Source organism: Ictalurus furcatus, chromosome 7 (assembly GCF_023375685.1).
Source record: "Ictalurus furcatus strain D&B chromosome 7, Billie_1.0, whole genome shotgun sequence".
NCBI classification, from domain to species: Eukaryota; Metazoa; Chordata; class Actinopteri; order Siluriformes; family Ictaluridae; genus Ictalurus; species Ictalurus furcatus.
The window spans coordinates 33,134,239-33,278,417 of NC_071261.1; the positions used below are offsets into that span (position 1 = coordinate 33,134,239).

At 36.8% G+C, this 144,179-nt stretch overlaps 7 protein-coding genes and 4 long non-coding RNA genes across 13 annotated transcripts; 6 read left to right on the plus strand and 5 right to left on the minus strand.

The window, feature by feature from the left end:
- Positions 1 to 3,589: 3,589 nt before the first annotated feature.
- On the minus strand, positions 3,590 to 16,506 carry LOC128610532 (fractalkine-like). Its single transcript, XM_053629905.1, has 13 exons — positions 16,364 to 16,506; positions 15,732 to 15,828; positions 15,351 to 15,463; positions 10,263 to 10,289; positions 9,809 to 9,850; positions 9,112 to 9,153; positions 7,963 to 8,004; positions 7,264 to 7,326; positions 7,048 to 7,089; positions 5,821 to 5,862; positions 5,462 to 5,524; positions 5,246 to 5,287; positions 3,590 to 3,875 (listed from the first exon to the last, which is right to left on the minus strand). Exons 1-13 carry the CDS (start codon positions 16,476 to 16,478, stop codon positions 3,826 to 3,828), a joined length of 780 nt encoding a protein of 259 aa, XP_053485880.1. The 5' UTR covers positions 16,479 to 16,506; the 3' UTR covers positions 3,590 to 3,825.
- An 8,425-nt stretch (positions 16,507 to 24,931) lies between these two features.
- LOC128610751 (uncharacterized) lies at positions 24,932 to 57,831 on the minus strand. The gene is made up of 10 exons (XM_053630169.1): positions 57,528 to 57,831; positions 57,287 to 57,377; positions 52,540 to 52,672; positions 51,907 to 52,018; positions 51,526 to 51,638; positions 46,908 to 46,934; positions 45,488 to 45,550; positions 45,272 to 45,313; positions 44,401 to 44,438; positions 24,932 to 25,078 (listed from the first exon to the last, which is right to left on the minus strand). Exons 1-10 carry the CDS (start codon positions 57,659 to 57,661, stop codon positions 25,040 to 25,042), a joined length of 792 nt encoding a protein of 263 aa, XP_053486144.1. The 5' UTR covers positions 57,662 to 57,831; the 3' UTR covers positions 24,932 to 25,039.
- A 3,037-nt stretch (positions 57,832 to 60,868) lies between these two features.
- On the plus strand, positions 60,869 to 62,246 carry LOC128610535 (C-C motif chemokine 3-like 1). Its single transcript, XM_053629909.1, has 3 exons — positions 60,869 to 61,061; positions 61,804 to 61,915; positions 62,066 to 62,246. Exons 1-3 carry the CDS (start codon positions 60,983 to 60,985, stop codon positions 62,160 to 62,162), a joined length of 288 nt encoding a protein of 95 aa, XP_053485884.1. The 5' UTR covers positions 60,869 to 60,982; the 3' UTR covers positions 62,163 to 62,246.
- Positions 62,247 to 65,495: 3,249 nt separating this feature from the next.
- On the minus strand, positions 65,496 to 67,329 carry LOC128610539 (uncharacterized). The gene is made up of 3 exons (XR_008386374.1): positions 67,118 to 67,329; positions 66,634 to 66,745; positions 65,496 to 66,297 (listed from the first exon to the last, which is right to left on the minus strand). It is a non-coding gene; the product is annotated as an uncharacterized LOC128610539 (long non-coding RNA).
- A 70-nt stretch (positions 67,330 to 67,399) lies between these two features.
- LOC128610540 (uncharacterized) lies at positions 67,400 to 70,585 on the plus strand. Its single transcript, XR_008386375.1, has 3 exons — positions 67,400 to 67,712; positions 67,907 to 68,981; positions 69,113 to 70,585. It is a non-coding gene; the product is annotated as an uncharacterized LOC128610540 (long non-coding RNA).
- Positions 70,586 to 70,597: 12 nt separating this feature from the next.
- LOC128610533 (uncharacterized) lies at positions 70,598 to 83,986 on the plus strand. Its single transcript, XM_053629906.1, has 8 exons — positions 70,598 to 71,130; positions 71,650 to 71,761; positions 72,029 to 72,141; positions 73,467 to 73,578; positions 73,846 to 73,958; positions 80,667 to 80,708; positions 82,971 to 83,012; positions 83,564 to 83,986. The coding sequence occupies exons 1-8, from the start codon at positions 70,998 to 71,000 to the stop codon at positions 83,710 to 83,712; spliced, it is 816 nt and encodes a 271-aa protein (XP_053485881.1). The 5' UTR covers positions 70,598 to 70,997; the 3' UTR covers positions 83,713 to 83,986.
- Positions 83,987 to 84,244: 258 nt separating this feature from the next.
- LOC128610534 (anti-sigma-I factor RsgI2-like) lies at positions 84,245 to 98,677 on the plus strand. The gene is made up of 13 exons (XM_053629908.1): positions 84,245 to 84,305; positions 84,480 to 84,521; positions 85,891 to 85,932; positions 86,600 to 86,662; positions 86,837 to 86,878; positions 89,798 to 89,839; positions 90,489 to 90,551; positions 90,726 to 90,767; positions 93,687 to 93,728; positions 94,378 to 94,440; positions 94,615 to 94,656; positions 96,015 to 96,052; positions 98,603 to 98,677. Exons 3-13 carry the CDS (start codon positions 85,920 to 85,922, stop codon positions 98,639 to 98,641), a joined length of 489 nt encoding a protein of 162 aa, XP_053485883.1. The 5' UTR covers positions 84,245 to 84,305; positions 84,480 to 84,521; positions 85,891 to 85,919; the 3' UTR covers positions 98,642 to 98,677.
- Positions 98,678 to 107,760: 9,083 nt separating this feature from the next.
- On the plus strand, positions 107,761 to 119,003 carry LOC128610537 (C-C motif chemokine 4 homolog). 3 transcript variants are annotated; one of them, XR_008386371.1, is made up of 4 exons: positions 107,761 to 107,850; positions 108,431 to 108,474; positions 117,816 to 117,927; positions 118,231 to 119,003. XR_008386371.1 is itself a non-coding variant. In XM_053629911.1 (3 exons), exons 1-3 carry the CDS (start codon positions 117,371 to 117,373, stop codon positions 118,352 to 118,354), a joined length of 306 nt encoding a protein of 101 aa, XP_053485886.1. In that variant the 5' UTR covers positions 117,240 to 117,370; the 3' UTR covers positions 118,355 to 119,003. The 3 variants fall into 3 exon arrangements, 1 of the variants encoding a protein (XP_053485886.1); XR_008386372.1 differs by having other exon boundaries at positions 118,266 to 119,003; XM_053629911.1 differs by lacking the exons at positions 107,761 to 107,850; positions 108,431 to 108,474 and adding an exon at positions 117,240 to 117,440.
- An 8,844-nt stretch (positions 119,004 to 127,847) lies between these two features.
- On the plus strand, positions 127,848 to 129,580 carry LOC128610536 (C-C motif chemokine 3-like 1). Its single transcript, XM_053629910.1, has 3 exons — positions 127,848 to 128,085; positions 128,921 to 129,032; positions 129,183 to 129,580. Exons 1-3 carry the CDS (start codon positions 128,007 to 128,009, stop codon positions 129,277 to 129,279), a joined length of 288 nt encoding a protein of 95 aa, XP_053485885.1. The 5' UTR covers positions 127,848 to 128,006; the 3' UTR covers positions 129,280 to 129,580.
- Positions 129,581 to 133,605: 4,025 nt separating this feature from the next.
- On the minus strand, positions 133,606 to 134,976 carry LOC128610538 (uncharacterized). The gene is made up of 3 exons (XR_008386373.1): positions 134,729 to 134,976; positions 134,243 to 134,354; positions 133,606 to 133,942 (listed from the first exon to the last, which is right to left on the minus strand). It is a non-coding gene; the product is annotated as an uncharacterized LOC128610538 (long non-coding RNA).
- Positions 134,977 to 139,063: 4,087 nt separating this feature from the next.
- LOC128610783 (uncharacterized) lies at positions 139,064 to 140,560 on the minus strand. The gene is made up of 3 exons (XR_008386397.1): positions 140,361 to 140,560; positions 139,414 to 139,525; positions 139,064 to 139,263 (listed from the first exon to the last, which is right to left on the minus strand). It is a non-coding gene; the product is annotated as an uncharacterized LOC128610783 (long non-coding RNA).
- Between the last annotated feature and the right edge of the window lie 3,619 nt (positions 140,561 to 144,179).

The window sequence follows — 144,179 nt, forward strand, 5'->3', positions numbered from 1 at the left end:
ACCTTTAAACTGAGGGAGCCAGGAATAACAACACAAACAGGGTTGTTCAAAAAGCTTGTGGTATATTGTGACACACAATTATATACATATAACTGTACAAAGAACCAAACCAGGTGTAACTTCAGGGCAGGCCAAAGGCAAAATAATAAACAAAAGAATTATTTTGTTAGGTAGCTAGCTTACCTAAAAGGAAAATAACAAAGAACATGCAAGTACTTCCCTAACTACCTAAGCCAAAAACAGAGACAAAAGGACCCCTCTCCAAAAAGAAATGGCAGCCACACCCCTACCGCCAGTGAACTGAGTGCAAAATATATACAGTGGTGTATAGAATAGCCAAACAGGTACAGGGACAAGCAAACTCACAGTCAAAAACCAGGCAAGAGTCAAAACCAGAACAGTCAGAATACAGAATTTTTATAGCCACAAGGGCAAACAACACAAACCAAAGACTCTCCTAACACCAGCTCACACATAACCAGCTCACACATAACCACGCTGACTCCCTCCTACCTACCCCAACCTTTAATAAAAACCTGTTTAGCCTTGCACCCCCTGTGTATGTCTGGGTGCGCCTGGCCCTGTGTACATAACACAACCTTAACACACCCTCTCGTCATGGTGCTTGCTTTGTGCACAGGATTTACCCATCATGAGATGTTTCTTGTGTGACACCTTGGTAACGAAAAATATATTTATAGACCATAAATTTACTAACCCAGCTGATATTAATTTGCACAGATAGGGGGTGTAATTACTTACGGATTTCAGCTGGTTCCTTGCTTTACCTTTCCTTGGAGAACTGATTTTTCTTAGCGTGTTCAATACTTTTTTCCTATGTCATTCCACTTTATTACACTTAACTTTATTTATGGACTTTAATGTTGTAAATTCTTTATATGGGTGGATTTCTTGAGTTAATACTGATATCTGGTGAAAATTTCATGCGAATAACCTCATTTGAAATATATTTTATTTACTGATATACATATATTTCTAAATGTTGGCATGTCCAGTATTTATTTCCCGCATTGTACATTATAGCAGCTATAAACAGTCGTTCCTCACCAGCCTCTCTTTATTCTCTCGCTTCTTGTGTTACAGAGAAAGTGTAAACTCCTCTGTCCTGAAAATGTCAGAAAACTTAAAAAATACAGCTTTACCTCTTACTGATACAAAGTGCTGACACTGGAGACTCTTTCCATAAAGTTTTTTTTATTTTTAAAGTCTCCTTACAGAAAACTTCACCATATCAACGATTATGTGGTATTTTGTAATATGGCGCGTCTGCTGTACAAGTCCCTGTAAATTAGCTGTTGCTATAGAAACAATAACGTATTAGAACGAGCATATTGATATAAACCTGTGATTTGCAGCTGGACTACTGTCAGAGCTGCTGTTGTATAAACCGAATAATAAACTTGGATAGATCCATATGTCAAAATAATGAGATTATTATGCAAAAACTAACAGTAGCATTTTGCAGTTCGCGGTTCAGAGCATTTTTATCTCCAAAATATGCTGAGCTTTGTGTTTTAATTTGCACACTAGATGGTACCAGTGAAGCATTTTCTACAGAAAAGCACCAGAGGAAACTCATTCTTTCTCTTTCTCAGTAAATAATTTATTTCCCTTTTATTCTTATAGCAATATTTCCATCTATATGTATATTTATATATCTGCCAGTCTACATGAATACATAGAAATGTTGAGGATGGGAACTTCTGCAGTAAACAATAACATGTCTCATAATACTGTGATTATTTACTGACCTTCATTCTTCTATTATTTTTACAATCTATAGCCATAGTCTTACAGTGTGTATATAGGTCTATATGTATTTGTTTGTTTTTCGTCTTATATAAATAAATTTTATTTTTAAACTTTTTTCATTAAACATTGCTATCAAAGATGTGATATCATTAATGTCTTAATGTAACTAACATTGTTTTCATTTCAATGTGAAAATGTGATTTACACTTTATTGTGATTTACACTTTAATGACTTTTACAGTTATTGGATTCTTCAGGTATGTGATGCAATACACATCTGCTCCAATTGGACCTGTGTGAAAACATTTATGCATTCATTTATCAATCATGGATTAGCACTCTGATACAATGCTTACTAAATAATTAAAGACATGAGATGCTTTTATATCTGGTATGTTAAATACCGAAGCAGTACTGAATTCTGGATTCTGATTGGTCACAAGGCATTGACCCATTTTCTATAATAGCAGCTGTGAAATTAATGCAGCTGCAAATCACAGTTTTTTAGTTTTCTTGTTAATCCGGTGAGGTGGAGCATTCACCATAAAAGTGACTGAGACGTTAGAGTGTCTACACTTTATAACAGTCAGATGTAAAGCAATAACTTTAAGTTTTCTGACATCTTCAGGAGTTTACGTTTTGCCGTTTCTTGGTAGCATGGCAAACTGTGTTTATATTTGTTTGTTTGTTTTTGTTTTTTACAAAGTTCAAGAGAGTAAAAAAAAATTGCGGCTGATGAGGAAGCAACTGTTTATAGCTGCTACACTGTAATTGAGAACGGGAACTAACTTGTTTCATGGACGTTCCACAACATTACAGTACACCTCACTATATACAGACCAAAAGAACAATAAGTTGTTCTTTAATGAATACAAAATTATAAAATACATAGGGATTAAAGCTATAGTTTTGCTGTCTGAATTATTTAGAAGTACAAAGTCAACAGACATTAAGTGAGTACATTCAAAGTAGATATATGCACTGAAAGTATATTAAATAATAAAAAAAGTATCCAAAAACTTATTTCTCCTTACTATAGACACTGTTCACCCACTATATACACTACTAATACTGTACCACTATAGATACTGTTATACTTACACTACACCACTATAGATACTGTTATACTTACACTACACCACTATAGATACTGTTATACTTACACTACACCACTATAGATACTGTTATACTTACACTACACCACTATAGACACTGTTATACTTACACTACACCACTATAGATACTGTTATACTTACACTATACCACTATAGACACTGTTATACTTACACTACACCACTATAGATACTGTTATACTTACACTACACCACTATAGATACTGTTATACTAACACTACACCACTATAGATACTGTTATGCTTACACTATACCACTATAGATACTGTTATACTAACACCACACCACTATAGATACTGTTATACTTACACTACACCACTATAGATACTGTTATACTTACGCTATACCACTATAGATACTGTTATACTTACACTACACCACTATAGATACTGTTATACTTACACTACACCACTATAGATACTATTATACTTACACTACACCACTATAGATACTGTTATACTTACACTACACCACTATAGACACTGTTATACTTACACTACACCACTATAGATACTGTTATACTTACACTACACCACTAAAGATACTGTTATACTTACACTACACCACTATAGACACTGTTATACTTACACTATACCACCACTGTAGAAAATACCATATTATAATAAAACTATTAAACTATAGACAGTGGACAGTAGGCTAATTTTTCTGTTATTTCAGTTAATGAAGTGATATGGAACTGTAATGTGGTGAAGACCTGACTGGAACTACTTTAGCTGTGCATTAACTGAAAACCAACTGCACACCTCAGAACGTCTGTCAGCCAATCAGAATCGAGAATTCAACAGCACTGTGGTGTAAGACTATAATAAACCATACTAATATGTACACTAATATAAATACTAAAATGCAGACAGAAATACTGTATAGTGTAGAGTATACAGTGTACAGTACGATTACTTCACTTACGTACCATAATGGATGCGGCAGGAGAATCTGTCTTGTCAGACTCTGGTGAAACAATAAAAGATGTTATTCATTTTCATTTTCATTTTAATTATAACAACATACACTAAAATATCAACTGTACATACTATTATATTAACACTATTCCACTACAGAAATTACTCTAATAACACTATGCACCTACAGATACTATACTAACACTGCACCACTATAGACACTGTCATACTAACACTTTAACACTTTAGATACTACACTGCTGTACTTAGGGCCGATTTATACTTCTGCAAGTGTGTATCTGTGAGCAGCTCAGGATGTCATGCAAGGATCCTCTCACAGTGAAGTCTTTATACTTCCACATTACATGGGCATGTCCACTAGGGTCAGAGTTGCATGCACCACACCAGAATTTACAGACTTACACAGGAAAGAAGAGCATAAACAAATATCCCTACTACCCTACTATACAGTGGTTGAAAAGCAGTACCCCAAAGGAGTAGTATGTCCAGATTCTCAGTATTCATAAAACAGTAGGATATACATAACCAGATGACCTTCTGCTTCAACCGTGATTCTGCAGTATGGAACCACTGGACACTGCACTATCTCATGAGGCAACGGGACCAGTGCCAGACCAGTATAGATACAGTCCGAGCATACTACATCCCCCATGTTTGCATTGTCATGTGACTCCGGTGTTGTCAATCAAGTACAGTTTAACCACAAGGAACAACATTTAATACCTATAGCACTACACTTAAAAAGAGCGGACGTGCTGCCTTCAGCCATATTTGATTCTGAAATATGTGTGTGGTATATATTGAAATATATACCACACACATATACTGATCAGTACGTACTGCATCAATGGACAGGCAGTAGGTACTGAATCGAATGTGGTACGTTCTGTCACAGTACGTGATTTCGGATGCAGCCCATGTTTCACTGTAGGAATAACAAAAAATCTTTAATAACGTTTTGGCAGAATGGATTGAAGATGATCTGAGTCAAATTTGGTGAAGATCAAATTAACCACTTAGGGTGAGTTAGAAAAAGGGTTTTCAGAACATTCTAAATGGCAGAAATATATTCAGGAGGAAACCGTCTGCATTCGACTCAGCACGAGCCAAGGAATCAAACAAAAACAAGAATTTTGTTTCTAGGCCTTACAGATCAAAAGCTATTAAAATAAACATAAGTCAATATTTGAGCAGTTGGTGGCGATAGAGGGTTTGAGATAAAGATTCCAACCTTGCTATGCTTTATGGTGAGACTGTGTCTATCTGTGTGCCAAATTTCATAACTTTCGCGCAAGCAGTTCTATGCGCTGCCATAGACTCTAACGGAAGAAGAAGAAAAAGAAGAAACTAACGGATACAACAGGTGCCTCGCACCTTCTGTGCTTGGCCCCTAATTACCTGATTCCTCTGTGTAATCCTGTTGAGCTGGAGGACTTGTAGCTAAAATAGAAAACAGCAAATCTTTACTCACAGAGATAACACATGAAACTCAACACAGGCTGAGAGGTTATAACACTACCCACTGTGCAGCATTTTTAGTTTATATACTGTAAAATATGCAGACCTGCGCGTCTACAAGTGGAGATACTGTATTTACATGATTCATTCACTTACATTCTATATCGGGTGAGGCAGTAGAAACAGGTTCGGGAGTAGAAACAGGTTCTGGTTGAAACACTATAAGATCATATTAATCTTAGTGGGTAATTTAACCCTGAAGTGTTTTCACTCGTCTGTATTCAGCATTATCAGTGCCTTTTGTATCGAACCACATCAATTTAACTAGGTTTTAAATCCATAATTAATAGCAATCATGGCATGAAGATGATTTAGATTTGCTGTGGTTTACGTCACCTACATTGTATCTTTACTGGGAATCGCTTAGAAAAAAAAAGAATAGAGATTGACACACACACACACACACACACACACACACACACATACTAAAAAGGAACAGTGACTAATTAAATTACCCGTTTCCTGTATGTAATCCTGTTGAGCTGGATGACTTGTAGCTAAAAAAGAAAACAGCAAAACTTTACATTTACTAATACTATACCACTACAGTATAGATACTACTATACTAACACTGTAGCACTGTAAATACTACTATACTAACACTGTAGCACTGTAAATACTACTATACTAACACTGTAGCACTGTAAATACTACTATACTAACACTGTAGCATTATAAATACTACTATACTAACACTGTAGCACTATAAATACTACTATACTAACACTGCAGTACTATAAATACTACTATACTAACACTGCAGTACTATAAATACTACTATACTAACACTGTAGCATTATAAATACTACTATACTAACACTGTAGCACTATAAATACTACTATACTAACACTGTAGCACTATAAATACTACTATAGTAACACTGTAGCACTATAAATACCTCTATACTAACACTGTAGCACTGTAAATACTACTATACTAACACTGCAGCACTATAAATACTACTACACTAACACTGTAGCACTATAAATACTACTATACTAACACTGTAGCACTATAAATACTACTATACTAACACTGTAGCACTATAAATACTACTATACTAACACTGTAGCACTATAAATACTACTTTACTAACACTGTAGCACTATAGATACTACTATACTAACACTGTAGCACTGTAAATACTACTATACTAACACTGTAGCACTATAGATACTACTATACTAACACTGTAGCACTGTAAATACTACTATACTAACACTGCAGTATTATAAATACTACTATACTAACACTGTAGCACTGTAAATACTACTATACTAACACTGCAGTACTATAAAATACTACTATACTAACACTGCAGTACTATAAATACTACTATACTAACACTGTAGCACTATAAATACTACTATACTAACACTGCAGTACTATAATACTACTATACTAACACTGCAGTACTATAATACTACTATACTAACACTGGAGCACTATAAACACTAGTCAATATTTGAGCAGTTAGTGGCGATAGAGGGTTTGAGATAAATATTCCAACCTTGCTATGCTTAATGGTGAGACTGTGCTCTATCTGTGTGCCAAATTTCATAACTTTCCCGCAAGCAGTTCTATGCGCTGCCATAGACTCGAGTGGAAGAAGACAAAGAAAAAGAAGAAACTAACAGATACAACAGTTGCCTCGCACCTTCTGTGCTTGGCCCCTAATTACCTGATTCCTCTGTGTAATCCTGTTGAGCCTGAGGACTTGTAGCTAAAATAGAAAACAGCAAATCTTTACTCACAGAGATAACACGTGAAACTCAACACAGGCTGTAAGGTTGTAACACTACCCACTGTGCAGCATTTTTAGTTTATATACTGTAAAATATGCAGACCTGCGTGTCTACAAGTGGAGATACTGTATTTACATGATTCATTCACTTACATTCTATATCGGGTGAGGCAGTAGAAACAGGTTCGGGAGTAGAAACAGGTTCTGGTTGAAACACTATAAGATCATATTAATCTTAGCGGGTAATTTAACCCTTATACCAACACATACTAAAACCATACAACTGTCTATACTACTATACTAACACTATACCACTATGGATTCTACTATACTAACGCGAACACTATAGATACTACAACATTAACAATACCACAATAGACATTACTTTGCTATAATAATACTATCCCACTATTTATATTATTATAAAAAATATATATAAGATAATACCACACATACTAAAGTAGGTTCTACCATAATAACACTATACAACTGTACATACTACTATGGCACTGCAGATAAAACTATAATATACTAAAACTCTAGACATTCCTATTATATACAAGGTGAATTCCCACCCAGAATAAAACGTTTGTGAAGTGTTTTCACTCGTCTGTATTCAGCATTATCAGTGCCTTTTGTATTGAACCACATCAATTTACCACTAACCATGAACCACTAGTTTTTAAATCCACAATTAATAGCAATCATGACATGAAGATGCTTTAGATATGCTGTGGTTTACGTCACCTACATTGTGTCTTTACTGGGAATCGCTTAGGAGAAAAATTAATAGAGATTGATAGACACAAAAACACACACAAATTAAAAAGTAACAGTGACAATTTAAATGACCCGTTTCCTGCATGTAATCCTGTTGAGCTGGATGACTTGTAGCTAAAATAGAAAACACCAAAACTTTACATTTACTAATACTATACCACTACAGTATAAATACTACTATACTAACACTGTAGCACTATAAATACTACTATACTAACACTGTAGCACTATAAATACTACTATACTAACACTGCAGTACTATAAATACTACTATACTAACACTGTAGCACTATAAATACTACTATACTAACACTGTAGCACTATAAATACTACTATACTAACACTGTAGCACTATAAATACTACTATACTAACACTGTAGCACTATAAATACTACTATACTAACACTGTAGCACTATAAATACTACTATACTAACACTGTAGCACTATAAATACTACTATACTAACACTGCAGTACTATAAATACTACTATACTAACACTGTAGCACTGTAAATACTACTATACTAACACTGTAGCACTGTAAATACTACTATACTAACACTGTAGCTTTATAAATACTACTATACTAACACTGTAGCACTATAAATACTACTATACTAACACTGTAGCACTATAAATACTACTATACTAACACTGTAGCACTGTAAATACTACTATACTAACACTGTAGCACTGTAAATACTACTATACTAACACTGTAGCTTTATAAATACTGCTATACTAACAATACCATAATAGTTATGGATACTCTGCCATTCTAACACTATCCCACTATTTATATTATTATAATACTTAAGATAATGCTGTATTAGATACACAAATGTAGGTTCTACCATAATAACACTATACAACTGTAGATACTACAATTCCATTGCAGATAAAACTATACTATACTAACACTCTAGACATTCCTACACAACTATAGATATTAGAGTACAATTAAGTATACTACTCTAGATACTAATATAAATATTAATATATATATATATATATATATATATATATATATATATATATATATATATATACACATATATATATATATATATATATATATATATATATATATATATATATATATATATATATACACATATATATATATATATATATATATATATATATATATATATATATATATATATATATATATATATATATATATAAACTGAAATGCTGTTTATTTGATTAATTTTCTTACGTTCTATATTGGATGAGGCAGTAGAAACTGGTTTGTCAGGGTCTGGTTGAAATGATAAAAGATCATATTAAACTTAACAAGTAATTTATAGTAACATACAAAACCATACAACTGTCTGTAGTACTATACTAACACTTTAACTTTATAGATACTATAACACTAATACTATACTACTATACCTACTACAATACAAACACTGACTTTATAAATATTACTATACTAACACTTTAACATTATAGATACTGTAACACTAATACTATACCACTATGCATACTACAATACTAATGCTGTAACTTTGTAAATACTACTATACTAACAATACCACAGTAGATATTACTCTACTATACTAACATTTTTATATACATACATGTACAGCATTAGGCAGACGCACTTATCCAGAGCAACTTACATTTATCACATTTATACCTCAGAATACTATCCCTCTATTTATATTATTATAATATTAAAGTACTAGAGATCATTCTGTATCATGTATACTAATGTAGGTACTGCTGTAATAAGACTATACAACTGTAGATACTTCTATGCCATTTCAGATCAAATATACTATACTAAAACTCTATACATTCCTATAAAACTATAGATATTAGTGTACAATAAACAATAGTACTATAGATATTTAATATAAATACTAATACACAACCAGAAATACTGTATATATGATCAATGTATTTACCATTTCTAACGGATGAGGGAGGAGGAACCGATTTGTCAGGCTCTGGATGAAACAATAAAAGATCGTATTAATCTTAACAGGTAATTTCACCCTTATACTAGCACATACTAAAATCATACAACTGTCTATACTAGTACACTAACTCTATACCGCTATGGATACAACTATACTAACACTGTAGCACTGTAAATACTTCTATAATAACAATATGACAATAGTTATGGGTACCCTGTCATTCTAACACTATCCCACTCTTTACATTATTATAATATTAAAGATAATTCTGTATGATATACACAAATGTAGATCCTACCATAATAACACTATACAACTGTAGAAACTACAATACCACTGTAGATAAAACTATACTATACCAACACTCTAGGCATTCCTACACAACTATAGATATTAGCATACAATAGACTATACTACTGTATATGATCAATTCACTTACCGTTTCTAATGGGTGAGGGAGGACAAACTGGATGAAACAGTAAAACATCATATTAAACTTAACAGGTAATTTAACCCTTATACCAACATACACTTCTGTCCTAAAGTATTGAAACAGCAAGGCCAGTTCTTTTGTTCTTGCTATACACTGAAGATATTTGTAATTTGAGATCAAAAGATGAATATGAGAAGATTGGTCAGAACTGCAGCTTTCATGACCTGATATTTACATTTACATTTTACTGCATTTGGCAGATGCCCTTAGCCAGAGCGACTTACATATATGTCATGTATACATCTGAGCAGGTGAGGGTTAAGGGCCTTGCTGAGGGGCCCAACAGTGGCAGCTTGGTGGTGCTGGGGTTTGAACTCATGACCTCCCGATCAGTGACCCAGCGTCTTAACCACCACGGAGTTCCACTCCTCACATCCAAATATGTTAAACAACTTTGAACATGGCAACCTTTTGTTTGAACCCACCCCTTTTTTTTCATGTGATCAAAAATAATGGAACATGTCACTGACAGGATTTTCTTGCTTCCCAGGTGTGAACTGTTAGATCAGTGGTTCTCAACCAGGGGGCGTGGAGATATCAGAAGGGGGGCACAAATTTTTCCAAGAAAAAAACAGACAGGGCATCACTTGGGTACTCGGTGTATTTTATTGCTTTTGAAATAGAATGTGCATTAATAAAAACCCAGTGTTCCCTCTCCCTCTGTATTTTCTTTTTGTTGGGGAGAGGCGGAGCTTAGCCTGCCTTTTATCTAGCAGGCTATACACTGCAGACCAGCGTTGCCAACTTAGAGACTTTTCAGACCCCTGTAGCGACTTTTTTTCTCGCCTACAGACAAATCTATCAACTTTTTGGGTAAACCTTTGCGACTTTCCAAATATCACCAGTACAGTCCTGCAAGCGCGAGGTCTCACTTTACGCTGCACTCACACATCTCTCTGCATCTGCTCTGTTCAGTGAGGGGCTGAGAGGCGGAGATTTAACAATGTCATGGATAACGAGACGCGCCCTTCATCCCAATTTACATCATTCACATGCGAATGTTTTTAGAACGTGAGACGAATTTAATGCAACATGTTTTACATGTAAAATAGTCCATGCTATTACAGCCTAGTTCTCTTGTTCAACATAGTTATAGTATTCCAGAAGCATTTTATATCATTCATGTGCCATACCTGTCCGTTATATAGTTTTATAAAAGTTATTTTAAAAAATCATAAAAGTTATGAAAAGTAATTAAAAAAGTAAAAAACACAAAAGCAAAAAAAATCTAGCTATCTATATATCTATCAAAAACAGACTCTCTCTCTGTATGTGTGTGTGTGTGTGTATATATATATATATATATATATATATATATATATATATATATATATATATATATATATATATATATATATATATATAAACATTATAGAAAAGGTTTAAGGGGGGCTTTATTTGCAAAATTTTGAGAACCTCTGTGTTAGATTGATTGTTTAAACAATAAATAGCTCTGAATATCTACTCTTGGTTTGAGCTCTGGGTTTCACCTGTGTAGACTGAATTTGTTATTAAAAAGGATAAACCAACATAAAGACCAGAGAACTGTCTATGGGAGGAAAGCAAGCCATTTTGAAGCTGAGAAAAGAGGGAACATATATCAGAGGCATTGTGCAAGCATTGGGCATAGCCAATGCAACAATTGGGAATGTCCTAAAAAAGAAAGAAACCACTGGTATACTACAGACCAGACATGGAACAGGTCGGCCAAGGAAAACAACAGCAGTTGATGACAGAAATATTGTGTGAGATTTAAAGAAAAGCCCAAAAACAACAGTCAGTGACATCACCAGCAACCATGTAATCCATGCTATTACAGCCTAGTTATCTTGTTCAACGTAGTTATAGTGTTCAGAAACATTTTATATCATTCATGTGCCATACCTGTCCTTAAAACTTATATAGTTTTAAAAATCATAAGTTATTAAAATTAATTAAAAAAGTAAAAAACACAAAAGCATATATATATATATATATATCGATAGATAGATAGATAGATAGATAGATAATCACTATACCTGGTCTCCTCCAATGGGGGGGGGGGGGGGGTGCCACATGATAGAAAAGGTATGGGGGGGCTTTACTTGCAAAAGTTTGAGAACCTCTGTGTTAGATTGATTGTTTAAACAATAAATAGCTCTGAATATCTACTCTTGATTTGAAACATTGTGACAGCTTTGAAGAAAAGCCCAAAAACAACAGTCAGTGACATCACCAGCACCCTCCACAGGGCAGGGTGAAGGTCTCGCTATCCAGTGTCTGAAGAAGACTTCGAGAGCAGAAAAGTAGAGGTCAAACCACAAGACGCAAACCGCTCATCTGCAGTAAGAATCAGAAAGACCAGATCGGAATTCACAAAGAAATACAGAGATGATCCACAAAAGTTCTGGAACCAAGATGAACCTCTACCAAAGTGCTGGAAAGGCCAAAGTGTGGAGAAAGAAAGGATCTGCTCACGATCCAGAACATACAAGCTCATGGTTCAAGCATAGTGTCATGGCTTGGGCTTGCATGGCTGCTTCTGGAACATTCTCACTAATCTTTACTGATGATGGAACTCATGATGGTAGCAGCAGAATGAATTCAGTCTAATCACTTCAAATTTACACACATAACGTATTTTACCTTTGTTTTTATAAATATGAACAAAAACATATGAACTCATAAACATAAACAAAGATATGTTTTTTTTAAAAAAAATGAAACTGAGAGGGAAAAAGTATTCGGACAGCACGAATAAGCAATATTAATTCTTTGTTGCAAAAACATAGTCTTTTTTAAATTCATGTAGTTAGGTATTAGTTTGTTTGTTTTACTTTTTTATTTTTTAAATGTTGCTATCAAAAATGTGAAATGAACATGAATGTCTTTGGAAATTGCTCTTGCGCATTACATATGGAATTAATTTAACAGAAAACACTGAATGTTCTCAACACAACACAGTAGATGACATTTTTATTTGTAGTAATGATTCACAGCGGCACATGTAGCATCTGAGGGCTGTTCTGAGATTGCGGAGACAAGCAGGACTGACGGTGAACCCATAGAAGTGTGCAATTGGATGGGTGGAATTGGGAATTGGGACTGGATGGCCTGGAGGTGAGACAGTTCCTGGGGCTGGCCTGCTATTATCATAGGTTTATGCCTAATTATTCGGATGTCTCCAGCCTACTGACTGATCTCACTAAAAAGAGAGCGCCAGATCCGGTCCGGTGAACAGAGCCGTTCCAGCAGGCTTTTATTCATGTAAAAGCTGCACGCTATGGCGGACCATTCTCATATTCTCCTGACTTCTCTCTCCCCCTTTGTTTTGCAGACACACACATCAGACAGATGGTCGGGGGCTGTGTTGTTCCAGGATGTGGAGGGAGAGGAGCGCCCCGTGCTGTACATCAGCCACAAGCTCTCAGTGTGAGAGAGTAAGTACAGCGTGATTGAGAAGGAGTGTCTAGCTATCAAATGGGCAGTCCTCACCCTCTGATACTATCTGTTGGGACAAGCCCACACCGTCTGTTTGAACAATGCCTGCTCCAGTGGCTCCACTGCATGAAGGATGCCACTACGCAGATAACTCATTGGTGTCTGGCACTTCAGCCATTTAAGTTCAGGGTGGTCCACAGGCCGGGGCGCAGATGGCTGTGACAGATATCCTCTCTCGGAAAGGTGGGGGGAGTCGGTGGCAGGCCAGACGGCTCCCCGGTCTGAGACGGGTGGTGGGGGTATGTGGAAGTGGGGGCATGCTCGAGCGCAGGCAGAGGTGGAGAAAGTGAGTGGTAAGGATTACACACCTGTGCGGAATTTGGCTAATGAGTGCTCTGTGTTTTAGTGAGAGGCGGCAAGGATAAAGAGGGGCCATGGGAGAGAGACAAAGAGGGGCACAGTAAAATAAAAATTTACAGAAGTTACTGGAATCAAGTTGTCTTGATGTTGGACGTTCGATATTCGCAGATATTTGCAAATTATAGGACCGTCTCTAAAGTTACATACGACATTGTTATACACGTTTCTAACTTCAATAGCATTTAAAGGGAATGACTTACAGTCATAAAACCAACTGTAAAGTATTCATGAATGTCTCAGCTATGACACACGCCTTTTAGATTTTTGATATTTAATAAAATAAACTATTCAATTATGTGTAAAATATGCCATGTATTTCACTAGCAAATGGGCTCATACACAAAATCTACCATGATATAAAGTTCAATAGCATTTGAAAGGAATGACTCTCAGTCATAAAACCTACTGTAAAGTGTTCTTATAGGTGTCAGCTATAACGCACACCTTTTAGATTTTTTTATATTTAAACCTGCAGTGCATGAACCAAAAAACCTACATCTATCCACTATCAATACTGCTATACTAACTGTATACCAGTACTTATACCATATTTCTATATTAACACTATACAACTATAGCTACTACTCTGACATCCAAACACTCTATTACTATAGATACAATAAACACTAAAAGATCACATTAATGTTCACAGGTAATTTAACCTTTATACCAACACACACTAAATCCATACAACTGTCTATACTACTGCATTAAACTGACAATATCCCAGAGTGGCTATTGCTATACTAACAGAACAATTCCTATTATTAAAAGGAATAGCATGAGAACCGTGAATCTGATCAGAAAATAAATAAATAAATAATGTTTTGTTCATCATTAATCATTTCTTAACAAGAACACTTATTATAAATAATAATAAATATTTATATATTTATATATTTTTATTTAATGGTGTGTCTTAATTCAGCAGTGTTACTCAAATTGAAACGGGCCTGTAAAAATACAACCACTTTATTTTTTAATCATTTCCTGGGTGGAAGAATAAAGCACAATTCTCATCCAGTTTCTACTGGTCTGCTGTTGATTTTGTAAATTAAATGTCGTAATATTAGCGTGATTATTTATTTATAATAAAAAGCTTTATTCCTCCTGTCCAATTACAGGAAGAGATACATAAAAAGGATGTTTATAAACTAAATATGAACTATTATTAATGGAGAGAGGATTCCCCACCTTTAGGTTCGACCCAGCTTGTAAACGAGCGGCTGTCAATTTTTTTCATGAGTTTCTGCACCCATTCATCTGTGGGATTTGCACACACACGGAGACCACGATTTACAGTAAAACTGCAGAGGAGAGAGAAGATATACATCAGTGTAAAACTGCAATAAAGACAGAAAATTAAACATTCTCATGTGTCCCAAACTTCCAAAATTATTTTTGTTATATTCTAATAAATTTCAAAAACTATCAAATGTTCTTCATGGTAATTTAAAGTTGTATTATAATAAATTTATATGATATTTTATACAACTATAAATCAATGATGTACATAGAAAAACAATAATTTTCTTCTTATTAATTATTAAATAAAATAAGGGGGTGAAAACTTACATGACTCCAGGATTTGTGCAGCGAGGGTCTATTACTTCATACGCTATAATGCGTCTTACAGGGATTGGATGTGTCTGGTAACTGAAACAGCATCGACCTGGTGCAAGTATATCCGTGTGAAAACATTAATGTATTTATTTATCAATCATGTCTTAGCACTCTGATTAAATGTTCACTAAGAAATGTTAATAAATGAGATGCTTTTTTTTATCTAGTATATTTGAAATGAATTAATTAATATATTTTTTTAGAACAGCACAGTAGTGCTATAACAGCTGCTATAACGTCATTCAACAACATTACAGATAACTATAAACGGGTTAAAAGCGAGACGTGTCGTTCGTTAATAAATAAGAAATTGCAGTTGTTGGTGCGTTGCTGTGGTATAAGAATTCCTCTTGGGGATGCACTGTTTTAGGAAAATAATCAACGTTGGGGTTGTAAACAGTAACTCCGCTTCATCACACCACCCCATCAGTCAGTGTTTTACTGTAACAGCACATCACACACTGTGGTTTATTAACGCTGGATATTTTCAACAACCTCATCATCGTTTTTAGGGACTTCAGCGACATTATAAACCAATATAATATTATGTACAGAAAACGATGTAAAAGTGAACTTTATCTTACTCAGGAACATTGTGATGGACTGAAGGTAGGCGAGAACCAGCAGAACCAGCAGGAGAGAACGACAGAACATGATGATGCAGATGAATGATGATGGTGAGGATATGAGCACACTCATATAAATGCAGGTATCACCTCAGCACTTGTCTTATGAGAAGAATGATAGAGAGTGGTTTGGGTTGAGGAGCAATGTTTATACCACAAAACGTTCCGCTTTCAGTAAGAGAGAAAAAAACAGACCTCTTCCACAGGAAATCCAGCTGTGGTTTTCAGTTACACTGAGACAGCTCTGAGCAGCGTTTAACACTTCACAGCCAAACTCTATGATACAATCTAATAAATATAAATAAGTGCAGTTTTATTGGAGTGAAACAGTAAAGAGTCCATCACACCACATCACACAATAGAGAAACAGAGTCTCTCATTTAGAAACACTGATGTATCAGGGAATAAATAAAAATATCGCTAACAAACTACCATTTAAGTAAAAATTCTAAAGGAATTTAGTTATTAGCACGGCCCGTGCTTCTTTATTCCTCTGAATGTGTTTGTAGTGTGGAGTGCTAAAGAACAATATTCCCTTTTATCTTTTAAAGTAGTTTTAATAAGAAATGAATGTCGTTCAAGTTAGAAAACTGAAAACTATTTTCATGAACAAGACTGAACATGTGAGAGAGAAAGAGTGCAGGACATTGTGCGAGAAAAAAAATATAGCAGTACAGAAAGTGCTGTTTGTGGTCAACCGAAACATGTATATATGGGGGGGTGGGGGGGGGGGGTATGGGGAGAGAGTGGTAATGCAAAGGAGATAGAGATTAACACGCCATGTAGCACATACACCAAGTAATTTGTCAAGAATTCTCTGCATTGCTCTGGGCTCAGAAGTATTGAGTGGAATGGAAATCTTGTCTTTTTTTAATAATCATTCATTGTAAAATAAAATATGTCAAACCTTTGTTCTGTTATCCAGATGTTATTTCACTCATTTGAATTTTGGATTTCTAGATTTGTACAGAATTGTAAAATTGAACTAAGGACTACAACTGGGAGTTGTATACAATTGTAAGAACAAAAACAGAGCAATATACATTCAGTTACTATATATACACAAAGATAATAAATAAATGTTATTATTTATTATAATGTTATGTGAATTAAATGTTCACTAAGAAATGTTAATAAATTAGATGCTTTTTATCTAGTATATTTGAAATTAATTAATTATTTTTTAACTAATAATAACAGCACCTGTAACAGTAGTGTTTAAAAGAGAGATGTTAATAAATTAGAAATTGCAGTTGTTGGTGCGTTGCTGTGGTATAAGAATTCCTCTTGGGGATGCACTGTTTTAGGAAAATAATCAACGTTGGGGTTGTAAACAGTAACTCCGCTTCATCACACCACCCCATCAGTCAGTGTTTTACTGTAACAGCACATCACACACTGTGGTTTATTAACGCTGGATATTTTCAACAACCTCATCATCGTTTTTAGGGACTTCAGCGACATTATAAACCAATATAATATTATGTACAGAAAACGATGTAAAAGTGAACGTCATCTTACACAGGGCCATCGTGATGGACTGAAGGTAGGAGAGAATGAGAGAACATGATGGTAATGCAGATGATGATGATGATGATGGTGAGGATATGAACACAGGCATATTAATGCAGGTATTACCTCAGTGCTCGTCTTATTAGAAGAATGGGAGAGAGTGGTAGCTGCACCTTAGGCTTTACTTCACTAAGGGTCGTTATTATTGCTGTGTCAACATTCGCTGTGAATTTTGTAGGTATGATTGTGATTGGTGTTTTTTTTTCCTTTTGTATAGTTGGTGCTGTCGTATTAGCCTGCCCTTCATACAGGAAGTCTCAGTCCTCCTATGATGATTATTGTTAATTCCTTCTTGTATTGTTTGCTTCATTCGACTAATGTCTGATGGCGTTGGTTGCTGGTTTTAAATAATTCTTGGCCAGTTTTTTAGCTTTAATAAAATCTATTTTTGTTTGGAAACCCATGCCTCTTGCCTTTTCTAAGTGGATTGTAGTTGTGCCTTAATTTGGGTTGTTTTCCTCGCTTCCTCGGGGTGGCGTAGTCATTACGAGTGAGTCACTTGCTACAGGAAGCATACCCTCTGTCGTTGTGCTAGTCTTTAGCAAACCTTTGATTTATTTTCCTGGTTTGATCTGGTTCTGTTCAGTGCTCGAACTGGGCTGGTACTCACGACATGTTCTCTCGACATGTCTCAAGATAAATAATGTTAGTGCTAGAATATCGTTATGTAATGACTACGTTTACACGCACATCAAATTCCATTGAAGGCCTATATTCGGGTTGCAGCCGTATTCCGAATACGATGTTTATATGCGTACTGGCATCGGAATACTCCTGCATACACGGTTGTTGTAATTATGCCTGAGTTACCCTTCCTAAATACCGAGCCTACAGCTAAGCATCTGTTGGCACCCACAATTCCTTGTGAACTGAGCATGCGCATATATATCTCCTTTCAGTGGATTTTCTGAATAAGGTGTTTACATGCAACAAATTTCTGATTAACAAACACACACATACATAATATAATAACAATAAAACTAATAGTATATGGTATCGCAGAGAAATTACATTATTATATTAGTATATATTGTAAAATGAATAGTTTGGCAAATGGTTGTCCCTTTGAGTAAATAAATGTATTTTTAATTTTTTTAATTTATTTTAAAAGATCTTTTATTCACTGTAGAAATTCAGAATATATTATTTATTCACACGGTTAATAAAATCATTAACTGAGCCGAGTACTTGGAAAAAGTTACAGCCCAAGAGTGTGTCAATGAATGAATGTTAAGATTTTAGCAAAGCATAAGAAGCCATTCTCCCCTGGTATTTTAAATATTAATATTATTTTTAAAGAATATTTTGTCTAGTAAGACTTTCCCATGCAATTTTTTATACGAAGAGTAACACTACAGTTTTGAAATGCTCATTTATGTATACATTTGATGCCTTATTTTGTATCATTATTAGGCATGATGTTCAGTTTAACACAAGAATATTTGTGGCTGTAACTGTGAAGTTCAAAGTCTGGATTGTCAAGGAATGTTTTTAGACTAAATACAATCAACAAAACTGTCAAACAGAAACAGTTTGGAGAAGGACCGCATACAGTACGGGTGTAACGTGGTAACGTTACCATCCCGAAGCACATCTCAGAGTGTTCTGTTCTGTTTAATGTTTGTGAAGTAAAGTTAGTTCCTGTTCTGACTTACATTATAGCAGCTATAAACAGTTCTTCCCTCACCAGCATCTCTTTATTGTCTCGCTTCTCATGTTACCGAGAAAATGTAAACTCCTCTGTTAAAAGTTACAGCTTTACCTCTTACTGATACAAAGTGCTGACACTGGAAACTCCTTACATAAAGGTTAAAAAAAAAAACAACAACAAAAAAAACATCTCCTTACAGAAAACTTCACCATATTAACGATTATGTGGTATTTTTTAATATGGAGCCGTATACAAGTCACTGTGAATGAGCTGTTTCTATAGAAACGATTATGTATTAGAATGAGCACATTTATATACCATAAACCTGTGATTTGCAGCTGGAGTACTGTCAGAGCTGCTGTTCTATAAACCGAATAATAAACTTGGATAGATCCATATGTCAAAATAATGAGATTATTATGCCAAAACTAACAGTAGCATTTTGCAGCTTGTGGTTCAGAGCAGCTCTGTGCTTTAGAATTTCTTTGTTATTCTTATACTCACTTTGCCTATCTGTACGTTTATTCCTTTATCTGTCATTCCACATAAATACATAAAAATGTTGAGGATTGGGGAATTTCTACGTTAACCAATAACATATTTTATAATACAGTGATGACTTGTTGATCTTGATTCTTCTGCTGCTTTTGTAATATATAACCTTGTCTTGTACTATTCTTTTCATTTTTATTTTATTTTATTTTTTAAATAAAAACCTTAACCCTAGCATTATTATCTTTGGAGGAGAATAAGGACTGTTATTCATGTGTTCTTCAACACATGAATAACAATTCACTGTTATTCAACAAAATGTTGAAAAGATGTATGAAGAACATTTTATTGCCTGTAAACAAAGCCAGTTTTGTTTTCTTATACAATGTGAAAGTGCAACTTAAAAATATCTAAAAGATAAAATGCCTACTTGTCAAATAAAAGCTTTATTTCTTCCATCCAAATGCAGAATCTACAGTATTTATAAAATTTGAGTGAAAGAAACATTAATTGCTTATTAATGGAGAGATGATTTAACCGCTCAGTTGAGGTTGAGGTCAGGCTTTCAGATGTTACTAAGTTTTTTCATGGTGTCCTGCACTCACTTTCCATCGGGGTTTGCACACACACGACGGCCGTCCTTTAGAATCAAACTGCAGATGAGAGATAATATTCGTCAGTGTAAAACTATCAAAACAGAAAATCTAATACTCTCACACCTCCCACAACATCAAGATCATTTAAAACTACAGTCCCCTCTGAAAGTATTGGAACAGCAAAGCCAATTCTATTGTTTTCACTATACATTTGGGTTTCAAATCAAAAGGTGAATATGAGACGACAGAGCAGAACTTCATCTTTCATTTCCTCATATTTACATCTAAATGTGTCTAAACAACATAAAACATTGCACCTTTTGTTTGAACACATCAATATTTTTCAAGTGATCAAAAATATTGGAACATATGATTGACAGGTGTTTCTTGCAGCCCAGGTGTGTCCTGTTAAATTGATTGTTTAAATAATTAATAGCTCTGAATGTCTACTCTTGGTTTGAGCCCTGGGTTTCACCTGTGAAGACTGCATTTGTTGTTAATAAGGTTGAACCAACATGAAGACCACAGAGCTGTCTATGGGAGAAAAGCGAGCCATTTTGAAGATGAGAAAAGAGGGAACATATATCAGAGCCATTGCACAAGCATTGGGCATGGCCGATACAACAATTTGGAGTGTCCTGAAAAAGAAAGAAACCACTGGTGCAACAGACACCGAATGGGTCGGCCGAGAAAAACAACAACAGCTGATGGAACCAAGAACCAAGCTCTATTAATTGAGTTCTAGAAAAGCAAAGTGCACCGAGTAGAGGTGTAATTGCCAGAGTTTTTATTTTATTTTATCTTTTTTTAATAAAGAAAGGATAATGTGGGGTTGGCGTTTTAGGGGTTAGTTACGTTATACTTTTACTCCCCTAAACATTGGGTGTTTAATCATTTGTTTGTTGTATAAAACATCTAGATGTAAATATCAGGAAATGAAAGCTGAAATTCTGATCTATCGCCTCGTATTTGTCTTTTGATCTCAAACCCAAATGTCCAAAATGACAAAAAGAAAAAAAGGGGAGGGAAGGCTTTGCTGTTCCAATACTTTTGGAGGGGACTGGTAACTGAAACAGCACTGACCTGCTTCATGTGCATCTGTGTGAAAACATTTACACATTTAGATCTGTGATTAAATACTGAATAAACAGCATTCGATGATTGTATATCTGCTCTAAGGTTCTGCTTAGAGTATATTTTAAATTGTACTACAGCACCGCTGAATTCTGGACTCTGATTGGTCAGAATGTGTTGGTTAATTAAAACAACAAAAATAAAAAATAATTTAAAAACATCAGCTTCAAATCACAGGTTTATATGAATGCGCTCATTCTAACATGTTATCGTTTCTATAGTAACAGCTCATTCACAGTGACTCGCACGGCAGACGCTCCACATAATTAGATTAAGTATGTGTGTACAGATTATGTCGTGGATATGGTGAAGATTTCTGTAAGGAGACGTTTATTTAACATTTATAGTAGGAGTCTTCAGGGGAGAGGAATTCATGCTTTGCAGTTTCTCTGTAACAAACAAAGCTGCATTTTTTTACATGAAGAGAAAGAAAAAAAGAGAGGATGCTGAGGAAACGAATGTTTACACATTAAACAGGACTATAAACAGATAAAGTATGATGTCGTAACTGCTCGCGAGTCTCTGTGGTATATGAGTAATAACACAACGGTAGCCATGGTGTCACAGGAAAATAATCAAGTTCAGGGTGTTAGCAGTAACTCCGCTTCATCACACCACCACATCGCTCAGTATTTTACTGTAACAGTGCGACAAACACACAGTTTATTAACGCTGGTTTTTCTCAGCAACCTGCTCGTCTTTTTAGAGAATTCAGTATCATTATAAACCAGAGGAGTGTTCAGGAGTAATGACTCCAGTCCAGATGTTTTAACAATTTTCTATCTTACTAGTGTCTACTTAGTGCTTAAGTTAATGCATGTTAACTGATTAAAACAAATGATCACAAGTACAGATAATAATATGTACAAAGCAACATGTTATAAAGGTAAAAAGGTAAGCTTTATCTTACTCTGAGCCGCTGTGAAGGACTGAAGGCAGCCGAGAACCAGCAGAACCAGCAGGAGAGAACGAGAGACCATGGCTGCTGCTGATGATCACGATGTGAACGGAACCGTATTAATGCAGATATCACTTCAGCACTGGTCTTATAAGCTGATAAGAGGCGTGTGAGAGTGTGGTTTGAGAGGGAGTGGCAGTTTGATGGTGATGAAATGTTGCACTTTGATTAAAATAGATAAAACTCATCCGTTCCACAGAAAACCAAGCTGCGGTTTTCAACCACAGACGAAGATCTGAGCAGCGTTTACACACTTTCCCAGCCAAACTTACATAAAATAAAATACATATCAATATAAATAAGTGCAGCTTCACTGGAGTAAAAGAATCATTTAACCAGCACGACACATCACACGATACACAAGAGATAATCAATAATTATTATTAATATGTGCCTAATTATTAGCATGGCCTGTACTTCTTTAGTCCCTTCACTGGGTTTTAGTGTGAAGTGCTAAAAACAATATCCTGTTTTATTTTCATCTCTGAATCGAGATTGAAAAATGGCAGTATAATATATTTTTAAGTTATTTAAATTAGTAAAACTAAAACTATTTAAATGAATGTGAGAGAGAAATAGTTTGCAGGTTTTGTATGCTACCAAAAATCACTAATCAGTTTTGACAGGTCTAGGTCAAAGGTCATCATCAAATATAATTATGATGGCAGGTCATTATATATATATATATATATATATATATATATATATATATATATATATATATATATATATATATATATATATATATACATACATATATGTACATTCGTAAAACTGTAAATCATATTTTAAACAAATCTCCACATCACTCACAATAATACATCGTTATTATTAAATGTGTCCAATGATTAGCTTGTGCTGTATTTTAGTCTGTACTTTAGTCTGTACTTTAGTCCTGTACTGAGTGTGAAGTGCTGAAGAGAAATGTTCTGTTTTATTCTCATAAGCAAAAACAGAATAAAAATAAAAATGTCATTTAAATAGTAAACTAAAACCTATTTACATGAATAAATCTGAAAATCTGCTTTCATCAACAGAAACTGTGTGTGTGTGTGTGTGTGTGTGTGTGTGTGTGTGTGTGTGTTGTGCTGCTGAGGATAGTGATTAAAATAAGATCGTGATTACCATGCCATTCTCTCTCTCTTTCTCTCTCTCTCTCTCTCACACTCACACACACACACACACACACACACACACACACACAGCATGTTTAACATATATATGTTTATGGTTAAAATATACATATATATTTAAAGATATGTTGTGTTTTGTAACTTTTTAACTTGATAGAGACCAAGGATAACCTCTAAAGCTGCTGAATTCTGGATTGTGATTGGTCAGAAGGTGTTGATCTGTGCAGATCTAATACGAACGAGCACATTAAAATAAAAGCTGTGACTTCTATAACACACTGTTACTGTATATAAACCTGAAATAATAAAACGGGATGAAATCCACAAGTCAGAAATAATGAGATTATTATGTCAAAAATAACGTGGTAAGATTTTGCAGCTTGTGGTTCGGAGCGTTTTAGTGTTCGTCCACGAGGTAGTGAGAGTGAAGCGTTTTGTACAGACATTCGTTTAAGGAAATTCTTTTTATTTCTCATTTATAATGATAATTATTTTGCCTATCTATATGTGTAGCTCTGTATCTGTCAGTCTATAATACAGTAGATACACAGAAATGTTGAGGATGGGAACTTCTGCAGTAAACAATAACATGTCTCATAATACTGTGATTATTTACTGACCTTCATTCTTCTATTATTTTTAAAATCTATAGCCATAGTCTTACGGTGTGTATATAGGTCTATATGTATTTGTTTGTTTTTTGTCTTATATAAATAACGTTTTTTTAAAACTTTTTTTATTAAACATTGCTATCAAAGATGTGATATCATTAATCTCTTAATGTAACTAACATTGTTTTCTTTTAAATGTGAAAATGTGACTTTAAAAAAAAAAAAGAAACAAAGGCATAATGTTATTGAAAATCTCCTTTAATGTGCATTTTTAAAAATGAACAATGTTCTCCTGTAGGGTAAAACTGCAATAAAAACAGAAAATCTAATTCTCCTACATAGTCATTAGTGATCATAACTTATCATAACATACATTTCAAATACTATCAAATACTCTCCACTGGAAGAGTAACAACTGATTGAAAACTTTTGGCTCTAGCTTTTGGATGTTTATACACTTTAATGACTTTTACAGTTATTGGATTCTTCAGGTATGTGATGCAATACACATCTGCTCCATTTGGACCTGTGTGAAAACATTTATGCATTCATTTATCAATCATGGATTAGCACTCTGATACAATGCTTACTAAATAATTAAAGACATGAGATGCTTTTATATCTGGTATGTTAAATACCGAAGCAGTACTGAATTCTGGATTCTGATTGGTCACAAGGCATTGACCCATTTTCTATAATAGCAGCTGTGAAATTAATGCAGCTGCAAATCACAATTTTTTAGTTTTCTTTTTAATCCGGTTAGGTGGAGCATTCACCATAAAAGTGACTGAGACGTTAGAGTGTCTACACTTTATAACAGTCAGATGTAAAGCAGTAACTTTAAGTTTTCTGAAATCTTTTTTTACTGAGATACTGTTATACTTACACTATACCACTATAGATACTGTTATACTTACACTACACCACTATAGATACTAGCGGTAGCCAGAGGAGCCAGAGGAGAAGCAATGGCTCCGATTCATGTGGTCCTGGTTCTTTGGACCGGCCCGTCAGTGGGTGCAGCTCCAACTGGATAAGCACTGTAGGAACCTGGATAGTGTAGAACAGTTTGTGGGGGAGTTCATGATGCGGTTCGGGAGTCCGGAGGCGAGGGTCGAGCTAGAACAACTTTTCAGGGGGGTAAGTCTGGCAGGCAAACCTGCCCTGCCGTTTACCCACTACTTCAGGCAAACTCATGCAGAGCCCCAGCCGGAGGTTAACCTGGCGACCTCTGAGCTCGAACCTGAGACCCACGAGGTAGGCTCACCTGCCGAGCTCCAGCTAGAGGTCAACAGGGCGGCCCCAGCATCAGAGCCCCAGATGGAGGTTAACCTGGCGACCTCAGAGCTCGAACCTGAGACCCACGAGGTGGGCTCACCTGCCGAGCTCCAGCTAGAGGTCAACAGGGAGGCTCCAGCACCAGAGCTCAACCCTGAGGTCCAAGTCCAAGTCCAGTCTCCAGGCTCTGAAGTCCAAGTCAAGTCCCAAGTCCCTGAGGTCCAAGTCAAGTCTCCAGTCCCTGAGGTCCAATTCAAGTCTCAAGTTCCTGATGTCACGTCCAAGCCTGCTGATCCAGTTGACCAAGTTCCGCTAATATCTAAGCCTAACAACAAAGTTCAGCCCACGCCCAAGTCTACCGACCCGGTCGCCCAAGTTCATCCCACGCCCAAGACTACTGATACGGCCAACCAAGTTCTGCTCAAGCCCAAGTCTACTGATATGGCCGACCAAGTTCTGCTCATGCCTGAGTCTACTGACATGGCCAACCACGTTCTGCTCACACCCAAGTTTACTGAAACAAACAACCAAGCTCTGCTCATGTTCCCGTCTGACCCAAACAACCAAGCTCTGCTCATGTTCCCACCTGATGACCCAACCAACCAAGTTATGTTCACGCCCGAGTCTGCTGACACACACAGCCAAGTTCTGCTCACGGCTGAATCTGCTGACACACACAGCCAAGTTATGTTCACGCCCAAGTCAGCTGACGGGGACAACCAAGCTCTGCTCACGTCCACGTCTGCTGACATGCAGAACCAAGTGTCAGCCAGTCGGCTCTGCCTTCCAGTTCAGCCGGGGACGTCGCTCAGCCCACCTGCCCTGCTGTGAATGTCGCTCCGCTTTCATGCCCCGACGAGGACATCGCCCTGCTTCTCTGCTCTGCTGAGTACAGCGCTCTGTTTCCCTGTTCAGCCAAGGACGTCGCTCTGCTTTCCTGCTCCGCCGAGGACGTCGCCCTGCCTTCATGCTCCGCCGAGGACTTCGCTCAGCCTGTGTGACCGGCTGTGGTCGTTACTCTGCCTCCCTGTTCAGCCAGGGACGTTGCTCTGCAGTCCTGCTCCGCCGAGGACATCGCTCAGCCTGTCTGCCCAGCTGTGGTTGTTACTCTGCCTCCCTGTTCAGCCAGGGACGTCGCTCCGCTTCCCTGCGCCGCCAAGAACACCGTGCGGTTTCCTGGCTCTGCTTGGGACATTCAGCCAAGGGGGCCGGGGCCGCCAATGAAATGGGATGACTCATGGCACTCCGGGAGGAGTGCCTTTTGGGGGGAGGTTCTGTCATGATTCCCCCTCGAAGCAGCGTATCCTAAGCGCGAATGCGCGAGCACCTGCTTTTCCATTGTTGTCAGTAGTGACATCTGGACACGTGTGTTTGTTTATGTTTCTGTAACGTCTCCTCCCTGTTCTGTCATTGGCTGGGATTTCACGTGTGTCTGTATTGCCCTCAGCTGCTAGCAGTTTAGACGCTGATCATGTCCACATATATACCACACGCCTCCCAGCACACAATGCAGAAGATTATCGTAGAGTTAGATTAGTTCGTTTAGTAGTCATAGTCACGGTCCATGTTTAGAGTTAGTTCACGCTGGATTATCTGCTCCCAGTTCCTCGTCATAGTTCATGTTTCTCGTTTTGTTTATCGACCCTGTTTTCTGTGACCACGACCTTGATTCATGTTTAATCCTGTGTATGCCTGTTTGCCGATCGCCTGACCTTCGCCTGTTGTGGATTACGTTTATGGATCACGTTTTGGATTTGTCTGCCTGTCTCTCCTTTAAAGTAAACACTGTTCATACTGCACTTGCATCCATCCTATCTCCGCTCCGTCACGATACGTGACATAGATACTGTTATACTTACACTACACCACTATAGATACTGTTATACTTACACTACACCACTATAGATACTGTTATACTTACACTACACCACTATAGATACTGTTATACTTACACTACACCACTGTAGACACTGTTATACTTACACTACACCACTATAGATACTGTTATACTTACATTACACCACTATAGACACTGTTATACTTACACTACACCACTATAGACACTGTTATACTTACACTACACCACTATAGATACTGTTATACTTACACTACACCACTATAGATACTGTTATACTAACACTACACCACTATAGATACTGTTATACTTACACTATACCACTATAGACACTGTTATACTTACACTACACCACTATAGATACTGTTATACTTACACTACACCACTATAGATACTGTTATACTTACACTATACCACTATAGATACTGTTATACTTACACTACACCACTATAGATACTGTTATACTTACACTATACCACTATAGACACTGTTATACTTACACTACACCACTATAGATACTGTTATACTAACACTACACCACTATAGATACTGTTATACTTACACTATACCACTATAGATACTGTTATACTTACATTACACCACTATAGACACTGTTATACTTACACTATACCACTATAGATACTGTTATACTTACACTATACCACTATAGATACTGTTATACTTACACTATACCACCACTGTAGAAAATACCATATTATACTAAAATTATTAAACTATAGACAGTGGACAGTAGACTAATTCTTCTGTTATTTCAGTTAATGAAGTGATATGGAACCGTAATGTGGTGAAGACCTGACTGGAACTACTTTAGCTGTGCATTAACTGAAAACCAACTGCACACCTCAGAACGTCTGTCAGCCAATCAGAATCGAGAATTCAACAGCACTGTGGTGTAAGACTATAATAAACCATACTAATATGTACACTAATATAAATACTAAAATGCAGACAGAAATACTGTGTAGTGTAGAGTATACAGTGTACAGTACGATTACTTCACTTACGTACCATAATGGATACGGCAGGAGAATCTGTCTCGTCAGACTCTGGTGAAACAATAAAAGATGTTATTAATTTTCATTTTAAATTGAATTATACCAACATATACTAAAACAACAACTGTACATACTATTATATTAACACTATTCCACTACAGAAACTACTCTAATAACACTATGCACCTACAGATACTATACTAACACTGCACCACTATAGATACTTTTATACTAACACTTTAACACTTTAGATACTACACTGCTGTACTTAGGGCTGATTTATACTTCTGCAAGTGTGTATCTGTGAGCAGCTCAGGATGTCATGCAAGGATCCTCTCACAGTGAAGTCTTTATACTTCCACATTACATGGGCATGTCCACTAGGGTCAGTGTTGCATGCACCACACCAGAATTTACAGACTTACAGGAAAGAAGAGCATAAACAAAAGTTGTGTGGCAGTCATATTTGTCAAATTTGGTGAAGATCAAATGAACCACTTAGGATGAGTTAGAAAAAAATGGTTTTCAGAAAATTCAAAATGGCAGAAATATATTCAGGACGAAACCGTCTGCATTCGACTCAGCACGAGCCAAGGAATCAAACAAAAACAAGGATTTTTCTTCTAGGCCTTACAGATAAAAAGTTATTAGAATAAACATAAGTCAACATTTGAGCAGTTAGTGGCGATAGAGGGTTTGAGATAAAGACTCCAACCTTGCTATGCTTAATGGTGAGACTGCCCTCTATCTGTGTGCCAAATTTCATAACTTTCCCGCAAGCAGTTCTATGCGCTGCCATAGACTCGAGCGGAAGAAGAAGAAGAAGAAGAAGAAGAAAATAATGGATACAATAGGTGCCTCGCACCTTCTGTGCTTGGCCCCTAATTACCTGATTTCTCTGTGTAATCCTGTTGAGCTGGAGGACTTGTAGCTAAAATAGAAAACAGCAAATCTTTACTCACAGAGATAACACGTGAAACTCAACACAGGCTGTGAGGTTGAAACACTACCCACTGTGCAGCATTTTTAGTTTATATACTGTAAAATATGCAGACCTGCGCGTCTACAAGTGGAGATACTGTATTTACATGATTCATTCACTTACATTCTATATCGGGTGAGGCAGTAGAAACAGGTTCGGGAGTAGAAACAGGTTCTGGTTGAAACACTATAAGATCATATTAATCTTGGCGGGTAATTTAACCCTTATACCAACACATACTAAAACCATACAACTGTCTATACTACTATACTAACACTATACCACTATGGATTCTACTATACTAACACGAACACTATAGATACTACAACATTAACAATACCACAATAAACATTACTTTGCTATAATAATACTATCCCACTATTTATATTATTATTATAAAAAATATATAAGATAATACCACACATACTAATGTAGGTTCTACCATAATAACACTATACAACAATAGTTGCTACTATGGCATTGCAGATAAAACTATAATATACTAAAACTCTACACATTCCTATTATATACAAGGCGAATTCCCACTCAGAATAAAACGTTTATGAAGTGTTTTCACTTGTCTGTATTCAGCATTATCAGTGCCTTTTGTATCGAACCACATCAATTTACCACTAACCATGAGCCACTAGTTTTTAAATCAACAATTAATAGCAATCATGGCATGAAGATGCTTTAGATTTGCTGTGGTTTACGTCACCTACATTGTGTCTTTACTAGGCATCGCTTAGGAGAAAAATGAATAGAGATTGATAGACACAAAAACACACAAATTAAAAAGTAACAGTGACAATTTAAATTACCCGTTTCCTGCATGTAATCTTGTTGAGCTGGATGAGTTGTAGTTAAAAGAGAAAACAGCAAAACTTTACATTTACTAATACTATACCACTACAATATAGATACGACTATACTAACACTGTAGCACTATAAATACTACTATACTAACACTGTAGCACTGTAAATACTACTATACTAACACTGTAGCACTATAAATACTACTATACTAACACTGTAGCACTATAGATACTACTATACTAACATTGTAGCACTATAGATACTACTATACTAACACTGTAGCACTATAAATACTACTATACTAACACTGTAGCACTATAAATACTACTATACTAACACTGTAGCACTATAAATACTACTATACTAACACTGTAGCACTATAAATACTACTATACTAACACTGTAGCACTATAAATACTACTATACTAACACTGTAGCACTGTCTATACTACTATACTAACACTATACCACTATAGATTCTACTATACTAACACGAACACTATAGATACTACAACATTAACAATACCAGAATAAACATTACTTTGCTATAATAATACTATCCCACTATTTATATTATTATAAAAAATATATATAAGATAATACCACACATACTAAAGTAGGTTCTACCATAATAACGCTATACAACTGTAGATACTACTATGGCATTGCAGATAAAACTATAATATACTAAAACTCTAGACATTCCTATTATATACAAGGTGAATTCCCACTCAGAATAAAACGTTTATGAAGTGTTTTCACTCGTCTGTATTCAGCATTATCAGTGCCTTTTGTATCGAACCACATCAATTTAACTAGTTTTTAAATCCACAATTAATAGCAATCATGACATGAAGATGCTTTAGATTTGCTGTGGTTTACGTCACCTACATTGTGTCTTTACTAGGAATCGCTTAGAAGAAAAATTAATAGAGATTGATACACACAAACACACACAAATTAAAAAGTAACAGTGACAATTTAAATTACCCGTTTCCTGCATGTAATCCTGTTGAGCTGGATGACTTGTAGCTAAATTAGAAAACACCAAAACTTTACATTTACTAATACTATACCACTACAGTATAGATACTACTATACTAACACTGTAGCACTATAAATACTACTATACTAACACTGTTGTACTATAAATACTACTATACTAACACTGTAGCACTATAAATACTATTATACTAACACTGTAGCACTATAAATACTACTATACTAACACTGTTATACTATAAATACTACTATACTAACACTGTAGCACTATAAATACTATTATACTAACACTGTAGCACTATAAATACTACTATACTAACACTGTTGTACTATAAATACTACTATACTAACACTGTAGCACTATAAATACTATTATACTAACACTGTAGCACTATAAATACTACTATACTAACACTGTAGCACTATAAATACTACTATACTAACACTGTAGCACTATAAATACTATTATACTAACAGTGTAGCACTATAAATACTACTATACTAACACTGTAGCACTATAAATACTATTATACTAAGACTGTAGCACTATAAATACTACTATACTAACACTGTAGCACTATAAATACTATTATACTAACAGTGTAGCACTATAAATACTACTATACTAACACTGTAGCATTATAAATACTACTATACTAACACTGTAGCACTATAAATACTACTATACTAACATTGTAGCATTATAAATACTACTATACTAACAATACCATAATAGTTATGGGTACTCTGCCATTCTAACACTATCCCACTATTTATATTATTATAATACTTAAGATAATGCTATTTAGATACACAAATGTATTCTACCATAATAACACTATACAACTGTAGAGACTACAATTCCATTGCAGATAAAACTATACTATACTAACACTCTAGACATTCCTACACAACTATAGATATTAGAGTACAATTAAGTATACTACTCTAGATACTAATATAAATATTAATATATAAACTGAAATGCTGTTTATGTGATTAATTTTCTTACGTTCTATATTGGATGAGGCAGTAGAAACTGGTTTGTCAGGGCCTGGTTGAAATGATAAAAGATCATATTAAACTTAACAGGTAATTTATACTAACATACAAAACCATACAACTGTCTGTAGTACTATACTAACACTTTAGCATTATAGATACTATAACACTAATACTATACCACTATGCATACTACAATACTAATGCTGTAACTTTGTAAATACTACTATACTAACAATACCACAGTAGATATTACTCTACTATACTAACATTTTTATATACATACATGTACAGCATTAGGCAGATGCACTTATCCAGAGCAACTTACATTTATCACATTTATACTTCAGAATACTATCCTTCTATTTATATTATTATAATATTAAAGTACTAGAGATCATTCTGTATCATGTATACTAATGTAGGTACTGCTGTAATAAGACTATACAACTGTAGATACTTCTATGCCATTTCAGATCAAATATACTATACTAAAACTCTATACATTCCTATAAAACTATAGATATTAGTGTACAATAAACAATAGTACTATAGATATTTAATATAAATACTAATACACAACCAGAAATACTGTACATATGATCAATGTATTTACCATTTCTAACGGGTGAGGGAGGAGGAACCGATTTGTCAGGCTCTGGATGAAACAATAAAAGATCATATTAATCTTAACAGGTAATTTCACCCTTATACTAGCACATACTAAAATCATACAACTGTCTATACTAGTACACTAACTCTATACCGCTATGGATACAACTATACTAATACTGTAGCACTATAAAAACTTCTATAATAACAATACGACAATAGTTATGGGTACCCTGTCATCCTAACACTATCCCACTCTTTACATTATTATAATACTAAAGATAATGTTGTATGATATACACAAATGTAGGTTCTACCATAATAAGACTATACAACTGTAGAGACTACAATTCCATTGCAGATCAAACTATACTATACTAACACTCTAGACATTCCTACACAACTATAGTTATTAGCATACAATAGACTATACTACTGTATATGATCAATTCACTTACCGTTTCTAATGGGTGAGGGAGGACGAACTGGATGAAACAGTAAAAGATCATATTAAACTTAACAGGTAATTTAACCCTTCTACCAACATACACTTCTGTCCTAAAGTATTGAAACAGCAAGGCCAGTTCTTTTGTTCTTGCTATACACTGAAGATATTTGTAATTTGAGATCAAAAGATGAATATGAGAAGATTGGTCAGAACTGCAGCTTTCATGACCTGATATTTACATTTACTTCTTACAGCATTTGGCAGATGCCCTTAGCCAGAGCGACTTACATATATGTCATGTATACATCTGAGCAGGTGAGGGTTAAGGGCCTTGCTGAGGGGCCCAACAGTGGCAGCTTGGTGGTGCTGGGGTTTGAACTCATGACCTTCCGATCAGTGACCCAGCATCTTAACCACCACGGAGGTCCACTCCTCGCATCCAAATATGTTAAACAACTTTGAACATGGCAACCTTTTGTTTGAACCCACCCTGTTTTCCATGTGATCAAAAATAATGGAACATGTGACTGACAGGTGTTTCTTGCTTCCCAGGTGTGAACTGTTAGATCAGTGGTTCTCAACCAGGGGGCGTGGAGATATCAGAAGAGGGGAGCAAATTTTTCCAAGAAAAAAACAGACAGGGCATCACTTGGGTACTCAGTGTATTTTATTGCTTTTGAAATAGAATGTGCATAAATAAAAAACCCCGTGTTCCCTCTCCCTCTGTATTTTCTTTTTGTTGGGGAGAGGCGGAGCTTAGCCTGCCTTTTATCTAGCAGGCTATACACTGCAGACCAGCATTGCCAACTTAGAGACTTTTCAGACCCCTGTAGCGACTTTTTTTCTCGCCTACAGACAAATCTATCAACTTTTTGGGTAAACCTTTGTGACTTTCCAAATATCACCAGTACAGTCCTGCAAGCGCGAGGTCTTACTTTACGCTGCACTCACACCTCTCTCTGCGTCTGCTCTGTTCAGTGAGGGGCTGAGAGGCAGAGATTTAACAATGTCATGGATAATGAGACGCGCCCTTCATCCCAATTTACATCATTCACATGCGAATGTTTTTAGAACGTGAGACGAATTTAATGCAACATGTTTTACATGTAAAATAGTCCATGCTATTACAGCCTAGTTCTCTTGTTCAACGTAGTTATAGTATTCAGAAACATTTTATATCATTCATGTGCCATACCTGTCCGTTATATAGTTTTATAAAAGTTATTTTTAAAAATCATAAAAGTTATGAAAAGTAATTAAAAAAGTAAAAAAACACAAAAGCAAAAAAAATCTAGCTATCTATATATCTATCAAAAACAGACTCTCTCTCTCTCTCTCTCTCTCTGTATATATATATATATATATATATATATATATATATATATATATATATATATAGATAGATAGATAGATAGATAGATAGATAGATAGATAGATAATCAATATACCTGGGCTCCTCCAATATGGTGGGGGGGCATGCCACATGATAGGGAAGGCTTGGGGGGGCTTTAGTTGCAAAAGGTTGTGAACCTCTGTGTTAGACTGATTGTCTAAACAATAAATAGCTCTGAATATCTACTCTTGGTTTGAGCTCTGGGTTTCACCTGTGTAGACTGAATTTGTTATTAAAAAGGATAAACCAACATAAAGACCAGAGAACTGTCTATGGGAGGAAAGCAAGCCATTTTGAAGCTGAGAAAAGAGGGAACATATATCAGAGGCATTGTGCAAGCATTGGACATAGCCGATACAACAATTGGGAATGTCCTGAAAAAGAAAGAAACCACTGGTATACTACCGACCAGACATGGAACAGGTCGGCCAAGGAAAACAACAGCAGTTGATGACAAATATTGTGAGAGTTTTGAAGAAAAGCCCAAAAACAACAGTCAGTGACATCACCAGCAACCATGTAAAATAGTCCATGCTATTACAGCCTTTAGTTTTAGTTATCTTGTTCAACGTCGTTGTAGTGTTCAGAAACATTTTATATCATTCATGTGCCATACCTGTCCTTAAAACTTATATAGTTTTATAAAAGTTATTTTTAAAAAATCATAAGTAATTAAAATTAATTAAAAAAGTAAAAAACACAAAAGCAAAAAAATCTAGCTATCTATATATCTATCAAAAACAGACTATATATATATATATCTATATATATATAGGGGAGGGGGCACATGATAGAAAAGGTATGGGGGGGCTTTATTTGCAAAAGTTTGAGAACCTCTGTGTTAGATTGATTGTTTAAACAATAAATAGCTCTGAATATCTACTCTTGATTTGAAACATTGTGACAGCTTTGAAGAAAAGCCCAAAAACAACAGCTAGTGACATCACCAGCACCCTCCACAGGGCAGGGTGAAGGTCTCACTATCCAGTGTGTGAAGAAGACTTCGAGAGCAGAAATATAGAGGTCAAACCACAAGACGCAAACCTCTCACAGCAGTAAGAATCAGAAAGACCAGATTGGAATTCGCAAAGAAATACAGAGATTATCCACAAAAGTTCTGGAACCAAGATGAACCTCTACCAAAGTGATGGAAAGGCCAAAGTGTGGAGAAAGAAAGGATCTGCCCACGATCCAGAACATACAAGCTCATGGTTCAAGCATAGTGTCATGGCTTGGGCTTGCATGGCTGCTTCTGGAACATTCTCACTAATCTTTACTGATGATGGAACTCATGATGGTAGCAGCAGAATGAATTCAGTCTAATCACTTCAAATTTACACACATAATGAATTTTAACTTTGTTTTTATAAATGTGAACAAAAACATATGAACTCATAAACATAAACAAAGATATGTTTTTAAAAAAAATGAAACTGAGAGGGAAAAAGTATTCGGACAGCACGAATAACCAATATTAATTCTTTGTTGCAAAAACATCGTCTTTTTTAAAATTCATGTAGTTAGGTATTAGTTTGTTTGTTTTACTTTTTTATTTTTTAAATGTTGTTATCAAAAATGTGAAATGAACATGAATGTCTTTGGAAATTGCTCTTGCGCATTACATATGGAATTAATTTAACAGAAAACACTGAATGTTCTCAACACAACACAGTAGATGACATTTTTATTTGTAGTAATGATTCACAGCGGCACATGGAGCATCTGAGGGCTGTTCTGAGATTGCGGAGACAAGCAGGACTGACGGTGAACCCATAGAAGTGTGCAATTGGATGGGTGGAATTGGGAATTGGGACTGGATGGCCTGGAGGTGAGGCAGTTCCTGGGGCTGGCCTGCTATTATCATAGGTTTATGCCTAATTATTCGGATGTCTCCAGCCTACTGACTGATCTCACTAAAAAGAGAGCGCCAGATCCGGTCCGGTGAACAGAGCCGTTCCAGCAGGCTTTTATTCATGTAAAAGCTGCACGTTATGGCGGACCATTCTCATATTCTCCTGACTTCTCTCTCCCCCTTTGTTTTGCAGACACACACATCAGACAGATGGTCGGGAGCTGTGTTGTTCCAGGATGTGGAGGGAGAGGAGCGCCCCTGCGCTGTACATCAGCCACAAGCTCTCAGTGTGAGAGAGTAAGTACAGCGTGATTGAGAAGGAGTGTCTAGCCATCAAATGGGCAGTCCTCACCCTCTGATACTATCTGTTGGGACAAGCCCACACCGTCTGTTTGAACAATGCCTGCTCCAGTGGCTCCACTGCATGAAGGATGCCACTACGCAGATAATTCATTGGTGTCTGGCACTGCAGCCATTTAAGTTCAGGGTGGTCCACAGGCCGGGGCGCAGATGGCTGTGACAGATATCCTCTCTCGGAAAGGTGGGGGGAGTCGGTGGCAGGCCGGACGGCTCCCCGGTCTGAGACGGGTGGTGGGGGTATGTGGAAGTGGGGGCATGTTCGAGCGCAGGCAGAGGTGGAGAAAGTGAGTGGTAAGGATTACACACCTGTGCGGAATTTGGCTAATGAGTGCTCTGTGTTTTAGTGAGAGGCGGCAAGGATAAAGAGGGCAGAGACGTGACCCATGGGAGAGAGACAAAGAGGGGCACAGTAAAATAAAAATTTACAGAAGTTACTGGAATCAAGTTGTCTTGATGTTGGACGTTCGATATTCGCAGATATTTGCAAATTAAAGGACCGTCTCTAAAGTTACATACGACATTGTTATACATGATTCTAACTCCAATAGCATTTAAAGGGAATGACTTACAGTCATAAAACCAACTGTAAAGTATTCATGAATGTCTCAGCTATGACACACGCCTTTTAGATTTTTGATATTTAATAAAATAAACTATTCAATTATGTGTAAAATATGCCATTTATTTCACTAGCAAATGGGCTCATACACACAATATACCATAATATAAAGTTCAATAGCATTTGAAAGGAATGACTCTCAGTCATAAAACCTACTATAAAGTGTTCTTATAGGTGTCAGCTATAACGCACACCTTTTAGATTTTTTTATATTTAACCCTACAATCCATGAACCAAAAAACCTACATCTATCCACTATCAATACTGCTATACTAACTCTATACCAATACTTCTACCATATTTCTATATTAACACTATACAACTATAGCTACTACTCTGACATCCAAACACTCTACTACTATAGATACAATAAACACTAAAAGATCACATTAATGTTCACAGGTAATTTAACCTTTATACCAACACACACTAAATCCATACAACTGTCTATACTACTGCATTAAACTGACAATATCCCAGAGTGGCTATTGCTATACTAACAGAACAATTCCTATTATTAAAAGGAATAGCATGAGAACCATGAATCTGATCAGAAAATAAATAAATAAATAAATAATGTTTTGTTCATCATTAATTCTTTCTCTCATTTCTTAACAAGAACACTTACTATAAATAATAATAAATATTTATATATTTATATATTTTTATTTAATGGTGTGTCTCAATTCAGCAGTGTTACTCAAATTGAAACGGGCCTGTAAAAATACAACCACTTTATTTTTTAACCATTTCCTGGGTGGAAGAATAAAGCACAATTCTCATCCAGTTTCTACTGGTCTGCTGTTGATTTTGTAAATTAGATGTCATAATATTAGCGTGATTATTTATTTATAATAAAAAGCTTTATTCCTCCTGTCCAATTACAGGAAGAGACACATAAAAAGGATGTTTATAAACTAAATATGAACTATTATTAATGGAGAGAGGATTACCCACCTTTAGGTTCGACCCAGCTTGTAAACGAGCGGCTGTCAATTTTTTTCATGAGTTTCTGCACCCATTCATCTGTGGGATTTGCACACACACGGAGACCACGATTTACAGTAAAACTGCAGAGGAGAGAGAAGATATACGTCAGTGTAAAACTGCAATAAAGACACAAAATTAAACATTCTCATGTGTCCCAAACTTCCAAAATTATTTTTGTTATATTCTAATAAATTTCAAAAACTATCAAATGTTCTTCATGGTAATTTAAAGTTGTATTATAATAAATTTATATGATATTTTATACAACTATAAATCAATGATGTACATAGAAAAACAATAATTTTCTTCTTATTAATTATTAAATAAAATAAGGGGGTGAAAACTTACATGACTCCAGGATTTGAGCAGTGAGGGTCTGTTACTTTATATGCTGTAATGCATCTTACAGGGATTGGATGTGTCTGGTAACTGAAACAGCATCGATCTGGTCCATTTGCATCTGTGTGAAAACATTCATGTATTTATTTATCAATCATGTCTTAGCACTCTGATTAAATGTTCACTAAGAAATGTTAATAAATGAGATGCTTTTTTTTATCTAGTATATTTGAAATTAATTAATTAATATTATTTTTTTAGAACAGCACCTGTAACAGTAGTGCAGCTGCTATAACGTCATTCAACAATAGCAGCTGTGAAATTAATGCAGCTGCAAATCACAGTTTTTTAGTTTTCTTTTTAATCCGGTGAGGTGGAGCATTCACCATAAAAGTGACTGAGACGTTAGAGTGTCTACACTTTATATCAGTCAGATGTAAAGCAGTAACTTTACGTTTTCTGAAATCTTTTTTTACTGAGATACTGTTATACTTACTTGCTATATTTACACTACACCACTATAGATACTGCTATACTAACACCACACCACTATAGATACTGCTATACTAACACCACACCACTATAGATACTGCTATACTTACACTACACCACTGTAGATACTGTTATACTTACACTACACCACTATAGATACTGTTATACTTACACTACACCACTATAGACACTGTTATACTTACACCACACCACTATAGATACTGCTATACTTACACTACACCACTATAGATACTGTTATACTTACACTATACCACTATAGATACTGTTATACTTACACTACACCACTATAGATACTGTTATACTTACACTATACCACTATAGATACTGTTATACTTACACTACACCACTATAGATACTGTTATACTTACACTATACCACTATAGATACTGTTATACTTACACTACACCACTATAGATACAGTTATACTTACACTATACCACTATAGATACTGCTATACTTACACTACACCACTATAGATACTGTTATACTTACACTACACCACTATAGATACTGTTATACTTACACTACACCACTATAGATACTGTTATACTTACACTATACCACTATAGATACTGTTATACTTACACTATACCACTATAGATACTGTTATACTTACACTACACCACTATAGATACTGTTATACTTACACTACACCACTATAGATACTGTTATACTTACACTACACCACTATAGATACTGTTATACTTACACTACACCACTATAGATACTGTTATACTTACACTACACCACTATAGATACTGTTATACTTACACTACACCACTATAGATACTGTTATACTTACACTACACCACTATAGATACTGTTATACTTACACTACACCACTATAGATACTGCTATACTTACACTACACCACTATAGATACTGCTATACTAACACTACACCACTATAGATTGTCTTGATTCCCCCTTGAAGCAGCGTATCCTAAGCGCGAATGCGTGAGCACCTGCTTTTCCATTGTTGACAGTAGTGACATCTGGACACGTGTGTTTTGTTTATGTTTCTGTAATGTCTCCTCCCTGTTCTGTCATTGGCTGGGATTTCACGTGTGTCTGTATTGCCCTCAGCTGCTAGCAGTTTAGACGCTGATCATGTCCACATATATACCACGCGCCTCCCAGCACACAATGCAGAAGATTATCGTACAGTTAGATTAGTTCGTTTAGTAGTCGTAGTCGTAGTCGTAGTCATAGTCATAGTCATAGTCACAGTCCATGTTTAGAGTTAGTTCACACTGGATTATCCGCTCCCAGTTCCTCGTCATAGTTCATGTTTCTCGTTTGTTTATCGACCCTGTTTTCCGTGACCACGACCTTGATTCATGTTGAACCCTGTGTATGCCTGTTTGCCGATCGCCTGACCTTCGCCTGTTGTGGATTACGTTCATGGATCACGTTTTGGATTTGTCTGCCTGTCTCTCTTTTAAAATAAACAACTGTTCATACTGCACTTGCATCCGTCCTATCTCCGCTCCGTCACGATACGTGACAGAATCTACCGCCTAAACATGGATGCAGCGGGGGAACGGAGAAAACGCAGAACCCGGAAGTCGACGCCAACCGTCCCCGCTATGGACTCAGTCCAATTCCCACAATGGACATTTATGGAGCTTCCTGATCCATTTGACGGATTTTTCGGTGCCCCAGAATATTTTCTGGTAGACTGTCAATTCTATTTCTCCAGCCTGTTAGACCCTAAGCCAGAGGAGAAGCAATGGCTCCGATTCATGTGGTCCTGGTTCTTTGGACCGGCCCGTCAGTGGGTGCAGCTCCAACTGGATAAGCACTGTAGGAACCTGGACAGTGTAGAACAGTTTGTGGGGGAGTTCATGATGCGGTTCGGGAATCCGGAGGTGAGAGTCAAGCTAGAACAACTTTTCAGGGGGGTAAGTCTGGCAGGCAAACCTGCCCTGCCGTTTACCCACTACTTCAGGCAAACTCATGCAGAGCCCCAGCCGGAGGTTAACCTGGCGACTTCTGAGCTCGAACCTGAGACCCACGAGGTGGGCTCACCTGCCGAGCTCCAGCTAGAGGTCAATAGGGCGGCCCCAGCATCAGAGCCCCAGCCGGAGGTTAACCTGGCGACTTCTGAGCTCGAACCTGAGACCCACGAGGTGGGCTCACCTGCCGAGCTCCAGCTAGAGGTCAACAGGGAGGCTCCAGCACCAGAGCTCAACCCTGAGGTCCAAGTCCAAGTCCAGTCTCTAGTCTCTGAAGTCCAAGTCAATTCCCAAGTCCCTGAGGTCCAAGTCAAGTCTCCAGTCCCTGAGGTCCAAGTCAAGTCTCAAGTTCCTGATGTCACGTCCAAGCCTGCTGATCCAGTTGACCAAGTTCCGCTAATATCTAAGCCTAACAACCAAGTTCAGCCCACGCCCAAGTCTACTGACCCGGTCGCCCAGGTTCAGTCCACGCCCAAGTCTACCGACCCGGTCACCCAAGTTCATCCCACGCCCAAGACTACTGATATGGCCAACCAAGTTCTGCTCAAGCCCAAGTCTACTGATATGGCCGACCAAGTTCTGCTCATGCCTGAGTCTACTGACATGGCCAACCACGTTCTGCTCACACCCAAGTTTACTGAAACAAACAACCAAGCTCTGCTCATGTTCCCGTCTGACCCAACCAACCAAGTTATGTTCACGCCCGAGTCTGCTGACACACACAGCCAAGTTCTGCTCACAGCTGAATCTGCTGACACGCACAGCCAAGTTATGTTCACGCCCAAGTCAGCTGACGGGGACCACCAAGCTCTGCTCACGTCCACGTCTGCTGACATGCACAACCAAGTGTCAGCCAGTCGGCTGACATGACCAGCCAAGTTCAGCTTGCAGGCTCAGCCGAGGACGTCGCTCTGCCTTCCTGCTCAGCCGAGGACATCGCTCTGCCTTCCTGCTCAGCCGAGGACGTCGCTCTGCCTTCCAGTTCAGCCGGGGACGTCACTCAGCCCACCTGCCCTGCTGTGAATGTCGCTCCGCTTTCATGCTCCAACGAGGACATCGCCCTGCTTCTCTGCTCTGCTGAGTACAGCGCTCTGTTTCCCTGTTCAGCCGAGGACGTCGCTCTGCTTTCCTGCTCTGCCGAGGACGTCGCTCTGCCTTAATGCTCCGCCGAGGACTTCGCTCAGCCTGTCTGACCGGCTGTGGTCGTTACTCTGCCTCCCTGTTCAGCCAGGGACGTCGCTCCGCAGTCCTGCTCTGCCGAGGACGTCGCTCCGCCAAGGACGTCGCTCAGCCTGTCTGCCCGGCTGTGGTCGTTACTCTGCCTCCCTGTTCAGCCAGGGACGTCGCTCCGCTTCCCTACGCCGCCAAGAACACTGTGCGGTTTCCTGGCTCTGCTTGGGACATTCAGCCCAGGGGGCCGGGGCCGCCAATGAAATGGGATGACTCATGGCACTCCGGGAGGAGTGCCTTTGGGGGGAGGTTCTGTCATGATTCCCCCTCGAAGCAGCGTACCCTAAGTGCGAATGCGCGAGCACCTGCTTTTCCATTGTTGACAGTAGTGACATCTGGACACGTGTGTTTTGTTTATGTTTCTGTCATGTCTCCTCCCTGTTCTGTCATTGGCTGGGATTTCACGTGTGTCTGTATTGCCCTCAGCTGCTAGCAGTTTAGACGCTGATCATGTCTACATATATACCGCGCGCCTCCCAGCACACAATGCAGAAGATTATCGTAGAGTTAGATTAGTTCGTTTAGTAGTCATAGTCACGGTCCATGTTTAGAGTTAGTTCACGCTGGATTATCCGCTCCCAGTTCCTCGTCATAGTTCATGTTTCTCGTTTTGTTTATCGACCCTGTTTTCCGTGACCACGACTTTGATTCATGTTTAACCCTGTGTATGCCTGTTTGCCGATCGCCTGACCTTCGCCTGTTGTGGATTACGTTTATGGATCACGTTTTGGATTTGTCTGCCTGTCTCTCTTTTAAAATAAACACTGTTCATACTGCACTTGCATCCGTCCTATCTCCGCTCCGTCACGATACATGACATAGATACTGTTATACTTACACTACACCACTATAGACACTGTTATACTTACACTACACCACTATAGATACTGTTATACTTACACTACACCACTATAGACACTGTTATACTTACACTACACCACTATAGATACTGTTATACTTACACTACACCACTATAGACACTGTTATACTTACACTACACCACTATAGACACTGTTATACTTACACTACACCACTATAGATACTGTTATACTTACACTACACCACTATAGATACTGTTATACTTACACTATACCACTATAGATACTGTTATACTTACACTACACCACTATAGATACTGTTATACTAACACTATACCACTATAGACACTGTTATACTTACACTATACCACTATAGATACTGTTATACTCACACTGTAGCACTATAAATACTACTATACTCACACTATACCACCACTGTAGAAAATACCATATTATAATAAAACTATTAAACTATAGACAGTGGACAGTAGGCTAATTTTTCTGTTATTTCAGTTAATGAAGTGATATGGAACTGTAATGTGGTGAAGACCTGACTGGAACTACTTTAGCTGTGCATTAACTGAAAACCAACTGCACACCTCAGAACGTCTGTCAGCCAATCAGAATCGAGAATTCAACAGCACTGTGGTGTAAGACTATAATAAACCATACTAATATGTACACTAATATAAATACTAAAATGCAGACAGAAATACTGTATAGTGTACGGTATACAGTGTACAGTACGTTTACTTCAATTACGTACCATAATGGATGCGGCAGGAGAATCTGTCTTGTCAGACTCTGGTGAAACAATAAAAGATGTTATTAATTTTCATTTTAAATTAAATTATACCAACATATACTAAAATAATAACTGTACATACTATTATATTAACACTATTCCACTACAGAAACTACTCTAATAACACTATGCACCTACAGATACTATACTAACACTGCACCACTATAGACACTGTCATACTAACACTTTAACACTATAGATACTACACTGCTGTACTTAGGGCTGATTTATACTTCTGCAAGTGTGTATCTGTGAGCAGCTCAGGATGTCATGCAAGGATCCTCACACAGTGAAGTCTTTATACTCCACATTACATGTGCATGTCCACTAGGGTCAGTGTTGCATGCACCACACCAGAATTTACAGACTTACACAGGAAAGAAGAGCATGAACAAAAGTTGTGTGGCAGTCATATTTGTCAAATTTGGTGAAGATCAAATGAACCACTTAGGATGAGTTAGAAAAAAATGCTTTTCAGAAAATTCAAAATGGCAGAAATATTTTCAGGAGGAAACCGTCTGCATTCGACTCAGGACTAGCCAAGGAATCAAACAAAAACAAGGATTTTGTTTCTAGGCCTTACAGATAAAAAGTTATTAGCATAAACATATGTCAACATTTGAGCAGTTGGTGGCGTTAGAGGGTTTGAGATAAAGATTCCAACCTTGCTATGCTTAATGGTGAGACTGCCCTCTATCTGTGTGCCAAATTTCATAACTTTCCCGCAAGCAGTTCTATGCGCTGCCATAGACTCGAGCGGAAGAAGAAGAAAAAGAAGAAACTAACGGATACAACAGGTGCCTCGCACCTTCTGTGCTTGGCCCCTAATTACCTGATTTCTCTGTGTAATCCTGTTGAGCTGGAGGACTTGTAGCTAAAATAGAAAACAGCAAATCTTTACTCACAGAGATAACACGTGAAACTCAACACAGGCTGAGAGGTTGAAACACTACCCACTGTGCAGCATTTTTAGTTTATATACTGTAAAATATGCAGACCTGCGTGTCTACAAGTGGAGATACTGTATTTACATGATTCATTCACTTACATTCTATATCGAGTGAGGCAGTAGAAACAGGTTCGGGAGTAGAAACAGGTTCTGGTTGAAACACTATAAGATCATATTAATCTTAGCGGGTAATTTACCCCTTATACCAACACATACTAAAACCATACAACTGTCTATACTACTATACTAACACTATACCACTATGGATTCTACTATACTAACACGAACACTATAGATACTACAACATTAACAATACCACAATAAACATTACTTTGCTATAATAATACTATCCCACTATTTATATTATTATAAAAAATATATATATATAAGATAATACCACATATACTAAAGTAGGTTCTACCATAATAACACTATACAACTGTAGATACTACTATGGCATTGCAGATAAAACTATAATATACTAAAACTCTAGACATTCCTATTATATACAAGGCGAATTCCCACTCAGAATAAAACATTTATGAAGTGTTTTCACTCGTCTGTATTCAGCATTATCAGTGCCTTTTGTATTGAACCACATCAATTTAACTAGTTTTTAAATCCACAATTAATAGCAATCATGAAATGATACTGTGGCACTGTAAATACTACTATATTAACCGTGTAGCACTATAAATACTACTATACTAACACTGTAGCACTATAAACACTATTAAACTAACACTGTAGCACTATAGATACTACTATACTAACACTGTAAAACTATAAACACTACTATACTAACACTGTAGCACTGTAAATACTACTATACTAACACTGTAGCACTATAGATACTACTATACTAACACTGTAGCACTATAAATACTACTACACTAACACTGTAGCACTGTAAATTCTAATATACAAACACTGTAGCACTAAAGATACTACTATACTAACACTGAAGTACTGTAAATACTACTATACTAACACTGTAAAACTATAAACACTACTATACTAACACTGTAGCACTATAAATACTACTATACTAACACTGTAGAACTATAAACACTACTATACTAACACTGTAGCACTATAAATATTACTATATTAATACTGTAGCACTATAAACACTACTATACTAACACTGTAGCACTATAAATACTATTATACTAACAGTGTAGCACTATAAATACTACTATACTAACACTGTAGCACTATAGATACTACTATACTAACACTGTAGCATTATAAATATTACTATACTAACAATACCATAATAGTTATGGATACTCTGCCATTCTAACACTATCCCACTATTTATATTATTATAATACTTAAGATAATGCTGTATTAGATACACAAATGTAGGTCCTACCATAATAACACTATACAACTGTAGAAACTACAATACCACTGTAGATAAAACTATACTATACTAACACTCTAGACATTCCTACACAACTATAGATATTAGCATACAATAGACTATACTACTGTATATGATCAATTCACTTACCGTTTCTAATGGGTGAGGGAGGACAAACTGGATGAAACAGTAAAAGATCATATTAAACTTAACAGGTAATTTAACCCTTATACCAACATACACTTCTGTCCTAAAGTATTGAAACAGCAAGGCCAGTTCTTTTGTTCTTGCTATACACTGAAGATATTTGTAATTTGAGATCAAAAGATGAATATGAGAAGATTGGTCAGAACTGCAGCTTTCATGTCCTGATATTTACATTTACATTTTACTGCATTTGGCAGATGCCCTTAGCCAGAGCACTTACATATATGTCATGTATACATCTGAGCAGGTGAGGGTTAAGGGCCTTGCTGAGGGGCCCAACAGTGGCAGTTTGGTGGTGCTGGGGTTTGAACTCATGACCTTCCGATCAGTAACCCAGCATCTTAACCACCACGGAGTTCCACTCCTCACATCCAAATATGTTAAACAACTTTGAACATGGCAACCTTTTGTTTGAACCCACCCCTTTTTTTTTTTCATGTGATCAAAAATAATGGAACATGTCACTGACAGGATTTTCTTGCTTCCCAGGTGTGAACTGTTAGATCAGTTGTTCTCAACCAGGGGGCGTGGAGATATCAGAAGGGGGGAACAAATTTTTCCAAGAAAAAAACAGACAGGGCATCAATTGGGTACTCGGTGTATTTTATTGCTTTTGAAATACAATGTGCATAAATGAAAACCCAGTGTTCCCTCTCCCTCTGTATTTTCTTTTGTTGGGGAGAGGCGGAGCTTAGCCTGCCTTTTATCTAGCAGGCTATACACTGCAGACCAGCGTTGCCAACTTAGAGACTTTTCAGACCCCTGTAGTGACTTTTTTTGTCACCTAAAGACAAATCTATCAATTTTTTGGGTAAACCTTTGCGACTTTCCAGAATCACCAGTACAGTCCTGCAAGCGCGAGGTCTTACTTTACGCTGCACTCACACCTCTCTCTGCATCTGCTCTGTTCAGTGAGGGGCTGAGAGGCAGAGATTTAACAATGTCATGGATAACGAGACGCGCCCTTCATCCCAATTTACATCATTCACATGCGAATGTTTTTAGAACGTGAGACGAATTTAATGCAACATGTTTTACATGTAAAATAGTCCATGCTATTACAGCCTAGTTCTCTTGTTCAACGTAGTTATAGTATTCCAGAAGTATTTTATATCATTCATGTGCCATACCTCTCCGTTATATAGTTTTATAAAAGTTATTTTAAAAAATCATAATGAAAAGTAATTAAAAAAGTAAAAAACACAAAAGCAAAAAAAAACTAGCTATCTATATATCTATCAAAAACAGACTCTCTCTCTCTCTCTCTCTCTCTCTATATATATATATATATATATATATATATATATATATATATATATATATATCGATAGATAGATAGATAGATAGATAATCAATATACCTGGGCTCCTCCAATATGGTGGGGGGGGGGCATGCCACATGATAGGGAAGGCTTGGGGGGGCAAGCCTTAGTTTGCAACTTAGTTGCAAAAGGTTGCGAACCTCTGTGTTAGATTGATTGTCTAAACAATAAATAGCTCTGAATATCTACTCTTGGTTTGAGCTCTGGGTTTCACCTGTGTAGACTGAATTTGTTATTAAAAAGGATAAACCAACATAAAGACCAGAGAACTGTCTATGGGAGGAAAGCAAGCCATTTTGAAGCTGAGAAAAGAGGGAACATATATCAGAGGGATTGTGCAAGCATTGGGCATAGCCGATACAACAATTGGGAATGTCCTGAAAAAGAAAGAAACCACTGGTATACTACAGACCAGACATGGAACAGGTCGGCCAAGGAAAACAACAGCAGTTGATGACAGAAATATTGTGAGAGCTTTGAAGAAAAGCCCAAAAACAACAGTCAGTGACATCACCAGCAACCATGTAATCCATGCTATTACAGCCTAGTTATCTTGGTCAACGTAGTTATGGTGTTCAGAAGCATTTTATATCATTCATGTGCCATACCTGTCCTTAAAACTTATATAGTTTCATAAAAGTTATTTTTTAAAAATCATAAGTTACTAAAATTAATTAAAAAAGTAAAAAACACAAAAGCTAAAAAAATATAGCTATCTATATATCTATCACACACAGACTATATATATATATATATATATATATATATATATATATATATATACATATATATATATATATATATATACATATATATATATATATATATATATATATATATATATATATATATATATATATATATATATATATATATCGATAGATAGATAGATAGATAGATAATCATTATACCTGGTCTCCTCCAATGGGGTTGGGTGGGGGAGGCCAAAGTGTGGAGAAAGAAAGGATCTGCTCACGATCCAGAACATACAAGCTCATGGTTCAAGCATAGTGTCATGGCTTGGGCTTGCATTTCTGCTTCTGGAACATTCTCACTAATCTTTACTGATGATGGAACTCATGATGGTAGCAGCAGAATGAATTCAGTCTAATCACTTCAAATTTACACACATAACGTATTTTACCTTTGTTTTTATAAATATGAACAAAAACATATGAACTCATAAACATGAACAAAGATATGTTTTTTTTTTAAAAAATGAAACTGAGAGGGAAAAAGTATTCGGACAGCACGAATAAGCAATGTTAATTCTTTGTTGCAAAAACATCGTCTTTTTTTAAATTCATGTAGTTAGGTATTAGTTTGTTTGTTTTACTTTTTTATTTTTTAAATGTTGCTATCAAAAATGTGAAATGAACATGAATGTCTTTGGAAATTGCTCTTGCGCATTACATATTGAATTAATTTAACAGAAAACACTGAATGTTCTCAACACAACACAGTAGATGACATTTTTATTTGTAGTAATGATTCACAGCGGCACATGTAGCATCTGAGGGCTGTTCTGAGATTGCGGAGACAAGCAGGACTGACGGTGAACCCATAGAAGTGTGCAATTGGATGGGTGGAATTGGGAATTGGGACTGGATGGCCTGGAGGTGAGACAGTTCCTGGGGCTGGCCTGCTATTATCATAGGTTTATGCCTAATTATTCGGATGTCTCCAGCCTACTGACTGATCTCACTAAAAAGAGAGCGCCAGATCCGGTCCGGTGAACAGAGCCGTTCCAGCAGGCTTTTATTCATGTAAAAGCTGCATGCTATGGCGGACCATTCTCATATTCTCCTGACTTCTCTCTCCCCCTTTGTTTTGCAGACACACACATCACACCTGTGCAGAATTTGGCTAATGAGTGCTCTGTGTTTTAGTGAGAGGCGGGAAGGATAAAGAGGGCAGAGACGTGACCCATGGGAGAGAGACAAAGAGGGGCACAGTAAAATAAAAATTTATGAAAAGTGGAAGAAGTTACTGGAATCAAGTTGTCTTGATGTTGGACGTTCGATATTCGCAAATTAAGGGACCGTCTCTAAAGTTACATACAACATTGGTATACACGTTTCTAACTTCAATAGCATTTAAAGGGAATGACTTAGAGTCATAAAACCAACTGTAAAGTATTCATGAAAGTCTCAGCTATGACACACGCCTTTTAGATTTTTGATATTTAATAAAATAAACTATTCAATCATGTGTAAAATTTGCCATGTATTTCACTAGCAAATGGGCTCATACACAAAATCTACCATGATATAAAGTTCAATAGCATTTGAAAGGAATGACTCTCAGTCATAAAACCTACTGTAAAGTGTTCTTATAGGTGTCAGCTATAACACACACCTTTTAGATTTTATAGATTATATAGATTTTATATTTAACCCTACAATGTATGAACCAAAAAACCTACATCTATCCACTATCAATACTGCTATACTAACTCTATACCAATACTTCTACCATATTTCTATATTAACACTATACAACTATAGCTACTACTCTGACATCCAAACACTCTACTACTATAGATACAATAAACACTAAAAGATCACATTAATGTTCACAGGTAATTTAACCTTTATACCAACACACACTAAATCCATACAACTGTCTATACTACTGCATTAAACTGACAATATCCCAGAGTGGCTATTGCTATACTAACAGAACAATTCCTATTATTAAAAGGAATAGCATGAGAACCGTGAATCTGATCAGAGTATAAATAAGTAAATAAATAAATCATTTTCTGTTCATCATTAATCATTACTTAACAATAACTTTAGCTGTCAAAAAATCTTTGACAATATAGTCATTAAAATGATACGCACTGTGTACAAATACTAAATCTCATTACTTCTCAATTTATTTAAATATATATATTAGAAATGTGAGGCAGTATACACAGTTTCTCATTAAATATTTATATATTTTTATTTAATGGTGTGTCTCAATTCAGCAGTGTTACTCAAATTGAAACGGGCCTGTAAAAATACAACCACTTTATTTTTTAACCATTTCCTGGGTGGAAGAATAAAGCACAATTCTCATCCAGTTTCTACTGGTCTGCTGTTGATTTTGTAAATTAGATGTCATAATATTAGCATGATTATTTATTTATAGTAAAAAGCTTTATTCCTCCTGTCCAATTACAGGAAGCGATACATAAAAAGGATTTTTATAAACTAAATATGAACTATTATTAATGGAGAGAGGATTCCCCACCTTTAGGTTCGACCCAGCTTGTAAACGAGCGGCTGTCAATTTTTTTCATGAGTTTCTGCACCCATTCATCTGTGGGATTTGCACACACACGGCGACCACTTTTTAGGGTTAAACTGCAGAGGAGAGAGAAGATATACATCAGTGTAAAACTGCAATAAAGACACAAGATTAAACATTCTCATGTGTCCCAAACTTCCAAAATTATTTTTGTTATATTCTAATAAATTTCAAAAACTATCAAATGTTCTTCATGGTAATTTAAAGTTGTATTATAATAAATTTATATGATATTTTATACAACTATAAATCAATGATGTACATAGAAAAACAATAATTTTCTTCTTATTAATTATTAAATAAAATAAGGGGGTGAAAACTTACATGACTCCAGGATTTGAGCAGCGAGGGTCTATTACTTCATACGCTATAATGCGTCTTACAGGGATGGGATGTGTCTGGTAACTGAAACAGCATGCCCATGGTACACTTACATCTGTGTGAAAACAATAATGTATTTATTTATCAATCATGTCTTAGCACTCTGATTAAATGTTCACTAAGAAATGTTAATAAATGAGATGCTTTTTTTTATCTAGTATATTTGAATTTAATTAATTAATATTATTTTTTTAGAACAGCACAGTAGTGCTATAACAGCTGCTATAACGTCATTCAACAACATTACAGATAACTATAAATGGGTTAAAAGCGAGACGTGTCGTTCGTTAATAAATAAGAAATTGCAGTTGTTGGTGCGTTGCTGTGGTATAAGAATTCCTCTTGGGGATGCACTGTTTTAGGAAAATAATCAACGTTGGGGTTGTAAACAGTAACTCCGCTTCATCACACCACCCCATCAGTCAGTGTTTTACTGTAACAGCACATCACACACTGTGGTTTATTAACGCTGGATATTTTCAACAACCTCATCATCGTTTTTAGGGACTTCAGCGACATTATAAACCAATATAATATTATGTACAGAAAACGATGTAAAAGTGAACTTTATCTTACACCGGATCGTTGTGATGGACTGAAGGTAGGCGAGAACCAGCAGAACCAGCAGGAGAGAACGACAGAACATGATGATGCAGATGAATGATGATGGTGAGGATATGAACACACTCATATAAATGCAGGTATCACCTCAGCGCTCGTCTTATGAGAACAATGATAGAGAGTGGTTTGGGTTGAGGAGCAATGTTTAGACCACAAAACGTTCCGCTTTCAGTAAGAGAGAAAAAAACAGACCTCTTCCACAGGAAATCCAGCTGTGGTTTTCAGTTACACTGAGACAGCTCTGAGCAGCGTTTAACACTTCACAGCCAAACTCTATGATACAATCTAATAAATATAAATAAGTGCAGTTTTATTGGAGTGAAACAGTAAAGAGTCCATCACACCACATCACACAATAGAGAAACAGAGACTCTCATTTAGAAACACTGATTTATCAGGGAATAAATAAAAATATCACTAACAAACTACCATTTAAGTAAACATTCTAAAGGAATTTAGTTATTAGCACAGCCCGTGCTTCTTTATTCCTCTGAATGTGTTTGTAGTGTGGAGTGCTAAAGAACAATATTCTCTTTTATCTTTTAAAGTAGTTTTAATAAGAAATGAATGTCGTTCAAGTTAGAAAACTGAAAACTATTTTCATGAACAAGACTGAACATGTTAGAGAGAAAGAGTGCAGAGAGGGGGATGAAGTGGTGATGCAAAAGACATTAGCATGCTATGTAGCACATACATAACGCACAGGTGCATTTAAATGCGTCTGTTTTTTACATGAACAGGGAGATGGTGTGGATCCTGAAGGTTAAGTAACAGCCTGGGATCCAGCTAAAGTTTGTAAAGGTTCAGTTACATAAAATTCCTTGTTTACAAAGTGTCCGATAAGTGACTGGCTATGATTAGACTATGTTGTATTCGTAGTGATGCTGCTTTTGGCTCTGAACGGATGAGGAACTTTTCAGAACTTGATGTACACTTTTCTGTACAAACACCTATAAACACTTTGTTTTCACTGTCAACTTTTTTGTAACAAACCATGTCATCATGTCACGAATCACACACAAAGAAGAAGTTTCCTTTTCTCAATGACCTGCTTTCAGTTAAATAATTTACATTAATACGACCCCTGAACTGTGATTTTCTAATTCCACAAATTTTGGCTAATGCCCAGTAACTACTATAGGTTAAAAGAAAAACATTTTGTTTCAACATTCTTCAATCTGAGAATGTTTTTACATAATATTAGCATTAACTACACCAATCAGCCATAACATTAAAACCACTGACAGGTGACGTGAATAACACTCTATGACCTGAGCGACTTTGACAAGGGCTAGATGTCTAGACGACTGGGTCAGAGCTTCTCCAAAACAGCAGGTCTTGTGGGGTGTTCCTGGGATGCAGGGGTTAGTACCTACCAACATGGTCCAAGGAAGGACAAACGGTGAACCGGCAACAGGGTCATGGGCACCCAAGAGTCACTGATGCACGTGGGGAGTGACGGCTATCCCGTCTGGTCCGATCCCACAGAAGATCTACTGCAGCACAAACTACTGAAAAAGTTCATGCTGGATCTGATAGAAAGGAGTCAGAACACACAGAGCATCACAGCTTATTGCGTATGGAGCTGCGTAGCTGCAGAGCGGTCAGAGTGTCCATGCTGACCCCCTGTACACCTCCAAAATCTCCTACAATGGACATCAGAACTGGACCATGGAGCGATGGAAGAAGGTGGTCTGGTCTGATGAATCATATTTTCTTTTACGTTACGTGGAGGCCGGGTGCGTGTGTGTCACTTATCTGGGGAAGAGATGGCACCAGGGTGCACTATGGGAAGAATGCGAGTTGTTGTGATGCTTGTGTTGTTCTCTGCTTGATGTATCGCTTTGCTTGTATTTCCTCATTTGTAAGTCTCTTTGGATAAAAGCGTCTGCTAAATGAATAAATGTAAATGTGAATGTGATGCTCTGGGCAATGTTCTGCTGGGAAACCTTGGGTTCTGGCATTCATGTGGATGTTACTTTGACACGTACCACCTACCTAAATACTGCAAAAACCCTTCAGGAACGGTTTCAGGAACATGACAAAGCGTTCAAAGTGTTGAGTCGGCCTCCAAATTCCCCAGATCTCAATCCGATCGAGCGTCTGTGAGATGTTCTGGACAAACAAGTCCGATCCACAGAGGCCCGATCTCACAACTTACAGGACTTAAAGGATCTGCTGCTAACGTCTTGGTGCCAGATACCACAGCACACCTTCAGAGGTCTTGTGGAGTCCAGGCCTCGACAGGTCAGAGCTGTTTTGGGGCCAGAAGGAGAGGAGGACCTACACAATATTAGGCAGGTGGTTTTAATGTTATGGCTGATCTGTGTATCTGCTAATAATGTTAGATAATAACGTCACGAAACATCTGTGTTATGACGACTGTCGTGTCTGTTATGTTCTACACCCACCATCCACCCATTATTTACTTTCAAATTTGAGTTACAGCTAATTTCTTCTACCTCCTTCCTTAAGACATGACAGACTGTTAAATATCTATTCAGTTAATGATTCGAAACTTAAATTTAAATTAAACTGAATAAAGTCTTAATGGTATCAAGAGAGCTACGTTAGCTGCTCTCATTATTATTATTATTATTTCTAACAACGTTCGATTAGCAGAACAGATCTAGAACCATTTATGTTCCAACAATGTTCCCTCTCTCGAGTTTTCTGAATGTTCTGAGAACGATCTTTATACTATTTATCACGCATCATTGCTGCATCCTACAGTACTGACAAACATCTGTAATGTTATTGTTTATATAGCTGGGAACATTCAGTCAGAGAGCTTTATTACAGCAGATGTTCTTAGAATGTTGCAGGAATGGTATTTCTGAATGTTGGAGACATCTTAGAGCTTGAACAACTAGTAACATTTAAACCCGCTAAGTTCTGGATTCTGATTGGTCAGAAAGTGTTGATTAATTTCCTGTAACAGCGGCTCTGACAGAAGTGCAGCTGCAAATCACAGATTTATTTATATTAATGCGCTCGCTCTAGTATGTTATCGTTTCTATAGTAACAGCTCAGTCACAGGGACTCATTTGAAATGTATCCCCATTTTGAGAACTTCCTCGAGTTCTTAGTTCTTCAGTTCAAGGAGAACACAGAGGTCAGAGGTCATGGTCATGTTTACTGCATGAAACCACCACTTGAGGGCGCTGCTGTTCACACACACACACACACACACACACACACACACACACACACACACACACGGGAATTCAGTCTCTTTTCAATGAGTCAGTACATTTGACTCACTAATAAGAGTCGATTATTTCATCTTTCAAATGATTCACTGCCATTTTCCCCCTAAAACTGAGAAAAGTTTGTGATATTATGGCCTGTGATTGTTATTTATCGAACAGTGGCCAGACCTGTTTCATAAAATCTTACTCTGCAGTCTGATTACACACTTCACCCTTCATCAAATGCCATTAACTCTAACCCTATCTCTTCATTCTCATTAGTAATGAGACAGTAAATGTTTTGTTTGTACACCACAGGAAATGCATTCCTCTTTAATTCTTACAGTCATGAACATATATTTCTGTATCTGTCAGTCTACATGAACTCTACACAGATACGTCGACGATGTGAACTTCTGCATTAGATAATATCACGTCTCATAAGACCTTGATTATTGATTGATCTTCGTTCTTCTGCTATTTCTGTGAGATATAATCATCATCTTTTACTGTATTTGGTGATCAATTAGACAAGTTGAGCCACTCGTAAGCTTTACATTAGTATAAAATACTAAGAAAAACATCTGCATAAAGGCAACAACAAATCAAACACAATATTGCAGCAAAACAGGAACCCCTACATGGGAGAATGAAATCCAAACAATGAATCAAACACACTGATATACTGATATACTGATACACTGATATACTGATATACTGATATACTGATATACAGATATACTGATATACTGATATACAGATATACTGATATACTGATATACTGATATATTGATATACTGATATACTGGTATACTGATTAGCCTGATATACTGATACACTGATATACTGATATACTGATATACTGATATACTGATATACAGATATACTGATATACTGATATACTGATATGTTCAGTATATATTAATGATGGTATCAAGGATGTGACTAACATTGTTAAGTGCTTGAATGCAATCAATGTGTAATTTAATTTATTTTTTTTTAACTATATAATTTATGCATTAAAATACATTTTAATACATTTTACTGTCTGTAGAATAAATCAGTTAAATAACACTTGTCATTATTTATATTTATATAATATAAATATTTTATTATTATATTTATATAATCATTAGTTTATGTTTAAATATAAGTTATAATGTCTTTATGAGCCTTTTTTTGTCATATATATTCACATAACAGAGCATGCCAGAAAGTTGGGGTCAGAGCGCAGGGTAAGCCATGATACAGCGCCCCCTGGAGCAGAGAGGGTTAAGGGCCCAATCAGGAACCCAGAGCCTTAACCATCAAGCCACCACTGCCCCTATTTATTTATTTATTTATTTATTTATAATAATGATAATGAGTACAATGATAATGAGTCAGCTTTATTACAGGAATAATCTTTATTCCTCCTGTCTGATTACATAAAAAGTGAATTTCGTAAAAGAAATATGAAAGACTTATTAATGGAGAGAGTTTTGAAACACTTGTTTGAGTTTGGATCAGGTAAAAAAGCGCCGGTCAATTATTTCCATGATGTTCTTCACCCACTCGACGCCGGGGTCTGCACACACACGACGACCTTTATTTAGGGTAAAGCTGTAGAGGAGAGAGAAGATTTACATCAGTGTTAAACTGCAATAAAATCAGAAGCTCCAAGATCATTTATATTCTATTACACATAACAGTAAAGCAGCAAATTCATTCAAATATTTACACACAATAATAAACGAGGGGGTGAACGCTTACATGACTCCAGGTTTTGTACACTGATGCTCTGTTTCTTCATACGCTGTAATATATTTTGCAGGGATTTCCTTCTTCTGGTAATTGAAACAGCACTGACTTGGTCCATGTCCATCTGCGTGAAAACATTTATGCATTCAGTTCTGTGATTAAATGTTCAATAATAAGATATTAGACACTTTTATATCTAGTATGAGATGCAGACTATTGCAGCTATTAAATTGTACTACGTCACAGGTGAATTCTGGACTGTGATTGGGTAGAAGATGTTAGAAGCTCTGACTGTAGCGCAGGTTTATATCAATGCGCTCTCAGTTTAACACGTTATCATTTCTATAGTAACGGCTCACTCACGGGGACGTGTACTGCGGACGCTCCGCGTAGACAGACTTTTAAAAATATGTGTGTTTTGTATAAGGAGATATTAATTTAACTTTTATGGAAGGAGTCTCCAGTGTCAGGTTTTTTAACATGATAAAGAGAGGCTGGTGAGGGAGATATAACGTGATATAACGTGAGTAAGAACAGGAACTAACTTGTTTCACCAACATTAAATGTAACTATAAATGGGGAAAAAAATTATGAAAGGTCGTTCTTTAACTGTTAAAGATTGTAACCGTTGACAAAATGTTGTGGTATAAGAGGAATAAAAGACTTGGGGACGTGCTGTTACAGGAAAATAATCACGTTCAGGGTGTTAGCAGTAACTCCGCTTCATCACACCACCACATCGCTCAGTATTTTACTGTAACAGTAAAAACTGTAACTGTAAACACACAGTTTATTAACGCTGGTTATTTTCAGAAACCTGGTCGTCTTTTTAGGGAATTCAGCATCATTATAAACCAGAGTTTAGTGATACTTTTACTACTACTACTACTACTACTATTAAAAAAATGTAATAAAAAAATAATAAATATAAAAAATAATAATAATAACAATAATAATAATAATAATAATAATAATAATAATAATAATAGGGACAAAAAGGTTAAATATTAAAAAGTTTTTAAAATATATTTTAAATAATATTTAAAACTTTATCTTACTGTTGGCTGGTGTGAAGGACTGAAGGCAGGTGAGACCCAGAAGAACCAGCAGGAGAGAACGAGAGACCATGACTGCTGATGGTGATGACGATGATGATGAGGAGGAGGATGAAGGTCACAATGTGAACAGAATGGTATTAATGCAGACTCATTCTTCAGTTTGAGAAGAGTGGGGGAGGGAAGTACATTCATACTTCCTGTCCACCCCTCCCCCACCCTTCTCTTTCTTTTCCATTCTTTTAAAGCTCTTACAGTCCAGTTTTTAACACAGTGACCACTACTTGAATTACATGAACTTGACAGTGACACTGTATGTGCATGTGGCTTCATTTTTCACCTGAATCGTGTTTCTTCATACAGTATGAGATGTCATTTTATTCACTTGATGTCAGATGTACTGACGCGTGCTTGAACTCACATGTGCAGTTATAATGGCATGAAGAGATCATCCACGCCACTTGATGTTGTTCCCGCTGTGCTTATGAAAGCAACCTTTTCTGAAATTGGCCCCAGTATCCAAGTGTTCATAAATTCTTCTTTGGATGCAGGGGTGGTCCCAAATTGTTTTAAGCATGCTATTGTTCAACCTTTGTTTAAGAAACAGGGTTTGGATGAAGGTTGCCTTAATAATTATTGGCCTGTCTCTAAGCTACCGTTTCTGTCAAAGCTGCTAGAGAAAGTAGTACAATCTCAATTGCTCCTGTTTTTAAACTCAGCTATGTTATTGGAACCTTTACAATCTGGTTTCTCTGCTTATCATAGCATGGAGTCTGCTTTGTTAAAAGTGTCCAATGACATTTTACTCACAGTGGATGCTGGAAAAAATACTGTGTTGATGCTATTAGATCTTACAGCTGCCTTTGATACTGTAGACCAAAACATACTTCTCTGGCGCTTAGAGCATCTGTTTGGTATCAAGGGCACCGCCCTAAAATGACTCAGCTCATATCTTGAGGACAGGTCTTTCTCGGTAGCGTTGGGTAATTTCTGCTCTTCTTCTAGTCCTATTATTAGTGGTGTTCCTCAAGGCTCCATTCTGGGCCCACTTCTTTTTAATTTATATATGCGGCCGTTGGGGAATATTATTAGGGCTCACAATGTCTCTTTTCATTTATATGCTGATGATACCCAGTTGTACATTCCTTTGAAAGCTGGTGACTCCATTCAGCCATTGCTGGACTGTCTGTACGACATAAAAAAATGGTTGAGAAATAATTTCCTCCGACTTAATGAAGACAAAACTGAAATAATTGTTTTTGGCCCCCTGAGATTGAGAGATGGTCTCATTAACGAGCTTCATAATCACTTCCCCTCAATTTCTTCCCAGGTTCGGAACCTTGGCTTCATTCTGGACTCAGAATTATGCTTAACCAAGCAGATAAATTCGGTCGTTAAGACTAGTTTTTATCAACTACGGATTATTTCGAAACTCAAAACATTTTTGTCTTTCCAGGATTTGGAGAAGGTTATTCATGCTTTTATTACTTCTCGCTTAGATCACTGTAACTCATTATACTCGGGTCTTCCTCAGTCATCTCTGGCTCGTCTTCAGATGGTTCAGAACGCAGCTGCAAGGCTGTTGACCAGGGCAAAGAAGTCTGATCGTGTCACCCCAATTTTAGCATCGCTTCACTGGCCCCCAGTCCATTTTAGGATTCAGTTTAAGGTTCTGATGTTTGTTTTTAAAACTCTTAATAATCAAGCTCCTTCCTATCTCGAGGATCTTCTTAAACCACATTCATCAAACAGATGTCTAAGATCTTCTGATAGGTTTCTTTTGCATGTCCCTCGTTCCCGGTTAAAAACAAAGGGGGATAGAGCTTTTGCTGTTGCTGCCCCCGTCTATGGAATCAACTGCCACTGGACAACTGACCACTGCCACTCCGCCAGGCTTTTTGATCAAATTTTTAATCAATTTTTCTATTGTCCATTGTCTGTTTTTATTTGGTCTAATTCTGTTTCTATGTTATTTTCCTTACTCTGTGCAGCACTTTGGTCAGCTTTGCTGTGTGAAACGTGCTATATAAATAATATTTACTTACTTACTTACTAAGAGATCAAATGGCACTGTGAGTAAAACTGTAGAGTTTGGATCTTTATTGTATGAGTTTAGTACAGTGGTGTGTTGATGAGTTTGATTATGAAGTGTTAAACGTTCAGTTCTTCCTCACTGTAGGCGAAAACCGCAAACGGGTTTCCTGTGACAGAAATGGCTTTTTTTTGTTTCTTAGTCAAAATGAAACATTTTTTGTCACCTACAAATGACCAGACCACACCCCCCACACCCCCCCCCCCTTACCAGCCTATATAAACTGAAGAATGAGTCTGCATTAATACCATTCTGTTCACATCGTGACCATCGTCCTCCTCCTACTCCTCCTCATCATCATCATTATCATCATCATCACCATGGTCTCTCGTTCTCTCCTGCTGGTTCTGCTGGTTCTGCTGGGTCTCACCTGCCTTCAGTCCTACACACCAGCCCACAGTAAGATAAAGTTTTAAATATTATTTAAAATATATTTTTAAAACTTTTTGTTATTATTATTATTATTATTATTATTATTATTATTATTATTATTTGTAGTAGTAGTAGTAGTAGTAGTAAAAGTATCACTAAACTCTGGTTTATAATGATGCTGAATTCCCTAAAAAGACGACCAGGTTTCTAAAAATAACTAGCGTTAATAAACTGTGTGTTTACAGTTACAGTAAAATACTGAGCAATGTGGTGGTGTGATGAAGCGGAGTTACTGCTAACACCCTGAACGTGACTATTTTCCTGTAACAGCACGGCCCCAAGTCTTTTATTCCTCTTATACCACAACATGTTGTCAACGGTTACAATCTTTAACAGTTAAAGAACGACCTTTCATAATTTTTTTTCCATTTATAGTAACATTTAATGTTGGTGAAACAAGTTAGTTCCTGTTCTTACTCACGTTATATCACGTTATATCTCCCTCACCAGCCTCCGCAGTACACATCCCCATGAGTGAACCGTTACTATAGAAACGATAACGTGTTAAACTGAGAGCGCATTGATATAAACCTGCGCTACAGTCAGAGCTTCTAACATCTTCTACCCAATCACAGTCCAGAATTCACCTGTGACGTAATACAATTTAATAGCTGCAATAGTCTGCATCTCATACTAGATATAAAAGTGTCTAATATCTTATTATTGAACATTTAATCACAGAACTGAATGCATAAATGTTTTCACGCAGATGGACATGGACCAAGACAGTGCTGTTTCAATTACCAGAAGAAGGAAATCCCTGCAAAATATATTACAGCGTATGAAGAAACAGAGCATCAGTGTACAAAACCTGGAGTCATGTAAGCGTTCACCCCCTCGTTTATTGTTGTGTGTAAATATTTGAATGAATTTGCTGCTTTACTGTTATGTGTAATAGAATATAAATGATCTTGGAGCTTCTGATTTTATTGCAGTTTAACACTGATGTAAATCTTCTCTCTCCTCTACAGCTTTACCCTAAATAAAGGTCGTCGTGTGTGTGCAGACCCCGGCGTCGAGTGGGTGAAGAACATCATGGAAATAATTGACCGGCGCTTTTTTACCTGATCCAAACTCAAACAAGTGTTTCAATCCTCTCTCCATTAATAAGTCTTTCATATTTCTTTTACGAAATCCACTTTTTATGTAATCAGACAGGAGGAATAAAGATTATTCCTGTAATAAAGCTGACTCGTTATCATTGTACTCATTATCATTATTATAAATAAATAAATAAATAAATAAATAGGGGCAGTGGTGGCTTGATGGTTAAGGCTCTGGGTTCCTGATTGGGCCCTTAACCCTCTCTGCTCCAGGGGGCGCTGTATCATGGCTGACCCTGCGCTCTGACCCGAACTTCCTAACATGCTGGGATAAGTGAATATATATGACAAAGAAAGGCTCATAAAGACTCATTATAACTTATATTTAAACATAAACTGATGATTATATAAATATAATAATAAAATATTTATATTATATAAATATAAATAATGATATTATTTAACTGATTTATTCTACAGACAGTAAAATGTATTAAAATGTATTTTAATGCATAAATTATATAGTTAAAAAAAAATTACACCTTGATTGCATTCAAGCACTTAACAATGTTAGTCACATACTTGATACCATCATTAATATATACTGAACATATCAGTATATCAGTATATCAGTATATCAATATATCAATATATCAATATATCAGGCTAATCAGTATATCAGTATATCAGGCTAATAAGTATATCAGTATATCAGTATATCAGGCTAATCAGTATATCAGTATATCAGTATATCAGGCTAATAAGTATATCAGTATATCAGTATATCAGGCTAATAAGTATATCAGTATATCAGTATATAAGGCTAATAAGTATATCAGTATATCAGTAGATCAGTATATCAGTATACCAGGCTAATCAGTATATCTGTATATCAGTATATCAGTATATCAGGCTAATCAGTATATCAGTATATCAGTACATCAGTATATCAGTATATCAGTATATCAGGCTAATCAGTATATCAGTATATCAGGCTAATCAGTATATCAGTGTATCAGGCTAATCGGTATATCAGTTTATCAGGCTAATCAGTATATCAGTGTATCAGGCTAATCAGTATATCAGTATATCAGGCTTATCAGTATATCAGGCTAATCAGTATATCAGTATATAAGGCTAATCAGTATATCAGTGTATCAGGCTAATCAGTATATCAGTGTATCAGGCTAATCAGTATATCAGTATATCAGGCTAATCAGTATATCAGTGTATCAGGCTAATCAGTATATCAGTATATCAGGCTAATCAGTATATCAGTATATCAGTATATCAGGCTAATCAGTATATCAGTATATCAGGCTAATCAGTATATCAGTATATCAGGCTAATCAGTATATCAGTATATCAGGCTAATCAGTATATCAGTATATCAGTATATCAGGCTAATCAGTATATCAGTGTATCAGGCTAATCAGTATATCAGTATATCAGGCTAATCAGTATATCAGTATATCAGGCTAATCAGTATATCAGTATATCAGGCTAATCAGTATATCAGTATATCAGGCTAATCAGTATATCAGTATATCAGGCTAATCAGTATATCAGTATATCAGTATATCAGGCTAATCAGTATATCAGTGTATCAGGCTAATCAATATATCAGTATATCAGGCTAATCAGTATATCAGTATATCAGGCTAATCAGTATATCAGTATATCAGTATATCAGGCTAATCAGTATATCAGTATATCAGTATATCAGGCTAATCAGTATATCAGTGTATCAGGCTAATCAGTATATCAGTATATCAGTATATCAGTATATCAGGCTAATCAGTATATCAGTATATCAGTATTTCAGGCTAATCAGTATATCAGTATATCAGTATATCAGGCTAATCAGTAGATCAGTATATCAGTATATCAGTGTGTTTGATTCATTGTTTGGATTTCATTCTCCCATGTAGGGGTTCCTGTTTTGCTGCAAAATTGTGTTTGATTTGTTGTTGCCTTTATGCAGATGTTTTTCTTAGTATTTTATACTAATGTAAAGCTTACGAGTGGCTCAAATTGTCTAATCGATCACTAAATACAGTAAAAGATGATGATTATATCTCACAGAAATAGCAGAAGAACGAAGATCAATCAATAATCAAGGTCTTATGAGACGTGATATTATCTAATGCAGAAGTTCACATCGTCGACGTCTCTGTGTAGAGTTCATGTAGACTGACAGATACAGAAATATATGTTCATGACTGTAAGAATTAAAGAGGAATGCATTTCCTGTGGTGTACAAACAAAACATTTACTGTCTCATTACTTATGAGAATAAAGAGGTAGGGTTAGAGTTAATGGCATTTGATGAAGGGTGAAGTGTGTAATCAGACTGCAGAGTAAGATTTTATGAAACAGGTCTGGCCACTGTTCGATAAATAACAATCACAGGCCATAATATCACAAACTTTTCTCAGTTTTAGGGGAAACATGTCAGTGAATCATTTGAAAGATGAAATAATCGACTCTTATTAGTGAGTCAAATGTACTGACTCACTGAAAAGAGACTGAATTCCCGTGTGTGTGTGTGTGTGTGTGTGTGTGTGTGTGTGTGTGTGTGTGTGTGTGTGTGTGTGTGTGCTCTCTATACATCCTGAACAGCAGCGCCCTCAAGTGGTGGTTTCATGCAGTAAAAATGACCATGACCTCTGACCTCTGTGTTCTCCTTGAACTGAAGAACTAAGAACTCGAGGAAGTTCTCAAAATGGGGATACATTTCAAATGAGTCCCTGTGACTGAGCTGTTACTATAGAAACGATAACGTACTAGAGCGAGCGCATTAATATAAATAAATCTGTGATTTGCAGCTGCACTTCTGTCAGAGCCGCTGTTACAGGAAATTAATCAACACTTTCTGACCAATCAGAATCCAGAACTCAGCGGGTTTAAATGTTACTAGTTGTTCAAGCTCTAAGACGTCTCCAACATTCAGAAATACCATTCCTGCAACATTCTAAGAACATCTGCTGTAATAAAGCTCTCTGACTGAATGTTCCCAGCTATATAAACAGTAACATTACAGATGTTTGTCAGTACTGTAGGATGCAGCAATGATGCATGATAAATATTATAAAGATCGTTCTCAGAACATTCAGAAAACTCGAGGGAGGGAACATTGTTGGAACATAAATGGTTCTAGATCTGTTCTGCATATCGAACATTGTTAGAAAAAATAATAATAATAATGAGAGCAGCTAACGTAGCTCTCTTGATACCATTAAGACTTTATTCAGTTTAATTTAAATTTAAGTTTCGAATCATTAACTATATATAGATATTATATATAATATAGATATACTAGATATTTAACAGTCTGTCATGTCTTAAGGAAGGAGGTAGAACAAATTAGCTATAACTCAAATTTGAATGTAAATAATGGGTGGATGGTGGGTGTAGAACATAACAGACACATTTATTCACTTAGCAGATGCTTTTATCCAAAGCGACTTACAAATGAGAAAGATACAAGCAAAGCGATACATCAAGCAGAGAACAATACAAGAAGTGCTACCATACGAGATCTATTAATTGAATTCCAGAAGAAACAAAGTGCAGAGTAGAGGTGTAAGTGCATTTTTTTTTTTATTATGAGTTTGTTAGGTGTTCATGGAAGAGGTGGGTCTTTAGTTGTTTTTTGAAGATGGTGAGAGATTCTGCGGTCCGGATTGAGATTGGAAGTGCATTCCACCACTGAGGAACAGTTAGTGTGAAGGTTTTGGAAAGGGACCTTGCGCCACGCTGAGTTGGAACTGCTAAACGTCGGTCGCAAAACGATCGCAGATTGCGAGAGGGAACGTAAGCCTTCAGGAGAGAGTTGAGGTAGGAGGCGCTGTTCCTGACAAGGTCTTGTAGGTGATCATCAAGGCCTTGAACTTGATGCGGGTGGCTACAGGAAGCCAGTGGAGGGAGATGAAGAGGGGTGTGACATGGGTTCTCTTGGACTGGTTGAAGACGAGGCGCGCTGCAGCATTCTGACATGACACGACAGTAGTCATAACACAGATGTGTCGTGACGTTATTATCTAACATTATTAGCAGATACACAGATCATCCATAACATTAAAACCACTGGATCGGCTCTGCAAAAAAGTGCAGGTCAATTTTCTTCATGTGATTCTTCACCCACAGAAGTCCAGGGCCTGCACACACACGACGACCATTGTTTAGGGTAAAACTGTAGAGGAGAGGATATATATATATATATATATATATATATATATATATATATATATATATATGTGTGTGTGTGTGTGTGTCAATGTAAAACTATAATCCAAACAGAAAATCTAACACACTCACACGTCCCAAACCTCTAACATTGTTTAAACTTTTATTATAATACATTTTTAATACTATCAAGATTTAAAATTATATTCTATAAATTTATATAATATATTTAATCATACAATAACGATTGATATGTGGAAACATATTCTTATTATTTATGAAAATGAAACAAGGGGTTGAAAACTTACACAATTCCAGCTTTTGTACAGTGAGCCGGAGTTTCTTCATACCCCTTAATCACTCATAGAGGGATTTTATATATCTGGAATTTGAAACAGCATCGTTCTGGTCCGTTTGCCACTGCAGGGGAAAATCATTACTGAATCAGTCATGGCTTTGTAAACATGAGGTGATTTTATATCTGGTAAGAGATGCTGCCTGGTGTATATTTAAATGAAACCATGGTGCTGATGTTCTTTAATAAATAAAAGGAAAACAATCATCTTCATGGTTGTCAGTCAGTATTTTACTGTAACAGCACGACAAACACGTGTAATGGCACCAGTCCAGATGTTTTAACTTTCTACTACAAGTCATCTTACTTTCTTACTAGTGTCTACTTAGTGCTTCAGTGAATGCATGTGAACTGATTTAAATCAGTGATCACAAGTACAGATAATAATATGTACAAAGCGACATGTTATAAAGTTGAAAAGGTGAACTTTATCTTACCCTGGGTCGCTGTGAAGGACTGAAGGCAGCCCAGAACCAGCAGAACCAGCAGGAGAGAACCGGAGGACATGACCGCTGAAGGTGGTGATGATGCGGAAATAACGGCATTAATGATATCACTTCAGTAAGATATTATAAACTGATAAGAGGAAAGATCTGAGCAGCGTTTCCACACTGGTGTTTACTAAAGTCCAGGGGGTTCAGTACTGCGAAGTAAAATGGGCGTTTCTGGGGGCGTGGCGAACACGCCCCCTTACAAAACCATTACAGGTCACCGAACATGCGCAGAATACTGTTTTTTATTTTGTTTCCGGGGGGGGGGTTAGCGGGTTTTCCCAGGAAAAACAGTCATATCTGTAACTATTTTTTCGTTTAAAAAAATAATAAATCCTGTAAATGCTATTTAACTAGTGGTGGTCAGAGCGAGGCTTCGTGGAGCACTGAAACACCACGAAGTTGAAGAAAATGTGCCGTATTGTGTCGAGGCTTCTCAAACAGTGACACCTAGTGGTCACTTGCAGGTGTTGATCTGAAACAACCTTGACAACGAGTCAGATAAGCGTTGAAGAATTATAATATACAGTATCTCACAAAAGTGAGTACACCCCTCACATTTTTGTAAATATTTGATTATAAATTTTAATGTGACAACACTGAAGAAATGACACTTAAAATGATGATGTACTGCTATATATTTTTGTTGTCATTGAAAGATTATCCTAGCAGAGGCCGGTAACATTTACAAATAAATATCAGTTTACCCCATGATTACTTTCTTTACTGACACAGATGAAGATGAAAAGACTGCATCAATTAAAGCTCAGCTTTGGGAAGGGAAGCAACAGGGACAGGATGAGACTGAGGGAAAAAGAAAAAGAGAAGATGATGGAGATGAGAGAGGAAGAGCGGGTTCTACACACTGTGCCCAGAATATGATTAGCATTACGTTACTGTGATGTTTAACACAAACAAAAACTTGTGGATGTACATGAACAATTTTTTAAAAATGTATTATTGTATATATTTATTATCTTGGGTGCACGGTGGCTTAGTGGTTAGCACGTTTGCCTCACATCTCCAGCTTCGGGGGTTCAATTCCCACCGTGGCCGTGTGTGTGGAGTTTGCATATTCTCCCCGTGCTGCGAGGGTTTCCTCCGGGTACTCTGGTTTCCTCCCCCAGTCCAAAGACATGCATGGTAGGCTGATTGGCGTGTCTAAAGTGTCCGTAGTGTATGAATGGGTGTGTGAGTGTGTATGTGATTGTGCCCTGCGATTGATTGGCACCCTGTCCAGGGTGTACCCCGCCTTGTGCCCCATGCTCCCTGGGATAGACTCCAGGTTTCTCTGTGATCCTGAAAAGGATAAAGTGGTATAGAAGATGGATGGATGTATATTGCTCTGTTTTTGTTCTTACAATTGTATACAACTCCCATCGGGCATCCATAGTTCACTTTTACAATTCTGTACAAACTACGCTTGCAGTTTTCTCTCTAGATAAATGCCTGTGTAACCTGTCCTGGTGTGATAACATGTTCTTTTAGACTTCTGCGGTTACAGATTAGTCACAATTATTTATTTAACTGCTTTTGCAGCATTCATACTCAGCACTTCATGTAGATGACTACACAACAGTACAACATTTTAACTAAACTGATGTGTTCTTATACAGATGTGTTCAGAGTCACAAGTTGAGCGTTGTGTTACTGCTTATGCATGTATCTGTGCGGCTGGAAAAGGGCTGTGCAACCATCTAACAGCTCTGCTGTATCAGACGCCCACGATGTGCAGCTTCGTCTAAAATCTGTCCCACCAACAGTGGCCTGCACAAGTGAACCAGAGAGATCTCATCGTCCAAGGACACAGGTAAATATAATGCGTGTTGGGGTGGAACATATGTGTGTGTGTGTGTATATTGTCATAATCAGCTATAACCCTTTATAGGTTTTTACATATTTTTGTAGTTTAAGACTAATAGTTTGTATTGATTTCTTTAGGTCCACTTCCAGATCCACATCCTGTCCTCCGGAGCAAAACTGAGCAGATTCACCCACAGCCTTTGCTGGCACCTGTATTAGAGGGCATATCCAAAATATAGTCTGTACCCTTACAGTTAGGTCCTGTACCTTGTGGCAGTCCACTATCCACCCATGGCTGCAGATTTCCCCGATGTAAATTTCCCCAGTCCACCCGTACGTGGTAGTCAGTTTATTACTAATCTTAATTTTGTTCCTACTCACCATCAATCCCTTCATCTGGAGTCTATAAAGGTGTCCCACAACTTATCTTGTCAGATTGAACAGGGTACTAGACTACAGTCAAAATGTGCTGCCTGGCCACAAGTACGTCAACCAAGGGTCACTGCAAGTAGGTTCCGGGAGGTGCTTGGGGAATCAGCTAGCCAGTCATTAGCAGCACGAATTGTAAAGGGCACAAAACAGACAAGTGCTATGAAACATGGACTTGAACTTGAGCCAGATATTTTGAAAAAAATATTCTGAAACAGCCAATGTTAGTCTTCTACCTTGTGGTTTTGTTGTTCACACAGATGCACCACATCTGGGAGTCAGTCCAGATGAGAGAGTATACGATCCATCTGAAATCTTCCTATTCGGGCTGGTGGAAGTAAAAAAGCAGGTCTGCTGGCAGTATAGGTCAGGCTTCATTTATTTAAATCCATAAGGGTCAAGCCAAACTCAAAGAAACTCAGAAAGACTACTGGCAGGTTCAAGGCCAGCGTGCAGTGAGTGCTCTGCAGTGGTGTGACTTTGTGACAGACACAAAATCAGACATTACTGTACAGAGGATATGGCGAGATGATGCTATACATCTATTACTATGATGTTTACACAGAAATCTAACTTTCTGTGGTATGAACACCTGACATTTCACATTTGGATGTACATGAACCATTTTTTACTGTAATATTGTATATATTTATTATCTTTGTGTATATATAGTAACTGAATATATATTGCTCTGTGTTTGTTCATAGTTAAATTTGACAATTCTGTGCAAATCTAGAAATCTAAAATTCAAATGTGTGAACTAACAACTGGACAACAGAACAATGGTTTGACATAAATCATTTTACAATGAATGATTTCCATTCCACTCAATACTTCTGAGCTCAGAGCAATGCAGAGATTACTTGACCAATCACTTGGTGTATGTGCTACATAGCGTGCTAATCTCTATCTCCTTTGCTTTACCGCTTCACCCCCCCCCCCCCAATATATACATGTTTCAGTTGACCACAAACAGCACTTTCTGTACTGCTATACTTTTTTTCTCACACAATGTCCTGCACTCTTTCTCTCTCTCTCACATGTTCAGTCTTGTTCATGAAAATAGTTTTCAGTTTTCTAACTTGAACGACATTCATTTCTTATTAAAACTACCTTTAAAGATAAAAGAGAATATTGTTCTTTAGCACTTCACACTACAAAGACATTCAGAGGAATAAAGAAGCACGGGCCGTGCTAATAACTAAATTCCTTTAGAATGTTTACTTAAATGGTAGTTTGTTAGTGATATTTTTATTTATTCCCTGATAAATCAGTGTTTCTAAATGAGAGACTCTGTTTCTCTATTGTGTGATGTGGTGTGATGGACTCTTTACTGTTCCACTCCAATAAAACTGCACTTATTTATATTTATTAGATTGTATCATAGAGTAAGTTTGGCTGTGAAGTGTTAAACGCTGCTCAGAGCTGTCTCAGTGTAACTGAAAACCACAGCTGGATTTCCTGTGGAAGAGGTCTGTTTTTTTCTTCCTTACTGAAAGCGGAACGTTTTGTGGTCTAAACATTGCTCCTCAACCCAAACCACTCTCTATCATTCTTCTCATAAGACGAGCGCTGAGTTGATACCTGCATTTATATGAGTGTGTTCATATCCTCACCATCCTCCTCCTCATCATTCATCTGCATCATCATCATCATCATGTTCTGTTGTTCTCTCCTGCTGGTTCTGCTGGTTCTCGCCTACCTTCAGTCCATCACAACGGCCAACAGTAAGATAAAGTTCACTTTTACGTAGTTTTCTGTACATAATATTATATTGGTTTATAATGTCGCTGAAATCCCTAAAACGATGATGAGGTTGTTGAAAATATCCAGCGTTAATAAACCACAGTGTGTGATGTGCTGTTACAGTAAAACACTGACTGATGGGGTGGTGTGATGAAGCGGAGTTACTGTTTACAACCCCAACGTTGATTATTTTCCTAAAACAGTGCATCCCCAAGAGGAATTCTTATACCACAGCAACGCACCAACAACTGCAATTTCTAATTTATTAACGAACGACACGTCTCGCTTTTAACCCGTTTATAGTTATGTGTAATGTTGTTGAATGACATTATAGCAGCTGTTATAGCACTACTGTGCTGTTCTAAAAAAATAATATTAATTAATTAATTTCAAATATACTAGATAAAAAAAGCATCTCATTTAAAAAAATTTCTTAGTGAATATTTAATCAGAGTGCTAAGCCATGATTGATAAATAAATACATTAATGTTTTCACACAGATGCAAATGGACCAGATCGATGCTGTTTCAGTTACCAGACACATCCAATCCCTGTAAGATGCATTACAGCCTATGAAAAAACAGAACGTCAGTGTCAAAAACCTGGAGTCATGTAAGTTTTCACCCCCTTATTTTATTTTAATTATTAAAAAGAAGAAAATTATTGTTTTTCTACGTACATCATTGATTTATAGTTGTATAAAATATCATACATTTATTATAATACAATTTTAAATTACCATGAAGAACATTTGATAGTTTTTGAAATTTATTAGAATATAACAAAAATAATTTTGGAGGTTTGGGACACATGAGAGTGTTTAATTTTCTGTCTTTATTGCAGTTTTACACTGACGTATATCTTCTCTCTCCTCTGCAGTTTTACCCTAAAAAGTGGTCGCCATGTGTGTGCAAATCCCAGAGATCAGTGGGTGCAGAAATCCATGAAAATAATTCACAGCCACTCGTTTACAAGCTGGGTCGAACCTAAAGGTGGGGAATCCTCTCTCCATTAATAATAGTTCATATTTATTTTATAAACATCCTTTTTATGTATCTCTTCCTGTAATTGGACAGGAGGAATAAAGCTTTTTACTATAAATCAACTTTAAAGTAATGTTTTGCTTGAATTATTCTAGTGTTATTTAAGTGAATAAAACTATGGGCTGTGGGCATAAAGAACATTTCTAATAATATATTATGTTTGTTTCTGATTTTAGAAAAAGGAACATTAGACATTTTAAAAGAAAATATTCAAAGACATTACAGTGTTCACAATGTCATCTTTGATACTGACATTAAAAACAATTACTAACAAATACATGAATAAAAATAATAATCACGCTAATATTATTACATCTAATTTACAAAATCAACAGCAGACCAGTAGAAACTGGATGAGAATTGTGCTTTATTCCTCCACCCAGGAAATGGTTAAAAAATAAAGTGGTTGTATTTTTACAGGCCCGTTTCAATTTGAGTAACACTGCTGAATTGAGACACACCATTAAATGAAAATATATAAATATTTAATGAGAAACTGTGTATACTGCCTCACATTTCTAATATATATATTTAAACAAATTGAGAAGTGATGAGATTTAGTATTTGTACACAGTGCGTATAATTTTAATGATTATATTGTCAATGATTTTTTGACAGATAAAGTTATTGTTAAGTAATTAATGATGAACAGAAAATTATTTTATTTATTTATTTATTTATTTATTTATTTATACTCTGATCAGATTCACGGTTCTCATGCTATTCCTTTTAATAATAGGAATTGTTCTGTTAGTATAGCAATAGCCACTCTGGGATATTGTCAGTTTAATGCAGTAGTATAGACAGTTGTATGGATTTAGTATGTGTTGGTATAAAGGTTAAATTACCTGTGAACATTAATGTGATCTTTTAGTGTTTATTGTATCTATAGTAATAGAGTGTTTGGATGTCAGAGTAGTAGCTATAGTTGTATAGTGTTAATATAGAACTATGGTATAAGTATTGGTATAGAGTTAGTATAGCAGTATTGATAGTGGATAGATGTAGGTTTTTTGGTTTGTGCATTGTAGGGTTAAATATAAAAAAATCTAAAAGCTGTGCGTTATAGCTGACACCTATAAGAACACTTTACAGTAGGTTTTATGACTCTAAGTCATTCCCTTTAAATGCTATTGAAGTTAGAAATGTGTATTCCAATGTCGTATGTAACTTTAGAGACGGTCCCTTATTTTGCAAATATCTGCGAATATCGAACATTTAATCAGAGTGCTAAGCCATGATTGATAAATAAATACATTAATGTTTTCACACAGATGCAAGTGTACCATGGAAATTCTGTTTCCGTTACCAGACACATCGAATCCCTGTAAGACTCATTATAGCGTACAGAGTAACAGACCCTCACTGCTCAAATCCTGGAGTCATGTAAGTTTTCACCCCCTTATTTTATTTTAATAATTAAAAAGAAGAAAATTATTGTTTTTCTACGTACATCATTGGTTTATAGTTGTATAAAATATCATACATTTATTATAATACAATTTTAAATTACCATGAAGCACATTTGATAGATTTTGAAATTTATTAGAATATAACAAAAATAATTTTGGAGGTTTGGGACACATGAGAGTGTTTAATTTTCTGTCTTTATTGCAGTTTTACACTGACGTATATCTTCTCTCTCCTCTGCAGTTTTACCCTAAAAAGTGGTCGCCATGTGTGTGCAAATCCCAGAGATCAGTGGGTGCAGAAATCCATGAAAATAATTGACAGCCGCTCGTTTACAAGCTGGGTCGAACCTAAAGGTGGGGAATCCTCTCTCCATTAATAATAGTTCATATTTAGTTTATAAAAATCCTTTTTATGTATCGCTTCCTGTAATTGGACAGGAGGAATAAAGCTTTTTATTATAAATAAATAATCACGCTAATATTATGACATTTAATTTACAAAATCAACAGCAGACCAGTAGAAACTGGATGAGAATTGTGCTTTATTCTTCCACCCAGGAAATGATTAAAAAATAAAGTGGTTGTATTTTTACAGGCCCGTTTCAATTTGAGTAACACTGCTGAATTGAGACACACCATTAAATAAAAATATATAAATATATAAATATTTATTATTATTTATAATAAGTGTTCTTGTTAAGAAATGATTAATGATGAACAAAACATTATTTATTTATTTATTTATTTATTTATTTTCTGATCAGATTCACGGTTCTCATGCTATTCCTTTTAATAATAGGAATTGTTCTGTTAGTATAGCAATAGCCACTCTGGGATATTGTCAGTTTAATGCAGTAGTATAGACAGTTGTATGGATTTAGTGTGTGTTGGTATAAAGTTTAAATTACCTGTGAACATTAATGTGATCTTTTAGTGTTTATTGTATCTATAGTAGTAGAGTGTTTGTGTCACAATTCGAGGTTGAGCCAGAAGCAGGTGCAGATAATGACTTTTATTGAAGGAAACGTACAAAGAAACGAATACACTATGACAACTTGGAAACACACTGTGGCAAGAAATAAACACCGAGACATAAACAACGTGAGTCTTAGACAACGAAAGACCAGCTAATGGTGCAGACAAGGACTATATATACACATGAGTGCTCATTAACCAAAACATGAATCAGGTGCAGGTGGTCATGTGACAACTACAGCAGTGCAGTGGCTGATGGGAAGTGGAGTCCAGAGTTTCTTGATACGTGACAGAACCCTCCCCCAAGGGCGCCCAAAATTATACGTCCTCCATTGGGTGGTCCTGGCCCCCTGGAAAACATGTCCCCAGCAAAACCAGGAGGCTGGGCGGCTTCCACAACGGCACAGGGAGGCTGAGATACTTCCTCAGCTGAACATGAAAGCGGGGCGACGTCCTCGGCAGAGCATGAACGCAGGGCGACGTCCTCCACGGGACAGGAGAGGGGAGCGACGTTCTCCATGAGACTCAAGGGGGGAGCGAGGTTCTCCGCGAGGCCAGGAAGAGGAGCGAGGTTCTCCGCGAGGCCAGGAAGAGGAGCGAGGTTCTCCACGAGGCCCAAGGGAGGAACGATGCTCTCCGCGGAGCATGAGGGGGGAACGATGTCCTCCGTGGAGCAGGAAGGGGGAGCGACATACTGAGAGAAGCAAAGAAAAGGAGCGACGTCTTTAGCGGAACATGGAGGCAGAGTGACATCCTCAGTGAAGCAGGAAGGCCGAGCGACGACCTCGGCCGAGCAGGAAGGCCGAGCGAGGTCCTCGGCCGAGCAGGAAGGCCGAGCGAGGTCCTCGGCCGAGCAGGAAGGCAGAGCGACGCCCTCGGCCGAGCAGGAAGGCAGAGCGACGACCTCGGCCGAGCAGGAAGGCAGAGCGACGACCTCGGCCGAGCAGGAAGGCAGAGCGACGTCCTCAGCTGAACAGGCGGACTGAGCGACGTACTCAGCAGAGTGGGCAGGCTGAACAAGAGCCATAATAGGGGAGGGAGGGTGGGAGATGGTATTAGCCCCGACCACAAACTCCCCCTTGTACCTGGACTCCTCCTCCTGTTGGCGTGGCATGGCGTAGTCCTTCATGAACATAGGCGGTAAGTTGAAGCCCAGGTAATTCCTGGCGACCTGCTGCTTTCGTAGCGCAGCTTGGTAATCTTCCGACTGTTGGCGTAACGTGGCAAAGTACTCCACTAACATTGGTGGCATCCTGACGCCCCAGTTATCCATCCTGGCGATCTGCTGCTTCTGATTATAGGTCTTTCGTTCTGTCACAATTCGAGGTTGAGCCAGAAGCAGGTGCAGATAATGACTTTTATTGAAGGAAACGTACTAAGAAACGAATACACTATGACAACTTGGAAACACACTGTGGCAAGCAACAAACACCGAGACATAAACAACGTGAGTCTTAGACAACGAAAGACCAGCTAATGGTGCAGACAAGGACTATATATACACATGAGTGCTCATTAACCAAAACATGAATCAGGTGCAGGTGGTCATGTGACAACTAGAGCAGTGCAGTGGCTGATGGGAAGTGGAGTCCAGAGTTTCTTGATACGTGACAGTTTGGATGTCAGAGTAGTAGCTATAGTTGTATAGTGTTAATATAGAAATATGGTATAAGTATTGGTATAGAGTTAGTATAGCAGTATTGATAGTGGATAGATGTAGGTTTTTTGGTTCATGCACTGCAGGTTTAAATATAAAAAAAATCTAAAAGGTGTGCGTTATAGCTGACACCTATAAGAACACTTTACAGTAGGTTTTATGACTCTAAGTCATTCCTTTCAAATGCTATTGAACTTTATATCATGGTAGATTTTGTGTATGAGCCCATTTGCTAGTGAAATACATGGCATATTTTACACATAATTGAATAGTTTATTTTATTAAATATCAAAAATCTAAAAGGTGTGTGTCATAGCTGAGACATTCATGAATACTTTACAGTTGGTTTTATGACTGTAAGTCATTCCCTTTAAATGCTATTGGAGTTAGAAACGTGTATAACAATGTCGTATGTAACTTTAGAGACGGTCCTTTAATTTGCAAATATCTGCGAATATCGAACGTCCAACATCAAGACAACTTGATTCCAGTAACTTCTGTAAATTTTTATTTTACTGTGCCCCTCTTTGTCTCTCTCCCATGGCCCCTCTTTATCCTTGCCGCCTCTCACTAAAACACAGAGCACTCATTAGCCAAATTCCGCACAGGTGTGTAATCCTTACCACTCACTTTCTCCACCTCTGCCTGCGCTCAAACATGCCCCCACTTCCACATACCCCCACCACCCGTCTCAGACCGGGGAGCCGTCCGGCCTGCCACCGACTCCCCCCACCTTTCCGAGAGAGGATATCTGTCACAGCCATCTGCGCCCCCGGCCTGTGGACCACCCTGAACTTAAATGGCTGAAGTGCCAGACACCAATGAATTATCTGCGTAGTGGCATCCTTCATGCAGTGGAGCCACTGGAGCAGGCATTGTTCAAACAGACGGTGTGGGCTTGTCCCAACAGATAGTATCAGAGGGTGAGGACTGCCCATTTGATAGCTAGACACTCCTTCTCAATCACGCTGTACTTACTCTCTCACACTGAGAGCTTGTGGCTGATGTACAGCACGGGGCGCTCATCTCCCTCCACATCCTGGAACAACACAGCCCCCGACCATCTGTCTGATGTGTGTGTCTGCAAAACAAAGGGGGAGAGAGAAGTCAGGAGAATATGAGAATGGTCCGCCATAGCGTGCAGCTTTTACATGAATAAAAGCCTGCTGGAACGGCTCTGTTCACCGGACCGGATCTGGCGCTCTCTTTTTAGTGAGATCAGTCAGTAGGCTGGAGACATCCGAATAATTAGGCATAAACCTATGATAATAGCAGGCCAGCCCCAGGAACTGTCTCACCTCCAGGCCATCCAGTCCCAATTCCCAATTCCACCCATCCAATTGCACACTTCTATGGGTTCACCGTCAGTCCTGCTTGTCTCCGCAATCTCAGAACAGCCCTCAGATGCTACATGTGCCGCTGTGAATCATTGCTACAAATAAAAATGTCATCTACTGTGTTGTGTTGAGAACATTCAGTGTTTTCTGTTAAATTAATTCCATATGTAATGCGCAAGAGCAATTTCCAAAGACATTCATGTTCATTTCACATTTTTGATAGCAACATTTAAAAAATAAAAAAGTAAAACAAACAAACTAATAGCTAACTACATGAATTTAAAAAAAGACGATGTTTTTGCAACAAAGAATTAACATTGGTTTCATTTTTTAAAAAAAAAACATATCTTTGTTTATGTTTATGAGTTCATATGTTTTTGTTCATATTTATAAAAACAAAGGTAAAATACGTTATGTGTGTAAATTTGAAGTGATTAGACTGAATTCATTCTGCTGCTACCATCATGAGTTCCATCATCAGTAAAGATTAGTGAGAATGTTCCAGAAGCAGCCATGCAAGCCCAAGCCATGACACTATGCTTGAACCATGAGCTTGTATGTTCTGGATCGTGAGCAGATCCTTTCTTTCTCCACACTTTGGCCTTTCCATCAGTTTGGTAGAGGTTCATCTTGGTTCCAGAACTTTTGTGGATCATCTCTGTATTTCTTTGTGAATTCCAATCTGGTCTTTCTGATTCTTACTGCAGATGAGCGGTTTGCGTCTTGTGGTTTGACCTCTACTTTTCTGCTCTCGAAGTCTTCTTCAGACACTGGATAGTGAGACCTTCACCCTGCCCTGTGGAGGGTGCTGGTGACGTCACTGACTGTTGTTTTTGGGCTTTTCTTCAAAGCTGTCACAATGTTTCAAATCAAAAGTAGATATTCAGAGCTATTTATTGTTTAAACAATCAATCTAACACAGAGGTTCTCAAACTTTTGCAAATAAAGCCCCCCCATACCTTTTCTATCATGTGGCACCCCCCCCCCCCCCCATTGGAGGAGACCAAGCATAATGATTATCTATCTATCTATCTATCTATCTATCGATATATATATATATATATATATATATATATATATATATATAGTCTGTTTTTGATAGATATATAGATAGCTAGATTTTTTTTTTTCAATCTCCACAGGTGAAACCCAGAGCTCAAACCAAGAGTAGATATTCAGAGCTATTTATTGTTTAAACAATCAATCTAACACAGAGGATCACAACCTTTTGCAACTAAAGCCCCCCCAAGCGTTCCCTATCTTGTGGCATGCCCCCCCCCCCCTATATATATATATATATATATATATATATATATATATATATATATATATATACATATATATATATATACAGAGAGAGAGAGAGTCTGTTTTTGATAGATATATAGATAGATAGATTTGTTTGCTTTTGTGTTTTTTACTTTTTTAATTACTTTTCATAACTTTTATGATTTTTTAAAATAACTTTTATAAAACTATATAACGGACAGGTATGGCACATGAATGATATAAAATGTTCCTGAACACTATAACTACTTTGAATAAGAGAACTAGGCTCTAATAGCATGGACTATTTTACATGTAAAACATGTTGCATTAAATTCGTCTCACGTTCCAAAAACATTCGCATGTGAATGATGTAAATTGGGATGAAGGGCGCGTCTCGTTATCCATGACATTGTTAAATCTCCGCCTCTCAGCCCCTCACTGAACAGAGCAGATGCAGAGAGAGGTGTGAGTGCAGCGTAAAGTGAGACCTCGCGCTTGCAGGACTGTACTGGTGATATTTGGAAAGTTGCAAAGGTTTACCCAAAAAATTGCTAGATTTGTCTGTAGGCGACAAAAAAAGTCGCTACAGGGGTCTGAAAAGTCTCTAAGTTGGCAACGCTGGTCTGCAGTGTATAGCCTGCTAGATAAAAGGCAGGCTAAGCTCCGCCTCTCCCCAACAAAAGAAAATACAGAGGGAGAGGGAACGCGGGGTTTTTTATTTATGCACATTCTATTTCAAAAACAATAAAATACACCGAGTACCCAAGTGATGCCCTGTCTGTTTTTTTCTTGAAAAAAATTGTGTCCCCCTTCTGATATCTCCACACCCCCTGGTTGAGAACCACTGATCTAACAGTTCACACCTGGGAAGCAAGAAAATCCTGTCAGTGACATGTTCCATTATTTTTGATCACATTAAAAAAAAGGGGTGGGTTCAAACAAAAGGTTGCCATGTTCAAAGTTGTTTAACATATTTGGATGTGAGGAGTGGAACTCCGTGGTGGTTAAGACGCTGGGTCACTGATCGGGAGGTCAAGGGTTCAAACCCCAGCACCACCAAACTGCCACTGTTGGGCCCCTCAGCAAGGCCCTTAACCCTCACCTGCTCAGATGTATACATGACATATATATATGACATATATAAGTTGGTCTGGCTAAGGGCATCTGCCAAATGCAGTAAAATGTAAATGTAAATATCAGGACATGAAAGCTGCAGTTCTGACCAATCTTCTCATATTCATCTTTTGATCTCAAATTACAAATATCTTCAGTGTATAGCAAGAACAATAGAATTAGCCTTGCTGTTTCAATACTTTAGGACAGAAGTGTATGTTGGTAAAAGGGTTAAATTACCTGTTAAGTTTAATATGATCTTTTACTGTTTCATCCATTTCTTCCTCCCTCACCCATTAGAAACGGTAAGTGAATTGATCATATACAGTAGTATAGTCTATTGTATGCTAATATCTATAGTTGTGTAGGAATGTCTAGAGTGTTGGTATAGTATAGTTTTATCTGCAATGGTATTGTAGTTTCTACAGTTGTATAGTGTTATTATGGTAGGATCTACATTTGTGTATATCATACAGCATTATCTTTAGTATTATAATAATGTAAAGAGTGGGATAGTGTTAGAATGACAGGGTAACTATTGTCATATTGTTATTATACTAGTATTTACAGTGCTACAGTGTTAGTATAGTTGTATCCATAGCGGTATAGAGTTAGTGTACTAGTATAGACAGTTGTATGATTTTAGTATGTGCTAGTATAAGGGTGAAATTACCTGTTAAGATTAATACGATCTTTTATTGTTTCATCCAGAGCCTGACAAATCGGTTCCTCCTCCCTCACCCATTAGAAATGGTAAATACATTGATCATATACAGTGAGGGAAAAAAGTATTTGATCCCCTGCTGATTTTGTACGTTTGCCCACTGACAAAGACATGATCAGTCTATAATTTTAATGGTAGATTTATTTGAACAGTGAGAGACAGAATAACAACAAGAAAATCCAGAAAAACGCATGTCAAAAATGTTATAAATTGATTTGCATTTTAATGAGGGAAATAAGTATTTGACCCCTCTGCAAAACATGACTTAGTACTTGGTGGCAAAACCCTTGTTGGCAATCACAGAGGTCAGACGTTTCTTGTAGTTGGCCACCAGGTTTGCACACATCTCAGGAGGGATTTTGTCCCACTCCTCTTTGCAGATCTTCTCCAAGTCATTAAGGTTTCGAGGCTGACGTTTGGCAACTCGAACCTTCAGCTCCCTCCACAGATTTTCTATGGGATTAAGGTCTGGAGACTGGCTAGGCCACTCCAGGACCTTAATGTGCTTCTTCTTGAGCCACTCCTTTGTTGCCTTGGCCATGTGTTTTGGGTCATTGTCATGCTGGAATACCCATCCACGACCCATTTTCAATGCCCTGGCTGAGGGAAGGAGGTTCTCACCCAAGATTTGACGGTACATGGCCCCGTCCATCGTCCCTTTGATGCGGTGAAGTTGTCCTGTCCCCTTAGCAGAAAAACACCCCCAAAGCATAATGTTTCCACCTCCATGTTTGACGGTGGGGATGGTGTTCTTGGGGTCATAGGCAGCATTCCTCCTCCTCCAAACACGGCGAGTTGAGTTGATGCCAAAGAGCTCCATTTTGGTCTCATCTGACCACAACACTTTCACCCAGTTGTCCTCTGAATCATTCAGATGTTCATTGGCAAACTTCAGACGGGCATGTATATTTGCTTTCTTGAGCAGCGGACCTTGCGGGCGCTGCAGGATTTCAGTCCTTCACGGCGTAGTGTGTTACCAATTGTTCTCTTGGTGACTATGGTCCCAGCTGTCTTGAGATCATTGACAAGATCCTCCCGTGTAGTTCTGGGCTGATTCCTCACTGTTCTCATGATCGTTGCAACTCCACGAGGTGAGATCTTGCATGGAGCCCCAGGCCGAGGGAGATTGACAGTTCTTTTGTGTTTCTTCCATTTGCAAATAATCGCACCAACTGTTGTCACCTACTCACCAAGCTGCTTGGCAATGGTCTTTTAGCCCATTCCAGACTTGTGTAGGTCTACAATCTTGTCCCTGACATCCTTGGAGAGCTCTTTGGTCTTGGCCATGGTGGAGAGTTTGGAATCTGATTGATTGATTGCTTCTGTGGACAGGTGTCTTTTATACAGGTAACAAGCTGAGATTAGGAGCATTCCCTTTAAGAGTGTGCTCCTAATCTCAGCTCGGTACCTGTATAAAAGACACCTGGGAGCCAGAAATCTTTCTGATTGAGAGGGGGTCAAATACTTATTTCCCTCATTAAAATGCAAATCAATTTATAACATTTTTGACATGCGTTTTTCTGGATTTTCTTGTTGTTATTCTGTCTCTCACTGTTCAAATAAATCTACCATTAAAATTATAGACTGATCATTTCTTTGTCAGTGGGCAAACGTACAAAATCAGCAGGGGATCAAATACTTTTTTCCCTCACTGTATACAGTATTTCTGGTTGTGTTTTAGTATTTATATTAAATATCTATAGTACTATTGTTTATTGTACACTAATATCTATAGTTTTATAGGAATGTATAGAGTTTTAGTATAGTATATTTGATCTGAAATGGCATAGAAGTATCTACAGTTGTATAGTCTTATTACAGCAGTACCTACATTAGTATACATGATACAGAATGATCTCTAGTACTTTAATATTATAATAATATAAATAGAGGGATAGTATTCTGAGGTATAAATGTGATAAATGTAAGTTGCTCTGGATAAGTGCGTCTGCCTAATGCTGTACATGTATGTATATAAAAATGTTAGTATAGTAGAGTAATATCTACTGTGGTATTGTTAGTATAGTAGTATTTACAAAGTTACAGCATTAGTATTGTAGTATGTATAGTGGTATAGTATTAGTGTTATAGTATCTAAAATGTTAAAGTGTTAGTATAGTAATATTTATAAAGTCAGTGTTTGTATTGTAGTAGGTATAGTAGTATAGTATTAGTGTTATAGTATCTATAAAGTTAAAGTGTTAGTATAGTACTACAGACAGTTGTATGGTTTTGTATGTTAGTATAAATTACCTGTTAAGTTTAATATGATCTTTTATCATTTCAACCAGACCCTGACAAACCAGTTTCTACTGCCTCATCCAATATAGAACGTAAGAAAATTAATCAAATAAACAGCATTTTGCTTTGTATATTAATATTTACATTAGTATCTAGAGTAGTATACTTAATTGTATTCTAATATCTATAGTTGTGTAGGAATGTCTAGAGTGTTAGTATAGTATAGTTTTATCTGCAATGGAATTGTAGTATCTACAGTTGTATAGTGTTATTATGGTAGAACCTACATTTGTGTATCTAATACAGCATTATCTTAAGTATTATAATAATATAAATAGTGGGATAGTGTTAGAATGGCAGAGTACCCATAACTATTATGGTATTGTTAGTATAGTAATATTTATAATGCTACAGTGTTAGTATAGTAGTATTTATAGTGCTACAGTGTTAGTATAGTAGTATTTATAGTGCTACAGTGTTAGTATAGTATTATCTATAGTGCTACAGTGTTAGTATAGTAGTATTTATAGTGCTACAGTGTTAGTATAGTAGTATTTATAGTGCTAGAGTGTTAGTATAGTAGTATTTATACTGCAGTGGTATAGTATTAGTAAATGTAAAGTTTTGCTGTTTTCTATTTTAGCTACAAGTCATCCAGCTCAACAGGATTACATGCAGGAAATGGGTAAGTTAAATTGTCACTGTTACTTTTTAATTTGTGTGTGTTTGTATGTATCAATCTCTATTCATTTTTTTTCTAAGCGATTCCCAGTAAAGACACAACGTAGGTGACGTAAACCACAGCAAATCTAAATCATCTTCATGCCATGATTGCTATTAATTGTGGATTTAAAAACTAGTGGTTCATGGTTAGTGGTAAATTGATGTGGTTCGATACAAAAGGCAATGATAATGCTGAATACAGACGAGTGAAAACACTTCATAAACATTTTATTCTGAGTGGGAATTCACCTTGTATATAATAGGAATGTCTAGAGTTTTAGTATATTATAGTTTTATCTGCAGTGCTATAGTAGAATCTACTGTTGTATAGTGTTATTATGGTAGAACCTACTTTAGTATGTGTGGTATAATATTATCATGTGTCTTTTATAGAATAATATAAATAGTGGGATAGTATTATTATAGCAAAGTAATGTCTATTGTGGTATTGTTAATGTTGTAGTATCTGTAGTGTTCGTGTTAGTATAGTAGAATCCATAGTGGTATAGTGTTAGTATAGTAGTATAGACAGTTGTATGGTTTTAGTATGTGTTGGTATAAGGGTTAAATTACCCGCTAAGATTAATATGATCTTATAGTGTTTCAACCAGAACCTGTTTCTACTCTCGAACCTGTTTCTACTGCCTCACCCGATATAGAATGTAAGTGAATGAATCATGTAAATACAGTATCTCCACTTGTAGACGCGCAGGTCTGCATATTTTACAGTATATAAACTAAAAATGCTGCACAGTGGGTAGTGTTACAACCTCACAGCCTGTGTTGAGTTTCACGTGTTATGTCTGTGAGTAAAGATTTGCTGTTTTCTATTTTAGCTACAAGTCCTCAGGCTCAACAGGATTACACAGAGGAATCAGGTAATTAGGGGCCAAGTACAGAAGGTGCGAGGCACCTGTTGTATCCATTAGTTGCTTCTTTTTCTTCTTCTTCCGCACGAGTCTATGGCAGCGCATAGAACTGCTTGCGGGAAAGTTATGAAATTTGGCACACAGATAGAGGGCAGTCTCACCATTAAGCTTAGCAAGGTTGGAATCTTTACCTCAAACCCTCTAACGCCACCAACTGCTCAAATATTGACTAGTGTTTATAGTGCTACAGTGTTAGTATAGTAGTATTTATAGTGCTACAGTGTTAGTGTAGTAGTATTTACAGTGCTACAGTGTTAGTGTAGTAGTATTTATAGTACTGCAGTGTTAGTATAGTAGTATCTATAGTGCTACAGTGTTAGTATCGTAGTATTTACAGTGCTACAGTGTTAGTGTAGTAGTATTTATAGTACTGCAGTGTTAGTATAGTAGTATCTATAGTGCTACAGGGTTAGTATAGTAGTATTTATAGTGCTACAGGGTTAGTATAGTAGTATTTATAGTACTGCAGTGTTAGTATAGTAGTATTTATAGTACTGCAGTGTTAGTATAGTAGTATTTATAGTGCTACAGTGTTAGTATAGTAGTATCTATAGTGCTACAGGGTTAGTATAGTAGTATCTATAGTGCTACAGTGTTAGTATAGTAGTATTTATAGTGCTACAGTGTTAGTATAGTAGTATTTATAGTACTGCAGTGTTAGTATAGTAGTATTTATAGTGCTACAGGGTTAGTATAGTAGTATCTATAGTGCTACAGTGTTAGTAAAGTAGTATTTATAGTACTTCAGTGTTAGTATAGTAGTATTTACAGTACTTCAGTGTTAGTATAGTAGTATCTTTAGTGCTACAGTGTTTGTATATTAGAATTTACAGTGCTACAGTGTTAGTGTAGTAGTATTTATAGTGCTACAGTGTTAGTATAGTAGTATCTATAGTGCTACAGTGTTAGTATAGTAGTATTTACAGTGCTACAGTGTTAATATAGTAGTATTTACAGTGCTACAGTGTTAATATAGTAGTATTTACAGTGCTACAGTGTTAATATAGTAGTATTTATAGTACTGCAGTGTTAGTATAGTAGTATTTATAGTGCTACAGTGTTAGTATAGTAGTATTTATAGTACTGCAGTGTTAGTATAGTAGTATTCATAGTACTGCAGTTTTAGTATAGTAGTATTTACAGTGCTACAGTGTTAGTATAGTAGTATTTATAGGGCTACAGTGTTAGTATAGTAGTATTTACAGTGCTACAGTGTTAGTATAGTAGTATTTATAGGGCTACAGTGTTAGTATAGTAGTATCTATACTGTAGTGGTATAGTATTAGTAAATGTAAAGTTTTGCTGTTTTCTTTTTTAGCTACAAGTCATCCAGCTCAACAGGATTACATGCAGGAAACGGGTAATTTAATTAGTCACTGTTACTTTTTATTATGTGTGTGTGTGTGTGTGTGTGTGTGTGTGTGTGTGTGTGTGTGTATCAATCTCTGTTCATTTTTCTTCTAAGCGATTCCCAGTAAAGACACAATGTAGGTCGCGTAAACCACAGCAAATCTAAATCATCTTCATGCCATGATTGCTATTAATTGTGGATTTAAAAACTAGTGGCTCATTGTTAGTGGTAAATTGATGTGGTTAGATACAAAAGGCAATGATAATGCTGAATACAGACGAGTGAAAACACTTCATAAACGTTTTATTCTGAGTGGGAATTCACCTTGTATATAATAGGAATGTCTAGAGTTTTAGTATATTATAGTTTTATCTGCAGTGCTATAGTAGAATCTACTGTTGTATTGTGTTATTATGGTAGAACCTACTTTAGTATGTGTGGTATAATATTATCATGTGTCTTTTATAGAATAATATAAATAGTGGGATAGTATTATTATAGCAAAGTAATGTCTATTGTGGTATTGTTAATGTTGTAGTATCTATAGTGTTAAAGTGTTAGTATAGTAGAATCCATAGTGGTATAGTGTTAGTATAGTAGTATAGACAGTTGTATGGTTTTAGTATGTGTTGGTATAAGGGTTAAATTACCCGCTAAGATTAATATGATCTTATAGTGTTTCAACCAGAACCTGTTTCTACTCCCGAACCTGTTTCTACTGCCTCACCCGATATAGAATGTAAGTGAATGAATCATGTAAATACAGTATCTCCACTTGTAGATGCGCAGGTCTGCATATTTTACAGTATATAAACTAAAAATGCTGCACAGTGGGTAGTGTTACAACCTCTCAGCCTGTGTTGAGTTTCACGTGTTATCTCTGTGAGTAAAGATTTGCTGTTTTCTATTTTAGCTACAAGTCCTCCAGCTCAACAGGATTACACAGAGGAATCAGGTAATTAGGGGCCAAGTACAGAAGGTGCGAGGCACCTGTTGTATCCGTTAGTTTCTTCTTTTTCTTCTTCTTCCGCTCGGGTCTATGGCAGCGCATAGAACTGCTTTCGGGAAAGTTATGAAATTTGGCACACAGATAGAGGGCAGTCTCACCATTAAGCATAGCAAGGCTGGAATCTTTATCTCAAACCCTCTAGCGCCACCAACTGCTCAAATATTGACTAGTGTTTATAGTGCTCCAGTGTTAGTATAGTAGTATCTATAGTGCTACAGTGTTAGTATAGTAGTATCTATAGTGCTACAGTGTTAGTATAGTAGTATCTATAGTGGTACAGTGTTAGTATAGTAGTATTTATAGTACTGCGGTGTTAGTATAATAGTATTTATAGTGCTACAGTGTTAGTATAGTAGTATTTAAAGTACTGCAGTGTTAGTATAGTAGTATTTATAGTGCAACAGTGTTAGTATAGTAGTATTTATAGTACTTCAGTGTTAGTATAGTAGTATTTACAGTACTTCAGTGTTAGTATAGTAGTATCTATAGTGCTACAGTGTTTGTATAGTAGAATTTACAGTGCTACAGTGTTAGTGTAGTAGTATTTATAGTGCTACAGTGTTAGTATAGTAGAATTTACAGTGCTACAGTGTTAGTGTAGTAGTATTTATAGTGCTACAGTGTTAGTATAGTAGTATTTATAGTGCTACAGTGTGAGTATAGTAGTATTTACAGTGCTACAGTGTTAGTATAGTAGTATTTATAGTACTGCAGTGTCAGTATAGTAGTATTTACAGTGCTACAGTGTTAGTATAATAGTATTTAAAGTACTGCAGTGTTAGTATAGTAGTATTTATAGTGCTACAGTGTTAGTATAGTGGTATTTACAGTGCTACAGTGTGAGTATAGTAGTATTTATAGTACTGCAGTGTTAGTATAGTAGTATTTACAGTGCTACAGTGTTAATATAGTAGTATTTATAGTGCTACAGGGTTAGTATAGTAGTATCTATAGTGCTACAGTGTTAGTATAGTAGTATTTTTTGTACTTCAGTGTTAGTATAGTAGTATTTATAGTGCTACAGTGTTAGTATAGTAGTATTTATAGTGCTACAGTGTTAGTATAGTAGTATTTATAGTACTTCAGTGTTAGTATAGTAGTATTTATAGTGCTACAGGGTTAGTATAGTAGTATTTATAGTGCTACAGTGTTAGTAAAGTAGTATTTATAGTACTTCAGTGTTAGTATAGTAGTATTTATAGTGCTACAGGGTTAGTAAAGTAGTATTTATAGTACTTCAGTGTTATTATAGTAGTATTTATAGTGCTACAGTGTGAGTATAGTAGTATTTACAGTGCTACAGTGTTAGTATAGTAGTATTTACAGTGCTACAGTGTTAGTATAGTAGTATTTATAGTGCTACAGTGTTAGTATAGTAGTATTTACAGTGCTACAGTGTTAGTATAGTAGTATTTATAGTGCTACAGTGTTAGTAAAGTAGTATTTATAGTACCTCGGTGTTAGTATAGTAGTATTTATAGTGCTACAGGGTTAGTAAAGTAGTATCTATAGTGCTACAGTGTTAGTATAGTAGTATTTACAGTGCTACAGTGTTAGTGTAGTAGTATTTATAGTGCTACAGTGTGAGTATAGTAGTATTTACAGTGCTACAGTGTTAGTATAGTAGTATTTATAGTACTGCAGTGTTAGTATAGTAGTATCTATAGTGCTACAGTGTTAGTATCGTAGTATTTACAGTGCTACAGTGTTAGTGTAGTAGTATTTATAGTACTGCAGTGTTAGTATAGTAGTATCTATAGTGCTACAGGGTTAGTATAGTAGTATCTATAGTGCTACAGGGTTAGTATATTAGTATCTATAGTGCTACAGGGTTAGTATAGTAGTATCTATAGTGCTACAGGGTTAGTATAGTAGTATTTATAGTGCTACAGTGTTAGTATAGTAGTAGTTATAGTGCTACAGGGTTAGTATAGTAGTATCTGTAGTACTGCAGTGTTAGTATAGTAGTATTTATAGTGCTACAGTGTTAGTATAGTAGTATTTATAGTGCTACAGTGTTAGTAAAGTAGTATTTATAGTGCTACAGTGTTAGTATAGTAATATTTACAGTGCTACAGTGTTAGTATAGTAGTATCTATAGTGCTACAGGGTTAGCATAGTAGTATCTATAGTGCTACAGTGTTAGTATAGTAGTATTTATAGTGCTACAGTGTTAGTATAGTAGTATTTATAGTACTGCAGTGTTAGTATAGTAGTATTTATAGTGCTACAGGGTTAGTATAGTAGTATCTATAGTGCTACAGTGTTAGTATAGTAGTATTTATAGTGCTACAGTGTTAGTAAAGTAGTATTTATAGTACTTCAGTGTTAGTATAGTAGTATTTACAGTACTTCAGTGTTAGTATAGTAGTATCTTTAGTGCTACAGTGTTTGTATAGTAGAATTTACAGTGCTACAGTGTTAGTGTAGTAGTATTTATAGTGCTACAGTGTTAGTATAGTAGTATCTATAGTGCTACAGTGTTAGTATAGTAGTATTTACAGTGCTACAGTGTTAATATAGTAGTATTTACAGTGCTACAGTGTTAATATAGTAGTATTTATAGTACTGCAGTGTTAGTATAGTAGTATTTATAGTGCTACAGTGTTAGTATAGTAGTATTTATAGTACTGCAGTGTTAGTATAGTAGTATTCATAGTACTGCAGTTTTAGTATAGTAGTATTTACAGTGCTACAGTGTTAGTATAGTAGTATTTATAGGGCTACAGTGTTAGTATAGTAGTATTTACAGTGCTACAGTGTTAGTATAGTAGTATTTATAGGGCTGCAGTGTTAGTATAGTAGTATCTATACTGTAGTGGTATAGTATTAGTAAATGTAAAGTTTTGCTGTTTTCTTTTTTAGCTACAAGTCATCCAGCTCAACAGGATTACATGCAGGAAACGGGTAATTTAATTAGTCACTGTTACTTTTTATTATGTGTGTGTGTGTGTGTGTGTGTGTGTGTATCAATCTCTGTTCATTTTTCTTCTAAGCGATTCCCAGTAAAGACACAATGTAGGTCGCGTAAACCACAGCAAATCTAAATCATCTTCATGCCATGATTGCTATTAATTGTGGATTTAAAAACTAGTGGCTCATTGTTAGTGGTAAATTGATGTGGTTAGATACAAAAGGCAATGATAATGCTGAATACAGACGAGTGAAAACACTTCATAAACGTTTTATTCTGAGTGGGAATTCACCTTGTATATAATAGGAATGTCTAGAGTTTTAGTATATTATAGTTTTATCTGCAGTGCTATAGTAGAATCTACTGTTGTATAGTGTTATTATGGTAGAACCTACTTTAGTATGTGTGGTATAATATTATCATGTGTCTTTTATAGAATAATATAAATAGTGGGATAGTATTATTATAGCAAAGTAATGTCTATTGTGGTATTGTTAATGTTGTAGTATCTGTAGTGTTCGTGTTAGTATAGTAGAATCCATAGTGGTATAGTGTTAGTATAGTAGTATAGACAGTTGTATGGTTTTAGTATGTGTTGGTATAAGGGTTAAATTACCCGCTAAGATTAATATGATCTTATAGTGTTTCAACCAGAACCTGTTTCTACTCTCGAACCTGTTTCTACTGCCTCACCCGATATAGAATGTAAGTGAATGAATCATGTAAATACAGTATCTCCACTTGTAGACGCGCAGGTCTGCATATTTTACAGTATATAAACTAAAAATGCTGCACAGTGGGTAGTGTTACAACCTCACAGCCTGTGTTGAGTTTCACGTGTTATGTTTGTGAGTAAAGATTTGCTGTTTTCTATTTTAGCTACAAGTCCTCAGGCTCAACAGGATTACACAGAGGAATCAGGTAATTAGGGGCCAAGTACAGAAGGTGCGAGGCACCTGTTGTATCCGTTAGTTGCTTCTTTTTCTTCTTCTTCCGCACGAGTCTATGGCAGCGCATAGAACTGCTTTCGGGAAAGTTATGAAATTTGGCACACAGATAGAGGGCAGTCTCACCATTAAGCATAGCAAGGCTGGAATCTTTATCTCAAACCCTCTAGCGCCACCAACTGCTCAAATATTGACTAGTGTTTATAGTGCTCCAGTGTTAGTATAGTAGTATCTATAGTGCTACAGTGTTAGTATAGTAGTATCTATAGTGCTACAGTGTTAGTATAGTAGTATCTATAGTGGTACAGTGTTAGTATAGTAGTATTTATAGTACTGCGGTGTTAGTATAATAGTATTTATAGTGCTACAGTGTTAGTATAGTAGTATTTAAAGTACTGCAGTGTTAGTATAGTAGTATTTATAGTGCTACAGTGTTAGTATAGTAGTATTTATAGTACTTCAGTGTTAGTATAGTAGTATTTACAGTACTTCAGTGTTAGTATAGTAGTATCTATAGTGCTACAGTGTTTGTATAGTAGAATTTACAGTGCTACAGTGTTAGTGTAGTAGTATTTATAGTGCTACAGTGTTAGTATAGTAGAATTTACAGTGCTACAGTGTTAGTGTAGTAGTATTTATAGTGCTACAGGGTTAGTATAGTAGTATTTATAGTGCTACAGTGTGAGTATAGTAGTATTTACAGTGCTACAGTGTTAGTATAGTAGTATTTATAGTACTGCAGTGTCAGTATAGTAGTATTTACAGTGCTACAGTGTTAGTATAATAGTATTTAAAGTACTGCAGTGTTAGTATAGTAGTATTTATAGTGCTACAGTGTTAGTATAGTGGTATTTACAGTGCTACAGTGTGAGTATAGTAGTATTTATAGTACTGCAGTGTTAGTATAGTAGTATTTACAGTGCTACAGTGTTAATATAGTAGTATTTATAGTGCTACAGGGTTAGTATAGTAGTATCTATAGTGCTACAGTGTTAGTATAGTAGTATTTTTTGTACTTCAGTGTTAGTATAGTAGTATTTATAGTGCTACAGTGTTAGTATAGTAGTATTTATAGTGCTACAGTGTTAGTATAGTAGTATTTATAGTACTTCAGTGTTAGTATAGTAGTATTTATAGTGCTACAGGGTTAGTATAGTAGTATTTATAGTGCTACAGTGTTAGTAAAGTAGTATTTATAGTACTTCAGTGTTAGTATAGTAGTATTTATAGTGCTACAGGGTTAGTAAAGTAGTATTTATAGTACTTCAGTGTTATTATAGTAGTATTTATAGTGCTACAGTGTGAGTATAGTAGTATTTACAGTGCTACAGTGTTAGTATAGTAGTATTTACAGTGCTACAGTGTTAGTATAGTAGTATTTATAGTGCTACAGTGTTAGTATAGTAGTATTTACAGTGCTACAGTGTTAGTATAGTAGTATTTATAGTGCTACAGTGTTAGTAAAGTAGTATTTATAGTACCTCGGTGTTAGTATAGTAGTATTTATAGTGCTACAGGGTTAGTAAAGTAGTATCTATAGTGCTACAGTGTTAGTATAGTAGTATTTACAGTGCTACAGTGTTAGTGTAGTAGTATTTATAGTGCTACAGTGTGAGTATAGTAGTATTTACAGTGCTACAGTGTTAGTATAGTAGTATTTATAGTACTGCAGTGTTAGTATAGTAGTATCTATAGTGCTACAGTGTTAGTATCGTAGTATTTACAGTGCTACAGTGTTAGTGTAGTAGTATTTATAGTACTGCAGTGTTAGTATAGTAGTATCTATAGTGCTACAGGGTTAGTATAGTAGTATCTATAGTGCTACAGGGTTAGTATATTAGTATCTATAGTGCTACAGGGTTAGTATAGTAGTATCTATAGTGCTACAGGGTTAGTATAGTAGTATTTATAGTGCTACAGTGTTAGTATAGTAGTAGTTATAGTGCTACAGGGTTAGTATAGTAGTATCTGTAGTACTGCAGTGTTAGTATAGTAGTATTTATAGTGCTACAGTGTTAGTATAGTAGTATTTATAGTGCTACAGTGTTAGTAAAGTAGTATTTATAGTGCTACAGTGTTAGTATAGTAATATTTACAGTGCTACAGTGTTAGTATAGTAGTATCTATAGTGCTACAGGGTTAGCATAGTAGTATCTATAGTGCTACAGTGTTAGTATAGTAGTATTTATAGTGCTACAGTGTTAGTATAGTAGTATTTATAGTACTGCAGTGTTAGTATAGTAGTATTTATAGTGCTACAGGGTTAGTATAGTAGTATCTATAGTGCTACAGTGTTAGTATAGTAGTATTTATAGTGCTACAGTGTTAGTAAAGTAGTATTTATAGTACTTCAGTGTTAGTATAGTAGTATTTACAGTACTTCAGTGTTAGTATAGTAGTATCTTTAGTGCTACAGTGTTTGTATAGTAGAATTTACAGTGCTACAGTGTTAGTGTAGTAGTATTTATAGTGCTACAGTGTTAGTATAGTAGTATCTATAGTGCTACAGTGTTAGTATAGTAGTATTTACAGTGCTACAGTGTTAATATAGTAGTATTTACAGTGCTACAGTGTTAATATAGTAGTATTTATAGTACTGCAGTGTTAGTATAGTAGTATTTATAGTGCTACAGTGTTAGTATAGTAGTATTTATAGTACTGCAGTGTTAGTATAGTAGTATTCATAGTACTGCAGTTTTAGTATAGTAGTATTTACAGTGCTACAGTGTTAGTATAGTAGTATTTATAGGGCTACAGTGTTAGTATAGTAGTATTTACAGTGCTACAGTGTTAGTATAGTAGTATTTATAGGGCTACAGTGTTAGTATAGTAGTATCTATACTGTAGTGGTATAGTATTAGTAAATGTAAAGTTTTGCTGTTTTCTTTTTTAGCTACAAGTCATCCAGCTCAACAGGATTACATGCAGGAAACGGGTAATTTAATTAGTCACTGTTACTTTTTATTATGTGTGTGTGTGTGTGTGTGTGTGTGTATCAATCTCTGTTCATTTTTCTTCTAAGCGATTCCCAGTAAAGACACAATGTAGGTCGCGTAAACCACAGCAAATCTAAATCATCTTCATGCCATGATTGCTATTAATTGTGGATTTAAAAACTAGTGGCTCATTGTTAGTGGTAAATTGATGTGGTTAGATACAAAAGGCAATGATAATGCTGAATACAGACGAGTGAAAACACTTCATAAACGTTTTATTCTGAGTGGGAATTCACCTTGTATATAATAGGAATGTCTAGAGTTTTAGTATATTATAGTTTTATCTGCAGTGCTATAGTAGAATCTACTGTTGTATAGTGTTATTATGGTAGAACCTACTTTAGTATGTGTGGTATAATATTATCATGTGTATTTTATAGAATAATATAAATAGTGGGATAGTATTATTATAGCAAAGTAATGTCTATTGTGGTATTGTTAATGTTGTAGTATCTATAGTGTTAAAGTGTTAGTATAGTAGAATCCATAGTGGTATAGTGTTAGTATAGTAGTATAGACAGTTGTATGGTTTTAGTATGTGTTGGTATAAGGGTTAAATTACCCGCTAAGATTAATATGATCTTATAGTGTTTCAACCAGAACCTGTTTCTACTCCCGAACCTGTTTCTACTGCCTCACCCGATATAGAATGTAAGTGAATGAATCATGTAAATACAGTATCTCCACTTGTAGACACGCAGGTCTGCATATTTTACAGTATATAAACTAAAAATGCTGCACAGTGGGTAGTGTTACAACCTCACAGCCTGTGTTGAGTTTCACGTGTTATGTCTGTGAGTAAAGATTTGCTGTTTTCTATTTTAGCTACAAGTCCTCCAGCTCAACAGGATTACACAGAGGAATCAGGTAATTAGGGGCCAAGCACAGAAGGTGCGAGGCACCTGTTGTATCCGTTAGTTTCTTCTTTTTCTTCTTCTTCCGCTGGAGTCTATGGCAGCGCATAGAACTGCTTTCGGGAAAGTTATGAAATTTGGCACACAGATAGAGGACAGTCTCACCATTAAGCATAGCAAGATTGGAGTCTTCATCTCAAACCCTCTAGCGTCACCAACTGCTCAAATGTTGACTTACGTTTATTCTAATAACTTTTGATCTGTAAGGCCTAGAAACAAAATTCTTGTTTTTTGTTTGATTCCTTGGCTCGTGCTGAGTCGAATGCAGACGGTTTCGTCCTGAATATATTTCTGCCCTTTAGAATGTTCTGAAAACCCTTGAAGTGGTTCATTTGATCTTCACCAAATTTGACTCAGATCATCTTCAATCCATTCTGCCAAAACGTTATTAAAGATTTTTTGTTATTGCTACAGTGAAACATGGGCTGCATCCAAAATCACGTACTGTGACAGAACGTACCACATTCGATTCAGTACCTACTGCCTGTCCATTGATGCAGTACGTACTGATCAGTATATGTGTGTGGTATATATTTCAATATATACCACACACATATTTCAGAATCAAATATTGCTGAAGGCAGGACGCCCACTCTTTTTAAGTGTAGTGCTATAGGTATTAAATGTTGTTCCTTGTGGTTAAACTGTACTTGATTGACAACACCAGAGTCACATGACAATGCAAACATGGGGGATGTAGTATGCTCGGACTGTATTTATACTGGTCTGGCACTGGTCCCATTGCCTCATGGGATAGTGCAGTGTCCAGTGGTTCCATACTGCAGAATCACGGTTGAAGCAGAAGGTCATCTGGTTATTTCTCGCCTACTGTTTTATGAATACTGAGAATCTGGACATACTACTCCTTTGGCGTTATGCTTTTCACCTACTGTATAGTAGGGTAGTAGGGATATTTGTTCATACTCTTCTTTCCTGTGTAAGTCTGTAAATTCTGATGTAGTGCATGCAACACTGACCCTAGTGAACATGCCCATGTAATGTGGAACTATAAAGACTTCACCGTGTGAGGATCCTTGCTTGACATCCTGAGCTGCTCACAGATACACACTTGCAGAAGTATAAATCAGCCCTAAGTACAGCAGTGTAGTATCTAAAGTGTTAAAGTGTTAGTATGACAGTGTCTATAGTGGTGTAGTGTTAGTATAGTATCTGTAGGTGCATAGTGTTATTAGAGTAATTTCTGTAGTGGAATAGTGTTAATATAATAGTATGTACAGTTGTTATTTTAGTGTATGTTGGTATAATTCAATTTAAAATGAAAATCAATAACATCTTTTATTGTTTCACCAGAGTCTGACAAGACAGATTCTCCTACCGCATCCATTATGGTACGTAAGTGAAGTAATCGTACTGTACACTGTATACCGTACACTATAGAGTATTTCTGTCTGCATTTTAGTATTTATATTAGTGTACATATTAGTATGGTTTATTATAGTCTTACACCAGAGTGCTGTTGAATTCTCGATTCTGATTGGCTGACAGACGTTCTGAGGTGTGCAGTTGGTTTTCAGTTAATGCACAGCTAAAGTAGTTCCAGTCAGGTCTTCACCACATTACAGTTCCATATCACTTCATTAACTGAAATAACAGACAAAATTAACCTACTGTCCACTGTCTATAGTTTAATAATTTTAGTATAATATGGTATTTTCTACAATAGTGGTATAGTGTATTTATAGCAGTATCTATAGTCATGTAGTGTTAGTATAACAGTATCTATAGTGGTGTAGTGTAAGTATAACAGTGTCTATAGTGGTGTAGTGTAAGTATAACAGTATCTATAGTGGTGTAGTGTAAGTATAACAGTGTCTATAGTGGTGTAGTGTAAGTATAACAGTATCTATAGTGGTGTAGTGTAAGTATAGCAGTATCTATAGTGGTGTAGTGTAAGTATAACAGTATCTATAGTGGTGTAGTGTAAGTATAACAGTATCTATAGTGGTGTAGTGTAAGTATAGCAGTATCTATAGTGGTGTAGTGTAAGTATAACAGTATCTATAGTGGTGTAGTGTTAGTATAACAGTATCTATAGTGGTATAGTGTAAATATAACAGTATCTATAGTGGTGTAGTGTTAGTATAACAGTATCTATAGTGGTGTAGTGTAAGTATAACAGTATCTATAGTGGTGTAGTGTTAGTATAACAGTATCTATAGTGGTGTAGTGTAAGTATAACAGTATCTATAGTGGTGTAGTGTAAGTATAACAGTATCTATAGTGGTGTAGTGTAAGTATAACAGTATCTATAGTGGTGTAGTGTTAGTATAACAGTATCTATAGTGGTGTAGTGTAAATATAACAGTATCTATAGTGGTGTAGTGTAAGTATAACAGTATCTATAGTGGTGTAGTGTAAGTATAACAGTATCTATAGTGGTGTAGTGTTAGTATAACAGTATCTATAGTGGTATAGTGTAAATATAACAGTATCTATAGTGGTGTAGTGTTAGTATAACAGTATCTATAGTGGTGTAGTGTAAGTATAACAGTATCTATAGTGGTGTAGTGTAAGTATAACAGTGTCTATAGTGGTGTAGTGTAAGTATAACAGTGTCTATAGTGGTGTAGTGTAAGTATAACAGTATCTATAGTGGTGTAGTGTAAGTATAACAGTATCTATAGTGGTGTAATGTAAGTATAACAGTATCTATAGTGGTGTAGTGTTAGTATAACAGTATCTATAGTGGTGTAGTGTAAATATAACAGTATCTATAGTGGTGTAGTGTAAGTATAACAGTATCTATAGTGGTGTAGTGTAAGTATAACAGTATCTATAGTGGTGTAGTGTAAGTATAACAGTATCTATAGTGGTGTAGTGTTAGTATAACAGTATCTATAGTGGTGTAGTGTTAGTATAACAGTATCTATAGTGGTATAGTGTAAATATAACAGTATCTATAGTGGTGTAGTGTTAGTATAACAGTATCTATAGTGGTGTAGTGTAAGTATAACAGTATCTATAGTGGTGTAGTGTAAGTATAACAGTGTCTATAGTGGTGTAGTGTAAGTATAACAGTGTCTATAGTGGTGTAGTGTAAGTATAACAGTATCTATAGTGGTACAGTATTAGTAGTGTATATAGTGGGAAAACAGTGTCTATAGTAAGGGGAAATAAGTTTTTGAATATTTTTTTGTTATTTAATATACTTCCAGTGCATATATCTACTTTGAATGTACTCACTTAATGTCTTTTGACTTTGTACTTCTAAATAATTCAGACACTAAAATTAGTACTTCGTTGGAAAGCCATTGTTGGGAACTATCGCTTTAATCCCCATGTATTTTATAATTTTGTATTCATTAAATAACAACTTATTGTTCTTTTGGTCTGTATATAGTTAGGTGTACTGTAATGTTGTGGAACGTCCATGAAACAAGTTAGTTCCCGTTCTCTTTTACAGTGTAGCAGCTATAAACAGTTGCTTCCTCGGCAGCCGCAACTTTTTTTACTCTCTTGAATTTTGTAAAAAAAACCAAAAACAAACAAACAAATATAAACACAGTTTGCCATGCTACCAAGAAACGGCAAAGTGTAAACTCCTGAAGATGTCAGAAAACGTAAAGTTACTGCTTTAAATCTGACTGTTATAAAGTGTAGACACTCTAACGTCTCAGTCACTTTTATGGTGAATGCTCCACCTCACCGGATTAAAAAGAAAACTAAAAAATTGTGATTTGCAGCTGCATTAATTTCACAGCTGCTATTATAGAAAATGGGTCAATGCCTTGTGACCAATCAGAATCCAGAATTCAGTACTGCTTCGGTATTTAACATACCAGATATAAAAGCATCTCATGTCTTTAATTATTTAGTAAGCATTGTATCAGAGTGCTAATCCATGATTGATAAATGAATGCATAAATGTTTTCACACAGGTCCAAATGGAGCAGATGTGTATTGCATCACATACCTGAAGAATCCAATAACTGTAAAAGTCATTAAAGTGTAAATCACAATAAAGTGTAAATCACAATAAAGTGTAAATCATATTTTCACATTGAAAAGAAATCAATGTTAGTTACATTAAGGCATTAATGATATCACATCTTTGATAGCAATGTTTAATGAAAAAAGTTTAAAAATAAAATTTATTTATATAAGAAGAAAAACAAACAAATACATATAGACCTATATACACACTGTAAGACTATGGCTATAGATTGTAAAAATAATAGAAGAATGAAGGTCAATAAATAATTACAGTATTATGAGACATGTTATTGTTTACTGCAGAAGTTCCCATCCTCAACATTTCTATGTATTCATGTAGACTGGCAGATATATAAATATACATATAGATGGAAAAATTGCTATAAGAATAAAACGGAAATAAATTATTTACTGAGAAAGAGAAAGAATGAGTTTCCTGTGGTGCTTTTCTGTAGAAAATGCTTCACTGGTACCATCTAGTGTACAAATTAAAACACAAAGCTCAGCATATTTTGGAGATAAAAATGCTCTGAACCACAAACTGCAAAATGCTACTGTTAGTTTTTGCATAATAATCTCATTATTTTGACATATGGATCTATCCAAGTTTATTATTCGGTTTATACAACAGCAGCTCTGACAGTAGTCCAGCTGCAAATCACAGGTTTATATCAATATGCTCGTTCTAATACGTTATTGTTTCTATAGCAACAGCTAATTTACAGGGACTTGTACAGCAGACGCGCCATGTTACAAAATACCACATAATCGTTGATATGGTGAAGTTTTCTGTAAGGAGACTTTAAAAATAAAAGAACTTAATGGAAAGAGTCTCCAGTGTCAGCACTTTGTATCAGTAAGAGGTAAAGCTGTATTTTTTAAGTTTTCTGACATTTTCAGGACAGAGGAGTTTACACTTTCTCTGTAACACATGAAGCGAGAGAATAAAGAGAGGCTGGTGAGGAACGACTGTTTATAGCTGCTATAATGTACAATGCGGGAAATAAATACTGGACATGCCAACATTTAGAAATATATGTATATCAGTAAATAAAATATATTTCAAATTCGCATGAAATTTTCACCAGATATCAGTATTAACTCAAGAAATCCACCCATATAAAGAATTTACAACATTAAAGTCCATAAATGAAGTTAAGTGTAATAAAGTGGAATGACATGGGAAAAAAGTATTGAACACGGTAAGAAAAATCAGTTCTCCAAGGAAAGGTAAAGCAAGGAACCAGCTGAAATCCGTAAGTAATTACACCCCCTATCTGTGCAAATTAATATCAGCTGGGTTAGTAAATTTATGGTCTATAAATATATTTTTCGTTACCAAGGTGTCACACAAGAAACATCTCATGATGGGTAAATCCTGTGCACAAAGCAAGCACCATGACGAGAGGGTGTGTTAAGGTTGTGTTATGTACACAGGGCCAGGCGCACCCAGACATACACAGGGGGTGCAAGGCTAAACAGGTTTTTATTAAAGGTTGCGGTAGGTAGGAGGGAGTCAGCCTCAGGCTGGAGCTTGGGTGAGGAGGCTGCCCTGTTGGCCTCTGAAGGGAGCTCTGTAGGAGAGGCTGCCCTGTCTGCATCTTCTTCATCTCCAGCCTTCCTCTTCCTGTAGTATTTTGTGAACGGCTGAGTGGGTTCAGCTAACAGGCTGGCCCTCCCCAAAACATTTTCAAGGTTGAGCTTAAACGCAGGACACCCGAACATAATATATGTATTATCTTTAGTATCACAATTATATAAATAATGCTATAGTATTATTATAGCAGAGTCATGTTTATTGTGGTATTGTTACAACCCGTTATCTTTGGGATGGGAAGTTTTTTTTGTGTGTGTGTGTGTGTGCTGTGCCATATTTTGTTTGCAGGTCCAAACTCCCTCCCAGAGATTCCAGCCTGCCCTAGCCTGCCTTGCTCCCGCCTCCCAGGATGACATCACTGATTGACGACCATATGTAAAGAGGAAGAGGAGTGAGAATGGTGTGGGATGTGTGAGCTGGTTATGTGTGAGCTGGTGTTAGGAGAGTCTTTGGTTTGTGTTGGTGGCCCTTGTGGCTATAAAAATTCTGTATTCTGACTGTTCTGGTTTTGACTCTTGCCTGGTTTTTGACTGTGAGTTTGCTTGTCCCTGTACCTGTTTGCCTATTCTATACACCACTGTATATATTTTGCACTCAGTTCACTGGCGGTAGGGGTGTGGCTGCCATTTCTTTTTGGAGAGGGGTCCTTTTGTCTCTGTTTTTGGCTTAGGTAGTTAGGGAAGTACTTGCATGTTCTTTGTTATTTTCCTTTTAGGTAAGCTAGCTACCTAACAAAATAATTCTTTTGTTTATTATTTTGCCTTTGGCCTGCCCTGAAGTTACACCTGGTTTGGTTCTTTGTACAGTTATATGTATATAATTGTGTGTCACAATATACCACAAGCTTTTTGAACAACCCTGTTTGTGTTGTTATTCCTGGCTCCCTCAGTTTAAAGGTCAATTCCATTTCAATCGCGAGCTGGTTACTCTGTGCGGCCTAACCTAGACTGGGCTGTAACAGTATTGTTAATATTGTAGTATTTGTAGTGTTAGTGTTAGTATAGTAGAATCCATAGTGGTGTAGTAGTATAGACAGTTATGTTTTGGTATCTGGTGGTATAAGGGTTAAATTATCCATCCTGATGCCCTACTTCTGGATGGCGCTCTCATCAACTGGAGTCTACATTCTGCCACTGTGGATGACTCCAAGAAGCCTGGAGATTGCTGAGGATGGTACCACATGAAGTACCATGGAAATAGTTTTGGACCTCAATTCCACATGGACGTTCTCGCTGTGGTTGCTGGCACTATGGTTGCTACTATGGCCTTGGGACTGCAATTACCACATACAGTTCTGCACTCAGGTCTCCTTTAGTGAACAGTGGACTAGTTCAACAAACAGACTTCATATAAAGACCATAATGAACTTTCTTTTACTTTCACACTCTGTTGTTACCCAGATGAGGATGGGTTCCCTTCTGAGTCCGGTTCCTCTCAAGGTTTCTTCCTCTTAAAACATCTTAGGGAGTTTTCCCTCACCACCGTCACCACCAGCTCACTCAATAGGGATAAATTCACACACTAAAAATCTCTATCCTGTGTTTATATGTTTCTGTAAAGCTGCTTTGAGACAATGTCCATTGTTAATAGTGCTATACAAATCAAATTGAATTGAATTCAATTACTTGTTAAGATTAATATGGTCTTTTATTGCTTCAACCAGAACCTGACAATCCAGTTTCTACTGCTTCACCCAGTATAGAATGGAAGTGAATGAATCATGTAAATACAGTATTTCTGTTTGTATACTAGTATGTTTAATGGTATAGTGTTTATATAATAGCAACTATAGAGGTCTAGTGTTAATATAGCAGAATCTTTACTTTTTCTCTCTTAAGTCTATGCTGAAGCCTTGTTTGGTAATTTGGGAACTCTAGAAAATGATTCGTGATTAGCACGTTCGCCTCACACCTCCAGGGTCGGGGGTTCGATTCCCACCATGGCCCTGTGTGTGTGGAGTTTGCATGTTCTCCCCGTGCTGCGGGGTTTCCTCCGGGTACTCCAGTTTCCTCCCCCAGTCCAAAGACATGCATGGTAGGCTGATTGGCGTGTCCAAAGTGTCCATAGTGTGTGAATGGGTGTGTGAGTGTATATGTGAGTATGCCCTGCGATGGACTGGCACCCTGTCCAGGGTGTACCCCGCCTTGTGCCCAATGCTTCCTGGGATTGGCTCCAGGTTCCCCCGCGAAGAAGGAATAAGCGGTTGATGGATGGATGGATGGATAGAAAATGATTCAATTATAAACATATGTACCTGATTTGAAATATCTTCATGGTTAGTTTGTTACAGTTGCACATCGTATGTATATGTATGCATCATAAATAAATTGAATATATTAATCATATAAGCTCGTAAAAAAACAACAAAAAAAACTACCCAAAGCTTGTATAATGAATCATGCAAGGTTTTTTTTTTTTTCCCTAAAGTGAAACAGAACTGTTTGTTTATGCTCCTCTTTCCTGTGTAAATTTGTAAATTCTGGTGTGGTTCATGTAACACTGCCCCCTAGTGGACATACTCATGTAACATGGAAGTATGTAGACTTCCATGTGAGCATCTTCACATGACATCCCGACCTGCTTACAGATACACTCTCACACAAGTATAATCAGTCATTAGTATAACAGTGTTGAATCTATAGTGGTATTTGATTACGCCACACATGCACACGCATTTTTAAACTAAACACAATCAACAAAACTATCAAGCAGAAGAGTGGCAACAGTTTGGGGAAGAACCACATATGGGTGTGATGGTCAGTTACAGTTAGTTAGTTTTTACTCAAAAAACACACCTTGACAATCTAGACTTTAAGTTACAGTTACAGCAACAAATATTCTTATTTTACACTGGCGCCACCTGCTGTCCGTTAGCAGGCCGCATCATCAAACAGAAGAGAGTTTGGTGTTTGGAAAAAGATTTAGCTATATGCATCACTAAAAGATACAGTGGGGTCGCATTTAAAGGCAAAACCAATATAAAGTGTGTTAGTAAGGCTTCAATACTCAGAATGAAGAGTGATAGCTCAGTGGTTAAGATGTTCAGAAGGTTGTGCGTTCAAATCTCAGCACTGACAAGCCCTTCATAAGATAAAGGCAAGGCCCTTAACCCTATCTGCCCCAGGGGTGCCGTATCATGGCTGACCCTCCACTCTGATCCTAGCTTATTAAGAATATATGTGATGAAAAGAATTTCACGGTGCTATACTGTATAAATGACAAATAAAGCTGACAAAATGATACCACATAAAAATAAACCACGTAAACTCACAGAGCCGGATCACCCTGTGCTGAAGCACATAAAAACATCAGCTATACTCTGTTGCATCACTCGCTCAAATTTTTTTTTATTGTGGTTTATAAAGATGTCAGTAAAACAAACGTTTTTTTAGAAAATGTATACGACTCCAAATTTTGGACAGTCGGGCCGAGTTTCTTTATATGTTTCATTCTTATGGAATGGGAACAACATCAATCTGGTCCATTTGGAGCTGTGTGAAAAAAAATTCATCAGTTAATTGTGGCTAAATAAAAAAATTGTAATTGATGGCAAATTTCTGTGGTAAAAAAAAGAATTTAAACACGTGTTATAAAACAATTCAGGGTTTTAACAGGAACTTTTCTGATGATTATGATGATGATGGTGATGATGATGATTGTGATGGTGATGATGATGATGATGGTGATGATGAAGATGGTGATGATGATGAGGATGATTATGATGATGATGATGATGATTGTGATGGTGATGATGATGATGGTAATGATGAAGATGGTGATGATGATGAGGATGATTATGATGATGATGATGATGATTGTGATGGCGATGATGAAGATGATGATGGTGATGATGATGAGGATGATTATGATGATGATGATGATGATTGTGATGGCGATGATGAAGATGATGATGATGATGGTGATGATGATGATGATGATTATGATTGTGATGGTGATGATGAAGATGGTGATGGTGATGATGGTGATTATAATGATGATGGTGATTATAATGATGAAGATGGTGATGATGATTATGATGATGGTGATGATGATTATGAGGATGGTGATGATGATGATTATGATGATGGTGATGATGATGATGATGATTATAATGATGATGATGATGATGATGGTGATGATGGTGATGATGATGATGATGATGGTGATGATGATGATGATAGTGATGATGGTGATGGTGATGATGATGATTATGATGATGATGGTGATGATGGTGATGATGATGGTGATGATGATTATGATGATGGTGATGATGATTATGTTGATGAAGATGGTGGTGATGATGATGGTGATGATGGTGATGATGATGATGATGATGGTGATGATGATGATGATGATGATGATGGTGATGATGATGGTGATGATGATGATTATGATGATGGTGATGATGATTATGTTGATGAAGATGGTGGTGATGATGATGATGGTGATGATGATGGTGATGATGATGATGATGGTGATGATGGTGATGATGATGGTGGTGATGATGGTGATGGTGATGATGATGATGATGATGGTGATGATGATGATGATGATGATGATTATGATGATGGTGATGATGATGATTATAATGATGATGATGATGATGATCATGGTGATGATGATGATTATGATGATGGTGATGATGATGATTATGTTGATGAAGATGGTGGTGATGATGATGATGATGATGATGATGATTATGATGACGATGGTACTGATGATGGTTGTGATGATGATGAAGATGGTGATGATGATGGTGGTGGTGATGATGATGGTGGTGATGATGATGATGGTGGTGGTGATGATGATGATGGTGATGATGATGGTGGTGATGACGAAGATGGTGATGATGATGATGATGGTGGTGATGATGATGGTGGTGATGATGATGGTGATGATGATGATGATGATGATCACGATGTGAACAGGACCGTATTAATGCAGATATCACTTCAGCACTGGTCTTATAAGCTGATAAGAGGCGTGTGAGAGTGTGGTTTGAGAGGGAGTGGCAGTTTGATGGAGATGAAATGCTGGACTTTGATTAAAAGAGATAAAACTCATCCGTTCCACAGAAAACCAAGCTGCGGTTTTCAGCCAAAGATGGAAAGATCTGAGCAGCGTTTACACACTTTCCCAGCCAAACTTACAGTCACGGGAAAGAGAAAGTACACTCTTCTTCAGTTCTTTGTTTTTATTTATCAGGGCCTAAATTACAATTGTGTGGATCTTACCAAATTATATAAACAAACGAGTAACCTCAGATTTCAATATTTAGTCTTTTTCCCCCCAAAACCTAAACCAACACATCACACATTTGAATAAAATAAATATAAATAATTGCAGTTTTATTTGAATGAAACAGCAAATCTGTAGAGTCAATCCTTACTCTTTAAATCTTCTCTCCATTATAAAGCTATTTAGTTTACAAAATGTACCCTTATGTACAGAGAGCCCTCATGCCATGTGTTTGGGGGTGGAGTCATCCTGGAAGTGGCCACACCCATCATAGGATCAACTTTGTACTGATTTGCAGTAAGCTGGAGCTACACCACGTAATCAAAACTAAATTCCTCCCACAGCATTACAGAGTCACTGTTTTTCCTTTTGTCACTCAAAAGAAACCCATTGTACATTTTAGATGGGGTTATAGCTCCATCCAAAACTATTATAGAACCATGTGGTGGGGATGGGTGAGGTGTGATGTACTGTTGGGCTTGTAGGCAAGCTTCATTATTTTTAAATCTGACAGAGGTGCCTTTCACAAGCCAGTGAAGAAATCACAATGTGGAGGGACATGGGTGAAACTAAAATGATGGCATGAAAGGTTTGCAATAACCACAGTTTGTACTACACTCTACTACAGCTGTATTGGTCTACTATCTAATAGCTGGGGTTAGCATTAATATGTGTATGGGAATTCTGTCCCTGTGGTGGTGCACTACGGAATCCCAACCCTGCCAAAGTAATAAATAAATAAATAAATAAATAAATAAATAAATACATCTATAAAGAAAGGTAGAAATAAATAAATACATAAATAAATCTACAAACAAATGTGAAAAAGCAAGTATTTATACTTTAATTTCCTAATTTATGTATTATTATATTTTCTCCACATTTATTTATTTATTTCCACAATTATTTATTTATACATGTATTTATGTTAACATTTATTTATTAATTATAAAACTTGCCTTGAATGTTATCACTGTTTGTATGACTACTAGGCATAAATCAAAATATAAAACTTTTCTAACTAGGCTAGTTTGGTGTTATTAGCCACAGGCAGGCACAACAAGCTATCATTGTATGGGTTTGGCTGCTACAGTGCCAAGCAAAGTACATTAGCTGTCCTTGATCAATCACTGTCCAAGAGCGTCATATTTTAAGCATTTGTTACATCACATGTTGTGCATGCAAAATTTGGAAACGTAACTGTAATTAATATGCTTGTGTAGACTTCAGTGAAATGTACACTTCTGGTTCCTCTCTGTATTCTGAACTGGTGCGCAAGTCTCATCGACAATAAGCTCTATCAGCCACATCCCACACATTTATAGTAAATGTGATTAATACTGGATCCTTTCACATGCACATGCTTCAGTGTATCTTTCAGAAGGAAAGATAATGTAGTTCGCATGGCACTGTAGCAGCTAAACCCATACAGTGATAGTGTAACTGTGCCTCCCCTTGTCTAGCGACACCAAACTAGCCTAGTTAGAAAAGTTTTATATTTGATCCATCTGGTAGTCTTTCAAACAGTAACAACACCTGAGGCAAATCCAACTTTTTCTGATCATGTTATACATTGACAGCTAAGTTACCACAACTTCCATAAAATAAAATTTGAGGATACTAGCTGAGCTGAAAACATGCAAGAAAATATACATGGAAAGTTTTTGATGGAGAAGAATCTGGGCCCCGTATGATTAACAGTCCAGCTAACAGTTCAGATATACCCACCTCTAAAACATTCATTCCCTTTTGACTTGCACTACTCAAAGGCATGTCCACACCCATCTCACTGTGGCCTTGCCCTTCGCCCTTGCCCCTGCCAGCACTCTGCGCTTGATTGTTATGTGTGAAGAAAAACATGCCCCCTCATTACTGCGCATGCTTTACTTCGGGTAAAAACCACATGAGGGCTTCCTGTGAAACCTATTTTTAAATGTTTTATCACTCTTTACCATTTATATACTCAGCAGACCTCCTGCTTTAATTTACTCAGTTATTTTCCACCAGCATCAGCTACAGTATGTTCTCCAGTACTCATTCAATTCTGTTGGTTCTTCTGGTGATCACCTGCTTTCATTCCTACACAGCAGGCAACGGTAAGTTAAACATAAGCCACTAACCTATTTTCATATTAAATCACATAACCTGAATTTATTACCAATTTTCTTCTTTTTTTAATCACAGATGAATTCATGACCCAGTTTTGTTTAAACATGGATACAGCTGAACACATGGATTCCTCAACAGTGCAAGGTAGAAAAAATTCTACACACGTCTCTTATTTAGCTACAAAGAGTCCAGTTCAGCAGGATTGCACAGAAGAACAACTACACACAGTGACATCACATGGAATCGCAGGTATGTTATCTGTAAATATATGAACTACCTAAACCAGCTAACTGCTTTAATATAGACGTTTGTGCAGGGTCACTGGGATTGGATAAGTGCCCTGGGGCACCAGACACTGGAGGCACCAAATGATTAAGATAATGACTAGACCTTTAAAATGTGACTCATACTAATATATTATATATACATATACATACACACACACACAATTTACTGGAAGAGATGTGATTGGATAAAAAATTAACAGTTTACACAATATATAAATAGAGAGAGAAAATAGGAAAAATATACTCCCCAGTTGAGAACACAACGAGGCAGTGCTGCTGGTGCCATTCTATCACATTAGACAAATTCAAAATGGATAGGCATCAGCTATGCGGTTATGCAAAACACAAACTAAAAAAAAAAAAAGATTATGGCAGATAGCCACCATTCACAATGTACATGCCTGTAGACAGGGGGGTTCAGATAGTTCTGACAGGTGAATTTATGATTTGTCAAATAATATACAAGCTTATTTCAGATAATGAAACAGTTGAATGGACGCCACACTACATCACTGACTAATGCCTATACTGTATATTTACAGATGATTCACAACAGCTCAGGAGCCCATATACCCCATCAGGCAAGGTCAGGAGAAGGAGATGTTTCATGATCTAAGATTTTTCATTCAGCCCATGTAGTCAGTTGAAGTAATCTTAGTGTGCGTAAGATGTCTAATGGCCAGAAATACCATTTACTCGTGTGTGTGTGTGTGTGTGTGTGTGTGTGTGTGTGTGTGTGAGAGAGAGAGAGAGAAATATTTTCACTGCATCAAAAGGCGTGCTTGTTACGATAACAACTAGACCTTTAAGATATTACATATACAGACACACACACACACACACACACACACATATATATATATATATATATATATATATATATATATACATATACATATATATATATATATATATATATATATATATATATATATATATATATATATACACACACACACTCACACACACACATATACAGTATCTCACAAAAGTATATTTTATATATATATATATTGATCTGGGCTTTATTTTAAATCGAGTTGTGTTGCACCACTTAATTTTAAACATGGATTAACAAATCGGGGATTAGAACTCTAACCTGCGATTAAAACCTCCATGTACAATTAATTTTCTCCGCCACTGACAACATTGAGGCAGTGTATGCGAGTTTCATAAACATGGAGGAAATATATGAATTCTCCAATGGTAATTCTTTCACTTCCACTTGAGTGACCACAAAGGGCTCGTGAACTTTAAACTTTGAATTAAACAAAAGCAACTGCCATAATTAACCGCTCATTCGCATAACCGATACAGCCTGAGAAAATGCCGCAGCATATTAGAAGCTCAAATTTTACAAGCCATGAAACATTTATTATATCAATTAACGGAGCAATATGGAGCAAAGACAAAAAAACAGATAACATGACAATTAAATAGAAAGGAAGATGTCTGGGTCCAGGTAACCGTTGATTTCAATGCTTCTGTGGGGATTAAAGACAAGTGAGATGTTAATAATGTGAAAGCCTGCTGGAAATACCTCAACTCGAAAGTGAAAAGAGATGCAGCACAGGAAAGAAGGGACACATCTCTCACCGGTGGTGTTGTGAAACAGCTCTCCATTTTCTCCACCTGGGTTTGGAATGGAAATGTGAGTACAGTCAATTGCTCCTCTAACTCCTATAGCTGTACTTTAAAATCCAGCAGATGTTCCTCCTGTTGGGGCAGGAAGGCTGCAACTGCCCCGATACTCTTCCAACAATTCTGCTCACAATTGATTGATGTACTCCAAAGAGGTCCCCATCCACCATTAGGAAACAACCAGTAGTGTAAAAGCGCAAGGCTATTAAAAGCTTGAGCATGGGTGGTGTGGCTGCATTTCGGTCACTACCATGTCTAATTGCAGGTTAAATTTTTTGATTTATTCTAATCACAGTTTCCTTGTTGAATCTGTACCTGTTCAGCACCATCCTAAAACTCGAGAGGGTTGAGACCGTCCCTTATTTTTCTGTAAGGAACTCTTTAATTTTCTCCAATCCACCAAAGAAGTGCTGCCATTTTGACCATTTAAACCTCCTCAATAGTATGGTTAAATTTAATCCCTAACTGAAATTTTAATCTGAGTTTAAAGCAATGGAGCAACAAGATTATAGTTAATGTAGCTTTATTGTGAAATTAAATCCAGGATTAAAATGATGGTTTAAATGTAAGCCTGCTTATTTTTAAACAAGGGTTAAAGTTCAGTGCAACAGAGTTATTAGATCATCCTTGATTTACTATAGATTTAAACTTAATCCTTATTAGTGCAACCCACCCTAACGGCTTCTTCTTCTTCTTCTCCTCCTTGTTTTAATGGCGGTTGGGAAACCAGCTAAAGGTGCATTACCGCCACCTACTGGACTGGAGTGTGGGCAGTAGATTGGAAGAAAACAAAATAAATTGGAATAAATAAATAAATAAATAAAAATAATAAATAATAATAATATTAATAATACCAAAACAATACTATATAAATAAAAGAAAATAAAGAGATAAATACCTATATACTAGATATTCCTACTAGATTACTAAAGTCTCTCACTTATCCCAGTATTTTTTAGATAGTTTATTAGGGGGCGGTGCATTTTCCCAGATGTTTTCCCCAGCAAGTTCTCTAGTGTCATGTTTTGTGTTCCAATCTGCATCTCTAGCTCATTTCTTTCCTCCTCATACCTTTTGCAGTCTAACAGAATGTGTTTCACCGTCTCTTGTGTACTGCAGTGTGTGCAGAGTCCAGTGGGGTGTTTTCATATTCTGTGTAATGTTAGATTTAATCCAGCATGACCTGTTTTAAGATGCATAATTATCATCTCTTCCTTTGGGTTTCTGCCCTGCCTCACACTCATGCCTACTTGTTTTTGTATGGTATATATGTGTCGTCCGGTGTCAGCTGTGTCCCAGTATTCCTGCCGTATTTTATGCGCGTGTCCCTTTATAATGGTTTTGATCTCTGCTCTACTTAATGGCATTGTATATCAACTGTTTCATGTTTTATCGATCTCTTTACCAGTACATCCACAGTTTCATTTCCTTCTACCCCTACATGTGCAGGAACCCAGAAGAAGGAAACATTCAGCCCCTTAGCATGAAGTATGAGAAGCAGATAAAGTATTTGGTAGACAATGTCTTGTCTGCATGATGTTTTCCCAGACTGTATGCTTGATAGTGCTGATAGACTGTCAGAAGCTATAGCGACATCTTGGCTCTGATGAGTTTTTTTTCCAACCACTGCAGTGCCAATAGGAGTCCTAATAATTCTACAGTGTATACTGATAAATGATCGGTCGCCCTTTTAACCCCCCCCCCCCCCCCCAACTGTTTGAACAGTCTCTTATATAGCGTGGAGTGAGCGTGCATGTGTGAGATTGGCAACAGGAGTGTGTGATTAGAATTCTGGAGAAGGTGAACGTGTGTGTTGGAAGTGTAGTCCTCTTTGGCCATGTTTATAGTTGGTGGTGCTTCCTGGGTAATGGAGTTGCTGGTTTGCTGTGATATGACATTCATGGTAATTTAAAGTTGCATTATAATAAATTTTATATATATATATATATATATATATATATATATATATATATATATATATATATATATATATAATACAACTATAAGGTAATGTAAACACAATATAAAATAAAATAAGAGGGTGAAAACTTACACGACTGCAGGTTTTGTGCACTGATGGTGTATTACTTTCTAATGAATCTTACAGGGATTGGATGTGTCTGGTAACCGAAACAGCATTCATTTGTTCCAAGTGCATCTGTGTGAAAACATTTATGTATTTATTCATCAGTCATGGCTTAGCACTCTGATTAAATATTCACAAAGATTTTTTTAAATGAGATGGTTTTTTATCTAGTATATTTGAAATTAATTAATTAATATTATTTTTTCAGAACAGCACCTGTAACAGTAGTGCAGCTGCTATAACGTCATTCAACAACATTACAGATGTTACATAAATACATAATACATAAATGGGTTAAAAGCGAGACGTGTCGTTCGTTAATAAATAAGAAATTGCAGTTGTTGGTGCGTTGCTGTGGTATAAGAATTCCTCTTGGGGATGCACTGTTTTAGGAAAATAATCAACGTTGGGGTTGTAAACAGTAACTCCGCTTCATCACACCACCCCATCAGTCAGTGTTTTACTGTAACAGCACATCACACACTGTGGTTTATTAACGCTGGATATTTTCAACAACCTCATCATCGTTTTTAGGGACTTCAGCGACATTATAAACCAATATAATATTATGTACAGAAAACGATGTAAAAGTGAACGTTATCTTACCCGGGATCGTTGTGATGGACTGAAGGTAGGCGAGAACCGGCAGAACCAGCAGGAGAGAGCGACAGAACATGATGATGCAGATGAATGATGATGATGAGGAGGAGGATGGTGAGGATATGAACACACTCATATAAATGCAGGTATCACCTCAGCGCTCGTCTTATGAGAACAATGATAGAGAGTGGTTTGGGTTGAGGAGCAATGTTTAGACCACAAAACGTTCCGCTTTCAGTAAGGAAGAAAAAAACAGACCTCTTCCACAGGAAATCCAGCTGTGGTTTTCAGTTACACTGAGACAGCTCTGAGCAGCGTTTAACACTTCACAGCCAAACTCTATGATACAATCTAATAAATATAAATAAGTGCAGTTTTATTGGAGTGAAACAGTAAAGAGTCCATCACACCACATCACACAATAGAGAAACAGAGTCTCTCATTTAGAAACACTGATTTATCAGGTGTAAGGGAATTAGCCCGGGGAAGGGCGGAGCACAGACCCACAAGAGACAGGTTTTAGTCAATACGGGGGTTTTATTTGGCTGTGTGGGAGCTGTCTGTAGTGAGGAGGCGAGTGTGTGTGAGTGTGAGGGGTTTTGTGGGGGTGTGGCTGGCGTTGTGACGTTCTCGAGGGCGTGCCGGGGTTCCCAAGAGGTGTGTGTGGGTTTCCCGTGCCGTCATCCACCGTCGAACGCGATCTCGTCCACACTCGAACCTTCGGGGAGAGAAGGCGAGAGAGAAAGAGATTGGCGAGAGGATACCGTCGTGCTAAAGGTTGGAATGCCTCTATGCTGCTGAAGAGCGCGCACGTAGCATGTCTCTAAGCCGTTCTCCTCGCAGGGGAGGAGTGCGCCGTCGCCTGAGTGGTGGAATTTTCCCGACTGATTCCCCAATCGCCGGCCGGTGTAGTGTCGACGGTCCCGCCCCACCGTGACGGTCCTTCCGGCTGATGGTGTGTTTGGCACGAGGCTGTCTGCTGTAATATCGCTAAAAAACTACCATTTAAGTAAAAATTCTAAAGGAATTTAGTTATTAGCACGGCCCGTGCTTCTTTATTCCTCTGAATGTGTTTGTAGTGTGAAGTGCTAAAGAACAATATTCTCTTTTATCTTTAAAAGTAGTTAATTAGTTTCAGTTAAAAGTAGGTTTAATAAAAAAAATAAATGTAATTCAAGTTAGAAAACTGAAAACTATTTTCATGAATAAAACTGAACATGTGAGAGAGAGAGAAAGAGTGCAGGACATTGTGTGAGAAAAAAAGTATAGCAGTACAGAAAGTGCTGTTTGTGGTCAACTGAAACGTATATATGGGGGGGGGGGGGGGGGTGAAGCGGTTATGCAAAGGAGATAGAGATTAGCACGCTATGTAGCACATACACCAAGTGATTGGTCAAGTAATCTCTGCATTGCTCTGAGCTCAGAAGTATTGAGTGGAATGGAAATCATTCATTGTAAAATGATTTATGTCAAACCGTTGTTCTGTTGTCCAGTTGTTAGTTCACACATTTGAATTTTAGATTTCTAGATTTGCACAGAATTGTCACATTTAACTATGAACAAAAACAGAGCAATATACATTCAGTTACTATATATACACAAAGATAATAAATATATACAATATTACAGTAAAAAAATGGTTCATGTACATCCAAATGTGAAGGTTTTCCTACCACGGAAAGCTACATGTACGTGTAAACATCATAGCAGTAGATGTCTAGCTTCTCTTTCATGGATGCTATAAAGATATCATCTCGCCAGATCCTCTGTACAGTAATGTCTGATTTTGTGTCTGTCACAAAGTCAAACCACTGCAGAGCACTCACTGCATGCTGGCCTTGAACCTGTCTATAGTATTTCTTTGTTTATTTGAGTTTATCTTGACCCTTATGGATTTACATTTACATTTATTCATTTAGCAGAAACTTTTATCCAAAGCGACTTACAAATGAGAAAAATACAAGCAAAGTGTTATATCAAGCAGAGAACAATACAAGAAGTGCTACCATACAAGATCCATTGAGTTCCAGAAGAAGCAAATTGAGCAGAGTAGAGGTGTAAGTGCCAGAGTAAGGTTTTTTTAATGGGATTTAAATAAATGAAGCCTGACCTATACGGCCAGCAGAGGTGCTTTTTTACCTCCACCAGCCCGAATAGGAAGATTTCAGGACTGGCTCCCAGATGTGGTGCATCTGGGTGAACAACAAAACCACAAGGTAGAAGACTAACATTGGCTGTTTCAGAATATTTTTTCAAAATATCTGGCTCAAATTCAAGCCCATGTTTAAAAGAACATGTTATTACACCAGGACAGGTTAAACAGGCATTTAACTAGAGAGAAAACTGCAAGCGTAGTTTGTACAGAATTGTAAAAGTGAACTATGGATGCCCGATGGGAGTTGTATACAATTGTAAGAACAAAAACAGAGCAATATACATCCATCCATTTTCTATACTGCTTACTCCTTTTCAGGGTCACGGGGAACCTGCAGCCTATCCCAGGGAGCATGGGGCACAAGGCGAGGTACACCCTGGACAGGGTGCCAATCCATCGCAGGGCACAATCACATACACATTCACACACTACGGACACTTTAGACACGCCAGTCAGTCTACCATGCATGTCTTTGGACTGGGGGAGGAAACCGGAGTACCCGGAGGAAACCCCCGCAGCACGGGGAGAACATGCAAACTCCGCACACACAGGGCCACGGCGGGAATCGAACCCCCGACCCTGGAGATGTGAGGCAAACGTGCTAACCGCTAAGCCTCCGTGTGCCCAAGATAATAAATATATACAATAATACATTTTTTGAAAATTGTTCATGTACATACAAAAGTTTGTGTTTGTGTTAAACATCACAGTAACATAATGCTAATCATGTAACAAAGTAACGTAATGCTAATGCCGCTCTTCCTCTCTCATCTCCAGCATCTTCTCTTTTTCTTTTTCCCTCAGTCTCATCCTGTCCCTGTTGCTTCCCTTCCCAAAGCTGAGCTTTAATTGATGCAGTCTTTTAATCTTCATCTGTGTCAGTAAAGAAAGTAATCATGGGGTAAACTGATATTTATTTGTAAATTTTACCGGCCTCTGCTAGGATAATCTTTCAATGACAATAAAAAGATATAGCAGTACATCATCATTTTAACATGCATTTCAACCCTACACAAACTGATATGAAAGAAAAGCATATCATTATCAGTCCGTCACTGGATGGATGGAATTAATCCATGCATATCAAACTGATAGTGTTTGGACTGATCCGTGGTCAGGGCTCGCCTCAGGATGCCTTATTAAACATCAATTAATGAACCAGTTTAATGTAATTCAGTAAAATAAAAGGTGAGGACAGATCATCAGCGTAATTGCCGAGACAGAAGTAATAAACAAATAATTAGAATAAATTAATTCTATAAAAAAAATAATGTATATGATAAAATGATAAAAAAGAAAAAAATAATGTCAGCATTACAGAAGTATAGCTGAGTTTATTGGTCATATTAGCAGATAAACAACTTAGGCTCTAGCATTTAAAAAATAAAAATAAATAAAAAATGTGTATTGTGCTTGTTACAGACAAGTCATAAAACGCTTCACAGGGGAGATAAATACTTAAAATGGAACCTATGATAGGACAGATACCAGTAAAAACAATTGATCAAACAACAAATACGTAATACGCGCTATATACAATAAAGGCAAGATTCATGTGGACTAATACAGGTAAATAAACGTATTCTTGGCTACTTACCAATATCGGTCATCCACGACTGCCTGAAGCACGTATGAGGTCCATCCTTTACGATTAACAAAGTCCCTATATCCATCTTTTGGCGGAAGTATGGGAATGGGCATCCCGTCAACGCATCCGATTATCTGTGGTATGTGATGTTCCTTTTCGAATCGGTGGGCAATTGCAATTGCCTCCTCCAGACTAGGAACCTGGATTAGATTTTTTGCATAGGATACCATTCCTTTGCAAAACATGTACACAAACTTTTTGACCGTGCATTTGTGCACGCCAAATTGATTAGCTATTACTCGGTATTCCCCGCAGCTACCGAGTCGGTACAGGACCTCTGCCACCCGCATCTCCAAGGTCACAGGTGCACGTACAGTGACTTCCTGGGGACTCATGACTCCCTCCATCACGGAACATAATTTTACAAATGATCTCCGGGACATGCGAAAATTTTCTTTCCATTCAGCGTCATCAAATTCCATTAAAACAACTCTCTCCCACCAGTCCTTACTTCGTACTCTCATCCAGTACCTCAGAGTTTGTCGCGGTGGCATTAATGAAATGTTGCCGAATGAAAGTACAGAGGAGGCCTGTTGCTGGAGAATTTGTAATCGCAGTCATCTATTTGTACGTTTAGCATGACAAATGATTAACTGCTCTTGAAGCTTTCGTAAAATTAAAAATGAAACACCCAAAACTGTATACGGTACCATAACGAAGAGGAGCTGTATGTTAATATGTAACATTCTGGAGGGACGTCGGACGGCGTGGCGCGGTGACGTAATGACGCGGGCTCTTAATCTAATTATGATCTATAACGTGTAAAACGGGAACATGACAGGAGTATTCTAAAAGCGACTCATGTAAACACCTTAATCACATTATTATCTTACTCAGAGTAAGGTCAATAATTAGATTACTGCTGTCCATGTAAACGTAGTCATTGTCAAGGTTGTTTCAGATCAAAACCTGAAAGTGACCACTAGGTGTCACTGTTTCGAAGCCTCGACACAATACGGCACATTTTCTTCAGCTGTTTCAGTGCTCCACGAAGCCTCAGTCTAACCACCACTAGTTAAATAGCATTTACAGGAGTTTTTTTTTTTTTTTTTAATGAAAAAATAGTTACCGATATGACTGTTTTATCCTGGAAATGCCCACGCAAAAAAAAAAAAAAAAAAAAAACGAATTCTGTGCCAGTTCAGTGATCTTTAATTGTTTTGTAAGGGGGCGTATTCGCCATGCCCCAAGAAATGCCCATTTTACTTCGCAGTACTGAAACCCCTGGACTTCCGTAAACACCAGCGTGGAAAGGCTGCTCAGATCTTTCCTCTTATCAGTTTATAATATCTCACTGAAGTGATATCTGCATTAATACGGTTCTGTTCACATCATCATCACCATCAGCGGTCATGTCCTCCGGTTCTCTCCTGCTGGTTCTGCTGGTTCTGGGCTGCCTTCAGTCCTTCACAGCGGCCCAGCGTAAGATAAAGTTCATCTTTTCAACTTTATAACATGTCGCTTTGTACATATTATTATCTGTACTTGTGATCACTGATTTAAATCAGTTCACATGCATTCACTGAAGCACTGAGTAGACACTAGTAAGATAGTAAGATGACTTGTAGCAGAAAGTTAAAACATCTGGACTGGTGCCATTACACATGTGTTTGTCGTGCTGTTACAGTAAAATACTGACTGACAACCATGAAGATGATTGTTTTCCTTTCATTTATGAAAGAACATCAGCACCATGGTTTCATTTAAATATACACCAGGCAGCATCTCTTACCAGATATAAAATCACCTCATGTTTACAAAGCCATGACTGATTCAGTAATGATTTTCCCCCTACAGGTGCAAACCCACCAGAATCATGCTGTTTCAACTTCCAGAGGAATATAATCCCTTTACGAATGATTAAAGGGTATAAAGAAACTCGGCTTGACTGTACAAAAGCTGGAATCATGTAAGTTTTCAACCCCTTGTTTCATTTTAATAAATAATAAGAATATGTTTCCACATATCAATCATTATTGTATGATTATACATATTATATAAATTTATAGAATATAATTTTAAATCTTGATAGTATTAAAAATGTATTATAATAAAAGTTTAAATAATGTTAGAGGTTTGGGACGTGTGAGTGTGTTAGATTTTCTGTTTGGATTATAGTTTTACACTGACACACACACACACACACACACACACACATATATATATATATATATATATATATATATATATATATATCTCCTCTCCTCTACAGGTTTATCCTAAACAATGGTATTCGTGTGTGTACAGACCCTGGAGATCTGTGGGTGAAGAATCACATGAAGAAAATTGACCTGCGCTTTTTTGCAGACCCGATCCAACATCAAAAGAAATGTTAAATCCTCTCTCTGTTAATAACAAGTTAATTTTTTTTTAACAAAATGTACTTTTTTACATTTCATTTGCTGTATTTGGACAGGAGGAATAAATCTTTTTAAAATAATTATTATGAATCATATTTAATCATAAACTCTTGACTGAAGCAGTCTAGCATTATTTATCTCTGTTAATCTATGGCTTGTGGTCATGAAGTCGTTTTATCTTATATACATTAAAGGACTTTTAAGTACACAGTATTGCTTTGTTTTTGTTTTTTAAAGGAAATTGGTTATGTTAAAACTCATTGAAATGTCACATTTTTGACAGCAACAATTAGAAAAGTTCCCAATAATTATATAAATGAAATAAGTAAAATATTATGTTCACTGGTTTGTAACATGACTGGTGAGGGGGGTACAATGGCTTAGCGATTAGGGTTGGGGGTTCGAATCCCACCTCTACCCTCTAGATAATTTTCTATAACAGCAGCTCTGACAGTAGTGCAGCTGCAAATCACAGCTGTATATTAATGCCTTTATTGAAATATGTTATCATTTCTATAGTAACAGCTCATTCACAGAGACTCGTACAGTGTTTCTATAGCATCTGTTTATAGCTGCTATAGCATGAGAACAGGAATGAAGTTCCATCCATCCATCCATCCATCCATCTTCTATACCGCTTTATCCTTTTCAGGGTCACGGGGAAACCTGGAGCCTATCCCAGGGAGCATCGATCACGAGGCGGGGTACACCCTGGACAGGGTGCCAATCCGGAATGAAGTTGTACATTATAAAAAGTATGACATCATTCTTTAATGAATGAAAAATTGTCATTTGTGAATTGCTGTGATATACAGTGTTGTGTCATCCTGATTTCTTCCGTTGTTGTGTATATCTCATACCAAATAGCTTTAGATCTGAAAATCGAAATACAACATAAAACAAAGGCACCCTGAATAAACACACAATACAGTTTACATTTTTAAATGTTTTTTATTCAAGCAAAAAAAATTGTCCAACACCTATCACCCATGTGAAAAACTAATGCTTTATATATATATATATATATATATATATATATATATATATATATTTATATATATATATATATATATATATATATATATATATATATATATATATATATATAATTTTTTTACAGTATTTATGCATTTTTTTTATGGATGCATAAAAAGCGCCCGATTAAACTACAGTCCTACAGTAATAAGAAAAATTCTCTTGTGTGTGTGTGTGTGTGTGTGTGTGTGTGTGTATTGGGTTATTTTCTGTTTTGGACAAACAGTTGTGTAAAGTTTTAGACTGGAGTTTATATTTGTAACACTCACTTTGTGGATTTTATTTTAAATAAACAAAAAATGGTGCTGAAAGTTCACCCCGCCCCCATCCGATTAATCGAAAAAATAATCGACCAATTAATCGATTATGAAAATAATCGTTAGTTGCAGCCCTACATAACGCACAGGTGCATGAGACTCACAGGTCACGAATCATACACGAAGAAGAAGTCTCCTTTTCTCAATGACCTGCTTTCATAAATAATTTACATTAATACGACCCCTGAACTGTGATTTTCTAATTCCACAAATTTCAGCTAATGCCCAGGTTAATACTTAGGTTAAAAAAAACATTTTGTTTCAACATTCTTCAATCTGAGAATGTTTTTACATAATATTAGCATTAACTACACCATCAGCCATAACATTAAAAGCACTGACAGGTGATGTGAATAACACTCAAGGACCTGAGCGACTTTGACAAGGGCTAGATGCTAGAGCTTCTCCAAAACGGCAGGTCTTGTGGGGTGTTCCTGGGATGCAGGGGTTAGTACCTACCAACATGGTCCAAGGAAGGACAAACGGTGAACCGGCAACAGGGTCATGGGCGCCCAAGGGTCACTGATACGCGTGGGGAGTGACGGCTATCCCGTCTGGTCCGATCCCACAGAAGATCTACTGCAGCACAAACTACTGAAAAAGTTCATGCTGGATCTGATAGAAAGGAGTCAGAACACACAGAGCATCACAGCTTATTGCGTATGGAGCTGCGTAGCTGCAGAGCGGTCAGAGTGTCCATGCTGACCCCCTGTACACCTCCAAAATCTCCTACAATGGACATCAGAACTGGACCATGGAGCGATGGAAGAAGGTGGTCTGGTCTGATGAATCATATTTTCTTTTACGTTACGTGGAGGCCGGGTGCGTGTGTGTCACTTATCTGGGGAAGAGATGGCACCAGGGTGCACTATGGGAAGAATGCGAGTTGTTGTGATGCTTGTGTTGTTCTCTGCTTGATGTATCGCTTTGCTTGTATTTCCTCATTTGTAAGTCTCTTTGGATAAAAGCGTCTGCTAAGTGAATAAATGTAAATGTGAATGTGATGCTCTGGGCAATGTTCTTCTGGGAAACCTTGGGTTCTGGCATTCATGTGGATGTTACTTTGACACGTACCACCTACCTAAATACTGCAAAAACTCTTCAGGAACGGTTTCAGGAACATGACAAAGCGTTCAAAGTGTTGAGTCGGCCTCCAAATTCCCCAGATCTCAATCCGATCGAGCGTCTGTGAGATGTTCTGGACAAACAAGTCCGATCCACAGAGGCCCGATCTCACAACTTACAAGACTTAAAGGATCTGCTGCTAACGTCTTGGTGCCAGATACCACAGCACACCTTCAGAGGTCTTGTGGAGTCCAGGCCTCGACAAGTCAGAGCTGTTTTGGGGCCAGAAGGAGAGGAGGACCTACACAATATTAGGCAGGTGGTTTTAATGTTATGGCTGATCTGTGTATCTGCTAATAATGTTAGATAATAACGTCACGACACATCTGTGTTATGACGACTGTCGTGTCTGTTATGTTCTACACCCACCATCCACCCATTATTTACTTTCAAATTTGAGTTACAGCTAATTTCTTCTACCTCCTTCCTTAAGACATGACAGACTGTTAAATATCTATTCAATTAATGATTCGAAACTTAAATTTAAATTAAACTGAATAAAGTCTTAATGGTATCAAGAGAGCTACGTTAGCTGCTCTCATTATTATTATTATTATTTCTAACAACGTTCGATTAGCAGAACAGATCTAGAACCATTTATGTTCCAACAATGTTCCCTCCCTCGAGTTTTCTGAATGTTCTGAGAACGATCTTTATACTATTTATCATGCATCATTGCTGCATCCTACAGTACTGACAAACATCTGTAATGTTACTGTTTATATAGCTGGGAACATTCAGTCAGAGAGCTTTATTACAGCAGATGTTCTTAGAATGTTGCAGGAATGGTATTTCTGAATGTTGGAGACGTCTTAGAGCTTGAACAACTAGTAACATTTAAACCCGCTGAGTTCTGGATTCTGATTGGTCAGAAAGTGTTGATTAATTTCCTGTAACAGTGGCTCTGACAGAAGTGCAGCTGCAAATCACAGATTTATTTATATTAATGCGCTCGCTCTAGTACGTTATCGTTTCTATAGCAACAGCTCAGTCACAGGGACTCATTTGAAATGTATCCCCATTTTGAGAACTTCCTCGAGTTCTTAGTTCTTCAGTTCAAGGAGAACACAGAGGTCAGAGGTCATGATCATGTTTACTGCATGAAACCACCACTTGAGGGCGCTGCTGTTCAGGATGTATAGAGAGCACACACACACACACACACACACACGGGAATTCAGTCTCTTTTCAGTGAGTCAGTACATTTGACTCACTAATAAGAGTCGATTATTTCATCTTTCAAATGATTCACTGCCATGTTTCCCCTAAAACTGAGAAAAGTTTGTGATATTATGGCCTGTGATTGTTATTTATCGAACAGTGGCCAGACCTGTTTCATAAAATCTTACTCTGCAGTCTGATTACACACTTCACCCTTCATCAAATGCCATTAACTCTAACCCTATCTCTTTATTCTCATAAGTAATGAGACAGTAAATGTTTTGTTTGTACACCACAGGAAATGCATTCCTCTTTAATTCTTACAGTCATGAACATATATTTCTGTATCTGTCAGTCTACATGAACTCTACACAGAGACGTCGACGATGTGAACTTCTGCATTAGATAATATCACGTCTCATAAGACCTTGATTATTGATTGATCTTCGTTCTTCTGCTATTTCTGTGAGATATAATCATCATCTTTTACTGTATTTGGTGATCAATTAGACAAGTTGAGCCACTCGTAAGCTTTACATTAGTATAAAATACTAAGAAAAACATCTGCATAAAGGCAACAACAAATCAAACACAATATTGCAGCAAAACAGGAACCCCTACATGGGAGAATGAAATCCAAACAATGAATCAAACACACTGATATACTGATATACTGATATACAGATATACTGATATACTGATATACTGATATACTGATATACAGATATACAGATATACTGATATACTGATATACTGATATACTGATATATTGATATACTGATATACTGATACACTGATATACTGATATACTGATATACAGATATACTGATATACTGATATACTGATATACAGATATACTGATATACTGATATACAGATATACAGATATACTGATATACAGATATACTGATATACTGATATACTGATATACAGATATACTGATATACAGATATACTGATATACTGATATACTGATATACTGATATACTGATATATTGATATACTGGTATACTGATTAGCCTGATATACTGATATACTGATATACTGATATACTGATATACAGATATACTGATATACTGATATACAGATATACTGATATACTGATATACTGATATACTGATATATTGATATACTGATATACTGATATACTGATATACTGATATATTGATATACTGGTATACTGATATACTGATATACTGATATACTGATATACTGATATATTGATATACTGATATACTGATATATTGATATACTGGTATACTGATATACTGATATACTGATATACTGATATATTGATATACTGATATACTGATATACTGATATACTGGTATACTGATTAGCCTGATATACTGATATACTGATATACTGATATACTGATATACAGATATACTGATATACTGATATACAGATATACTGATATACTGATATACTGATATACTGATATATTGATATACTGATATACTGATATACTGATATACTGATATACTGATATATTGATATACTGGTATACTGATATACTGATATACTGATATACTGATATATTGATATACTGATATACTGATATACTGGTATACTGATTAGCCTGATATACTGATATACTGATATACTGATATACAGATATACTGATATACTGATATACTGATATACTGATATGTTCAGTATATATTAATGATGGTATCAAGGATGTGACTAACATTGTTAAGTGCTTGAATGCAATCAATGTGTAATTTAATTTATTTTTTTTAACTATATAATTTATGCATTAAAATACATTTTAATACATTTTACTGTCTGTAGAATAAATCAGTTAAATAACACTTGTCATTATTTATATTTATATAATATAAATATTTTATTATTATATTTATATAATCATCAGTTTATGTTTAAATATAAGTTATAATGAGTCTTTATGAGCCTTTCTTTGTCATATATATTCACATAACAGAGCATGCCAGAAAGTTGGGGTCAGAGCGCAGGGTAAGCCATGATACAGCGCCCCCTGGAGCAGAGAGGGTTAAGGGCCCAATCAGGAACCCAGAGCCTTAACCATCAAGCCACCACTGCCCCAATTTATTTATTTATTTATTTATTTATAATAATGATAATGAGTACAATGATAACGAGTCAGCTTTATTACAGGAATAATCTTTATTCCTCCCGTCTGATTACATAAAAAGTGAATTTCGTAAAAGAAATATGAAAGACTTATTAATGGAGAGAGGATTGAAACACTTGTTTGAGTTTGGATCAGGTTAAAAAGCGCCGGTCAATTATTTCCATGATGTTCTTCACCCACTCGACGCCGGGGTCTGCACACACACGACGACCTTTATTTAGGGTAAAGCTGTAGAGGAGAGAGAAGATTTACATCAGTGTTAAACTGCAATAAAATCAGAAGCTCCAAGATCATTTATATTCTATTACACATAACAGTAAAGCAGCAAATTCATTCAAATATTTACACACAATAATAAACGAGGGGGTGAACGCTTACATGACTCCAGGTTTTGTACACTGATGCTCTGTTTCTTCATACGCTGTAATATATTTTGCAGGGATTTCCTTCTTCTGGTAATTGAAACAGCACTGTCTTGGTCCATGTCCATCTGCGTGAAAACATTTATGCATTCAGTTCTGTGATTAAATGTTCAATAATAAGATATTAGACACTTTTATATCTAGTATGAGATGCAGACTATTGCAGCTATTAAATTGTACTACGTCACAGGTGAATTCTGGACTGTGATTGGGTAGAAGATGTTAGAAGCTCTGACTGTAGCGCAGGTTTATATCAATGCGCTCTCAGTTTAACACATTATCGTTTCTATAGTAACGGCTCACTCACGGGGACGTGTACTGCGGACGCTCCGCGTAGACAGATTTTTAAAAATATGTGTGTTTTGTATAAGGAGATATTAATTTAACTTTTATGGAAGGAGTCTCCAGTGTCAGGTTTTTAACATGATAAAGAGAGGCTGGTGAGGGAGATATAACGTGATATAACGTGAGTAAGAACAGGAACTAACTTGTTTCACCAACATTAAATGTAACTATAAATGGAAAAAAAATTATGAAAGGTCGTTCTTTAACTGTTAAAGATTGTAACCGTTGACAACATGTTGTGGTATAAGAGGAATAAAAGACTTGGGGACGTGCTGTTACAGGAAAATAATCACGTTCAGGGTGTTAGCAGTAACTCCGCTTCATCACATCACCACATCGCTCAGTATTTTACTGTAACAGTAAAAACTGTAACTGTAAACACACAGTTTATTAACGCTGGTTATTTTCAGAAACCTGGTCGTCTTTTTAGGGAATTCAGCATCATTATAAACCAGAGTTTAGTGATACTTTTACTACTAATACTACTACTACTATTAAAAAAATGTAATAAAAAAATAATAAATATAAAAAATAATAATAATAACAATAATAACAATAATAATAATAATAATAATAGGGACAAAAAGGTTAAATATTAAAAAGTTTTTAAAATATATTTTAAATAATATTTAAAACTTTATCTTACTGTAGGCTGGTGTGAAGGACTGAAGGCAGGTGAGACCCAGAAGAACCAGCAGGAGAGAATGAGAGACCATGACTGCTGATGGTGATGACGATGATGATGAGGAGGAGGACGAAGGTCACAATGTGAACAGAATGGTATTAATGCAGACTCATTCTTCAGTTTGAGAAGAGTGGGGGAGGGAAGTACATTCATACTTCCTGTCCACCCCTCCCCCACCCTTCTCTTTCTTTTCCGTTGTTTTAAAGCTCTTACAGTCCAGTTTTTAACACAGTGACCACTACTTGAATTACATGAACTTGACAGTGACACTGTATGTGCATGTGGCTTCATTTTTCACCTGAATCATGTTTCTTCATACAGTATGAGATGTCATTTTATTCACTTGATGTCAGATGTACTGACGCGTGCTTGAACTCACATGTGCAGTTATAATGGCATGAAGAGATCATCCACGCCACTTGATGTTGTTCCCGCTGAGCTTATGAAAGCAACCTTTTCTGAAATTGGCCCCAGTATCCAAGTGTTCATAAATTCTTCTTTGGATGCAGGGGTGGTCCCAAATTGTTTTAAGCATGCTATTGTTCAACCTTTGCTTAAGAAACAGGGTTTGGATGAAGGTTGCCTTAATAATTATTGGCCTGTCTCTAAGCTACCGTTTCTGTCAAAGCTGCTAGAGAAAGTAGTACAATCTCAATTGCTCCTGTTTTTAAACTCAGCTATGTTATTGGAACCTTTACAATCTGGTTTCTCTGCTTATCATAGCATGGAGTCTGCTTTGTTAAAAGTGTCCAATGACATTTTACTCACAGTGGATGCTGGAAAAAATACTGTGTTGATGCTATTAGATCTTACAGCTGCCTTTGATACTGTAGACCAAAACATACTTCTCTGGCGCTTAGAGCATCTGTTTGGTATCAAGGGCACCGCCCTAAAATGACTCAGCTCATATCTTGAGGACAGGTCTTTCTCGGTAGCGTTGGGTAATTTCTGCTCTTCTTCTAGTCCTATTATTAGTGGTGTTCCTCAAGGCTCCATTCTGGGCCCACTTCTTTTTAATTTATATATGCGGCCGATGGGGAATATTATTAGGGCTCTTTTCATTTATATGCTGATGATACCCAGTTGTACATTCCTTTGAAAGCTGGTGACTCCATTCAGCCATTGCTGGACTGTCTGGATGACATTAAAAAATGGTTGAGAAATAATTTCCTCCGACTTAATGAAGACAAAACTGAAATAATTGTTTTTGGCCCCCTGAGATTGAGAGATGGTCTCATTAACGAGCTTCATAATCACTTTCCCTCAATTTCTTCCCAGGTTCGGAACCTTGGCTTCATTCTGGACTCAGAATTCTGCTTAACCAAGCAGATAAATTCGGTCGTTAAGACTAGTTTTTATCAACTACGGATTATTTCAAAACTCAAAACATTTTTGTCTTTCCAGGATTTGGAGAAGGTTATTCATGCTTTTATTACTTCTCGCTTAGATCACTGTAACTCATTATACTCGGGTCTTCCTCAGTCATCTCTGGCTCGTCTTCAGATGGTTCAGAACGCAGCTGCAAGGCTGTTGACCAGGGCAAAGAAGTCTGATCGTGTCACCCCAATTTTAGCATCGCTTCACTGGCCCCCAGTCCATTTTAGGATTCAGTTTAAGGTTCTGATGTTTGTTTTTAAAACTCTTAATAATCAAGCTCCTTCCTATCTCGAGGATCTTCTTAAACCACATTCATCAAACAGATGTCTAAGATCTTCTGATAGGTTTCTTTTGCATGTCCCTCGTTCCCGGTTAAAAACAAAGGGGGATAGAGCTTTTGCTGTTGCTGCCCCCGTCTATGGAATCAACTGCCACTGGACATCCGCCCCGCACCTTCTATTACCACTTTTAAAAATAGGCTTAAAACTGATCTCTTCTGCCAGGCTTTTTGATCAAATTTTTAATTGTTTAAACAAATTTTTAATCAATTTTTCTATTGTCCATTGTCTGTTTTTATTTGGTCTAATTCTGTTTCTATGTTATTTTCCTTACTCTGTGCAGCACTTTGGTCAGCTTTGCTGTGTGAAACGTGCTATATAAATAAATTTTACTTACTTACTTACTAAGAGATCAAATGGCACTGTGAGTAAAACTGTAGAGTTTGGATCTTTATTGTATGAGTTTAGTACAGTGGTGTGTTGATGAGTTTGATTATGAAGTGTTAAACGTTCAGTTCTTCCTCACTGTAGGCGAAAACCGCAAACGGGTTTCCTGTGACAGAAATGGCTTTTTTTTGTTTCTTAGTCAAAAGGAAACATTTTTTGTCACCTACAAACGACCAGACCACACCCCCCACACCCCCCCCCCCCCTTACCAGCCTATATAAACTGAAGAATGAGTCTGCATTAATACCATTCTGTTCACATCGTGACCATCGTCCTCCTCCTACTCCTCCTCATCATCATCATTATCATCATCATCACCATGGTCTCTCGTTCTCTCCTGCTGGTTCTGCTGGTTCTGCTGGGTCTCACCTGCCTTCAGTCCTACACACCAGCCCACAGTAAGATAAAGTTTTAAATATTATTTAAAATATATTTTTAAAACTTTTTAATATTTAACCTTTTTGTCCCTATTATTATTATTATTATTAGTAGTAGTAGTAGTAGTAGTAGTAAAAGTATCACTAAACTCTGGTTTATAATGATGCTGAATTCCCTAAAAAGACGACCAGGTTTCTGAAAATAACCAGCGTTAATAAACTGTGTGTTTACAGTTACAGTTTTTACTGTTACAGTAAAATACTGAGCGATGTGGTGGTGTGATGAAGCGGAGTTACTGCTAACACCCTGAACGTGATTATTTTCCTGTAACAGCACGGCCCCAAGTCTTTTATTCCTCTTATACCACAGCATGTTGTCAACGGTTACAATCTTTAACAGTTAAAGAACGACCTTTCATAATTTTTTTTCCATTTATAGTTACATTTAATGTTGGTGAAACAAGTTAGTTCCTGTTCTTACTCACGTTATATCACGTTATATCTCCCTCACCAGCCTCTCTTTATCATGTTAAAAACCTGACACTGGAGACTCCTTCCATAAAAGTTAAATTAATGTCTCTTTACGCAAAGTACACGTCCCCGCAGTGCACGTCCCCATGAGTGAACCGTTACTATAGAAACGATAACGTGTTAAACTGAGAGCGCATTGATATAAACCTGCGCTACAGTCAGAGCTTCTAACATCTTCTACCCAATCACAGTCCAGAATTCACCTGTGACGTAATACAGTTTAATAGCTGCAATAGTCTGCATCTCATACTAGATATAAAAGTGTCTAATATCTTATTATTGAACATTTAATCACAGAACTGAATGCATAAATGTTTTCACGCAGATGGACATGGACCAAGTAAGTGCTGTTTCAATTACCAGACACATGCAATCCCTGCAAAATATATTACAGCGTATGAAGAAACAGAGCATCAGTGTACAAAACCTGGAGTCATGTAAGCGTTCACCCCCTCGTTTATTATTGTGTGTAAATATTTGAATGAATTTGCTGCTTTACTGTTATGTGTAATAGAATATAAATGATCTTGGAGCTTCTGATTTTATTGCAGTTTAACACTGATGTAAATCTTCTCTCTCCTCTACAGCTTTACCCTAAATAATGGTCGTCGTGTGTGTGCAGACCCCGGCGTCGAGTGGGTGAAGAACATCATGGAAATAATTGATCGGCGATTTTTTACCTGATCCAAACTCAAACAAGTGTTTCAAAACTCTCTCCATTAATAAGTCTTTCATATTTCTTTTACGAAATCCACTTTTTATGTAATCAGACGGGAGGAATAAAGATTATTCCTGTAATAAAGCTGACTCGTTATCATTATAAATGACTCATTATCATTATTATAAATAAATAAATAAATAAATAAATAAATAAATAGGGGCAGTGGTGGCTTGATGGTTAAGGCTCTGGGTTCCTGATTGAGCCCTTAACCCTCTCTGCTCCAGGGGGCGCTGTATCATGGCTGACCCTGCGCTCTGACCCCAACTTCCTAACATGCTGGGATAAGTGAATATATATGACAAAGAAAGGCTCATAAAGACATTATAACTTATATTTAAACATAAAGTGATGATTATATAAATATAATAATAAATATTTATATTATATAAATATAAATAATGACATTATTTAACTGATTTATTCTACAGACAGTAAAATGTATTAAAATGTATTTTAATGCATAAATTATATAGTTAAAAAAAATAAATTAAATTACACATTGATTGCATTCAAGCACTTAACAATGTTAGTCACATCCTTGATAGCATCATTAATATATACTGAACATATCAGTATATCAGTATATCAGTATATCAGTATATCAATATATCAGTATATCAGTATATCAGGGTAATCAGTATATCAGTATATCAGTATATCAGTATATCAGGCTAATCAGTATATCAGTGTATCAGTATATCAGGCTAATCAGTATATCAGTATATCAGTATATCAGTATATCAGTATATCAATATATCAGTATATCAGGCTAATCAGTATATCAGTATATCAGTATATCAATATATCAGTATATCAGTATATCAGGGTAATCAGTATATCAGTATATCAGTATATCAGGCTAATCAGTATATCAGTATATCAGTATATCAGGCTAATCAGTATATCAGTATATCAGTATATCAATATATCAGTATATCAGGCTAATCAGTATATCAGTATATCAGTATATCAGTATATCAGGCTAATCAGTATATCAGTATATCAGTATATCAGGCTAATCAGTAGATCAGTATATCAGTATATCAGTATATCAGTATATCAGGCTAATCAGTAGATCAGTATATCAGTATATCAGTATATCAGTATATCAGTGTGTTTGATTCATTGTTTGGATTTCATTCTCCCATGTAGGGGTTCCTGTTTTGCTGCAAAATTGTGTTTGATTTGTTGTTGCCTTTATGCAGATGTTTTTCTTAGTATTTTATACTAATGTAAAGCTTACGAGTGGTTCAAATTGTCTAATTGATCACTAAATACAGTAAAAGATGATGATTATATCTCACAGAAATAGCAGAAGAACGAAGATCAATCAATAATCAAGGTCTTATGAGACGTGATATTATCTAATGCAGAAGTTCACATCGTCGACGTCTCTGTGTAGAGTTCATGTAGACTGACAGATACAGAAATATACGTTCATGATTGTAAGCATTAAAGAGAAATGCATTTCCTGTGGTGTACAAAGAAAACATTTACTGTCTCATTACTTATGAGAATAAAGAGATAGGGTTAGAGTTAATGGCATTTGATGAAGGGTGAAGTGTGTAATCAGACTGCAGAGTAAGATTTTATGAAACAGGTCTGGCCACTGTTCGATAAAGAACAATCACAGGCCATAATATCACAAACTTTTCTCAGTTTTAGGGGAAACATGGCAGTGAATCATTTGAAAGATGAAATAATCGACTCTTATTAGTGAGTCAAATGTACTGACTCACTGAAAAGAGACTGAATTCCCGTGTGTGTGTGTGTGTGTGTGTGTGTGTGCGTGTGTGTGTGTGTGTGTGTGTGCTCGCTATACATCCTGAACAGCAGCGCCCTCAAGTGGTGGTTTCATGCAGTAAAAATGACCATGACCTCTGACCTCTGTGTTCTCCTTGAACTGAAGAACTAAGAACTCGAGGAAGTTCTCAAAATGGGGATACATTTCAAATGAGTCCCTGTGACTGAGCTGTTACTATAGAAACGATAACGTACTAGAGCGAGCGCATTAATATAAATAAATCTGTGATTTGCAGCTGCACTTCTGTCAGAGCCACTGTTACAGGAAATTAATCAACACTTTCTGACCAATCAGAATCCAGAACTCAGCAGGTTTAAATGTTACTAGTTGTTCAAGCTCTAAGACGTCTCCAACATTCAGAAATACCATTCCTGCAACATTCTAAGAACATCTGCTGTAATAAAGCTCTCTGACTGAATGTTCCCAGCTATATAAACAGTAACATTACAGATGTTTGTCAGTACTGTAGGATGCAGCAATGATGCATGATAAATAGTATAAAGATCATTCTCAGAACATTCAGAAAACTCGAGGGAGGGAACATTGTTGGAACATAAATGGTTCTAGATCTGTTCTGCTAATCGAACGTTGTTAGAAATAATAATAATAATAATGAGAGCAGCTAACGTAGCTCTCTTGATACCATTAAGACTTTATTCAGTTTAATTTAAATTTAAGTTTCGAATCATTAATTGAATAGATATTTAACAGTCTGTCATGTCTTAAGGAAGGAGGTAGAACAAATTAGCTGTAACTCAAATTTGAAAGTAAATAATGGGTGGATGGTGGGTGTAGAACATAACAGACACGACAGTAGTCATACCACAGATGTTTCGTGACGTTATTATCTAACATTATTAGCAGATACACAGATCAGCCATAACATTAAAACCACCTGCCTAATATTGTGTAGGTCCTCCTCTCCTTCTGGCCCCAAAACAGCTCTGACTTGTCGAGGCCTGGACTCCACAAGACCTCTGAAGGTGTGCTGTGGTATCTGGCACCAAGACATTAGCAGCAGATCCTTTAAGTCCTGTAAGTTGCGAGATCGGGCCTCTGTGGATCGGACTTGTTTGTCCAGAACATCTCACAGACGCTCGATCGGATTGAGATCTGGGGAATTTGGAGGCCGACTCAACACTTTGAACGCTTTGTCATGTTCCTGAAACCGTTCCTGAAGAGTTTTTGCAGTATTTAGGTAGGTGGTACGTGTCAAAGTAACATCCACATGAATGCCAGAACCCAAGGTTTCCCAGAAGAACATTGCCCAGAGCATCACATTCACATTTACATTTATTCACTTAGCAGACGCTTTTATCCAAAGAGACTTACAAATGAGGAAATACAAGCAAAGCGATACATCAAGCAGAGAACAACACAGGCATCACAACAACTCGCATTCTTCCCATAGTGCACCCTGGTGCCATCTCTTCCCCAGATAAGTGACACACACGCACCCGGCCTCCACGTAACGTAAAAGAAAATATGATTCATCAGACCAGACCACCTTCTTCCATCGCTCCATGGTCCAGTTCTGATGTCCATTGTAGGAGATTTTGGAGGTGTACAGGGGGTAAACATGGACACTCTGACCGCTCTGCAGCTACGCAGCTCCATACGCAATAAGCTGTGATGCTCTGTGTGTTCTGACTCCTTTTTATCAGATCCAGCATGAACTTTTTCAGCAGTTTGTGCTGCTGTAGCTCTTCTGTGGGATCGGACCAGACGGGATAGCCTTCAAAAATGTTGACAGTGAAAACACAGTGTTTATAGGTGTTTGTACAGAAAAGTGTACATCAAGTTCTGAAGAAGTTCCTCATCCGTTCAGAGTCAAAAGCAGCATCACTACGAACAAAACATAGTCTAATCATAGCCAGTCACTTATCTGATGCTTTGTAAACAAGGAATTTTATGTAACTGAACCTTTACAAACTTTAGCTGGATCCCAGGCTGTTACTTAACCTTCAGGATCCACACCGTCTCCCTGTTCATGTAAAAAACAGACGCATTTAAATGCACCTGTGTGTTATATCTGTGCTACATAGCATGCTAATGTCTTTTGCATTACCGCTTCACCCCCCTCCCCCCATAAACAATACTTTCTGTACTGCTGTCATTGTTTTTCTCACACAATGTCCTGCAGTCTTTCTCTCTCTCACCCCTTCAGTCTTATTCGTGAAAATAGTTTTCAGTTTCAGTTTTCACTTAAGCACGGGGAGAACATGCGAGTGCCGTGCACACAGGGTAGAGGCGGGATTCGAAACCCCCAACCCTGGAAGTGACAGGCAAACTTGCTAATCGCTAAGCCATTGTACCATTGTACATTTTACCAGTCATGTTACAACCCAGTGAACATAACATTTTACTTATTCCATTTATATAATTATTGGGAACTTTTCTAATTGTTGCAGTCAAAAATGTGACATTTCAATGAATTTTAACATAACCAATTTCCTTTAAAAAACAAAAAAACAAAGCAATAATGTGTAATTAAAAGTCCTTTAATGTATATAAGATAAAACGACTTCATGACCACAAGCCATAGATTAACTGAGATAAATAATGCTAGACTGCTTCAGTCAAGAGTTTATGATTAAATATGATTCATAATAATTATTTTTAAAAAAAAGATTTATTCCTCCTGTCCAAATACAGCAAATGATATGTAAAAAAGTACATTTTGTTTAAAAAAAAACTTGTTATTAACAGAGAGAGGATTTATCGGCTCTGCAAAAAAGCGCAGGTCAATTTTCTTCATGTGATTCTTCACCCACAGAAGTCCAGGGTCTGCACACACACGACGACCATTGTTTAGGATAAAACTGTAGAGGAGAGGATATATATATATATATATATATATATATATATATATATATATATATATATATATATATATGGGTGTGTCAGTGTAAAACTATAATCCAAACAGAAAATCTAACACACTCACACGTCCCAAACCTCTAACATTATTTAAACTTTTATTATAATACATTTTTAATACTGTCAAGATTTAAAATTATATTCTATAAATTTATATAATATGTATAATCATACAATAATGATTGATATGTGGAAACAATTCTTATTATTTATTAAAATGAAACAAGGGGTTGAAAACTTACACGATTCCAGCTTTTGTACAATCAGCCAGTGTTTCTTTATACCCCTTAATCACTCATAGAGGGATTTTATTCGTCTGGAATTTGAAACAGCATCGTTCTGGTGTATTTTGATCTGCAGGGGAAAATCATTACTGAATCAGTCATGGCTTTGTAAACATGAGGTGATTTTATATCTGGTAAGAGATGCTGCCTGGTGTATATTTAAATGAAACCATGATGCTGATGTTCTTTAATAAATAAAAGGAAAACAATCATCTTCATGGTTGTCAGTCAGTATTTTACTGTAACAGCACGACAAACACATGTGTAATGGCACCAGTCCAGATGTTTTAACTTTCTACTACAAGTCATCTTACTATCTTACTAGTGTCTACTTAGTGCTTCAGTGAATGATTATGAACGGATTTAAATCAGTGATCACAAGTACAGATAATAATATGTACAAAGCGACATGTTATAAAGTTGAAAAGGTGAACTTTATCTTACGCTGGGCCGCTGTGAAGGAATGAAGGCAGCCCAGAACCAGCAGAACCAGCAGGAGAGAACCGGAGGACATGACCGCTGATGGTGATGATGGTGATGTGAACAGAACCGTATTAATGCAGATATCACTTCAGTAAGATATTATAAACTGATAAGAGGAAAGTTTACTAAAGTCCAGGGGTTTCAGTACTGCGAAGTAAAATGGGCGTTTCCGGAGGCGTGGCGAACACGCCCCCTTACAAAACTATTACAGGTCACCGAACATGCGCAGAAAACTGTTATTTATTTGTTTTTTTGTTTTGTTTTTTTTTTTTTGGGGGGGGGGGGGGGGGTTGTGTTAGCGTGGGCATTCCCAGGATAAAACAGTCATATCGGTAACTATTTTTTTGTTTAAAAAAAATAATAAATCCTGTAAATGCTATTTAACTAGTGGTGGTCAGACCGAGGCTTCGTGGAGCACTGAAACTCCACGAAGTTGAAGCCAATGTGCCGTATTGTGTCGAGGCTTCTCAAACAGTGACACCTAGTGGTCACTTGCAGGTGTTGATCTGAAACAACCTTGACAACCAGTCAGATAAGCGTTGAAGAATTATAATATACAGTATCTCACAAAAGTGAGTACACCCCTCACATTTTTGTAAATATTTGATCATAAATTTTAATGTGACAACACTGAAGAAATGACACTTAAAATGATGATGTACCGCTATATATTTTTATTGTCATTGCAAGATTATCCTAGCAGAGGCCGGTAACATTTACAAATAAATATCAGTTTACCCCATGGTTACTTTCTTTACTGACACAGATGAAGATGAAAAGACTGCATCAATTAAAGCTCAGCTTTGGGAAGGGAAGCAACAGGGACAGGATGAGACTGAGGGAAAAAGAAAAAGAGAAGATGCTGGAGATGAGAGAGGAAGAGCGGGTTCTACACACTGTGCCCAGAATATGATTAGCATTACGTTACTGTGATGTTTAACACAAACAAAAACTTTTGGATGTACATGAACAATTTTTTAAAAATGTATTCTTGTATTTATTTATTATCTTTGTGTATATATAATTACTGAATGTATATTGTTCTGTTTTTGTTCTTACAATTGTATACAACTCCCATCGGGCATCCATAGTTCACTTTTACAATTCTGTACAAACTACGCTTGCAGTTTTCTCTCTAGATAAATGCCTGTGTAACCTGTCCTGGTGTGATAACATGTTCTTTTAGACTTCTGCGGTTGCAGATTAGTCACAATTATTTCATTCACTGCAGTTTGCAGCATTCATACACAGCACTTCATGTAGATGACTACACAACGGTACAACATTTTAACTAAACTGATGTGTTCTTATACAGATGTGTTTAGTGTCACAAGTTGAGCGTTGTGTTACTGCTTATGCATGTATCTGTGCAGCTGGAAAAGGGCTGTGCAACCATCTAACAGCTCTGCTGTATCAGACGCCCACGATGTGCAGCTTCGTCTAAAATTTGTCCCACCAACAGTGGCCTGCACAAGTGAACCAGAGAGATCTCATCGTCCAAGGACACAGGTAAATATAATGCGTGTCGGGGTGGAAAATATGTGTGTGTGTGTGTGTGTGTGTGTATATTGTCATAATCAGCTATAACCCTTTAGAGGTTTTTACATATTTTTGTAGTTTAAGACTAATAGTTTGTATTGATTTCTTTAGGTCCACTTCCAGATCCACATCCTGTCCTCCGGAGTGAAACTGAACAGATTCACCCACAGCCTTTGCTGGCACATGTATTCGAGGGCATATCCAAAATATAGTCGGTACCCTTACAATTTGGTCTTGTACCTCATGGCAGTCCACTATCCACCCATGGCTGTAGATTTCCCCGTTGTAAATTTCCCCAGTCCGCCTGTATGTGGTAGTCAGTTTAGTACTAATCTTAATTTTGTTCCTACTCACCATCAATCCCTTCATCTGGAGTCTATAAAGGTGTCCCACAACTTATCTTGTCAGATTGAACAGGGTACTAGACTACAGTCAAAATGTGCTGAGTGGGAACAAGTACATCAATCAAGGGTCACTGCAAGTAGGTTCCGGGAGGTGCTTGGGGAATCAGCTAGCCAGTCATTAGCAGCACGAATTGTAAAGGGCACAAAACAGACAAGTGCTATGAAACGTGGACTTGAACTTGAGCCAGATATTTTGAAAAAATATTCTGAAACAGCCAATGTTAGTCTTCTACCTTGTGGTTTTGTTGTTCACACAGATGCACCACATCTGGGAGTCAGTCCAGATGAGAGAGTATACGATCCATCTGAAATCTTCCTATTCGGGCTGGTGGAAGTAAAAAAGCATGTCTACTGGCAGTATAGGTCAGGCTTCATTTATTTAAATCCATAAGGGTCAAGCTAAACTCAAAGAAACTCAGACAGACTACTGGCAGGTTCAAGGCCAGCGTGCAGTGACTGCTCTGCAGTGGTGTGACTTTGTGACAGACACAAAATCAGACATTACTGTACAGAGGATCTGGCGAGATGATGTCTTTATAGCATCCACGAAAGAGAAGCTATACATCTACTACTATGATGTTTACACAGAAATGTAGCTTTCTATGCTAGGAACACCTGACATTTGTTATGATACCTGAGGTGGAAGCAAGCGCAGGCGAAACAGACGCAGGAAGGCAGGGGTCAGGCTGAAGGCGTAGTCGTAATGCAGGCAGTAGTCAGATGATCAGGCGAACAGACAATACTAGGCTTGGGCAGGGAATTTTAGTCGAAACATGAGGCGGGAAATCCGTAAACCAGTAAAATTCAAATCAAAGACAACGGCTTAGTGGACTACAGCGACGGGACTGCAGAGTGATTACTTCGCCAGGAACCAATGTTCTAAACATGCTCTATATACTGTGTGGTTGTAATTGTGTGCAGGTGTCCGTGATCAGAACTCCGGAGAATGTGAACGCTTGCGTGCATGGGAAGTGTAGTCCTCGTCGGCCATGTTTGTAGTTTGCACTGCACTCTGAGAACTGTAGTCCCGAGTTCACAGCGACATGACAGAGCCCCCCCAAAAGGGCTCACTCCGGGAGCCGGATCCCTTCGGGCCTACCTCTCCTCTGCGGTCCTGGCCTTGCTGGGTGAGTGGCATGGAAGTCCCTACACAGGCCTGGGTCCAGGATGTCCTGGGACGGGATCCAGCACTGCTCTTCGGGGCCATATCCCTCCCAATCCACCAGGTACTCTAGTTTACCTCTCCGGTACCTGGAGTTCAGGATGGTCCTGACGTGGTAGGCTGGTTGGCCGTCCACTTCTAAGGGCTCCGGTAGCGAGTCCCCGGGCACCGCCGTGGCTAATGAGCCGGGGATAACCGGTTTAAGGAGGGAGACATGGAATGACGAGGCGAGTGATATACTCTCAGCTCTCAGATTTGTAGTAAAGCTTCATGATTTTTAAATGTAATACTTGTAGATGTGGCTAAATGAAAACAGTCTTGTGGACTGCAATTAAATCAAACGATTCAGAAAAAGACAACAGATATACTGATTAGCCTGATATACTGATATATTGATATACTGATATATTGATATACTGATTAGCCTGATATACTGATATACTGATTAGTCTGGTATACTGATATACTGATATACTGATTAGCCTGATATACTGATTAGCCTGATATACTGATATACTGATATATTGATTAGCCTGATATACTGATATACTGGTATACTGATATACTGATATACTGATATACTGATTAGCCTGATATACTGATATACTGATATATTGATTAGCCTGATATACTGATATACTGATATACTGATATACTGATTAGCCTGATATACTGATATACTGATATACTGATATGTTCAGTATATATTAATGATGGTATCAAGGATGTGACTAACATTGTTAAGTGCTTGAATGCAATCAATGTGCAATTTTATTATTTTTTTAAACTATATAATTTATACATTAAAATACATTTAATACATTTTACTGTCTGTAGAATAAATCAGTTAAACAACACTTGTCATTATTTATATTTATATAATATAAATATTTTATTATTATATTTATATAATCATCAGTTTATGTTTAAATATAAGTTATAATGAGTCTTTATGAGCCTTTCTTTGTCATATATATTCACTTATCCCAGCATGTTAGGAAGTTGGGGTCAGAGTGCAGGGTCAGCCATGATACAGCGCCCCCTGGAGCAGAGAGGGTTAAGGGCCCAATCAGGAACCCAGAGCCTTAACCATCAAGCCACCACTGCCCCTATTTATTTATTTATTTATTTATTTATTTATAATAATGATAATGAGTACAATGATAATGAGTCAGCTTTATTACAGGAATAATCTTTATTCCTCCTGTCTGATTACATAAAAAGTGGATTTCGTAAAAGAAATATGAAAGACTTATTAATGGAGAGAGTTTTGAAACACTTGTTTGAGTTTGGATCAGGTAAAAAAGCGCTGGTCAATTATTTCCATGATGTTCTTCACCCACTCGACGCCGGGGTCTGCACACACACGACGACCATTATTTAGGGTAAAGCTGTAGAGGAGAGAGAAGATTTACATCAGTGTTAAACTGCAATAAAATCAGAAGCTCCAAGATCATTTATATTCTATTACACATAACAGTAAAGCAGCAAATTCATTCAAATATTTACACACAATAATAAACGAGGGGGTGAACGCTTACATGACTCCAGGTTTTGTACACTGATGCTCTGTTTCTTCATACGCTGTAATATATTTTGCAGGGATTTCCTTCTTCTGGTAATTGAAACAGCACTGTCTTGGTCCATGTCCATCTGCGTGAAAACATTTATGCATTCAGTTCTGTGATTAAATGTTCAATAATAAGATATTAGACACTTTTATATCTAGTATGAGATGCAGACTATTGCAGCTATTAAATTGTACTACGTCACAGGTGAATTCTGGACTGTGATTGGGTAGAAGATGTTAGAAGCTCTGACTGTAGCGCAGGTTTATATCAATGCGCTCTCAGTTTAACACGTTAGCGTTTCCATAGTAACGGCTCACTCACGGGGACGTGCACTGCGGGGACGTGTACTTTGTGTAAAGAGACATTTATTTAACTTTTATGGAAGGAGTCTCCAGTGTCAGGTTTTTTAACATGATAAAGAGAGGCTGGTGAGGGAGATATAACGTGATATAACGTGAGTAAGAACAGGAACTAACTTGTTTCACCAACATTAAAGGTAACTATAAATGGAAAAAAAATTATGAAAGGTCGTTCTTTAACTGTTAAAGATTGTAACCGTTGACAACATGTTGTGGTATAAGAGGAATAAAAGACTTGGGGCCGTGCTGTTACAGGAAAATGATCAAGTTCAGGGTGTTAGCAGTAACTCCGCTTCATCACACCACCACATCGCTCAGTATTTTACTGTAACAGTGCGACAAACACACAGTTTATTAACGCTGGTTATTCTCAGCAACCTGCTTGTTTTTTTAGAGACTTCAGTATCATTATAAACCAGAGGAGTTTAGTGATACTACTACTACTACTACTACTACTACTAATAATAATAATAATAATAATAATAATAGGGACAAAAAGCTTCAATATTAAAAAGTTTTAAAAATATATTTTAAATAATATTTAAAACTTTATCTTACTGTTGGCTGTTGTGAAGGACTGAAGGCAGGTGAGACCCAGCAGAACCAGCAGGAGAGAACGAGAGACCATGGTGATGATGATGATAATGATGATGATGAGGAGGAGTAGGAGGAGGACGATGGTCACGATGTGAACAGAATGGTATTAATGCAGACTCATTCTTCAGTTTATATAGGCTGGTAAGGGGGGGGTGTGTGTGTGTGTGGTCTGGTTGTTTGTAGGTGACAAAAAATGTTTCATTTTGACTAAGAAACAAAAAAAAGCCATTTCTGTCACAGGAAACCCGTTTGCGGTTTTCGCCTACAGTGAGGAAGAACTGAACGTTTAACACTTCATAATCAAACTCATCAACACACCACTGTACTAAACTCATACAATAAAGATCCAAACTACAGTTTTACTCACAGTGCCATTTGATCTCTTCATGCCATTATAACTGCACATGTGAGTTCAAGCACGCGTCAGTACATCTGACATCAAGTGAATAAAATGACATCTCATACTGTATGAAGAAACACGATTCAGGTGAAAAATGAAGCCACATGCACATACCGTGTCACTGTCAAGTTCATGTAATTCAAGTAGTGGTCACTGTGTTAAAAACTGGACTGTAAAAGCTTTAAAAGAACGGAAAAGAAAGAGAAGGGTGGGGGAGGGGTGGACAGGAACTACATTCGGTCATGGTTTTATATGACAGAGCTGCTTTACCACACACTTACCTTGTACTATTACACTGTGGAACAGAATGAGTTTAGCAAAATGATGACGAGAGAAAAATGATTCATTCTATTCAATTAATCGGAAATTATCAGTTCGTCAGACAGCATCATCACTAATTTGTGCTGATTTTATTTCTCGTTGGGTTTTAAAACAAATTTGTCTTCTTTTCTTTGGTCCCAGACCGTCAGAGGATATAAATGGTACACACACAGCAATATTAGCATTAGCTTAAAATAAAAAAGACATGGTGGTTTGGTCAGAAAGATGAATTGATGGATGGATGGATGGATTTACAGAATTACAGAGGGTCACAAAAAGATAGATAGAGGTGGATAAAGAGATTCTGAACAAAAGAGAACTTGGAAAGGAATAGAGAAATAGAATTAGAAAGTATAGGATGTGCATGGATGGATGGATGGATGAATGGATGGATCGGTGGATGGGTGGGTGGATGGATGGATAGGTGGATGGATGATGAATGCGTGGATGGATGGCTGGATGATGGATGAATGGGTGGATGGATGGATGGGTGGATGGATGATGATGATGGTGGATGGATGGGTGGATGAATGGGTGGATGGATGGATGGGTGGGTGGGTGAATGGGTGGATGGGTGGGTGGATGGATGGATAAGATCACACAGGATGGACTAATGGAGTGGTGGTGGGGTGGATGAAGGACAGAATAAGTTAATGAATTCAAATATCAACACACACACACAAATGAGAAATAGATTGAAGGGCTAAGTCTCTGGTTAGATGGATGGATCTGATCTTTTTTTATTTGTTTTGCATTTTTATTGAATGCAGTATTTCCATTATCACAGTTTCTAAAAATATATCGATATGTTTTTGTTTTTTCTTTTTTTACATAAAAATACACATAAAAGCATGCGCTCATCCAAAAGCAAAACATACCCAAATGTAAATATACAGTATTTAATGTGTAGATGAAGAGGTAGGAGTCCTCCTCCATTCACTGATGTGACTCTGTGCTGTGACTCTGTGCTGTGTCTCTACACCGACTTCCTGCTGAGGGACATGCTGTTCATCTACAGAGCTAAAGATAGAGAACCGTCTGCTTTCCAGCTCACAGCACTGAACCTCATGAGTCATAAATACTGCAGATGACTGATGGGGGGGGTGATACGGGGCAGTTCTCGGCTATGTGAGGTTAGTTTGTAAGATACAGTCAGTGACATGCAAGTGGTGAGTAGGTAGATTCAGAACTGAAACACACACACACACACACACACACACACACCAAGCCTTCCTAATTATAAAAAAAAAAACATGAATTTTCTTTATAAGGGTAGGAATTATAAAGTAAGTGACATTTAAAAGATGAGCAGAGAGTTTCATAACTACACCACACAACTGTGGTACTCTGCAGTACACCTGTAGTATAGTGTAGTATCTGTAGTATAGTGTAGTACCTGTAGTATAGTGTAATACCTGTAGTGCAGTGTAGTACCTGTAGTATAGTGTAGTACCTGTAGTATAGTGTAATACCTGTAATATAGTGTAGTACCTGTAGTATAGTGTAGTACCTGTAGTATAGTGTAGTACCTGTAGTGCAGTGTAGTACCTGTAGTATAGTGTAGTACCTGTAGTATAGTGTAGCACCTGTAGTATAGTGTAGTACCTGTAGTATAGTGTAGTACCTGTAGTATAGTGTAGCACCTGTAGTATAGTGTAGTACCTGTAGTATAGTGTAGCACCTGTAGTATAGTGTAGTACCTGTAGTATAGTGTAGTACCTGTAGTATAGTGTAGCACCTGTAGTATAGTGTAGTACCTGTAGTATAGTGTAGCACCTGTAGTATAGTGTAGCACCTGTAGTATAGTGTAGTACCTGTAGTATAGTGTAGCACCTGTAGTATAGTGTAGCACCTGTAGTATAGTGTAGTACCTGTAGTATAGTGTAATACCTGTAGTATAGTGTAATACCTGTAGTATAGTGTAGTACCTGTAGTATAGTGTAGTACCTGTAGTATAGTGTAGCACCTGTAGTATAGTGTAGTACCTGTAGTATAGTGTAGCACCTGTAGTATAGTGTAGCACCTGTAGTATAGTGTAGTACCTGTAGTATAGTGTAATACCTGTAGTATAGTGTAGTACCTGTAGTGCAGTGTAGTACCTGTAGTATAGTGTAGTACCTGTAGTATAGTGTAGTACCTGTAGTATAGTGTAAAACCTGTAGTATAGTGTAAAACCTGTAGTATAGTGTAGTGCCTGTAGTGCAGTGTAGTACCTGTAGTATAGTGTAGTACCTGTAGTATAGTGTAGTACCTGTAGTGCAGTGTAGTACCTGTAGTATAGTGTAGTACCTGTAGTATAGTGTAATACCTGTAGTATAGTGTAATACCTGTAGTATAGTGTAAAACCTGTAGTATAGTGTAGTACCTGTAGTGCAGTGTAGTACCTGTAGTATAGTGTAGTACCTGTAGTATAGTGTAGTACCTGTAGTGCAGTGTAGTACCTGTAGTATAGTGTAGTACCTGTAGTATAGTGTAAAACCTGTAGTGCAGTGTAGTACCTGTAGTGCAGTGTAGTACCTGTAGTATAGTGTAGTACCTGTAGTGCAGTGTAGTACCTGTAGTATAGTGTAGTACCTGTAGTGCAGTGTAGTACCTGTAGTATAGTGTAAAACCTGTAGTATAGTGTAGTACCTGTAGTATAGTGTAGTACCTGTAGTATAGTGTAAAACCTGTAGTGCAGTGTAGTACCTGTAGTGCAGTGTAGTACCTGTAGTATAGTGTAGTACCTGTAGTGCAGTGTAGTACCTGTAGTATAGTGTAGTACCTGTAGTGCAGTGTAGTACCTGTAGTATAGTGTAGTACCTTTAGTGCAGTGTAGTACCTGTAGTGCAGTGTAGTACCTGTAGTGCAGTGTAGTACCTGTAGTATAGTGTAATACCTGTAGTATAGTGTAGTACCTGTAGTATAGTGTAGTACCTGTAGTATAGTGTAAAACCTGTAGTGCAGTGTAGTACCTGTAGTGCAGTGTAGTACCTGTAGTATAGTGTAGTACCTGTAGTGCAGTGTAGTACCTGTAGTATAGTGTAGTACCTGTAGTGCAGTGTAGTACCTGTAGTATA

Coding starts and splice junctions, on each gene's coding strand:
- LOC128610532 (XM_053629905.1), bottom strand. CDS start 16,478: ATGAGTGTGCTCATATCCTCACCATCATCATTCATCTGCATCATCATG. Junction 5,863..7,047: donor GGATTACACAGAGGAATCAG/GTAATTAGGGGC, acceptor TTTCTTTTTTAG/CTACAAGTCATCCAGCTCAA. Junction 3,876..5,245: donor GGATTACACAGAGGAATCAG/GTAATTAGGGGC, acceptor TTGTTTCACCAG/AGTCTGACAAGACAGATTCT.
- LOC128610751 (XM_053630169.1), bottom strand. CDS start 57,661: ATGCATAAATGTTTTCACGCAGATGGACATGGACCAAGTCAGTGCTGT. Junction 57,378..57,527: donor TGTACAAAACCTGGAGTCAT/GTAAGCGTTCAC, acceptor TCTCCTCTACAG/CTTTACCCTAAATAAAGGTC. Junction 44,439..45,271: donor GGATTACACAGAGAAATCAG/GTAATTAGGGGC, acceptor TTGTTTCACCAG/AGTCTGACAAGACAGATTCT.
- LOC128610535 (XM_053629909.1), top strand. CDS start 60,983: ATGGTCTCTCGTTCTCTCCTGCTGGTTCTGCTGGTTCTGCTGGGTCTC. Junction 61,062..61,803: donor GTCCTACACACCAGCCCACA/GTAAGATAAAGT, acceptor GTTTTCACGCAG/ATGGACATGGACCAAGACAG. Junction 61,916..62,065: donor TGTACAAAACCTGGAGTCAT/GTAAGCGTTCAC, acceptor TCTCCTCTACAG/CTTTACCCTAAATAAAGGTC.
- LOC128610533 (XM_053629906.1), top strand. CDS start 70,998: ATGAGTGTGTTCATATCCTCACCATCCTCCTCCTCATCATTCATCTGC. Junction 71,131..71,649: donor GTCCATCACAACGGCCAACA/GTAAGATAAAGT, acceptor GTTTTCACACAG/ATGCAAATGGACCAGATCGA. Junction 83,013..83,563: donor TGCCTCATCCAATATAGAAC/GTAAGAAAATTA, acceptor TTTCTATTTTAG/CTACAAGTCATCCAGCTCAA.
- LOC128610534 (XM_053629908.1), top strand. Junction 90,768..93,686: donor GGATTACACAGAGGAATCAG/GTAATTAGGGGC, acceptor TTTCTTTTTTAG/CTACAAGTCATCCAGCTCAA. Junction 94,441..94,614: donor TGCCTCACCCGATATAGAAT/GTAAGTGAATGA, acceptor TTTCTATTTTAG/CTACAAGTCCTCCAGCTCAA.
- LOC128610537 (XM_053629911.1), top strand. CDS start 117,371: ATGTCCTCCGGTTCTCTCCTGCTGGTTCTGCTGGTTCTGGGCTGCCTT. Junction 117,441..117,815: donor GTCCTTCACAGCGGCCCAGC/GTAAGATAAAGT, acceptor TTCCCCCTACAG/GTGCAAACCCACCAGAATCA. Junction 117,928..118,230: donor TGTACAAAAGCTGGAATCAT/GTAAGTTTTCAA, acceptor TCTCCTCTACAG/GTTTATCCTAAACAATGGTA.
- LOC128610536 (XM_053629910.1), top strand. CDS start 128,007: ATGGTCTCTCGTTCTCTCCTGCTGGTTCTGCTGGTTCTGCTGGGTCTC. Junction 128,086..128,920: donor GTCCTACACACCAGCCCACA/GTAAGATAAAGT, acceptor GTTTTCACGCAG/ATGGACATGGACCAAGTAAG. Junction 129,033..129,182: donor TGTACAAAACCTGGAGTCAT/GTAAGCGTTCAC, acceptor TCTCCTCTACAG/CTTTACCCTAAATAATGGTC.